At 38.7% G+C, this 123,128-nt stretch overlaps 4 protein-coding genes across 13 annotated transcripts in view; all 4 read left to right on the forward strand.

The window, feature by feature from the left end:
• The window catches only part of ddhd2 (DDHD domain containing 2), a 15,316-nt gene extending 3,891 nt beyond the window's left edge, over nt 1-11,425 (forward strand). For 3 of the 4 annotated variants that reach the window (XM_053241124.1, XM_026942824.3, XM_026942825.3), the window contains 15 exons: nt 505-692; nt 1,656-1,745; nt 1,900-2,014; nt 2,554-2,643; nt 3,088-3,229; nt 3,409-3,617; nt 4,384-4,451; nt 4,683-4,826; nt 5,500-5,586; nt 7,349-7,489; nt 7,845-8,000; nt 8,575-8,680; nt 10,189-10,332; nt 10,742-10,886; nt 11,013-11,425. In XM_053241124.1, coding sequence (XP_053097099.1) covers nt 505-692; nt 1,656-1,745; nt 1,900-2,014; nt 2,554-2,643; nt 3,088-3,229; nt 3,409-3,617; nt 4,384-4,451; nt 4,683-4,826; nt 5,500-5,586; nt 7,349-7,489; nt 7,845-8,000; nt 8,575-8,680; nt 10,189-10,332; nt 10,742-10,886; nt 11,013-11,088 — 1,901 coding nt within the window. In that variant the 3' untranslated portion in view covers nt 11,089-11,425. Of the gene's footprint in view, nt 1-504; nt 693-1,090; nt 1,189-1,655; nt 1,746-1,899; nt 2,015-2,553; nt 2,644-3,087; nt 3,230-3,408; nt 3,618-4,383; nt 4,452-4,682; nt 4,827-5,499; nt 5,587-7,348; nt 7,490-7,844; nt 8,001-8,574; nt 8,681-10,188; nt 10,333-10,741; nt 10,887-11,012 lie in introns of those variants that run through there. The other variant, XM_026942826.3, reaches the window with a different exon arrangement.
• Nucleotides 11,426-30,342: 18,917 nt separating this feature from the next.
• Nucleotides 30,343-64,946, forward strand: tacc1 (transforming, acidic coiled-coil containing protein 1). 5 transcript variants are annotated; one of them, XM_034312663.2, is made up of 15 exons: nt 42,300-43,245; nt 46,404-46,489; nt 49,294-50,131; nt 51,862-51,897; nt 52,695-52,755; nt 53,375-53,489; nt 55,854-55,906; nt 57,782-57,874; nt 58,366-58,442; nt 58,529-58,572; nt 58,999-59,159; nt 59,737-59,843; nt 60,588-60,708; nt 61,313-62,484; nt 62,545-64,946. In XM_034312663.2, the coding sequence occupies exons 1-14, from the start codon at nt 43,040-43,042 to the stop codon at nt 61,379-61,381; spliced, it is 2,067 nt and encodes a 688-aa protein (XP_034168554.2). In that variant the 5' UTR covers nt 42,300-43,039; the 3' UTR covers nt 61,382-62,484; nt 62,545-64,946. The 5 variants fall into 5 exon arrangements, with proteins under 5 accessions (XP_026798473.3, XP_034168554.2, XP_026798471.3 ...); XM_026942672.3 differs by lacking the exons at nt 42,300-43,245; nt 62,545-64,946 and adding an exon at nt 30,343-30,554 and having other exon boundaries at nt 61,313-62,323; XM_026942670.3 differs by lacking the exon at nt 62,545-64,946 and having other exon boundaries at nt 42,321-43,188; nt 61,313-62,323.
• A 759-nt stretch (nt 64,947-65,705) lies between these two features.
• On the forward strand, nt 65,706-72,317 carry si:ch211-113d22.2 (uncharacterized). Of its 2 annotated transcripts, none has more exons than XM_053241126.1 (3): nt 65,706-66,655; nt 67,439-67,579; nt 71,085-72,317. In XM_053241126.1, the coding sequence occupies exons 1-3, from the start codon at nt 66,607-66,609 to the stop codon at nt 71,300-71,302; spliced, it is 408 nt and encodes a 135-aa protein (XP_053097101.1). In that variant the 5' UTR covers nt 65,706-66,606; the 3' UTR covers nt 71,303-72,317. The 2 variants fall into 2 exon arrangements, with proteins under 2 accessions (XP_053097101.1, XP_034168763.2); XM_034312872.2 differs by having other exon boundaries at nt 65,718-66,655; nt 67,466-67,579.
• A 3,418-nt stretch (nt 72,318-75,735) lies between these two features.
• On the forward strand, nt 75,736-121,227 carry loxl2a (lysyl oxidase-like 2a). Of its 2 annotated transcripts, none has more exons than XM_026942777.3 (14): nt 75,736-75,888; nt 82,440-82,744; nt 83,676-83,851; nt 101,370-101,578; nt 104,570-104,792; nt 107,489-107,672; nt 109,573-109,724; nt 112,704-112,871; nt 115,682-115,847; nt 115,967-116,207; nt 116,547-116,662; nt 117,080-117,216; nt 117,807-117,918; nt 119,047-121,227. In XM_026942777.3, exons 2-14 carry the CDS (start codon nt 82,471-82,473, stop codon nt 119,112-119,114), a joined length of 2,226 nt encoding a protein of 741 aa, XP_026798578.1. In that variant the 5' UTR covers nt 75,736-75,888; nt 82,440-82,470; the 3' UTR covers nt 119,115-121,227. The 2 variants fall into 2 exon arrangements, with proteins under 2 accessions (XP_026798578.1, XP_026798579.1); XM_026942778.3 differs by having other exon boundaries at nt 75,751-75,970.
• The last annotated feature ends 1,901 nt before the right edge of the window (nt 121,228-123,128 follow it).

The following is a 123,128-nucleotide window of genomic DNA, read 5'->3' on the forward strand; positions in this document are numbered from 1 at the left end:
CAGTCTAATACATAGCAGCACACACCGACACACTAGTACACTCTAATAAACACCACTACACTCTAGCACACATTAATGTGCTCTAACACACACTAGAAGTCTCTAACATATTCTATTAAACACTGATACACACTAAAACAATAAAATACATACCAGTACACTCTAATATACACCAGTACACACTAACACACACCAGTACACTCTAGTACGCTCTAATTCACACAACTGCCTACTAACATGATTAACAAACACCAATACACACTAACACACTCTAATATGCTATAAAAACACTCTAATACGAATTACTACACTCTGACCTTCACCAACACACATATACACACACAGACATACACCAATACACCCTAACATATTATAACACACTCTAATACATGCCGACACCTTAAGACACACCAGCTAACACACGCCAACATGTTAGATCCATTGACTCATTACTGTTACACTCTACTACAACGTGTGTGTGTGTGTGTGTGTGTGTGTGTGTAGGTGGTGATGATGAGGTGGTGGTGGCCACAGAGGGCAGGCGTTATGATGTGAGATTAAAGGAGCGACGTCGTTATGCCGTTTATTGGGATCAGGCTCCCTCTGAAGTGCGCAGATGTTCCTGGTTTCACAAAGGCAGCAAGGAGATGAACTTCACTCCCTACACCGAGGAGATCAGTGACCTGCTGGAGGTCAGAGTCTTTTTTTCTTTATTCAAGTTGCTGCTGTGGATTAGGCATATCCTGATCATCGATTATAAAATATAACACCAAATTCTCAATCTTCATAAAGCAGCAGAAGGACAGATGTCTTCCACAAGTCTTAACATGGGACCAAATGTTTAAAAAAATGGATGTCTTTCTCGGAGAAAGAAATTCCCATAACCCTGTAGAATTACCTGTATTTCTGCATTAATCACTCCTAAAATATGGTCTGATCGTCATCCAAATAGACAAAGACATTCCTTCTAAACTAATGACTAAACTTTATGAAAGACGTTGGTTAACAATCCACAGTGAAAGTAAAAGAAGTGTAATTACAAACTTCACCAAACAACCTTCACCAAACACTTTCTGTAACTGCTGATCAGGTTTGCACAACAGTTAGGAAGAATTGTACGCCATGATGCTACCTCCACCATGCTTCACAGTTTTTGGGGTGGACAGTGTATGTTCTGCAGAAATCCAGGTAATTTCAAAAACTTTTGTTCTTGGAACTGAAACTGTCTGTTTCCAAAAAAAACCTTTTCTTTTCTGCACTGATTAACAGTTAGATGTTTAAGCGTTGCAATGGGAGTAGGTACAAGTAAATACAATGTCATTATGATATCACACATCTTGAAAAAGGTTATATCACATATATATAAAACTTAATGAGTTATAGCAACATACATAAGTTTTTGGGAAGAATTTAATAAGCTCTTTTTTGGCATCTGAATTTTGCGTTTTACTTTCGTACTGCAGCTGCAGAGCTATTTTACTTGATCATTTTCTTCATTTTGACTTCGATATTTTTCCCAAATGTCTCCTTTTCATTCACTTTATTTTTGTTCTTCTTTAAATGTATTTTAATTTTGTTTCTGTGTGGTATATGTTAAAGCTTGTTTAGCTGTATGTTAAATTGATAAATAAAACCACATGGTCGGTGTTAAACAGGAGCACTACATGATCTCTGTGTCCCTCAACGAGTGGAAAAGAAACTTGGAGCTGCCGACAGGGGAAACGGTCATCCTTCACAACCCAAAGGTATTCTCACCATCTGTTGCATAAGGCACAGTGCCTCCTACGGGGCACGAAGCATATTACACTCTGCAGCCATTTGTTTTTCAGTGTTGCCATTCAGGATAGCATTTTAATTGGAAAACCCACTTTAGTTTGTTGTCTGTGTGTTTTCTGCCAGCTCATTACCCAGCACCTGAACTTTTCCTTGGACTGTCCTCCGTCTCCGAGCGAAAGAACACAACCCAGAACACTAAAGAGAGGAGTGGAGAATATTTTGGTGGAAATCCCACAGGGTGATTGCACAACTCAGATAGCTATATACAGCCATCCATGACTTGGTTTTGGATAATAAATATTTTTCTGTATTGAATGATAAATGGCTTGATGTGGTGTTACTGCAATAAAAACATGACTCAACAGCAAAAGGAACAGAAAACAAAAATCCAGATTCTGTGAACAGTCAAATCAGAAATGCCCCCAGCCTTACACATTCAGCCTCTTGGTGTTGCACAGTCCCCATTTGCATACTGGATTTTGATGCTTCATTGCCTGTTAAAAAAAGAAAAAGAAATCTGTGATGTGATCAATGTGATGGCTGTATCACTAACTTAAATGTTTCTTAAAAGAATTGAAAACATGAAATGACTGCACAGACAATTTTTTACACTTTGATCCTCTGAAAGCCCAAAATTATTTCCTCAAATGGATTTAATCACAAAAACCATGTTGTATAAAGTTTTGGGTTATTTTTATTATTATGATTTACTGAGAGGATCATGGTGCTAATTCGCATTCACGATTGCGTGTGTGTGTGTGTGCGCGTGTTGTGCAGGAGAACCAGACACTGTGGATCACCTGGTGTTCATGGTTCATGGCATTGGGCCGGCGTGTGATCTACGTTTAAGAGGAATCGTGCAGTGTGGTGAGATTACACACACTTCACACACTCCACACAGTGATTTTCTTTCCATATTCCTCTTCCTGTTTAATGAATGAAAATTCTGATTTTAATCCGATTTTATTGGATGAATGGGTTTTTGGTCTGTCATTCAGTCCAACAGTTGGTCAGTTTAAAAATGTGCTGCTTTGACAGAGAGTCAGTCACTTGGTCAGTTGGAAGGTCAGAAGTTTGGCCTTTTATTGTTGCTGTGATGCAGATAATTGAAGATGTCAGTGCTGAAATAAATGCATTTTTTGTGCATACATACAAAGGGGCGAAGTACAAGAAAAAAATATACATAAATAAAAGTGGTAGATGAAATATAATGTTATTTTACACTTAATCAAAAGGCATAATTTACTGACCCCATAAGTGTAACTCTGTTATTACAGCAGTGTTTGAGGTTTACTTTCTCTCTCCTTTCAGTAAATGAGTTCCGCAGCGCTGCCCTCACTCTCACCAAAAGGCATTTCAGCTGCAGTGATGACAACAAAGCAGTCGGTCGAGTGGAGTTTCTGCCTGTTAACTGGCACAGAGTTCTACATGGAGAAACCACAGGGGTCGACAGGTTAAATATGGTTAAATATTTTGGTTAAATAGGGATTACAGAATGCTTAATGCACAGGACCAACAAAGTCAGTGTCATGTGTTAGTTACCAAGAGGCAACAATAATTAGTTATAAGCAAATTTACAGAAAAAAATCAGGATCTTAACTCTGTTAGACTGAATAAAACACTTATTTGCAGAGATATGGAGCGGATCACTTTGCCCAGCATCAGGGGCCTGCGCCAGTTTGCCAATGACACTGTGTTGGACCTGTTCTTCTACAACAGTGCCACCTACTGTCAGACCATTGTGGACACGGTAGCTTCAGAGATCAACCACCTATACAGCATCTTTCTCCAAAGAAACTCACAATTTACTGGAGCCGTGTCAGTGGCAGGACACAGCCTGGGTCTGTAAAGCAACCTTACACATCAACTTTACAGAACTAATTTACACAGCCTGGGTCTGTAAAGCAACCTTACACAGCTACTTTACACAACCTGGGACTGTAAAGCAACCTTACACAGCTAGTTTACAAAACTAATTTACACAGCCTGCGTCTGTAAAGCAACCTTACACAACTACTTTACAAAACTACTTTACACAGCCTGGGTCTGTAAAGCAATCTTACACAACTACTTTACAAAACTAATTTACACAGCCTGTGTCTGTAAAGCAACCTTACACAACTACTTTACAAAACTAATTTACACAGCCTGTGTCTGTAAAGCAACCTTACACAGCTGCTTTACACAACTACTTTATAAAACTAATTTACACAGCATGGGTCTGTAATGCAACCTTACACAACTACTTTATACAACTACTTTACAAAACTACTTTACACAACCTAAGTCTGCAAACCAACTTTATACAGCTACTTTACATAGCCTGAGTCTGTAAATTAACCTTACACAGCTATTTTACAAAGCCTGAGTCTGTACATCAATTTACAAAACTACTTTACACCACCTGGGTCTGTAAACCAATCTTATACAGTTACTTCAAACAACCTGAATCTATAAATCAACTTTGTACAGCTACTTTACACAACCTGGGTCTGTAGATAACAGTAAAATGATAACAGTATATAACATGATAACAGTAAAATGTTGCCACCATTTAAGTATACGCATCAGTGATTAAACTAAAAATAAAGATTCTTTTCCTCTTAGGTTCATTAATCCTCTTTGACCTCCTGACCAATCAGAAGACAGGAGCAGACAGCACCAATGCAGCACAGGTTTGTTACATGGCTCATGTATGTGCTCATTATAACATTTATGAAGGGAGGGTTGGCATCAGTAGATGGTTGAGTTTGTTAAAATTGTGTTTTATTCAACCTTCTTTCATTGTAACACTTTTATTTCAATAATATTGTGTACTATCCAGGAGCACAGTGAAAGTTTAAAAATGTGATTAACAGAACTGAGGATTAATGTCAGCTTTGTGTGAATTTTTGTTTGTAATTCAGGATGGACAGCATGATGAAGACATGGGCTCTTCCTCTGTGTCAGATTGCACTTCCTGTGAGAGTCTAGACCAGGCACTAATGAGCATCGGCTTGGAGGAACATCTCAGAATCCTCCAGAAGGAACAAATCGACATGGAGTCTCTGGTGTGTGGTTTTTTTTTTTTTATTTCGACTCACATACCCACACACTGTGTTTGGGCCACATTAATTATTCCTTTAAGCTTACACATCTGGATCCAAAAGAATTGTGTTTATTTCATCAGTTATCAAACTCTAATTTTTCAAGCTGCTCTCCTTCATTATTTCCTAATATAAAAGTCCAACACTGATGTGCTCTAAAGGTGTAAGATTAGATCTCTGACAGTTAGGTGGGTTTGACATTCAAATGATTCCCGCCCTTGTTATTGAAGCTCCGCCCCCAGGATCTATGGTGGCCCATAGAGTAAAGAAAGTCAGTTTTCCAAACAGGTTTTCTCAGCAAATTAACACAGTTTTTCTAAGGCCATGGCTTAATGCATTGTTTTTTTTTTAATCATGTTGTACATATCGTCCAGGTTATTTGTACAAGTAAGGAATACAAAAAATTTACTATTGCACCCTTAATAGACTGAAAGTAGTAGAGAAAAGAGAGAGAACACATAGAGAGAGAACACATAGAGAGAGAGAACACATAATGAAGTCAGAATTAACGCTGTGTGTGTATGGAGTGTATGCATGTTACCATCTAAATAAAATATATGCTGATAAGCAGTGAGATTCAGGTAGATTTAATAAATAATCTGCCTAATATATTGCTTATTGATTCAACTTGTTGCAGATGCTGTGCTCTGAGAGCGACCTGAGAGATCTAGGAATCCCACTTGGCCCTTGCAAGAAGATTATGAACTGTGTGAAGAAATGGAAGGTATTATATGCTGCTTTTGAGATATTGCTGTCTTCCTGTTTAGTTATCTTGGCTGTTAAATGAAAGTGTGCTCACTTTCTCATTTGGATTTAAAACAGAAAAATCTAGACAAAAAAATAATATTAAGTAGTGATAGGGGAGGATGAAAAGTTACAGATTATTTTAGGAGAGGGACAACACTTTGACAAATATATAGCTAGTATATATTGTGAATTATAGATTACATGTTATAGCCTGCTTTAAAGAAAGAAAATACAATATATACAAATTCTCCATTTATCCCAAATGTAGTCAGGCAGCCAAGATATGTTTAATGTCCAACATTCGCTTATTCAAATTTGCGCTAGAGCGATGAGGCTAATCTATCTAACAAAAAATAAAAGTCTGTCTCACCTAAAATCTTTTCCATAAATAAGTGCCTCAAACCTCCTCCAGCTCTTCACTGATGCCACACAGACTTGATGATGTGGTAACTTCCCATAATCTGTAACCATGAACAAAACCTGACCTTGTGTCTAAACCCTGTAAGGTTATGAAGCAGCCATCTTGGGCAACTGGAATCATATTTTTTACTTAGTGCAATTTGATATCATTTCGACAAGATGACAAGAGAAAGAGACAATTAATTCACAATACATCTTCTTAGTTATAGCCCACATTAGCCTTCTATATGAATATAAAATGTTAATGTGCCCCTCCTCTCCTCCCATAGAGTGAAAGTGGTGTTTTTACAGAATACCGTGCGGTTATCCAGATATATTACTATCCGCTCTGAACTTAACTGTGTAAATTAATTATACAATTTACCTGCTATTTAATACAGTCGTTTCTTTTGTAATTGTATTTTCTAGATTATGTAAGCTATATAATGGCATTGGAAGTGGGTGCACAAATATTTGAGCATGTATTTAGGAAAACACATGCCTTAACCTCCATGAAGTTAATTATTTTTCCATAACAACATGCCCACAAAGTGTTTTATTCCTTTTATACTACAGCAATGCACCAACAATTATACTTTTTATTCCTCTGCTGCTTATAAGTGGTTATATGAAATTAAGTGGTTATATGAAATTAGTTCTGTAACCAGCAGATGAAATGAACTGAATGGATTTTGAATTTGATACAAACAAGGTCAAGGACATAGCAAGGTCAAATATCTGAAGTATATTTTAAGGGTAATTTTGGCATACAAATTAGTAACAAGAAGACCAGACTTGTTGGTGGCGGAAGCCGTTTTAGTCACTGTAAGTTACAGCTTTACCTCTAACTGACTGCATAAATGTCTCCATACAGAAAGCCTCACCTACAACAAATACACACCTTTTTAGAATTTGTTTTTGTGGTGCGTAAGTTGAGTCTATAGATATGCTAACATATTAGAATGAGCTCATTAAGATAAACCTTGCAGCTGAAACTATTGTCAGAGCTGCTCTTATAGAAAATTAATCAACGCTTTCTGCCCAATCATCTGGTACAATCGTACCAGTCACGACACTAAAGCTAATTATACTGAAAATGATGTGTAATACTAACTGATAGTACAAAGATTAAAAAATATAATTATAATAATGTTTTCATATATCACATTTCATACAGAATAAATTGTTTTACAGTCACTCTGGTGAGAATTATATATGACTTCCTGCCAGACAGCGTGGCGCTGCAGAGTGTTTGTCTGGAAGTTAGCACTGATGTGAGTCCATTGTCTTGGAGTGAGGTGTTTTTGTCCTGACCCTGATTTTTCCCCTCACTGATCCAGCACAGATCTGTGGCCCACACCGGAACACATTCCTCTCATACAGATGAGAGAAATTCTCCTGAAATTCAGAGTCTCATCCGAGAGAGTCGGCCGAAAACTAGCGCCATTGACTACCAGCACTTCGATGTGGGGATTGGACAGGTACTAACATTATATTTATATACAAAAGGTTAATGTGGAGATAATCATATTTCAACATGGCGAAATTTAAAAAAAGAGAGGTGATGATCCACAGAATTGGCCTATTGACTTTAATTCAGTTACAACAATGAATGAAAACGCCACATTATTGTTGTCTGAATAAGTTGTTTAATGTTCATTTACACACACACACACACACACACACACACACACACACACACACACTCATACACAGGATTTACTCAGAAAGCCTGATATGACACTAGATGTTGTGCTTTACACTTTCCAAACCGATTCCGAAGCCCTTTGTGTTATAAATTAACATTATTTATCTCCTGTTTTTTTCCCCCTGCAGGTTTCTATTAATTACCCACAGCTCAGCTTCCACCCCCAGGCCTTCTTTGCCTTCGGCTCTCCTATTGGAATGTTCCTGACCGTCCGAGGCCTGAAAAGGATCGACCCCAACTACAGCTTCCCCACCTGCAGTAGCTTCTACAACATCTTCCATCCTGTGCGTCTGCTTTACTAAAACCAGAGTTATTCAACTCAGACCACGTTTATCATTTACCACATTTCTCATAATATTACTCATAATAATACTGTAAATAATATACAGAAGATCGAGTAATGGCTTGATTGATAAAAGTGACACTTTCCAATTTCAGTTCGAATCAAATCTTCACTTCATTCAGGGGTCTTTTTCACTAAAAATGGAAAAAAATAATAAATAACAACTGATACACAAATATGTAAGAACTAATACATGAATTTGTGTCACATTTGTGCGATGTTTTTTTTTTATTATTATTAGTTTATTATTATCCGACACAGCACACAAATTTCTTTTAAATTTTAAGCATAACTATATACAGGATGGTATTGTTGCACAAGGCTAAAACCGAGGCTATAAATGTTCCTTACTTGTTAGCTATATTAGCCTCATTGCTCCCAAAGCAAACTTTTGGCTGATGGACTACATTTAGGCTAAGGAGAAAATTGTGTTTTATTTTTGACTGAACTGTTTCTTTAATAAACACTTTGTTTAGCTGAATCAGATGCTAAAACATGCTCATCATTTTGTGTAGTTTGATCCGGTGGCGTACAGGATCGAGCCCATGATTTTGCCTCCAGATGTGGAGGTAGCACCCATGCTGATGCCCCATCACAAGGGCAGGAAGAGGATGCACCTGGGTAAATTCTGCTACTTTATTAGCAAAGTGTTTTTTATATATATATATATATATATATATATATATATATATATATGGGGGTTTGCGTGTGTGTTTGAGTGAGAATATGCATGTGAGTTTGTGTGAGTTTGTGTATGAGTGTCACTGCTAATTCAATTTAGGAGTGAGTTGAGGTTTGACTGTGAGTGTGAGTACAGTGTGAGTATGAGTGTAAGTGTAAGTTATAGTGCAAGTACACTGTGAGTGTCAGTGTACGTTTGAGTGAGAGTACAGTATGAGTACAGTGTGAGTGCTAGTGTGAGTAGAGTGTGAGTGCTAGTGTGAGTACAGTTTGAGGGTAAGTTTGAGTGTAAGTTAGAGTGTGAGTGCTAGTGTGAGTTTGAGTGTGAGTACAGTGTGAGTGTGAGTTTGAGTGTAAGTTAGAGTGCGAGTACAGTGAGTTTGAGTGTGAGTGAGTTTGAGTGTAAGTTTGAGTGTGAGTTTGAGTGTGAGTACAGTGTGAGTTTGAGTGTGAGTGAGTTTGAGTGTAAGTTAGAGTTTGAGTGTAAGTTTGAGTGTGAGTTTGAGTGTGAGTAAAGTGTGAGTGCTAGTGTGAGTTAGAGTGTAAGTTTGAGTGCGAGTATGTTTGTGAGTTTGATTGTGAGATTGAGTGTGAGTGTGTTTGTGAGTGTGAGTTTGTGAGTGTGAATGCGAGTTTGAGGTAGAGTGCGTGTTAGTGTGAGTTTGAGTATGTGTTTGAGTGGTGGTTTGAGTGTAAGTTTGAGTGCGAGTGTGTGTTATAGTGTAAGTTTGAGTGCGAGTGTGTGTTAGAGTGTAAGTTTGAGTGTGAGTATGTTTGTGAGTTTGATTGTGAGTGTGAATGCGAGTTTGAGGCAGAGTGTGTTTTAGAGTGTGTGTGTTAGAGTGCGAGTTTGAGGTAGTGTGTGTGTTAGTGTGAGTTTGAGTATGTGTTTGAGTGGTGGTTTGCATGTAAGTTTGAGTGCGAGTGTGTGTTAGAGTGTAAGTTTGAGTGCGAGTGTGTGTTAGAGTGTAAGTTTGAGTGCGAGTATGTTTGTGAGTTTGATTGTGAGTGTGAATGCGAGTTTGAGGCAGAGTGTGTTTTAGAGTGTGTGTGTTAGAGTGCGAGTTTGAGGTAGCGTGCGTGTTAGTGTGAGTTTGAGTATGTGTTTGAGTGGTGGTTTGCGTGTAAGTTTGAGTGCGAGTGTGTGTTATGGTGTAAGTTTGAGTGCGAGTGTGTGTTAGAGTGTAAGTTTGAGTGCGAGTATGTTTGTGAGTTTGATTGTGAGTGTGAATGCGAGTTTGAGGCAGAGTGTGTTTTAGAGTGTGTGTGTTAGAGTGCGAGTTTGAGGTAGCGTGTGTGTTAGTGTGAGTTTGAGTATTGTGTAGCGTGTGTGTTAGTGTGAGTTTGAGTATGTGTTTGAGTGGGGGTTTGAGTGTAAGTTTGAGTGCGAGTGTAAGAGTTTGAGTTAGAGCGTAAGTTTGAGTGTGAGTGTGTGGTGTTCTGTACAGAGCTGAAGGAAGGTCTGACACGCGTCGGCTCAGACCTGCTGGGGTCTTTACGGACAGTCTGGCAGAGTTTCCAACTTCCTGCCCCGGCGCTGGCTGAGGGAAATGACATGGCTACAGCAGTGTGCACAGCCGAGGAAATGGAAAGTGAGTCATTAAATTCCACACTGTGTAACTGCTGTGTGTGTGTGTGTGTGTGTGTGTGTGTGTGTGTCTCTTGGATGACATTTGCCTTGGGTTAGTTGGGTTGGTATTGCGGGATGCTTGGGATTTAGAAAGATGCTATAAAAAACAAACTATGTATTATTACTATAATTAAATTCAAAATAAGAGAATAACCAAGCAAGATCCTGTTTAAAAAATTATGTTCCTCTTACCCAAACGTAGTTAATCAACAATGACATGTTTAGTGTCTGAAGTTTGCTGCTTTAGTGTTAAAGTCCTGAAATGTTAGAGCCACCAGTTTAGCCTTGTGCACACTGTGCCTTGTGCACGCTGCTTACATCATCAGTCATCACATACTGCTGCTTTAATGAGCCATGTTTCAATGTTTCAGCCTCACCACAGGAACAGGAGGAGAAAAAAATGATCCAGGTGGGGAAGCTGAACGGTGGCCGGCGTATCGATTACGTCCTTCAAGAGAAACCGATCGAAAGCTTTAACGAATATCTGTTCGCCATTCAGAGTCACCTGTGCTACTGGTGAGAGAAACACAAAACACACACAGACAACATCCATCACAATCAGTTGAGGCACAGAAAATACATTGTATGATCATGTGTTCATATAACTATGAAGGTAAAAAACACTTTTTTTTTCTTTTGCAGGGAGTCGGAGGACACGGCTCTGCTGGTTCTCAAGGAGATTTACGGGAATGGTGATTGCAAATCTCCTCAGCAGTAGAGAACCCAACCCACGGGGTTGTCTGTAATGATAATGTTATGTGTGATCATAACTTCGTACACAGCCAAAAATAAGCAACGCTCATTCTCCATGTTCAGGTTTACATACGTAACCTTTTAAAGACGCAGTTTGTAATTACACAGGCCTGTAATTACTGCATTTCAAAGATGCCTGTGATTTGTCATATTGCCATGCACTGGCTAGTTTCTTCATTAGATAGATAGATGATGATGTACTTTATTACAGGCTTCTATGTATGTTTTCTGGCCCAGAATTGGCTCCGCCCCCAGCCGTTACAGAGCTGCTCAACCCTGCCTTTTTTTTTTTTTTTTTTTTTTTTTTTTAAAGGAAACCCACAAGGCATATGTAGTGTCAAGGAATTTGTGTGTTTTAATCGCAGTTAGCTTTGCAAGCGGTGCAGGCCACTAAAAATTACAAACTGCTCCTTTAAACTAGCAATACACAACTTTCAGTCCTCAAGGACCAGGTGCAGGGTTTCCACACTACCTGTATAAGAGTCAGGTGACAATAAGCGCACAAATGATTTAATTAAGCAGTAGTGATTTAGAAACATACAGGTCTGCATTTAAATATAAAGGCCAAGTTTGATTACTTGTGGTTACCTCAGATTTGTGCCACGTTCACAGCGAGGCCAGTAATCTGCTGATTGTTAGAGTTTCACGTGAACTGCGTTTTGTGCCACGTTTGGGCAGAGAGGAGTGAGACTGGTTAGATGTGAAAACCACTGAAATGGGCAGGAGGTGGATTTGAGATGCCTTTAATGGAACTGGTCATTTTCAACATTCAACACATCACACTTGCTAATGAAGTCATGAAAACACTGTTGCTAGGCAACTGGAAATCATGGATGGGGAGCATAAGCTAGCTAATAACTAGCTAACTTGGGGAAAAAAAAAAAAGGCAGTAAGCATTGACTGCTTATCAAATTTCAATTGACTCATCTGAATTAGGCACGTTTTTGTAATAATATTCTAAGAATTTGTAATAATAAGTGTAATAGTCATGTTGTTAGCTAACTGTATAAATGTTTATACTATTTCTTGATTAAAAACATATTTCTGTAAAAGTTTAAACTAACTGGCCAATACAGAAAGAAAAAGTTCATTAGTAATGTGACGTGACATGACCTGATGGCATGCGAGCAGCACGTTGACTAGCTAGCAGAGAGTATTTTTAGCTAGCTGGCTAAGAATGAATTCTTATTGAATGAATTTCTGGAATGAATTTCTATACCGAAAGATTTTTTTCCTGGTCTTCTAAATGTGTAAATGCTAAATATTGGGATCATGTTATGTCTTTTCGAACTGTGGTAGCTAGCTGTATGGCTAGTTTTTAGTCTCGAGGCATCTCAGAATCTCACCTCGTCTCAGAATCTTCTCCGACATGAGAACAGATTTGCCAGTAAAACAACAATTAATTCAGTGAACCTAGCCTGTGTCTCCATTCCAAACGCTATAATTAACATTTATAACAACCTTATTTTCAGTCGTGTGTATTACCTGTGCATAACACACTCTGAGCCAGTTTCAAGCATAAGATCTAAGTATAGCATTAAGTTTCACAGACAGTTTATACCATATCAGTATTATAGTCTCAGGTTTGGAGACTGTGTCTACTACCAAAAGCATGCTGACTCACATAAATGTCACAACAGAACACCACTTTATGAAGGTTTTATTTAGCACACAGTGGTTCTCCTGGGACTTTGTGCACTGCCTATTTTAGGGTTTCTGTTGCTTTAACACACTTTTTATTACTTCATTAAGGCCTTAACTGTTGCTGGAGGTAGATCAGGGGTATGAGAAGACTGACTGAGCTCATGAAGGGTTAATAACTGAAGTTAAATCTCTACTTGTCTAATGTTAGCTGAGTTGAACATACTCACCGTCCATTTTAACAGGAACACCCGTACACCTCAAACACCTGTACTAACTCAATAATCACTCTTTACAACCGTGGTGAGCAGAAAAGCATCTCAGCATGCACAAAACATCAAACCTTGAGGTAGATGGACTACAACAGCAGAAGAGCACACTGGGTTCCACTCTTGTCAGCCAAGAAGAGGAATGTGAGGCTATCATGGGCAAAGGCTCATGGGCACAGCTAAAGATTAGAGTGTGAACTTTAATGTGAACATTAACTGAAGCTCTTGGCCTGTATCTGCATGATTTTATGCATTGTGCTGCTGCCACATTATTGGCTGATTAGAGAACTGCATGAATGTCCAGGTGTTCCTAATAAAGTGGATGGTGAGTGGTCCTCGATAGATTGTATTTCACATTAATGTACTCAAAACATTCTCCAGTTAATATCAGAGAGTTCAAGATCGTTAATCATTTAGGATTCAATAATTAAGTTACAAATGAATAACCATTATTTAGTCATTATATAACAACTTTTAATTCCATTTCTATATGACATTCGTCCAGGTTACATCTTGATGTGATTTATTTATTTTATTTTATTTTTTTTGTGCCACTTTGTGCAGAAGTAGTGTTAATTGATTGTAAAGGGTTACACTGTGGGTAATTGCATTATGATTCTCCACTGAGTATCTAGACATCACTACAAATTAGCTGTACTTCAAATAGTGCACTATATGGTACACAGGAAACCAATTCTGGCACATAAAGGGTTGTTTGTGCTGTAACATATCTGATTCAGTTCATCAGTTCATTAACACACTCTTCATCATGTAAACTGTGTGTGTTAGAGAACAGCAGAACTGAAACAGGATGAGGAATTTCATTATTTCATACACCACTGAAATATTCTTATTAACTTATTACATATTTAACCACTGATTTAAACCTTTTCCTTTTCATCACCGGATTGCAGTTTACATATTAATGTTTTGTTATAATAAATATTTTAATGTTTCAATGTATTATAATAAATATTTTATACACCTAAAGTGTCTGAATGTCTCCAATACTTCCTGACAATGTGCTACACATGTATAGAAGTGTTTCTCTAGTGTTGTGGTACCTGAGACTGGTTTTCTTCTTGAGACCACAAATCAGTGGTCTCGGCTTTGTCATAAACTCAGGTAAAATTTTACTCAGTCTCAGTCTATGAAGTCTCAAATATGTTTTCAATATCTCCCAAGACCATAACATTATTTCCATGAACTTTGTAATGTTCCTGATATAAATATCTATCTCTGCATGCAGAGTTATATAGCACCTTCTGTATAAATGTCAAGTGACTATGCTTCAGAATACTTCATCTTCTTACATTCAAAATAATATAGCACAAGCAGTTGTAATGCATAGCTGTATTTGGTTTCAGAAAGTTGTACGACCCAAAACAAATTCAAGTTTTTAATGCATTTTATTTACCTGCTTTGTGCTTAAATCAAAGGAAATGTGCTTTAATTTGCAAATCTTTACATGCGCTGTACTGCTTCATGGACTCGGCCATGTGTGGTGTTGGTCTCGTCATGGACTCGGCCACATGGTGTTAGTCTCGTCATGGACTCGGCCACATGGTGTTAGTCTCGTCATGGACTCGGCCATGTGTGGTGTTGGTCTCGTCATGGACTCGCCATGTGTGGTGTTGGTCTCGTTATGGACTCGGCCACATGGTGTTAGTCTCGTCATGGACTCGGCCATGTGTGGTGTTGGTCTCGTCATGGACTCGGCCATGTGTGATGTTGGTCTCGTCATGGACTCGGCCATGTGGTGTTGGTCTCTCGTCATGGACTCGGCCATGTGTGGTGTTGGTCTTTCGTCACGGAGTCGGCCATGTGTGGTGTTGGTCTCGTCATGGACTCGGCCATGTGTGGTGTTGGTCTCGTCATGGACTCGGCCATGTGTAGTGTTGGTCTCGTCATGGACTCGGCCATGTGTGATGTTGGTCTCGTCATGGACTCAGCCATGTGGTGTTGGTCTCTCGTCATGGACTCGGCCATGTGTGGTGTTGGTCTCGTCATGGACTCGGCCATGTGTGGTGTTGGTCTCGTCATGGACTCGGCCATGTGGAGTTGGTCTCTCGTCATGGACTCGGCCACGTGGTGTTGGTCTCGTCATGGACTCGGCCACATGGTGTTAGTCTCGTCATGGACTCGGCTATGTGTGGTGTGGTGTTGGTCTTGTCGTGTTCTTGCCCCCCTCGTACTCACTCAGTCTTGACTCAGACTCAACTGGTTATAATCTTGGCCTTGACTATGGTGGTCTTGAACACAATACTAGTTTTAGCATACACAAAATATTTTATATACACTTATTTCAATGATAGACCTTTATAATTAGCTTTTAATGTATTTTTGAAGATTTTTCTTGCCATTGTCTTTAAATTTGTACTGTAAAATATAATGTCTTAAAAACAACTTTTCAAAGACGTCGTAAAAAACAAAAAACAAACAACTACATTTCCCATACACCGTAACTAGCATTAGCAAGAGGCTTCGCTAATTAACTAGCTCGCTATGATGTAGTTTAACGACGGTTAGGAGTTAAACTATACGTTTCATGAAGTTGTTATTGTTTAGACTGAAAAATATTGAAAATGTACAGTAAAGTTTTCATACTTTATTTTAAATGTTATTTTACTTAGCTAGCCAGTTAGCTAGCATGTGAAGAAGTAGCGTACGGCCACAATGCCCGGATGAGACGGTGAGCTCTGATTGGTTGAAACGTCTAAGCTCAGAGACATTGACAAGACGATTTTTTTTTTTATGTTTATATATTTCTGTATTTCTTTCGGAAAACAAATAAATAAACATTTGATAGGTGCGAAATAAATAATTAAACCGCACAAGCTAATCTAAGAAGATGAGATCATGAAATGAATCAGATTGCTGTAACAGAAGATAAATCTGCAGCACATTCATTCATTCCATAAAAAAAAAAAAAGTTCCTGAGTAAACAGACCAGGGATGGCGCAGTTCCACACTGTGCATTTAAAACCCTCCTTTTCCTTTCGTCCATCTGCCTTCCTCCTGAACTCACTGAAACTTTCTCCCTCACTGAGGCTCAAGCCGGACACTTAAGACCTTTAACAGCAGGAATAAACACTCTTAGTAGTTTTTTTTTCTGGACAAATCCGCAAACTTGTGTCCAATCACCGGCTCGCAATCAGAGGTGAGTGAACAAACCTCTCCCAGATGTTCACAGTGTATCTTTAGTGCACATATTCCTATATTCCTAACATCTCTCAGACTTTTATAGCTTTACATATTCAGATAGTCATCATTGTAGCTTCTGTTTTCTGTTCGTGGTAGTCTATCCAAGGAGTCTGAAACAGCTGAAACGATACTAGATTAAGAAGTTAGAACCGCGATACTGATCCTGATCCTGATCCCAAATATATCACAATTTCCGATATCATGACAAGACTTCTCATCTTATCAACTCACTTTATATTTAGATTTCTCTGTACATGATTGTTTCTAGGACTGAAGCTCATGTGCATTACTGAATAAAACTCTTCACCTGTGTATTTTAGAGATATTAATGGTTCTGTTTTAAACAGTGTGATCTCAGGGGTCCTTTAAGATTATAACTTGTCATACTTTATGAGATGATCAATAAAATCCTGGTTAAATTGTGTAACAGACTGATAGATAGCATGTTTTCCGTGTCAGATTAAAGGATAAAGATCCTCTAAAGATAGACCTGTGATGGAAGAAAATGACTGTTCTGTTTACGCCATCGATCAGCACGATCTGAGCTTGTGTAGAAAGTGAACATGAACAGAGACATTTTTCAAAGTGAAGTATCCTTGAGGATATTTTTTTGTCCATCAGTGTGTTTCATTTGTTTCGTTATTGCCACTACTGTATCTGTCCTGAGTTTTGTGCAATGCCGTCCTCTTATTGGAGGCTTTTAGATTAGCACTGTCTTAGCAGCACTTGCAATCATGACGTTATAATAATAAAAAAAAAATCGATACCGTCAGTACTTGGCTGTCATTGGCTGTGTTTGGACGCATCAGTACTAATTGGTTCGCCTGTGAGCAAGTCACATGTGTTCTAAGACCGGTGATCTCAACTGACCACCGAAGAATTATTTTACGATGTGCGATTTTAGTCTTTTTTGACCATAAAACCGGATTGAGAATCGTACAGTGTGAACCTGGCTGTTAGCAAGGACAATGATCCCCACTGGGTTTGGCATCATTTTTAACAAAACTCTATGTCAGGAGTCATGAACTGGTGGACCGCTGTCTAGATGTGAGCCCAGGAAAGTATTTGCTATCTGGTCTGATAGTTTATTAAAAAAAAAAATGTTGACAATGAAAACAGAAGGTTTAAAGATGAATGCAAAGAGGCTTATTCTGCTTGCGTCAAATTGAAAATAGACATCTCATCATCCATGGTGTATGGCTTTAGCCAAAAGTAGTAACATGAAACGCCAGTACAAGACAAAACATAACCATTTCACATTGTCTTATTATAGCTGTAAACTAATCAGTAATGGTTCAACGTTGAATGGTGACAGCTGTTACCTTTTAGTCATCTGAGCTGCTTATCTGGACCTTTGTGAGTTGTACATTTTATGTAACTGGACCTTTATGAATTTGAGTTAAGTACCCCTGAATTAGGTTCATATAAGCCGCTGTTTTAACCTAATTTCAGTTCTAGACACAAAATGCATTATCCAGCTTATTCAAAAGTACAGTACATAAAAATAATCCATGAGCATTTTTGCTAAATACCCTACATCAGTGTTGCCAGGTATGCAGGATTTCAGTGCAAGTGGGATTTTTTTTTGGTTGAGTGTTGGTCACTTTGTATACATTAGATTAAATATATTTATATATGAAAGCATGCGCCAGTGACAGAAAAGAAAAGTACTAAATGAAAGTACTAAATGTGTTGAACTAGTATTGAATTTCGATCCCCTGTGCAACGCTTTAGTAGATTAATGTGTACTCGCATGTAGTCCAGTTTTTCGCCTGCTCTGCTTTATGACTCATTGTATGCTGTGTCTGACATGACTTCTATTCTTCAAGCCTGAAAGCTCGAGACATTGCCGCTGTAATTTATGGAGTCCAAAAATGCTTTTACCTTTTGAGGAAAAATTAGCCTCTGTGTCCGAGCCCGAGACAGATCTGTGTGGGAACGGTTTAGTTTGTATAAACTTACAGCAACCCAGACACAGAGTTTACATCATGTTCTTTTTTAGTGGAGAGGAAATTCCCAGTACAGAGGATGATGTGCCAATATCCAATTCTACAATATACAACACTATTCAGCATGCAGTATTGTTATCGTGGGAAGACGGACACAAAGGTGCTTTATTTTGGGCACATGTGTAGGAGCAATCTTCTTGAAGAGTGACGTTTCCTTTCTGTTGAGTGGTGAGAGTTTGGTGAATGTGAAAGTAATAATAATAATAATAATAATAAATAATAATAATAATAATAATAATAATAATAATAATAATAATAATAATAATTATTATTATTATTATTATATTGTAGACAGAAGTCTAATATTGCTGTGACTGAGCTGTGAATAAATTAAGCAAGCTAACATAGCACAACCTGAAATATGTACACTATATGGCCAAAAGTATGTAGACACCTAACTATCACAATCCTATGTGCTTGCTGAACATCCCATTCCAGAGTTTGTCCCCTCTTTGCTGCAATAATAGCCTTCACTCTTCTGGAAAGGCTTTACGGTAGATTTTGGAGTGTGGCTGTGGGGATTTGTGTTCATTCAGCCAAAAGACCATTAGCGAAGTCAGGTATTGATGTTGGGCAAGAAGGCCTGGGGTGCAGTCAGTGTTCCAGTTCATCTCGAAGGTGTTCAGTGGGGTTGAGGTCAGGGCTCTGTGCAGACCACTCGAGTTCTTCCACTCCAACCTTCACACACCATGTCTTCATGCAGCTCTCTTTGTGCACAGGGGCATTGTCTTGCTGGAACATGTTTGGGCCACTTAGTTCTAATGAAGGGAAATCTTAACTCTACAGCCTACAAAGACATTCTACACAATTATGTGCTTCCAACTTTGTGGCAACAGTTTGGGGAAGACACACATATGGGTGTGATGGTCAGGTGTCCACATACTTTTGGCCATATAGTGTATTTTCTTAAACGCAATATAGTAATAATATTTTAACCTTGAGAAGAGGTTAAGCAATTATTGTCATGTCACTTGTCCTACTCGTACTCTTCTACTTTTAACTTTATTTGATTAACCCAGTGTGTATCTAGTAACTTCAGCTGAGTTAATAAACTGGATGGATTTAGTCTTTGATTTAGACTACCTTTTTAACTTAAAGTGTACTGTAAATTTGAAATTAAACCTAAATTAAACAGGAGAAGGAAGTGCCTCTTTATACTCTACTGGAGTACCGTTTAGTAAGACACACATTAGATTTAACACTCCAGCACGACCTAAGATGAGATGTGTAAAATATATAGAATTTCCACATACTTAAGGACAACAAATATTAATTTAAACATAAAAGATGTTTTTAAATGATAAACACACTTGTGATGCATTTTGTCAATTTGTTGCATGTCATATAGCCTTATCAAACTCTCAGTCCTGGGTTGTTTTTGGGATTTTATTGGTTAGTACTGAGACGTCTTGATGCTCATCTTCATGGTCTTTTAAATGTAGTAACGTGTAATATGAATAAAATAAAGCTTAATTTTTATTCAGGTTCAAGGGTTTGTGTAGATCTTCCCCTTAATGGAGAGTCATTATCCTTACATTTGTGCTGAGTTAAATATAAGTTGGAGGGAGCTCATGCTAATCTCACAAATCTCTCAAATCCTCGGCTGAGGGAGCGAGAAACATTCCTGTGATCATTATCCCACACGCTGATCAGAGCTAGAGAAAGGTTGAGAGAGGTAAATACCACCACAAGTCTCCTCTTTACTGCTGAGAGCTGTAACTATGGTTCTGAGATCTCACCTCAGCGGCTCACTCTTGTGCTATTTGCGTGGCGAGACGTTGCTGTTTCAGTGTTGATGTTCAGTTAGCAGTCAATGCTAAGTTCATTTTCACATCATATAGAGTCTTATTTTAGTGATTTATCAACACATCTGAGGGAAACATTCATATTCCTGATCATTCTGTGTTATTTTCACTGTTACTGTACCTTTACATTGTGAGAATAAAAGACTAAATGGCTTAAAGACTTAGTGTGCTAGCTAGCTAAATCATTAGTCTCAGTTACTAGCTAGCATATTCTCGTCATCTGTGTTTTGCTTCGTGTCAAAAATACAAATTTATTTCCAACTGAACTGCTGAATGGACTCTCCAAATGTTCCTTAAAAGTGACTTTCCAAAAAGCCCTCAAAGCAACACACACACACACACACACACACACACTGTTCCATTCAGGTTTCCTTGTGTGTGTATATATTCAAAATTCCCATGAGTTTGAGAGCCATTTTGACCTTTGACCTCTCTCTCAAAGGCCCTCACTGTACGCCCACACTCGAAACGCTCTCCTTTACGTGGCTTCCTCCCTGAAAGCCTCAAACACAGACGCTATTGAGAACTCTTCCAAGATCTGCCAAATTTCTGTGAGATCTGAGTGTAAAATCTTGCATGTGCATTGCATCATTTAGCATTTTTTTGTTGCCTGGTGCTGGTAGGACATTGTGTTCAGAAGGTTTGAACTATTCAGTGCACTTCTACTATGTAGTGCACTATAAGGAACAGAGTGTGTGAGGGATTTGGTTGTCCTTTATTCAGTCTCACCATCATCAGTCCAGTGTGGGCGTGTCCCAAACCACACACACTCTGTTCACTGTGTGTCATCACCAAATGCTAATGTGCACTGTGGTATTTTGTAAGTGCGCTGCATATGATTCACTATGTTTTTGTGTTTGGGGAACAAAATAATGCACAATATACACTCACCGACCACTTTAATAGGAACCCTGTTCATTCATGCAGTTATACAACCAGCCAATCACATGGCAGCAGCCTCAGATTCCTGTTCTTGGTTGACAGGAGTGGAACCTGATGTGATCTTCTGCTCTTGTATCCCATCCACCTCAAGGTTTGGCATGTTGTGCGTTTTGAGATGCTTTTCTTCTAACCACAGATGTAAAGAGTGATTATTTGAGTTACTGTAGCATTCCTGTCAGCTTGACCTGGACTTTCTCCTGACCTGTCTCTCTCATTAACATGGTTTCTGCTTGCAGAGCTGCCACTCACTGGATGTTTTTTGTTTTTCACACCATTCTGTGTAAACTCTAGAGACTACTGTGCATGAAAATCCATCTCTCACTAACAGCCATGCAAGTCAGCGAGATCACATTTTCCCCATTCTGATGTTTGATGTGAGCATTAGCTGAAGCTCTCTGAGTTGTATCTGCATGATTGTATGCATTGCACTGCTGCTACATGATAGGCTGATTGGATAAATGTGCACGTGTACAGTGGAGGGTCATTTTAAAATTGTGTTAAGATTATATCTGTAACTGCCATGTTTTTGTTAACGTCAAATTAGTACATGCAATGGCAATGTAAAGTGGGCGTGGCTAGATTTCGTAGCATTAGTATAACTTTTTTCTTTACACGTAACATCACAGGCGTGCTTTAAGACAACCCAGTTAGCATTAAGTGACAGCCTGCATTTTCCCACCATCATCTGGACCACATATCGCCTTGGAATAACAGCAGTGACCTCATCCGAATCCAGCTGCCTGAACACAGCTGTAACTCCACCCTGATGAGAACCAGAACTTACCGTCAGTCCACTTTCAGGCCATGATGAAAACTCTAATGTGTTAGCTTTAGATTTAATTTATTCTTTTGGATCATTTATTGGCCTTATTTTTAAACACTATGACAACCTTAAACAAGTGAGTCACTTTTGAACCACACTCTAGCTGAACAGCTGGATTTCGACTAAAACCTGATGATGTTGAGGGGGTGAGTTTGTGTGTTTTGGCCTTTATGAAACCCAAACCTATTTTTACCACGTGGGAGAGCCGCTGAGCCTCTCTACCTCCTACACCAGGACTTCCTGTCATGTAAAAATACTTAGAGGTGGCCTGTGGCTTCACTCTGGAGTTTCCTAAATGTATCTTCATTATGAGGCTAATTCAGGAAAGTGTAGTTCCTTTTTGAAATGTTTCATTCTTCTGTAGAAGTGACACTACAGGGACGCCTTACAGTCATCAGTGATTCTCTGGATTTCTCACGGTTTCTCTAGGCGGCTAATTTTGGAGTTCCTGAAATCTCTTCTTTTCCGAGACTGTGTCCTTTTTTTTTTAAATAATGGCAGACTGTGCACTTTGACTCGAGTCCTTCACCATGGTTTGTGCTGCAAGAAAAAAAAAAGAAATCTAATAGATCAAAGTTTGGACATTTCAGAGTCTACGTCAAAGTTGTAAACATATTTCATTTCATAGAGAATATTTCATTATATGTCCTCAAGTATTGTTTTTAACTTTGTTACTATTTATTAACTATTATTATACTAGTTATTTACTATTGCATGGGTGCAATTTTGATAAAGAATAAATAAATATTTTTTTTTAATTAAAGGTCTATGGAACGTTCTCTCATAAATGAAACTTTTCTGGAAAACCAAATGGGAGCCAAATTGTTTCAGGAACCAAAAACAAACATTCCCAAAACATTACTGGATCTAATAATAGTTAGCTGTATAAATAAATAAAAACCTTATTTGAACAGTGACAAACTCTGAAAGACTTTTGAAAAGATACACTTCCATTCTATCTACTGTTTATAATCACACCAGCTTTTAAAACACTTCGTTTACACACATTGTTTATATAGAGGTGTGCATTGGCTTCTCAGCACACACACATTACACACTTGATTGCACTTGTGAGAGCTTCAGGACTCAATTTATTTCACTTTCACTGTTTTAACACTAGAGGACAGCCTACACACACACACACACACACACACAAACACACACACACACACACACACACGTGCGCTCACGCACTAAAAGATATGTACATTAGAAGCTTGGCCACTGAAAGTCTCCCTGATCATGTCATTTAATAACTATTCAATTAATCTGTGTAGAATAATAATTTATTTAATATTTTTTCTCTGCCCAGGAAACTGGTCAAGAATATCTCTAAATCAGGAATATCTCTAAATCTTTGCTCTCATTACAAATGCCAGCATATAGGATTATACACTAATATGCAAGCTGAAAACGCGAATGTTCTGCTATCCGTATTAATGCTAGCCTAATATTATTAGCTAGAGGTTGATGAGAGGTGAATGGGATTTCAGTATCAGGGTTTGGATTTGCATCGCCATATTCTCAGACCTGAGAAGTAAAAGTGAAATGGTGTGTGTGTGTGAGTACAGTTCTGAATACTGTACACTGTATTGTAGCTTCACTGATTCAGGGAAGTGTAAATACAGAAACACAGTGTGCACTGAGAGTGAAAGTGCTGCAGGCTAGAAATGTGACAACCATGTGAAGAGTTCTCTCTCTCTCTCTCCCTCTGTAGATATTGATAGCTCTTATTCAGCGTTCTTGTCTTTCTTGATGAAGTGCAGTGTCACATTGCTGAAGCTGTTAATTTAATTCAGCAGTGAAACAGTAGCATCATCCGTTTTTAAATCAAGCACAGGCTCTCTGCAGGTTTTTATTATATAAATAAGAAATTACATTATTCAAAAAGTAATGTCATGAATATACTCAACTTTAGTCAAAATTATGACAGTGGGAAAGACATGATTGTATAAAAAACATTATACCCATATATTAAAGGTGCAATAGGATCATGTAGTTGTTACAAGGTGAACTAGAAAAAACATTGGAATGATCTGTTTGCTTACTGACCACACCTCTCATCCGTGCCTGTTTACGCAAAGACCCATCTCCTAGAATCTGCAGTGGCAATGTTAGTTTGGTAGCTAGCTAAATTTCATTTTATCTCAATCTACTTGGCCAGCTTGGAAGCTGAAAGAAGAATTTGAATTATATACACATGTATATTTGAATTATATACACATCACATTAAAAAAAAATTCTGTGTTGTGTTTATTAAATGTACATTTTTGGTAATTGTTCTTTGTTTTGAGCTTGCTAGGGCTAAGATTTGCTTTTAAAACCATATTCAAAATTACAGGTTATGGTTCTGAGATTTAAAAAAAAAACAGAACATTATTTACAAATTCAACCCTCAAAAATAAAGAAAAGTAGGTGCTTTATGAGTGGTCAAAAAACAAACAAGTTTTTATGTTCTACTCAAACAGAGTTTTCTACAGTGATGTTAAACACTCGATGCCCAGCGTAACTATTTAAATAACGTTCTAGCCAGTTAAGCTGTGCTGATTGTTAGCTGGCTACCAGCCAAAGTTAGCTGCTTAATAGGAATTTAGCTATTTCTGTAGAAGTTTAGATGCATTTACCTGATTACGGTTCATATCGTCCATTTTAATTCTACATAGCTCTACTCCACGTCTCCTCACTTCACTTCATGGACGTGAGCGTGGCAGATGACTGTGACTGGCGGCATGACTTTATATGCTGAGTTCAACTGCTCTGAAAGCATCTACTTTTTCCTGGGAATCCCAGATGATTCACCTTTAACCTAATTACATAAAATCTGTGTTACTGAGTTCTGTACTTGTATTTAGAGTTCTGCATTTTTTAAATATTAAAACTGTAACCCATAATGTTGAATTATATATTTTTAAAACATTGGCAAAGATGTACATTTTTGTTTAATGTGACTGAATTTGATTTAATGTGAATGGAATTGAATTTAAATTCATATTTTAAATACTTATATCAGCTTCCAAGCTGTATAGTTATGACAAAGTTAGTAATAAACAGCTAAGAAATACAGGCACACAAAATAACTTGCTGATTTGTTGTTGAAGTCATTGGTCCAAGCCAGTTTATGTACCAGCTTATAAAATTAAATTAATGATCGCATGACCTATCAAGGAGAAATGTTGCCAAGTCCAACTTCATTCTCTTCAGCGTCAGCAGGTTTCTCTCTCTTGGAAAAGCAGTTCCCAGGTTTCCTGTTGTACTTTTTTTTGGGGTCATTAAACCTTTGTATAGCAGATTGTGTTTTCCCCCCATAACAATAGGTATCTTCAGGTTCTGGTCATTTAGCACTGGATTGTGGTGTAGTTTTGCTAAGCAGTGAAGATAAGGGTGTGTCTGTAATATAACTGAGAGAAGGGGTGTAAAGACAAACAAATCCAGCACAGAACTGCTGGAACTGTTTTTTCAGGTGCTTTTTTTTTCTCTCAGGCCTAAAGTACACTTGAAAGAATGATCACATTATTTCAACAAATGGAGTTAGGAAGTAACTGAAGTTTAGAAGACAGATCATGGCTGAAGCTCCACATTCTTCCTTGTTGACTTCCTATAAATTCCCATCTCTCACTTTCTCCACTTGTGACAAAGTTTCCAGACCCACCACCTCCCCGTGTCCTCTCTACTATTCAACAGCTCCTACCCAAGAGTCTTTAGTGGAGGGGCTGTGTGCAAAGCAGAAGCCACTCAGAGCTCTAGCACAAGTTCTCAGAAGTTCCTCCAACTTCTCACACTTCCACAATCACTCTTGAAGACATGGAAAATTGCATGTTTCATCTGCAAGAAAAATTAGATTCAATTTATTTCAGTTTACAGAAACTCTGTTGTTCTTGATCTGTGCCTCTGAGGTATAAATCAGGGCTCATGGCTTCTCTCTGCACCAATGACAGATTATTCAGAAGATATCTGACTGTCCCTCTTCCTGGATGAAGACCCATCATATAAAACTCAACCTTGACAGAGCTGATTGGTTCATAAGAAAGACTGCCTTTTAGGGAACCAATCAAATACTTACTTAGCAGGAAAATGTCTAACAGCCTAGGATTACAGAGCATGTCATTATAGGTGAATTAAGCCAGAATTCAGTAGTGAGCAGATATTTTATTCAATGGAAGGGCGAGTTATGAAGACTAAGGGTTGAACTATAGCAGCATAATTAAGGCTTGTATCTTTTGTTATCTTTTCTTGTTATTATTTAAAGCCTAGGCATGTCTTGTTATTTATTCTAGGAATATTGTGATATTATTGCTGTCACTAGCAAATCAGTGTTCTTAGATCTGCAGATGGGTTTTGTGAAATACATGCACTGCTTTTGGGTCGAGGCTGAATGGAAAAGGTCAAATTCGAGTCATGAGGAAAGATCTGTTGAGAAACAATGCTCTTTAACACACACAAGCTCTCTACTGTTCCTCAGATGACAGGTTCAGGATTTGGAAGTCAAAGTCGTGTGTGTTTGTGCATGTGTGTGTGTGTGATACACTAAGAGTAAACACTCAGGTTTTATGATCCACGCCCAGAAAGACTGATGAAACAGGTTTGTCCAGAGAAGTCATGAAGTCATAGAGGCAACAAGACTTTACATTAGCCAGAGGGGCACTGATTATCTGTGTGCTTCTACGTGTTGAGCCGAGATCTCAGACAAAGCAGGAATCATCCAACCCAATATAGCACGTATATTACCAATATTTGTGTATAATTTTCCACTTTTTGAGAGGATGACATTAAATGCTTCCAGATGTGATACAAGAAAATGAAATGGTTCTGACAATGAATCATAACCTGTCCTGACCTGTTACCATTTCCATCAATGAATAGAATAGAATAGAATACAATACAATACAATACAATAGAATAATGTATTAATGTATAGAACAGAATTGTACAACAGTCAGCCATAACATTAAAACCACCTGCCTAATATTGTGTAGGTCCCCCTTGTGCCACCAAAACAGCTCTGACCCATCGAGGCATGGACTCCACAAGACCTCTGAAGGTGTGCTGTGGTATCTGGCACCAGGACGTTAGCAGCAGATCGTTTAAGTCCTGTAAGTTGCGAGGTGGAGCCTCCATAGATCGGACTTGTTTGTCCAACACATCCCACAGATGCTCGATCGGATTGAGATCTCAGGAATTTGGAGGCCAAGTCAACACCTTGAACTCTTTGTCATGTTCCTCAAATCATTCCTGAACAATTTTTGCAGTGTGGCAGGACGCATTATCCTGCTGAAAGAGGCCACTGCCAATAGAGTATATTGTTGCCATGAAGGGGTGTACTTGGTCTGCAACAATGTTTAGGTAGGTGGTACATGTCAAAGTAACACCCACATGAATGCCAGGAACCAAGGTTTCCCAGCAGAACGTTACCCAGGGCATCACACTGCCTCCACCAGCTTGCCTTCTTCCCATAGTGCAACCTGGTGCCATCTTTTCCCCAGGTAAGCGACTCACACACACCCAGCCAACCACATGATGTAAAAGAAAGCGTGATTCATCAGACCAGGCCACCTTCTTCCATTGCTCCATGGTCCAGTTCTGATGCTCACATGCCCATTGTAGTTTGTGCTTTCAGCGGTTGACAGGGGTTAGCATGGGCACTTTGACCAGTCTGCGGCTACACAGCCCCATATGCAGCAAGCTGCGAAGCACTGTGTGTTCTGACACCTTTCTATCATAGCCAGCATTACCTTTTCAGCAATTTGTGCTACATTAGCTCTTCTGTGGGATCAGACCAGGCGGGCTAGCCTCTCCCCACGCGCATCAGTGAGCCTTGGGTGCCCATGACCCTGTCTCCGGTTCACCGGTTGGCCTTGTTTGGGCCACTTTTGGTAGGTACTAACCACTGCATACCGATAAGACCTCACAAGACCTGCCGTTTTGGAGATGCTCTGACCCAGTCTAGCCATCACAATTTGGAGCTTGTCAAAGTCACTCAGATCCTTACGCTTCCCATTTTTCCTGCATCCAACACATCAACTTCGAGAACTGACTGTTCACTTGCTGCCTATATCCCAACCCTTGACAGATGCCATTGTAACGAGATAATCAATGTTATTCACTTCACCTGTCAGTGGTTTTAATGTTATATAAAATGTTTATATATATATATATATATATATATATATATATATATATATAGTATAGCACAGAATAGGATAGTGTTGTAGTATGTTATACTACAGCATAGCATAGAATAGTATAGTATTGTGTAGAACAGAATCGTATAGTAATGAATCGTGTAGAGCACAACATAGTATAATATAATATAGTATTATATACCATAATATATTATAGCATACTATAGAATAGTACCACACAGGATAGCATATTGTAGTAATGTATAGAATAGTCTAGTGCAATATATTTTATCAAATGCATGGGATGATATAGAAAAGGATAGCATAGAATAGCATAATATAGTATGTATAGTATAGTACAGTATAGTATAGCGTTAATCATAAACTGTTTTTGATGTCGCTTTCAGGACGTGTCCTCACATCTTGAAACCGGAAATAGTTATACTGTTAACATTGTTATATTCCACTATAGATAATGGAATATTCTCCTGAAATCTGATTTTAAAAGCTGATGTTAAAGTGGTGTTAGAGGAGAGGAAGTGATGTGTCTACATTGTTCTGAAAAAAGTACTGAAGCTCAGTAGTTGGAGCTCAGATGGGAGAGAAATTAGCTGATCTTCTACAAGCTTTTTCAGTGCTTTTCATCTCATCCAGACCCAAAAACAGTAACAGCTAATGGGATCTGACCCACATTCGACACTCTCAGGAGAAATCAGCTTTTCTGACGTTCATCATTTGACCTCGGTCATGTGACTGTCAGGCGTGTGTGTTTATTCAAACCAGAATCTGATTGGTTTAATCTGGTGATAAGTTTTAATGCAGTTAGTTAAGCTTGTTAGAAAAAGACCCCTCTCGCAGTGGGGTGTGAAGGAGTGTGCATGTGTGTGTGTGTGTGTGTGTGTACTGGAGCTATGAGGCTAATACAGCCAATAATTAATGAAAATCTCTCTCAGCTAAAATCTTTTCGGTAAATGTCTGCTTTAAAATTACATCCATTCTTCAACAATGTCACATAGACTTGCTGATGTGTTTTAGGAGACAGCGTCTTTTATTTATCTTTTAAATTTATCTTTAACTGGAAACGAAAGTTCACAGTGTGTTTGAATGCTGTAATGTTATTGTGGCCCCACCTTTAAAGGTTTGAAGGTGGAACTGTACCAGAAAGTGATGCAGATGATAATATACAGGACAGGGCAGGAGTCCTAAACATCATCCATTTTTTGTACATACATTGTCTTGGATGTTTATTTTATGTGTTCTATAAATGAGGTTTCCAAACATTCCTTCTCCCAAAAATTAAATATTACAGATAAATGTCTGTATGTATTTAAAGAAAATTTAACACTATTATATAATGCAGTTACAGGAAAATAATCAATAGTGGGGCGATGTCATGCAGCATGATACAAAGCAAAGTTACTGTTACAACCCTTAAGTTGATTATTGTTAAAAGCATGCCTGAAGTGTTTTATTCCTCTTATACAACAGCGATTTGCCAGTAATGTCTCTGGTAACCAAGGAATGACACAACATACTTTTTATCCATTTATAGTTACATTTATAGAAAATAAACACCTTCTGACCAAAAAGATTTGAGAAGTTGACAGTGCTGTGGTTCAGATAAAATACAATGGATACTTTATCTGCAGAAACAGAAGCAAGTACAGCAGCCAGTTTCCTGAAGAGCCATGTCAGTTTCTCCCAAAGGCTTTGAAAAACACAAGCAAATTTCAGCAAATTTCCTTATAAAACTGCACAACAGTGTTCCTGAGGGAAATGATGCAGCATTAAAGCTTTACAGAATAGTCACACTAAATATTGATTTGGTTTAGTAGATAGATCTTTTTTTTTTTTACAAGTAGAAATGTTTCATTATTTCTAAAGACAGCTTTGCCATATAGAATTGCTATAAGTGTACCAAACTTTTGCACTTTTATATATTTTTTTTTCTGCTCCTTTAATGTTGAGGCATGAGTGTTTAGAGGCATGAGTGTTTAGAGGCATGAGCATTTAGGGAGTCTGTTGAAGTTGGTGAAATGGGTGTGTGTATGTGTGTTTTAATTACGTGTGTATTAATGGACAGGGTTAATAAGAAATGATAGTGGATTAAATATGATATGGGCAAAGTTAACTATAGCCATATCTGTAATGGGTGGGTTAGTGAAATATGGGTGGAGCTAACCATACTTTCAGAGAGAGAGAGAGAGAGAGAGAGAGAGAGAGAGAAAGAGAGAGAGAAAGAGTGTGTGTGTGTGTGTGTGTATGTGTGTTTAGACAGGAGTGTATTGATGGTACTGAGAGGGGTGTGGCAATACTACTAGGTGGTGGGTGGGGTTTGGTGTTAGGTGGGTGGAGTTATCAGTAGGTGTGAGTAGAGGAGCTGAGTCTCGGCTGCTCGTCTTTTTGCTGCGTCACTTCAATCAGAGCTGAACATGAGCAAGCCGAGTTCAGCAAGTGCCCTACAGCATTGTGTCTGATCCTCACACTTTCACACACACTCCCACAGACTCTGCCACACACTCACACACACACACATTCACATATACGCTTCATCATGGGTGGCTCTTTATCCCAAAACAAGAAGAGCAGCGAGGTGACGAGTAAGAAGAGTGTCAGTCCGTAAGTTTGTTTTCAAAGCAATCATACTCTAATGGATATTAGTAATAATCATATTGGTATGTAATAACTATAATCACTAACAATCCGTTGGGTTGTTATTAATCAGTTATTCCTCTTTAGATGTGATTTTATGTTTTTTTTTTTTTTATTTGACATTCCAATTTACAGACTTAAGACTGGACAGACCTATGCTGTTCTGAAGCAGTCACATGCTGTGTGTGTGTGTGTGTGTGTGTGTGTGTGTGTAAGCTGACACTCCTATACAAACAGCTCTCCTATAAAAGACAATGTTCCTTACAAGGATATCAGCATGGATCTTTATTTACAGAGTGCTCAGATCACTCCCTGTTACATAATAATAGTAATAATTATTATTATAAGTTTTTTTTTTTGTATAGCAGCTTTCATACAGTTCAAATGCCTTTACATGGGATTTAAAGAAGACATTGCGTGTAAAATGTAAATGTAAAAAAACCTCACAATACGCATCATGTGTTGGCTTTTTAAGAAATGTATGATGTTTCTTTTTGAGCTTTAGTCTTGCTGCAAGTTTGTTGGTTCCAGAGCAAAGCTGTGTGTAAACTGTCCTCTGAGCCTGTTATTGATCACACTGCCGTCTGCAGGTCAATTAAAATGCTGCACCCATAGCATGAGCGGGGAAGACTAGAGTTTGACAAAAAAAAAAAAAAAAAAGATGTTTATACATCTACATAAATAGACTGAAGGAAGTTGCAGAGCTAAAAACATAGTAGCTGTCTTGAAGTTGTCGATTTATTTATTAGCACAGAACTTTGTCACTTTGTGTAAGCATCAGATTCAGACACAAGGATTCAGTTTGTAAAAGTCTGAAGGTACTTCAGAAGTGCATTACGTAACAAAATAAAAAGCATGTGGCTACTAAAAGCAGCCGTGTAGCGACTTCCTTCAAGGGTTTTGGGGTAAAATTTTAGCAGAAAAGGAACCCTCTTGTTCAGGACACATTTTTATTTGTTAATTTACTGTCACTTTTTTATTGGCCTACCTGAGGATAGATTCCTAACTAACAGTAGCTGTTTTTTGCTGTTAAACACAATTAAAATAGTCAATAACAGAGCTAGTTTGCTAACTAAGGCTTGCTAGAAGGTTAGCCACTGTAAGTTAGCCTAATGTAACTGTGCTTTTCAAACCATTCTATCATAGTAACCAAGGCAAAGACATTATGTCACAAGTCACCATGGTAAAACTGTTGTTATATTATAGTAACCATGGTAACACCATTTGTATATCATAGTGACCATAGAAAAACTGTTGTTATAATCATAATGACCATGGTAAAACCATTGTTATATCATACTAAACAAGGTACAACCACTGTTATGTCATGGTAACCATGGTAACACCATTGATATATCATAGTAACTTTGGTAAAGCCAATCTTATATTAATCACGGTTGCACCATTGTTAGGCTATGTCGGAGTAACCATGGTAAAAGCATTGTTATATTAGAGTAACCATGGAAACACCGTGGTTAGGTTGTGTTAGATTATAAACACTACAATTAGTTAGTGTTCATCATTAGTTATGTAATGAATGTATCATTTACATCTGTAAACAACTCTTCACTCAGCGTGCAGGGTTGGTCTTCCATGTTTTTCCAAACTTTCATGGATTTCTGGTTTGGTAAACAATTATTTAACTGCTTACTTTGAGAAGGACACATGAGATGGACACAAGTGGTCAGAGAGAAGCTGTGTAAAGAATGGGACAGCTTTTATCTCAGGAGTGCACAAACATGCTACCTAACTAGTGAGCTGCATTCTGACTGAAACACAACAACAGTCATACAGTTAAATACAGCGGTTTTTCTGATAGGTTATGAATGTGTTTATGTACAAAAGGTCTTTTGAGGCAAGTGTGCGATGGGTTAGACGTGCACTTTGCACACTGCTAAACTAGTGGCTATAAGCTTCCTTGTATTTTACTTGTTAGCTACAGCAGCCTTCTTGCTCCAGTGCAAAACCAAATAAGTATATCCCAGACACCAATCACATTTTACCAGATTGCATCTGGGTTAAAGGGGAAAATGTAGACATTTGATTTTTGGCTGTTCTAATCAGCTGATGGTTGAGCAGTGCTGCTTTTCGTAAGTTTATTTGCATATGCAAACACAGACACACACTCTCCACAGTGCTAATCTGCAGAAATGTAAAATGAGTGTGGAAACACGCAAATGCAGTAGGAGTACTGAGCTTACTTTCACTTGAGTAAGTGAAAGTAAGCTCAGTGTACTTGAGTTTCAGGCTGAGTTTTCAGATTATTTTATTCTCTTGGGATGAAAATGGATTTGGATTGGAATGATTAGGATTTGATGCTCCCTTGGTGACTTCATCTTGGACATTTTAAGGGTTGTTCAATTACTTGATTAACTTGACTGAAGTGGTATTGAGCCTCTGTCTTTTTAAGGTTCATCCGTGATCTTGACATGTTTGACAGGATTCCATAAGAAGTCTTAATTCACAAGCTGTGTCTCAAAACCTTTGAAATATGTAGTCTAGTACCTTATTCTTAGCGTTTCCTGCTCTAACACACATAATCAGCACATGTTGATGAATCAGTATGTTGTTGGAGAAAGAAAAGTGCAGTGTTTGCTGTTTATTATATAAGCTGGTTTATTACCGTCTCTGGTCCACGTCTCATTTTAAGTCTGTCACTTATCCTTACTTTTGCACCATAAAGCCATAAAAGCTGACATAGTGTTTAATCATTACATGAGAGAAAGAATACTCTTTTACTTCCTTCTCTGGTCTGTTATGGATCCTGGGTTTACATATTCGAGCCCTAGATGCTCTAGGTGCACAGTACTGTCAGAGTCAAAGCTCTTTATTGTCATGTGCACAGAAGCACAAAGAAATTCTTACTTGCATGTCATTTAATGCATAAAGCAATACTGACATATTCACAGCCCAAAGCCATTTTCCGTACAGCATGCACTGAGAACATATTGTAAGCTTAAAGGGAAAAACAGAATAGCATGTGCAATGTTAAAGTGTCCAATGGTGCAATAGAGTACCAATTAATGTTTGTGTTTTAAATGTTCCTAATGTGGTTATTGAGCCACCTGGAGGCTTGAGGGTAGAAACTGTCTCCGAATGTCATGGTCCGAGTGCTCATAGTTCTGGACCTTAATCCTGATGGGAGAACAATGGATGTGCTGGGTGTCTGGGGACTTTTAGGAGCCGGACTGTCTTATCGAGACAGTGTGGATGGGAAATCCTCTGAGTGGTCTTCACCACCCTCTGCATTGATTTGAAATGAAATGAGGGTCTGGGCCCTTCATACATACCTCCATCCTCTGTGCCAACTGTGGACTCCAAAAAATCTGACTACCCCACAAACTCTGTTAATCCTGACTGCGAAATAATCTCCCCTTATTTATTATTTATTACTATAATATATTGTCTGAGGTAGTGTAAGTGGCATTGTATACATTGCAATTTTGACTGAATTGTTTCTAAATGCAAAATTATTAATAGTTTTTCCAAACATAAGTTTCTGTGGCTTTTGGGAATCTCTCCTTAAGTAGACTGAATATTTTGTCCCATTTTCATTGGTGCTGTTTGCTTTTTGGCCACTAGATAGCACCATGAGCGTGTGGTAATGAAGACACTGTGATGTAATGAGTCACAGTGCAGATGATGAAGTGTTTATATTCCATGTCTTTGTTTACATTATTTCTCCTATGAAAATACTGATTGTACATAAATTACCCAAAAATAATAAACCAGAAATACACTGTATAAACACAAGGCCAATATAGTGAAAAGGTATAGTCGTTTGGGACACATTCATAGTGGACTTTTAATAGTGAGGTTTTCATGATGTGGCCTACATAGTGAATGGCGCACATGTACAGAGTGGACTGTGATGAGGATTATGATGGTGGTTGGGGACATGTCCGTGGTGGACTGATGATGATGATATGTCTGTGATGGTTTTTATAGTTAATAGGGTGTTTGCTATGTGGTTTGGGATATGTCGACAGTGGACCAATGACACTGAGGTCTTTATGATAGTGTATGTGTCCTGTATAGTGAGTAGGGTGTGTGGTTTTGGACACGTCCACAGTGAGATAATGATAGTAATGCAATTGTGAGTGCATAAAAACATGCTCTTCCTTGATCACCCCTGATGCACTGGTTTCCATGACAACCGTTTGGAAGACAACTTACTGTACTCCAGTTGCCGTGTCAACAGTCTGATTGTTTTATTAGAAGTGTGTGTGTGTGCGCCACTATCAAGCCCAGTTAGAAGTGTGTGTGATCTTTGGGGGTGACGTGATATGACACAGCTCTATATTATTGGGCAATAATATTTACACACTCTAGTAAGATGATTGATCAAAAGTGATCTTCAGTTTTTCAAAAACTGACACCAACCCCCCGCCCCCAGCCCCGGATTTGTTAACACGGTGCATAAGTCACATTTCTATTTAAAATAGTGAGCGTCTCAGTAATTGTTTATAAAACTGATTTGAGGGCGGGGCTACAGAACTCAGTGTTCTTCTGTTCTAACTTTTGCAGAGGATCCTTAAAATAGTCAGTTGGCAGGAGTTCTAGTGTTTGGGAAGGAGCCTCATTCTGCAATTCTGTATTTATTAGCCTACATTTTTATCAAAACAGTGAGGTTGGTGTTGCCTTTTTAATATTTCCTTAAAGAAACTTTGTTTTCGCTCCAAGCCGATGGAATGATTTCTGCTGAGAGTGAAACAGAGCCCATTGTTTGTGTTTCTGTGTGTGTGTGAGTGTGTGTGCGCGTGGGTTTTTGGGGCATCAGTCCTGTCTGACTCACTCATTCGTCCTCAGTGCTGCTATTTGTGGCTCCCTGAACACTTTTTGGCTCAGTTGCTCACTTCCTGTTCTTTCTGTTTCAGTCAGGTCTGTTTTCCGTCCGTTATTCCCCCACTGCAGAGCTTCCTGTGACCTCGACTCGCCCTACTTTACCCTCCCAGAAGAGATTATACTGATTTCTGCTCCTTTTCAATTTTAAATACACAAACAGATGCAACCATTCATGTGTTAACAGCCTGAGAACTCAGGTTTAGCTCGTTTATAAACAGGTTTATTGTATGTGAACAAAAGTTTTTGCCCCCTATTTATGTAGCTGAAGGATCCACCTAGAGATAACTTAGTTTAGGTGTCTTCATAAAATCTATTCATGAGGAACTTTTCCTGAGGAATTGGAAGGGTGAGGTCAGTCCTGTTGCTACACATTAAGTGTTTCATGTGTTCATTTAAACCTTATTAGCTGAATTTTCTAGTCAGATTTTGAGTTCATAGGTAAAATCCATTTCCATTCAACTGAAAACAAATAAATGAATTATATAAAATATAAAATAAATAATTAATATTTAAAAATGAAAATGAAAGTGCAGCTAATTTCTAAATATTTCTAATTGTTACCTGTATATGTGTAGCACATCATAAATTATTTATGGTATTATTTTAGTAGTATTTAATTTATATTAGACAGTATTTAATTTACGTTTAACTAGAGAATCAGTTTAAACAGTTTTCCCAAGTAGGTGAATATAATGTGGAGTAATCACAATCTGTAGTTGAAGATCTACATGAAGCCATATGAATTGTTGGAAAAGCAGTAATTCACATCTTGTTCATGTATCTGCTATAACATCAGACATTTTAAGGTTTTCAAATGCAGAAATTCATATCTAGTCAGTGTGTATGTTTCCTCTGTCAGGCTTTAGCTGAAGGTGCTGATTTATGTCGAGCATTATCTCATGCACTAACTGCTTATTAGCCAATTTCAGGAACTTCAAGCTGGTCGTTTCTCAACTCTCCACCTACCCCTCATTAGAGGCCTGTCTCTGTAAATCAGTGTCAGACTGTACACACCCTGCTGTGGCTTTTTGAGATTCCTCACATTTTCACCTTTCACCTTCTTTTCTATTCCATTTCACTCCTGTGACAAATAAACTGAGAAGCACTTATGATAAGTTGGACCTAACTGAACTAAACCAAGCCAAAAGATAGGACAAACTAGGCCAAACTCAGCCAAAACCAAAGAATAAACACCAAACTCGGTCAGAAAGGAAGAAACCAGGGCAAGCTCAGCCAAAAAGGAAGAAACCAGGCCAAACTCAGTCAAAAAGGAAAAAAACAGGGCAAATTCAGCATAAAAGGGCCAGGGCAAATTCAGCCAAAAAGGAGAAACCAGGGCAAATTTAGCCAAAAAAGGAGACACCAGGGCAAACTCAGCCAAAAAGGAAAAAACAGGGCAAATTCAGCTAAAAAGGAACAAACCAGGCCAAATTCAGCCAAAAAGCAAGAAACCAGGCCAAACACAGACAAAAAGGAAGACACCAGGGCAAATTCAGCTAAAAAGGAAGACACCAGGGCAAATTCAGCTAAAAAGGAAGAAATCATGCCAAATTCAGCCAAAAATGGAGGAAACCTGGACAAATGCAGACAAAAAAGGACGAAACTTGGATAAAAAAAGAAGAACCTAGGCCAAACTCAGCAAAGATGAAGAAACAAGGCCAAACTCAGCAGAAAGGAAGAAACCAGGCCAAATTCAGACAAAATTAAAGAAATCTATCTGTGAAACTCAGCCAAAAAACAAAAGAAACAGGCCAAACTAAAGGCCAAATAGATATAAAGATAGATAGATTGATTGATTGATTGATTGATTGATTGATTGGCTGAAAATATCCAGCCATAGCAAATCATATTTAACCAAAATAAATCAGGGAAAACTAAGACAAAAGACAGAAACCATACCAAACAAAGCAAATGAAAGCCAAAGTGACCATATTAAAGAAGGCTAAAATAGGCCAAAGCAAATTTAAATATGTGTAATTAAACCACACTGAATCATAAACCAACCCCAAAAGCAAGGACCAAGCTAAATCTGCTCAAATGAGCTCAAACCAAACTGAGCCGAACTAACCTGAAAATCAAGAACAAGGCCAAATCTGATTACATGACACCAAACCAACCAACCAACCAAACAAACAAACAGAAAAATTGGTCCTGCAATGCTAACCATTGGCTCAAAATGAACCATGATAAATTGGGTCCAAAACATAATGAGTCACGGCATTCCAGCCCAAACCAAAAGTGAACCAAACCAATCCAAACCAGGCCAGATGGAGCCAAATGAATAAAATAATTTAAAAAAACAATCCAAACTAGGGCCAAGTCAGAAAAGGTCAGACTAACCAACTGAGCCAAACCCCACTGCATTTGGTTGAAGCAGGGCAGGGCGTTTCTGTTTGTGGCTGAGTGGAGTCAGTTTTGGAGCACCACAAAAATTCTTTACTCTGTAATTAGCAGGTCACACACACCGGCTTCAGCATTTTTTCCTGGACCAACCCTTTCTTTTTCCCCTCTGCGCAGTGCTCAGCCCTCAAATGCTTGAAGCTAAGATTCGATTTGGAGTACAGCCGGTCAGACACTCAGAGATGTGTTATTGTGTTCTGTACTGTGGCACAGGAGGGTACCAAAACTCACAAAACAATTGTGGCAGGGTGTTTTCCAGAATTTCAGAGACTTTACGTGTGAAGAAATTGTTGTCTCACACACACACACACACACACACACACACACACTTACACACTTAGGCCTTTTTTCTCTGGGGACTGCTTTCCTTTTTTTTTAATTCCCCTGTCCCTGGCTCCTGTTATGGCTCTTGTCCAAACCGTTTGAAATCTGATCCTTGCTCATGCGGTTCTGCTCCGCCGCTAGAGTGGAATCTCAGCCTCACGTCCTTCACAGTTAAAAGGAAAATAAAACATAAAAAAAACTCCAGGAGGGTCTGGGTGGCCGTCTGGAAAGAACAAACCTCATAAACTGTTGTCAAATTCAAAACACATTTCCTTCAGTCTCATTTCTGCTAAATGTGCCTTATATAGTACTTTGTGTCTCAGTACGTAGTTTGGTATCACTCGCTGAGAGCGTCAGATTCAGATAGGAGGCGTGGCTTCTGAAGTTCCATGATGAAGAGTTTATATCTCATTTTTGTAAAATTAATCATTCTGCAATTTTTTTTAACTAATTGTGTTCAAACACAATTTAGGTGCAATTTACACCTGCAGTCTATGCTAAGCTGATAGCTAATCCCACACTAAGTGTTAGCCTCATAGTCTTGCAGACTCCAGTGCAAAACAAGAGCAGCAAACCTTACACACCAAACATGTCTTGGCTGATCGAATACCTTCAGGGGAAGATCAAGTGGAGTTCCATAAGCAGACAAAACTACTACACCCTAACTAGTCTACTATGTGTCCAAAATGGAGCCATGTATAATTTGACAGTCAATGCTCCAAAAAGAGTATGAAATAAGGCTTTTACCTCCTATATAGTGCACTACATGTTTACTTGAGAACCATTTGGGATTCCTCCATTACTGCACTAAAAAGCATATAAAATAATGGCTAGTACTATGTAGCCCAATATATATCCAACAGGAAGAGAGTGCACTACAAAAGCCATGAAATAATAATGTCCTTTTCTGTGCACTGTATATCTGATATGGGGCTAATTAATATTCAGATCTTTAGTGCCCATATAAGTGCACTAGATAAGGCGTGCCATGAGTTCTACTCCCAATCTAGGGAACTATATATCCAATATACTGTATAGGCATTTGGGATTCTACTCTCTTTTCTTATATAAGTGCACTACATAGGGTATGAACTGGGAGCCTTTTATGATTTAGGTCACTACTTTCTACATAAATGCACTACACAGAAACCATTTCTACAGACTTTGCAGTTCAGTGGGGTGTTAGGATTTATTTCTAACTTCTAATTCACGCTCTGTATGCTTGTATACATGCACTACAAAGGTTATGAATTAATGGCTCCTAAACTCTAGTGCAGTGTATATCCTATAGGAAGCTGAACCATTCCATATACACTACTTAGGGTGTAATATAATGAGTTCTACTTGCACTGTATGTCCTAGGAAGCTATTTGGGATTCAGCTCCCTACTTCTTATCTATAAGTGCACTTTTTAGTGCACTGTAAGATCAACTGGGAGTCTTTTAGAAGTACTCTGATTATAAAAACACCACATAGGGTATAATTGGCTAATTGAGATCAAGCCACAGCAGGCTTACACACTCGCTATGTCACATCACTTCCAGTCTAGACACTGTCATTTGTCAGTTAATCGGGTAATATCGGCTTAACCGGGTTTAATTTCTCAGAGAATGTGCTCACACACTTACACACACACACACACACTCACACACACACACTTCAAATTTGCTTTAAAACCAACTAATGGCAGCCATCCACTGAGATCCTTCCAAAGATTGAAACACTTCTGCAAAAATCACATTTTTTTAAAAAACAGCATGATACAGTGAAATATCATCCAACATTTTCCAGAGTATGAAATGTCTGTTTCTCACACTCCACTGCTCAGCTGCAGTCTGATGACACACCGTTACATAAGCACACAAAGCTACTGGCAGTGATCTATTTTCCCGTTTGACCCATCTGAGTGCTCATTAGAGATGCAGCATGTCAGTGTTCAGTGTGTGATGGGTTTGTTTGTGCTGCTGAGCATAGCAACAGCCACCAACACACACGTGCTTTATTTTTAGCATGTTTATTCGGGCTGGAGAATGTAGTCTGCTGTGTCTCTGACAGAACAGAGACGCTGTATTGTTCTCGGTCATAATTCCTCAGTTAAAGGCAAAACATTACATTTTCATATTCAATATCAGTAATTTCCTGACCGTTTATCATGGTTTACAAGATCATTATACAAAGATGAAATCTTTCCCATAGTTAGCATTAGTTAGTTAGTTAGCAAGCAAAGAGAGTGCTGAGAAACACCTAGCTAACTGTTAGGTGATGTTAAGCTTAATGTAACCAAAATAATTGCTCAAATACAGTTGTCTATTCACTGTGTTTGGTAGAAATTTCCACATGAACTGCTCACTTTTGTCAGTTAGCAGTTGATGCTACGTGTAATTAAGATGTTATTATAGCTATATAGCGTCTTTACCAACATATCTAAGGGAAATGTTCATATTCTTGACTGTTCTGTCTTGTTCGACTCTCTGTCTTTACACTCTTCATGTAAACTACTTAATATGGCAACTTGCTAGCTAAATGTTAGCAGTTCATATTTCTCAGTTGCTAGGCAACATTATTCATCTGATATTAACTACTTGAATGATGAATGTGTTGTGTGTTCACCTTCCTGTGCTAAAAGCATGAACTCAGTTCTATTTATTAATACTAATGTTAATCAGAGTAATAATGAAAATGTTCATTACAGCAGTGGTGGCTAAAGGGCAAAGGTTTTCACACTTCCTTGAACAGAATTATGGGAAGTACACGTACAATGGGCTTTACAGTATGATGCACAATGAATATTGCAGCTTATAGGTCAACGCTTTTGAATCCTTAATTCTGATTGGTCGGACAGTGTTGACTAGTTTTCTATAACAGCAGCATTGACAGGAGATCTGGCTGCAAGGTTTATATAATCACTCGTTGTAAAACATCTTGTTTGCATTACATGGATTAAAAACATGTATAATCATTGATTGATAAGTTTTCCCTTTGAGAAGACATTTAGGTAGCATTTTTGTAAGGAGCCTCCAGTGTCAGTGCTTTGTAACAGTCAGAGGAAAGGCTGTAAATTTATGTTTTCTGACACATGGAAGGCTTCAAGACAGAGAAGTTTATGCTTTACATTTTCTTAATAACACGATAAGCTGCTTTTTACTTTTACTTGTCTTATTAACTTCAAGAAAAAGAGAGGCTGGTGATGGAATGACTGTTTATAGCTGCTTTAATGTAAGTGATAACAAGAACTTGCTTCACAGATTTTAAACATAACTATAAACGGATAAAAAGTACAATGCTTGTGACAAGGAAGAGGGAGGGGCCGGGCTGTGAGTACGCACGCCTGGCCCCTCCCTCCTCCTCGTCACACTGCTGTTCTCTAAAAAGTACCAAATTGTAATCAGTGACAAATTGCTGTGGTGTAAAAGGAATAAACCACTTCAGGCATGCTGATATAGGAAAATAACCAACTTTAAGGTGGTAACAGTAAATCTGCTTCGTGTTTGCCTTGATCACCAGCCATCATCGATTCTTATAATAGCACTTCCTCAATTGGTTTATTCCTAAACATCATTAGGACCACTTTTTTCTTAACTAAATGATATTTTCTTGGTCTTCTTGCTACCACGCTTTACCCACATACAGTTGTCCATAAACCCCTTTTAAGTTCCCTTGTTTCCACACTCATTTAAATCATTGTGCTCTTGAACCCCATTAAGTTCTCTTGGTCCTAAACATTTTGTTGTCTGTGCACTTTGCATTGCTGTTTGTTTTGTCACTGTGGATGATGGGAAATAGGGGCATATGTATGGGAAATGCTCACTCAGCCCTGGGCGGGGGTTGTGAAGTCGCTGGCTTGATGAGAACAGAGATTGCCTCAGGCAGAGCACTAAAAGCCATGCTGAACAGGTACTCATGTGCGTGTGAATGTGTGTGAGAGCATTCAGGATTGGAGATGGTTAATGGGGAACCCAGTGAGGAGGTTTTGAATTCCACAGCCTCTCTGCTGTAACCATGGACACACACACACACACACACACACACACATGCACAAATAAAGTGTCTCTCACATTCTCTTGGTTTCTATCTCTGACACACACTTTCTCACGCTGTGTTGGTTCCCCCTTTTTTGCATTTTGATTGACACTGGCCAAGGTCTGCCTGACTAGGGCTGTACCATTCATGATGAGAAAATTGGGGGTGGGCTGCTAAACCAGCCAGGCTGAAAAAAAGAGCTTTTTTTTTTTCAAACCTTTTGAACGGAAAATCTCCGGTTTCCCCCCCCGTCCTTTTCTCCTAAATAGTCCGATCCAACCCTAGAGGGGAAAGAGGGAGGGAGAGTGAGACAGCTGATCAGTGCTGTGGTATTCTGAGTTTAGAGAACAGAGGGAGAGAGAGAGAGAGAGAGAGACGGAGATTAAGGAAGCTGACAGAAAAAGAGGAAGAAGCTGTAACCGTCCGTGGAGAACAAACAGCCTGAAGAGTTTCAGCGTCTTTAGGAAGATAAAGAAAACAAGACAAGAAAACAATGTGTTAGAATGAAAGAGATAGAACAAGTGTGTGTGAGAGAGAGAGTGAGCAAGGGCTTGACATCAAAAGAAGAAAACAAACGTCTTGAGAAGAAGAAAGTGGCATGAAACGTGATTCGAGTGCCACGTGAAGTTTCCTGCTGCTGGAGAAACACATCTCAAGAAGGAGAGAGAGAGAGAGAGAAAGACAAATAGAGGGTGAGCAAGCTTAAAATAAGAGGACGGAAATTTTAAGAAGCAAGAAAATGCGATGAAACACGACCCAAGGACGTAGGAGGATAGAGAGAGACTAAGAGAAAAAAGAGAAAGAGAGAGAGAGACGAGCTCGGCTGCAGATCTGTGAAGACGTGTGTGTGTTTTTAAGAAGAGATGTCGTGGCTGTCGCCTGTGCAGTGGGCCAAATGGACCTGGTCTGCCATGAAAGGAGCGGGAGAAGACGAGCTAGAAGAGAACAATGTCCAAAATGGAGAGATAGAAGAAGAAGAAGATGAGGAAGAGGAGAGATCTCAGAGCTTCAGGCAAGGCACCTCTCATGACAGCATGACTAAAGATCAACAGGCATTCAGGCTGGACAGGTTTAACTCTTTCTGTTCTCCCACCTGCACACACACACACACACACACACACACACCTGACATCAGGAAGAGACTCGAGTTTTTTGGGGGGAGGGGGGGTTCCTCTGTTTCCATCAGGATTGTTTATATTGAGCTAAAGAGAAGACAGATTGAGGATTTTAAACACACCTGTTCACAGCTATGAGACGGTGTGAGACAACAACTGTAGCCGTGTTTACATGTACAAATTAGCCATATTCTCATTTTATATACAAAACCTGATTAAAGTGAGACGTTTACAAAGACCGTTTGCGTAAAACAAGTCCATATATAGTTCTGTTTACAGTCTAACTCAACTACATTAGCTGTGTTTACACACAAGTCAGTCTAAGGCCTCGAGCATACACATATACAGGTATTTTTGGAAACATAGTTTTTACCGGTCCAGACCAATTTTCAATAAAATTCCATCCATATGAACAAAATTTTCGAAAATATATCTTACCTACATGAAAACGCAAAACAAGAGCATGCCAGCCCTGTAGGTGGCGATAGTACGTCATACTGTTATGTCAAACGCCTCAGGAGTAATGTTAATAGCATGCGTATTGAGCGAGAAAAACACCAGCAGAGTTTTAAAACAAAAAATGATGAACACAAGGATTAATGTGTGAGTGTCATTACTGACGATGACGCAGAACTACTGCTTAAGGTTAAACTTGAGTACAAAGTCAGCAAGACCTCAATCTCATCCAAAATCTCTGTTTGCACTGCGGTTTGTCCTGCCAGTAACAATCTGTAACAACTTGTAGCAACCTGTAACAACCTGTAGCAGCCTGTAAAAACCTGTAACAACCTGTAGAAGCCTGTAACAACCTGTAACAACCCGTAGCAGCCTGTAACAACCTACAGAAACCTGTAGCAGCCTGTAAACAACCTGTAACAACCCGTAGCAGCCTGTAACAACCTGTAACAACCCGTAGCAGCCTGTAACAACCTGTAACAACCCGTAGCAGCCTGTAACAACCTACAGAAACCTGTAGCAGCCTGTAACAACCTACAGAAACCTGTAGCAGCCTGTAACAACCCGTAGCAGCCTGTAACAACCTACAGAAACCTGTAGCAGCCTGTAAACAACCTGTAACAACCCGTAGCAGCCTGTAACAACCTGTAACAACCCATAGCAGCCTGTAACAACCTGTAACAACCCGTAGCAGCCTGTAACAACCTACAGAAACCTGTAGCAGCCTGTAACAACCTACAGAAACCTGTAGCAGCCTGTAACAACCCGTAGCAGCCTGTAACAACCTACAGAAACCTGTAGCAGCCTGTAAACAACCTGTAACAACCCGTAGCAGCCTGTAACAACCTGTAACAACCCATAGCAGCCTGTAACAACCTGTAACAACCCGTAGCAGCCTGTAACAACCTACAGAAACCTGTAGCAGCCTGTAACAACCTACTGAAACCTGTAGCAGCCTGTAACAACCCATAGCAGCCTGTAACAACCTACAGAAACCTGTAGCAGCCTGTAACAACCTGTAACAACCCGTAGCAGCCTGTAACAACCTGTAACAACCTACAGAAACCTGTAGCAACCTGTAACAACCTGTAGCAGCCTGTAACAACCTGTAACAACCTGTAGCAGCCTGTAACAACCTACAGAAACCTGTAGCAGCGTGTAACAACCTGTAGCAGCCTGTAACAACCTGTAGCAACCTATAGAAACCTGTAGCAGCCTGTAGCAACATATAGCAGCCTGTAACCTCCTGTAGCAACCTGCAGCAATCTGTAGCAGCCTGTAACAAAATGTACCAACTTGTAGCAGCCTGTAACAACCTGTAGCAACCTATAGAAACCTGTAGCAGCGTGTAACAACCTGTAGCAGCCTGTAGCAATCTGTAACAACCTGTAGCAACCTATAGCAATCTGCAGCAGCCTGTAACAAAATGTAACAATCTGTAGCAGCCTGTAACAACCTGTAACAATCTGATCAACAGCCATGATAAACAGTCTTCACACATTCCTAGGACAACAGGCACACGCAGGTTGGTGCTCTGATGTTGGCATTTTTAAAAATGTACATTTTCCAGTCCACATGAAAACAGTGATGCTACAATATCACACAGAGTAAATAAGGATGTCCATGCTTAAATGGTACACGACATCGGGATATCTGCTACTGATATGGAAACCTTGCTGTTTGGTTGCAGAGATTATCCAGATTAATCCAGACAAACTACAAATCTTTTTTTTTTTTTTTTTTTTTTTTTTTTTTTTTAGTAAAAGACTCAGAAATAGAACAAAAATATCAAGGAAGCAATAGTCTGGTGCCAGTGCTACATAATTGTAAGCAGTTCCTCAATTTTGCTTTTTTACAGCAAGAAATGACTGAAGCCCCGCCTTCTTGTTTTTATTGGCTGGGGTTTATAAAATTGCACGGGTAATTTTTCAGGAAAAACTTGATACAAAGTGAAGGGAACTGCCACCTGAAGCAAATTCCTTCTGTCTCCTGCATCCTTTCTCATACAAGTGACTGGCTTTTTCACCAGACAAAAATGTGTGTGTGTGTGTGTGTGTGTGTGTGGATAAGGAGAAGAGCAGCTGTGGTTTGGCAGTTTAGTGAGAGCTCTGCTGTTTACATCCTGTCTTTGTGCTAACATTCCTTTCTGAAGACTTTCTCTTCTCTTCTTCTCTTTTCTTTTCCTTTGTTTTTGTCTGTTAATTTTCTTTTCTTTCCACATTCCTGGAACAAATGTGGCTGTTCACACTGATGAGCACAAATACACAGAGCACTTCATTAAACAGCAAGAAACACACACACACACACACTGAGTGTGACTCAGTTCTCTATCTGACTCACAGCTGCTCAGAAACACAGAGAACACAACTAGTCATCATTTTTGTGTGTGTGTGTGTGTGTGAGTGTGTGTGTGTGTGTGTGTGTGTGTATTTGTGTGGGTGGGTGGGTGTGTGATTGGGTATGTGGGTGTATGTCTATTAAGCTCTTGCTCTGCAGATTAGCATGGCTTTCTGTGCCCATCAGTCATAGTAAAGTAGGTGTGGCCTAAGTGCCTGTCGTTCTCACTGAAGAAAGCATGGACTCACTAACTGTCACTCCTTGTTTACACCTTGATGTGTGAATTAAAATTTGTTTATCTATTTATTTATTTATTTAGCTCAGATTCAGAGGGTCAGTTCGAGACACCTGAGACGGAGTCACCTGTCCATCAACCACTTGCTCCACCCACAAAACACATCACAGGTAAAGGACAACTCTCTTTCCTCAAAGATATTTTTCTGCATGGGTTGTAAACACACACACACAGATACAGACACAGAGCTATATTCTCTATCTTCTCTCTGTTGTTGCCTTAGCAACAGTGGTGAGTGTAAAAATCACCTGAAGATCCTACCAAGCTCCATCTGCATGTGTTTGACACGTGGCCACCAGCAGTGAATCTGCAGCAGTGTGATTGGACACAGATGGGTTTTGCCAACGTGTTATTAAGCTTCTTTAAAGGCTCATAAAATTTCAAAGCGGAAGCAGCGCTACTATAAAGCAGCACAGAGTCAGCACAGAGTAGACTTATGAAGAGAACTTAAAGGAAAAACACCATCACATACAAGTGCTTGCTAGTTTGCGTTGGTTTAGTAGATCGTTTTTGTTTGTTCGGTTGCTTTTGCTTGCTAGATCGTTTTCATTTACTGTGTCAGCTTTTGTTTTTAGTTACTAGGTTGACGTTAGTTTGCTTTGCCCACTAGATAGCTTTCAAAAGGCAAAATATGTTTTGCCTTTTACCTGCTAGCTTAACTTTTACCTGCTAGGTTGCTTGCTAGCTCTGCCAGCGGAAACAGAACGTTTTTTTGAACTTAATGGCTTTATCAACATTTTTGTCTCTAGAACATTCAATCTGTCTAATTGTCTGGGATTCCTGAAGACCTTTTTACGTAATGTTCATAAATATTCCCACAACATATCTGCAGATTTTCAGCTGTAGGAATTTAACACAGTCATTTCCATTCGTAATGCTGTGTGAGCACCAGCATTAATGCAGCACGCATTTAACATTGCAGTAACGTTATATTTGTAACATTGCAACCTAACCTTGTTAGAAACGGGTGAAAATATTATTGAATATTCTGATAATGTTCTCTCTCAGTTGGTAGGTCGCTTTCACTTGCTGCATCACTCGGATTTGAAGAGACTGTACAAATATTAACGACATCAGCATCGTGATTGATGAAGCTGAATCTTATGTAAGCTTTACTCAAGGTTAGCCCCGCCCACTTTACAGTGAAAGGGGAGAAACTGTGGTACTTTGTACATCATCTTATGAGAGCAACCTTAACCTGGAGTTCTTATTCTTTTCTCAAATGGAAGAAAAGGCGTTTCTTGTGCTCGGTTACTAAAAATAGTTTCCCAGAGTTCAGTGTGTTTCAGTGTGATGATGTATTTGGTTTTGGTGCTGATGTGTTTATAAAGGCTGAGGAGAAAAAGGAGGCCATTGTTGGAGCCTGAGAGTCCTGAGTGATGCGTTTCCTCTCTTAAACACAGAGGAAGTCTGTTCTGCTGCTTTAACAATACACTTCCTCTAAGAACTCTTACACCACAACTGAACTACATCATATGAAGTATTCTTACACAGACTGGTAACGTTTCTTTATTTACATGAAGATGTGTAGGTGTGTTTTGACTGTGCTTGGTGTGAAAGGGAAAAAGAATTGTAGAGCTTTTCATTCTATACATTCTATACAAGCTATATATTCAATTTGTACTTTGATCATTGAGGAAAACACCCCAAAAATCAAGTTTGGCTGCAAAAACTAGAATTACAGCATGTTAGTAATGAAATATGGGTGTATCCTGTAACCGGACAACAGCACAACGATCAATGTAGGGAAAATCAATACAAGAATAATTAGAGAAGAAGATTTTGCCTTCAGGAGGGCACAGGTTGACTCGCACCTCTGGGGTTGGGGGTTTGATTCCTGCCTCCACGTTCTCCCTGTGCTTCAAGGGTTTCCTCCAGGTACTCCAGTTTCCTCCCCCAGTCCAGAGACATGCATTGTAGGCTGATTGGCACCAAATGTCTATAGTGTGTGTGTGTGTGTGTGTCCTTTGATGGATTGGCACCTAAAATTGGAGGCAAATTGAATATCACATTAAGAAAGGTAGATGCAAACTTTTAAACGTATCATTTTCATCATCAGATTTTTCCCCGCTGCTAATGCCTTAACAATTTGACAGTTTTACTTATGTATGATAAAGTAGGACGTCTGTGAAACTTTACACACTAAACGTCCTGTTGCTGTAAATTACCTTTACATTGTTCTAGGGGGATGCAAACCTTTGCACTCACTTGCATTTTTAACCAAAATCTAGGGTTAGTCCTTTTTCTTGTTAAGAAAGGTGTCTTTCTTTCTTGGCTCATCTTCATTTTCCTTTCTGATTTTTCACAGCACTTGCTCATACTAAAATGTGTAACAATTTTTTTTTTTAATGAAATTTCAATTTAGAAATTTAATGAAAGTGTTTCCTTCTCCCCTATTTACAAACACATGGTATGGATTAAATGTTTATTATGCTATATTATGATTCTGTTTATTTTCTGATGGTGTTAGTAATTTTAGAACCAGATTACATGATGCTAAACTGGTGGTATTAAGCTACTGTTATTTGTTAGTAAAATTAGCCTTATAGCTCACGTACACAATAATTAATCAATTTTTCAGACACCAAACATGTCAAAGAGGAATACTGTAATGACAAATTACATAAATAATTCTACCACTAGGGGTGCTATAACAATTAAATAACTGTTTCACAGTCTATTTTCTGATCAAGTTTAACTTTATGTCACATCATTGTGCTCATTTGTACATGTATTTTTAGGAATGTAATGATAATTAGATAATTAGAAAACCATTGGTGCTGTTGACCAATCAGGTTGCAGCAGGTATTTGACATTGGCCAGTTGCCTTGAAAGTTGGAAGATTGATATACTGCTTGAATTTTTTGCCAAAATATTGCTTTAAAATAAAATCTCTCTCTGTCTCTCTTTATAGAGGAGGACGTTGTGTCCATCACCGTAACATCAGAGCTGAAACTTGCAAACCAGGACAACGGTCCAAAACCAGAGACCAATGATTTGGACTGTAACAGCCTTCTTCCGGAAATTCCGAAGATGAAATCTCCTCTCATTCCTGAATCCACAGAGGTGGAAACAGTCACACCCAGTCCTGTGAATGTGGACGATATTCCTCTTCCCAAAAAAACGTACACCTTCGAACCGGAAAAAGAACTTCAGGTCGAGGACGATGCTGGATCTCAGAAACAAGGAAGTAAAACGGAAAATGATATAAAAGAGAAACCTACAGAAACAGAACCGGGATGTGATGTGGACGATGTTCCTCTACCTGAAAATTCATACAGTTTAGAACAGACGTCTGAATTCCAAGACAACAATAGAGAATGCAAAAAATCTCCGTCTCAGAAACGAGGAAAAAAACCTGGAACCAAACCCACATCTAAAAAACAGAAGCCCAAAGCGATGGTGGTAGAAAACGACACACACACTTCTCTAAATGTGGACGAAATTCCTCTCCCCAAAACATCCTACAATTTTGACCCAAGCCAATGGGACGACCCCAATTTCGACCCGTTTGGAGGGAAAAACAAAGTCCGCAACTCTCCGACACTCCCACAAGCATCGTACGATTTCAATCCGGATAACTTCGACGACTCACAGGATGCCTTTAAGCCGTCTAACAAAATCACCGGAAGCGGCGACTCAGAGAGAACCAACGATGAGAAAACGAAGGAGGATGAGAACAAAGGACACCCTCTGATGGATGAGAGGAATGTGAGACAGTCGCCCAAGAAGAGCAAAGACAAGATCATCACGTGAGTGACGTGTAAATGGATAACAGTCTCTCAGTACTCACTAATACACACTCAGAACTAATACACACTCCATGTTTTCATTGGCTGAGAGCAGTATCTGTCTGATTATCAGTGTGAAGGTCTGTCTGTTCATCTGTCTGTACATCTCTGTCTGTTTGATTGTCTGACATTCTGTCTATGTGTCTGTCTGTCTGTCTACATCTCTGGCTGTCTGTATGTGTCTGTCTGTATGTCTCTGTCTGTCTGTCTGACTGTCTCTCTGTCTATATTTCTCTTGTTTTTCTGTCTGTCTATATATCTATCCATCTGTCTATATATCTGTGTGTCCCTTCATCTGTCTGTCTGTCGTGGTCTAAACGTCTCTTCCTATTTCCCTATATGTCTCTGTATCTGTCTGTCTGTCTATCTATCTGTTGGTCTATATGTCTCTGCCTGTCTATACATCTGTCTGTCCATCTGTTTGATTGTCTTACTTTCTGTCTATGTGTCTGTCTCTATAGGTCTCTGTCTCTCTGTAAGTCTCTGTATGTCTGTCTGTATGTTTCTGTTTGTCTGTCTGTACATCTGTACGTCTGTCTGTCTGTCTGTGTCTCTGTCTGTATGTCTTTGTGTCTATACATCTCTGTCTGTCTGTCTCTCTCTATGTTTCTGTCTGCCACATGTCTCAGTCTGTCTATATGTCTGTCTGTCTATACGTCTCTTTCTGTCTGTCTATACATCTCTTTCTGTCTGTCTATACGTCTCTTTCTGTCTATGTATACATCTCTTTCTTTCTGTCTATATGTCTCTGTCTGTCTAATTATGTGTCTATATGGCTCTGTTAGTCTATCTATACATCAGACATACAGACAGAAGTAATTATGTAAAATTATGTAATTGTATATAATTACAAACTGCACCACAAAAAACACACTAAGACCATGATGTCACTCAGCCTGATTGATTGGTCTGTGCCAGTTGTCCTGGCAGCTATCAACCAGAAAGGGTGAAGGCTTACATGTGCTTCATCCAAGACACGTGAAGCCACCCACGACTTCTTTTCACAATGCAGCGTAACACATACATGAGCCTACAGATGCCCACGATTGGCTAGAGTCACTGTGATTGACAGGGGGAGAGAGTAATGCAATCCTTCCCGCCCAGACAGGACGAGTCCCGGGCCATGGATAGCTTTGGCTTCGTTGGGAGATCACAAGTTCAAATCCCGACGATGCTACAGCCATCCGTGGTGAACACTGTTCTGTTACGCCACGCAGGAGCCTGGGCTTACGTGACTTTTTGAGATATTTCACGTTCAGATTTCACTGTGATGTCACTCTCTGCTCTTTACTTACGTTGATAGATAGATATCTCAAAAATCAAATCAGCACAAACAAATGACACATTTTTAGATTACTTTTTAGAAACAGTTCCAACTTTACAACTCCACATCGCACTCATCACACTGATTATTAAATGTGCACAAGAAGACTTCACTAATTAAAATTAGTGTTCATTACTTCACTTCACTGAGGTAGTGTTTGATCACTGATGTCACTGTCGAGCTGTGTAAGTGTTTACTGTGTGTATGTGTGTGTATGTGTGTGTGTGTGTGTGTGTTGGGTACTAATCTCCTGTCCCACCTGCTCTTCTCTTTTCCTCATTCCTCCACTCATGTCTAACACTACAACCTTTTCTTATCTTCCTTTCCTCATCCTCCTCTTCCTGTCCTCCTGTGTGTTTCTCATTAGGACCAATGAACAAGCGCGCTTTCTCTGTATGCTGCTGTAAGTATCCACTCTCTCTGTCTCTCTTTCTGTGTCTCTGTTTCTCTCTGTCTGTGTGCTTTATCGGTTTCCTGTCAGTCATGAGCAGATTGTCCTGTGGTGTCTCTGTAGCTGAGAAACAGGTCGTGTGTGTGTGTGTGTGTTCTCATTTTTCACATGTCCGGTCTGCTTATTGATTTATTCTGGTATGTATTGACATGCTGTTGTGTGTGACAATCGATATTTAACAGTGATGAGGTCAGTGGGATGCAGTGTGTGTGTGAAGTTTGCCTCTTTACTTGTGCTCTGGAGCTACAAGGCTAAAGAAGCTAATAATTAATGAAAGTTTCATTCAAAATCATTCCGGCCTCAAACCACATCCAGTTCTTCAGTGACATCATACAGATGAACTGATATGGTTTAAGGGAGTTTTAGTCATCTCTAAACATGAATACAACTTTAGCATGTAGCTGAACACTGTAGCATTGTGGCAGCAGCCATCTTGGACAACCAGAATCACTTTTGTCCCCTCAGCACCATTTAGTGTCCTTGTGCTCCCTTAGGCCCCGCCTCCTACAGTATAGAAGTGGAAGTGATGCGAGTGATAATATAGTGGTATAGTATCTTTAACCGTAGCCCTTGAACTGTGTGTGTGTGTGTGTGTGTGTGTGTGTGTGTGTGTGTGACTTGAGTTCAATTATATGTCATTTTATTACTTTACTATTTCATTACTGTACTACTGTAGAGTTGAGGTGTGTTAATAAAGGCAATGTAAACCTTCTCTCTCTCTCTCTCTCTCTCTCACTGTGTCTCTGCAGGAATACGTGCAAAGTCAAGAAGTATGAGAACACGTCGTTAGCGCTGGACGTCTGCAAGCAGGTATGACACTCGTTTACTAGAGAGAGAGGGATGGATAGAGAGAGATAGAGAGATAGAGAGAGAGAGAGAGAGAGAGAGAGGGGAGGGGGTTCTCTGTGTTTCCTGTATATGGAGATGCTGAGTCAGTGTAATCAGGATTAGCGCAGTGACTCAGCAAAGGTCACTCGCTCTCCTTCTCTCCTTTTTCTGTTTAGCCCTCCCTCCCTCGCTTGTTTCACCCTGTTTTTTCTCTTTCATTATTTCATCACCTTCTGTCTTTTCATCCGGCTTTCTGTATATCATTTTCAGTTTAAGCCATAATATCTCTTCATCTTCTTTCTTTGACTTTTTTCTTTTCATGTCTCTGCAACGTTCTTTACTCTGATGCCTCTGTCTTTTTATTTTTTCCTTATTTTTATTTCCCTATCTGTATATCTTTTCTCCCCCTGTCTTTCTCTGTCTCCTGTCTTGTTCTCTCTCCATTTCTATTTTTGCTGTTTTCCGTTTCTCTCTCTTCATCTTTCCAGTTCTTCTGCTTTTCTCTCCCACTCTTTTTCTCTTGCACCCTGGTTGACCAGTGCCGGCACTGACACACTGTCTGATCTGTGATCCATCACTGTGTGTGTGTGTGTGTGCGCAGGTTGAGGAAGAACAGGAGGAGCCGGTACGTCACGCCACTGATGAGGAGAAACTCGCATCTACATGCACGATGCAGAAACACGATAAAACATCGAAGACGTTAAAATTGGAAGACGGTGAGAGCAGGAGCTACACGTATAAATGTTGCACACACTATAATATGCCTTCCCCAAAAAGTTTTAAAACCCTTTTCCCCAAAATCTTTCATTTGTACAGTAGTTACATTGCTTTGCCTTTCTCTGCTGCATCATTGGATCGTATTTGGCTTCAACCACCAAAGGTTACACATTTACTCACAGTGACGGATTGAAAAATAAAGCCTGCTGAGGGAATTCTGAGGTGCTCACATGACTCTAATACACCAAATAATCATTCTCACGTACTGAATACTACACTACATACACTCCTGGGCAAAAAAAAAAAAAAAAAAATGGGCCAAGCCCAAAATGTCAAAATATGAAGCTTTTAATGATCTTAACAACAAATCATTGGTCAGGAAATTAGCAAGAATGAAACAACTAGATAAAGGAAGTTAGTATGGGAGCTTTTCCCTTTGATTTCTTTAAATGTTGAAGCCTTGTGGCTCTTGATGGGCTGCATCAGGTGTGGCAGATAACCAAATAATGACTAATCTTTTAAGAAAAAAAAACATCCCAGAAGATAATTTTGGAAAAATTTGTACACCCAGCCAGACATTTGTTAGTTTGAATTTTACATCAATCATTATCATGATTTTACCTTTGTGTACAAGAAGATTATAGAGAATAGTGAATTTCCCTGTTTCTAGCTTTTCCCCAAACAAACAGTTCACTGCAGCAAAAGTAAATGAGCTCTCAGGAGTGCATCTGTTTCATTCTTGCTCATTTCCTGACCAATGATTTGTTGTTAAGACCATTAAAAGCTTAATATTTACCATTTTGAGCCCATTTTCTTGTTTGCCCAAGAATGTACTGCTATTACATGCAGAATACTGTATGCAGTGTATAGTATATACCAGCACTGTCAAACTCGTTTTAGGTAACGGGCCATGTTACTCTTATTCCAATGTCAAGTGAACTGGACCAAAAAATCAGGTTAATAGATCAATAACACATCAACAACTCCTCTTGAAGGTGTTTATTTATCATTGTTTATCTGAGAGGTTCATTCTGTATGCACAAACAGATGAACACTTTGCAATATATTACCCACAAACCCAACTTTTCCAAATTATGCTTTAACTATTCAGAGTCTTCAATAAATATTCACCCCCTTGAACTTTTCCACATTTCGTAGTGTAACAACCTGGAACTGAAATGGACTTAACTGAGATTATGTACAGATTTTTGGCTTGCTAATGTACAATTATGTATCATTAGCACATCTGGTCAGGAGCTAAGTCTATAGCCCTCTGTTTATTGCTCGATTTTGCCCCCTAGTGAAATAACTCGTGGAGACTAGCTCTTTTTATCAAAGCATTCAGTTTCTGTCCTCAAGATGACTTTACTTACAGTCTAAATTTATTTGTTGGGCTGGATTACAATTTTCAGACATGCCCGGGATATGTCTGACACCCCTGGTATATACTGTTGCAGTGTATAATATACAGTTGACCACCACAAACACACAGTGTGTGTATGTGTTCCAGTGATTACTGCAACACAGTGCTGCCCTCTAGTGGCTACAGTCAGGTCCAAACATCTGAGTGGTCTACTAAACTCTGGTCATTTATTTTATTATTATTGTTTTTTCAGTTTCAAACACTAACCCAACATTATCGGTCAGGTATATAACATCATCTAATGTGTGTGACGTGATGTCCAATGGATTACAAGCAGAATCTCATAAACAATAGACAATATACCTGTGTCCTAAAATACCATGTAACTTCATATTAAAGACAGTGTAAAACTTCGTAATGTCTTTAATTTGTAAAATATAACTCCAACATATTAATGCTGCATTCGACTTACCTCAGAAGTGGGTCGAGCTCTGTGCATTCAAGCTAAAAAGGTGGGGGGTAAAAAAAAACATGGACGCATCCATGTTCATCTTTATTTAACTACAAGCTAACCAGCTAACTGTGAAATATTGCATGTTGTATATTTACCTCAAAACAGTGAACTGTATAGTCAGTGTTATAGATTTAACAAGCGAATACGTCTCTATGTTAATTGATCTAAAGCAAATAATTGTATATACAGTATAACTCGTTTAAAGGTAAGAAGTGCTTGTTTACTGCTGATGCTGTGAGCGGCCATGCTGATTTGATGTCACTTGCTGAACTCAGAGTCAAGGAAACGAGTAGGAATTCCGAGTTGAGGGGGAATTTTCTTTATTTTTTCCTGGTTGGAGGTTCAGAATTATGAAGTATGACCTCTAGTCGAATGCCACATAAGACTTAAAGAGTTCATGAATATAGCTGACACTGCAGTTTATTTTTTTATGGTGTTTTGTATGAGTACAAGTGACAAGTGTGTGTGTGTTTTCTCACTTTTCAGACCTGGAGGTAGAGAAAAAAGATCATTTTCCTGAGAAGGAGATCTGCACACCTGTAAGTATTTATTGTTTCACAACAGCAGTCATTTACAGTAATCTTTTTTTTTCTTCTTTAAATTATGCGTTGTGTTTTTATTCAAGTGTGACTCACTCTCATCTACTTGCTTTCTGCTTTTTCTTTTATTGGAATCCCTGCTTAATGCTTTAAACAGTAATTTTTTTAAACATTGCTTATTATTTTTCTTTACCCAAATTTAAACTTTGGGATCAATAATGCACATCTGTTTATCCAACTTACATTAATGAACAATTAAAATTAAATAGAACATTGTTGGAACACAGCTGACAACATTATCAGATGGAGTGAATTTGGTTAGATGGCCGTTTGATGAGGATCAAGTTGACTTCACTGTAGGTTTTACCCAGAAAGCACTGCGGCAATCTGAGTGACACAGAGTCCTTTTCAAATTGGTGAATGAAGCTGCTAATAAGTGTAAATAGGACGATAAAATACTTCATATTTCACGTTTTATTCCTGTACATGAAATCTGATGCCGCTGTGTCAGCAAGCAAGAGAATTAGCATGCTAGCGAGTAACTCGGTGTGTAAATCCCCCGAAGGAAAATCACTCCAGTTACATTGTTCATATGTAAAGAGAAGATGTAAACAAGGAGAAAGGAAACAGAGTGTTTGGAATAAATGAGGTTGTGAGAGTGTGCTCTGTCTCCATTCTGATGACAAACACACAATTACAATAGACTTTTTTTTAGGTATTTGCTTACGATTTGCACAACATTTAAATGAAAACATGCTTGCGGTCATTTGGATCCTAAATTTATACACAGTAAGCAGCTGAGTTGTGCCTTGGAAGAGGTGAAGTTGGTTAGCATAGCTCGTAGGAAGTGTATGTGTGTGTATGTGTGTGTGTGCGTGTGTGATTGCCTGAGAAACATAATCATGTCCCGTAAAGCAGATTAACACTGCACACACATCCTAATCTGTCCAAGGGCGCCTACTAATAACCATGTCACACACACACACACACACATACATACACACAATACTTTCATCCGAAGCGACTTACAAGTGAGGGAGCCTCCAGTCGCTGCTTTCAGTAGACTGAATTACAGTATGTCTAAGACTCATTAAAGGAATACTCCAGTGGTTTTTGAACCGATTCTCTTCCCATTGTATCTGTAGTATGTGTGTATGTGTGTGTGTGTGTGTGTGTGATTACCATAGGCAGAAATTTCAAGATGTTTCTCTGTATAACGAACCAAAAGTTGATCACGATTTATTCACTTATCATAGAAGTCTGGGGCAGATGTTAAAATTTTTTATCCTGGTGAGGGTTGCTGTGGCTCTGGAGCCTATCCCGGGAATGCTATGTGCGAGAGACGGGATACACCCTGGATGGGACACCAGTCCATCACAGGGCACCACGCACACACGCATTCACACACTCACTCATTCACCTAGGGGCAAGAGTCCACCTACTGGCATGCTTTTGGGAGGTTGGAGGAAACCGTAGAACCCAGAGGAACCCACACAAACATGGAGACAACATGTGAAACACTACACAGACAGTGACCTGAGCTCAGGAACAAACCAGGGATGCTGGAGCGGTGAGGTGGCAAAGCTAACGGCTGCACAATGTCAGTGCCTCATTTCTGTGAAAATTCTGCCGTCTGAAAAAAAAAAAAAAGTAGGTCAATCCATGGGGTGTTCCCGTCTAACATCTAATGTTCCTGGGATAGGCTCCAGATTCACCGCAACAAAACCCTGAAGATGAACAAATGGATATAAGCAGTTATAATGAAGTTGATAAATAAACAAGGACATGTTATGGAAAGTGCTTCCGGAGAGTTCCTATTAAAATATCAAATGATTTAATATGCTTTAAAGTTATGTGTGTGTGTGTGTGTTACAGAGTGAGAGCTTGGAGAAGACCAGCCCCAACCTTGACTCCATCGCGCTCAGTGAGATGGACAAAGCCGCTGTTCTGACTCTCATCAGAGAGGAGGTCAGTTAAAAAAAAATCACTTCAGACATCTCAATATAACACACAGCACTAAAACCAGGAAATGTGATCTATATTAGCATTCTAGCATTAGCCTATCTGTCAGTGTGTATACAGTAGGCGTGCTACTCCAACAGGCACACTGCTGTAAGCATGGCACTGACGTAAAGTGAAATTATCCTACAGCCATGTTAGCACAATTTAGCATTATCATATCAGAGGTTAGGCGGGAAACCGAAGCGCCTTATAAAGTAAATGGCAAAACATTAGCGTTGAAGTGTTGAAGTGTAACAGGGTCTTACCCAGAGGAAGAGATCAGTGTATGGCTTTACCAATGAGGCACAATATTTTTTTTACCTATCGGATATGCTAAATATTAGCGGGTATTCATGTGGTAACTGGAAACCTTTAGCTTCAGAAACTGCATGCTAAGCTAATTTATTAGATAAGGCTTAATGTAAAGAGTAAGTGTGTGTGTGTGTTTATGTTCACAGATAATCACGAAAGAGATTGAGGCAAACGAGTGGAAAAGAAAATATGAGGAGAGCAGAATGGAGGTGTTGGAGATGAGGTAAACAACAGCTTCCATAATGCACTTCTTCAACGAGTCAATGAGCAAAAATGCATGAATGTCTATGTGTTTGTGTTTCCTGACAGGAAAATAGTTGCCGAGTATGAGAAGACAGTAGCACAGATGATCGGTGGGTCATGGTTAGCTTGCTAACACTCCTGCACTAACTACACACCGGCGCTAATGATGCTAATCACAAACACACTAGCTAGGCAGTAAGCTAATCATGCACCTAACCACACACTCGCGCTAATGATACCCCTGAGTAACAAACACACCTCTTGTAACATGCTAGCTAGCCGATGAGCATTCTAGATGCCCTCTTCATTCTACAGTAACTCTATAGTGGCATGAATTACACACACTAGCTAGCCAGTTGGCTAACGATACCACTTATGGGTTACACACGTCTGTGCTAATAATGCTGTTCAACATTAGCGTATAATACCAGTCCAATTACTATAACTGTGCTTAATCATGGTGGTGTGTAGTGTGTTCTGGAAGCAGTTATTACTGTAACTCGTTGTGTGACACTCACTCCTCCTCTACCTCACAGAAGATGAGCAGAGGAAGAACATGGGCTCTCAGAAGAGCGTCCAACAGCTAATAACGGAGCGGGATCAGGCTCTGTCCGATCTCAACTCAGTCGAGCGCTCACTCTCGGACCTGTTCCGACGCTACGAGAACATGAAGACCGTGCTGGAGGGATTCAAAAAGGTAAACGCCTCACACAGTGATGACGAAAAACACTTCACAACACACTAACTCTCGTGTGTTACATTCAGCTAGGCAGCCTGTTCATGCTAGCAATAGTGAAGTAGTATTAGCATTGGTAAACTTTTAGTTAGATACGTTAGTCAGGATTGGTTATGTTTTTCTAGCATTCTCTGATTAACCACCATGTTAATCAGAAGTTGTTTCCATGGTTATGCGTAGCTAGCTAACTTATCCATCAATGCAGCATGTACAACTTGCTAGTTGTTTACTGTAATGCTAGATTTTGTGTTAGTCTCTGTAGTATAATGTTAGTTTCTCTGTTAACTTGTTTAATAAAATGCTAGTTTTTGTGTTAGCCTGTTTACTAAAATGCTAGTTTTATGTTAGCCTCTGTAGTATAATGCTAGTTTTTCTGTTAACTTGTTTACTAATACACTAGTTTTTGTGTTACCTTGTTTACTAAAATACTAGTTTTTGTGTTAGCCTCTGTAGTATAATGCTAGTTTTGTGTGTCCTCTTCTTACTTTAATGCTAGTTCCTGATGTTTCTCCTCTTGTTTTGTTTTTGTCATGGTCAGAATGAGGAGGTGCTGAAGAAGTGCGCTCAAGAATATTTAGCACGCGTCAAACAGGAGGAGCAGCGTTATAACACACTCAAAATCCACGCTGAGGAGAAACTCGACAAGTAAGACTGATCAGGAACACACCACATAGACTAAACACACTTCACAAAACACACTGTATGCAGTCCACAACTGTAATTAGAACAGTTGTGTATTTAGCACAGGTGTGTGTGACCCCAAATAACATTAATGAAGGTGTGTATTTAGTCCAAGTGTAGTATGTGTAACTATGTGTGAGTAGTGTATGTGTAAGTTATATCATTAGAGCAGGTGTATATTTAGCCCATCTGTGTAGCGCAGGTGTATCATTAGAGCAGGTGTGTAGTTAGCAAATGTGTGTGTAACTCATGTGTATCATTAGAGCAGGTGTTTGTTTAGCCCATGTGTGTGTAACTCAGGTATATCATTAGAGCAGGTGTATGTTTAGCCCATGTGTGTAACTCAGGTGCATCATTAGAGCAGGTGTGTAGTTAGCCCATGTGTGTGTAACTCAGGTGTATCATTAGAGCAGGTGTTTGTTTAGCCCATGTGTGTAACTCAGGTGTATCATTAGAGCAGGTGTGTGTTTAGCCCATGTGTGTGTAACTCAGGTGTATCATTAGAGCAGGTGTGTGTTTAGCCCATGTGTGTGTAACTCAGGTGTACAGTTGTGTAGTGGTATAGTGTGTTGTGTTGAATGTAGTGTGTTATTGACCAAGCACTAAGACATATTACTTATACATGTTGTTGGATATGGTGAAATTGGTTAGTGTAGGTGTGCATACACAGGATGGAGCAGATGTATCTTTAACACACGTGTGCTGCAGGGCGAATGAAGAGATCGCTCAGGTGCGTGCGAGGTCGAATGCGGAGTGTGTGGCGTTGAACGCTAGCCTGAGGAAGGAGCAGATGAAGGTGGAGTCTCTGGAGAGAGCGCTTGAACAAAAGGTAAATATTTCAACCTTCAGTCAGAAGGGTCTTAATTAAATCACAGTATATTTTGAATAACTACAGTATCAGTACAGATTCTCTTTTTTCATTTCAGTTTTTTGTTTGACAATTTTGTTTGACAGTTTTACACTTTTGATAACTTTAACCAACTCTTTGCTTCTGAGTAGTGAAAACTGTTTGATCTGGAGATTTCAAATTCTAAACCTGACGATGCCACAGCCATGTCGATGGTCAGGAGCCAAGAGAGCAAAATTGGCTGTGCTCTCTGGGTGGGAGGGACATAAGCCCTCTTCCCTGTCAATCACAGTGTCAGTAGCCAGTTGTGGGCATTTGTGAGCTCATGTATGCGGAAGAGGGTGGATAGCGCTTTCCTCAGAGTATGCTACACTGCCCCTATGAAGCAGGTGTTAGCCTTCACCCTATGATAAGAGTGGGAATTGAAAGGTGACCAAATTCAGGAGAAAATGGGGGAAAATCCAATAAAAATTGTGTAACATTAACTTCTTAAACACAAAAACCCTATTCCCATCTCTCATTCCTTCATTTATAGGCCATGATTACATTCCCTACTCCTCTTTGTTCTCTGTCTGTTTTTGCTCAGAATCAAGAAATTGAGGAGCTCACGAAGATCTGCGATGAACTCATCGCCAAACTCGGCACAACAACCTGAGCACTGAGCACGCTTGGATTTCAGCTTTGAGCTTAAGTCCTGACTGAACCCCTCCTTCCTTCCTTCACACCGCTTCGCCTCCAACATAGTCCTGCATGTCTGGATCTCTCTCCAACATCTGGAGCGTGGAACTGCAACATCAGCTAAAGTAACGCACCTATAATAATGAGACTCTTTAGTTTCTGAGACTTTAACACGGCAGTCTGCATGAATCGTCAGCGCTAACTGCAGTTTCTACACGATTTGTGAATCTGAACTCATTAGCACTTTGTGACGGCTCTGTTTTTGAACGCAGTGTGTTTCATCCGTGAGGCGAACGAGCGTGTGTATTTGTGCGTGTCTGTGTGTGAGTGGGTATCATCCATCCTTGTTGTACAAGCAATGTGTTATGAGTGCGGTGGGCAGGTGAGAATGTTTGTATGTATATCTGTATTGTTTGTGTGTCATTCCTTCTTTACAGTACATGCACTTTGTAATGTGTGTGTGTGTGTGTGTGTGTGTGTGTGAGTGAGAGAGAGGATGACTATATTTTCCAGACTATAAGACATGTCTTTTGCCCAATCACATTTATAAGAGTTTTTTTTTTTTTTAAGAATTTTGTTTTTGGCATCAACATCAGAGTTGTCATGACAGCCAAAGGCACAGATAATGTGAAAAGAAATCTTATTCGCATATCTGCTAGGAGATTACTGATGCTAACTGATGGCCAGCGCTAAGATACGTAAGTAATAAAAAACACAAAGGGGCATGCTGGTATAGGAAAATAATCAGGGTAGTTGTGATGTAGTGGTTACTGTTACCACCATGAAGTGTTTTATTCTTCTTATACCACAATTTGCCAACACTAACAATGTTTTATCTGTCTATCTGTCTATCTATCTATCTATCTATCTATCTATCTATCTGTCTATCTATTAAAGAATGACACAGCATACTTTTTAACCATTGCTTGTTACATTTAGTGTGGTGAAATGTCCTTGAAACATCAAAACATCACCACTTACATTATAGCAGCTATAAACAGTCGTTCCCTTTCCCTTTTTTCTGGGAATTGGCAAAATGGAGTAAAAAACCCTTGGAAAATGGGTTTTATATATGTATAAGTGTGTGTATATATATATATATATATATATATATATATATATATATATATATATATATAGTGATTGGACAAACAAAAGCAACAAGTCTTACACTCCAGAAAATATTGTAAATGTGTATGCAAATTTCTGTGCTGCGTGCATGTGTGCGTGTGTGTGTGTTTGATAAAAGGGTCCATGCACTTGTATTTTTCTCCCTCGCTCCACAATAACACCAGTGCAAGTGCCAGTGCAATCCCCTGATCCACACGTTTTACTGTAAATAAGAATTTATTCCATGTTTATTTTGTATTATTATAAAGGTTTATGATTCAGTAATTTTGTGGGGATTTAAGCGAAAATGAGAAAGTCTTGCTAACAAATTAATTTGTGTGGTGTTTATTAGTGTCAGTGTTCACACACTGGGATTTGTGTTACAGAAGTTTAACCTTTGATAGAATATTTATGTTACATTTAGTAATGCACTTATCCTGTAGTTAGGACTGGTTTTAGGTCTGAAATGTTCCTGGTTCAGCAAAGGTGGAGCTTGGATTTTAATTGGATTAGCCACACCGCTAACCCTTCTTTTCACTGCCTAATTGTTTAGCATAAAACACATAATATAATATTTAGTAACGTGGCACTGTGCTAGCATTATTTAGCTACTTTAGCAAATATTAATGTTACTGCTCTACAAGTAGCTATATGATGTTACATAGCTAGCAACTGGTTCACTTACAAGCTAGCTAAACCAACATATTGAGTAATTAAAACAGGTAGCCAAGTTTGCTAGCCAGCTACATAACCTGAGGTAAAATATTTTATTGCGTAATTAAAACCAGTACGTCTATATGGAAGTTAAAAGAGAGGTCAGTGGTGGTGCTGTATGATGAAGTTTGCGACTGGCTAATCAAATGTAACGTAAGCTCCGCCCTTATTGATTCAGTGACACGGTAAAACAATGGCATTACTAGTTACGTAATAATTAACCAGGTGTGACGCACAAAGAGATCAAAATTAACTGAAAATGATTAAACTTGATCTTTTATTCAATCTTCTTTTTACGAAGGTAGAAAAAACTTTTTCATTATTATAATTTTTAAAAACCTTTAGCTAATTACACTTTAAGCACTTCAGAGATCAAGAAGAGCCGTTTATGAAACGGTGAATGGAGTCTTTGTTTTTAACACATTTTTCACTGCTTGGAAACTTTGAATAGTCTTTGTTTTTCGTCAGTGTTTCAGTACCGCTTTTGACCTGCCCTTGTTGACTTCGCTTAAGTTCATTAGATGGGTGTTAGCAATGTAGACTTCAGGAACTTATCCAGAAGGCATTGCTGTGGTATGACTGTGAAAACTATTGGATATTTGTAAGTGTAAACAGCAGTTTAATTGTTCACTCGGGTTTTTTTTTTTTTAATCTGAACGTGACAGCTGATGAAACTGTGGCACTAATTGGCACACGAGATAAATAGCATGCTAGTTATTTACTTAGCTAGTTAGGCAGTTGATGCAGTGTTTTAAAGAAAAAAATCGCCAAGGAAATTGTAAATATCATCATATTATTTCGTAATTTATTACCTAGCAAACCAGCTGATTAGCATGCCAGTGGCCTAGCAAAGCCAAATCTGAGTGTGAAAATCTCTGAGAAAATTGTTTCAGCTACATTCTCACTATATGTGTATTAGACACTCCTTAGCTTGTGTGTGAACAGTTTTTATGGCAATAAAAATAACAGATCTATTCTTAATCCCGTAGAAACTCGTGTGATGTGAGGGGAAGTCAATAAGTGTGTGTTGAAAAAGGTATTGGAACACTTCACCTTTGTGAACGAACACAATATTTTTATATATATAAATCCAGTTCGACTGACAATCCGCCTTTTGCTCTGAGCCTGTTGCCAAAGTGACGCCAGTCATGCTGCCAGTGTTGTATCCCACAATCCCCTGCGTGTCATATGCAATAGCTGCCAAAATGTGTGTGAAGTAGACATGCTGATATATACAGCTTTGTTTTTTTGTTTACACTTCAGAACATAGTCACATTCAGGATGGCTTTTATAAAGAAGTGTCCTTCTCTGAGGATTGATCCCATGGTTCTGTGCGCCTCACAAATTTAACATGAAAGCACTGAAAACATGGTGGATGCTCCTTCCTTCCTCTTCCTGTTGCCTCTCTTTCTTTCTTCAGTATGCCGTAATGAGATCCTGACAGTGTGCTAAAGAGTGATCAGGAATTTAGTGATGATGATATGAGGATTTGACATGTGCACATGCTTATAGTGCTGAACTCTGGCTGGTGTGTGTGTGTGTGTGTGTGTGTGTGTGTGTGCGTGTGTGTGATTGTGATTATTCATGTTCTTCATGTTTGTACAGTGAGAGAGAAAGAGAGCTGCACAGAAATCATGTTTACTAATATATACATTCTCTATATTATATTCTATATTTTGTGCATAAAGTGTTGCCTGAATTAAAGGTATTAGAACGGATCGTTTTGCCTGTTATTAATTTTGGCTGAAATGAAATGTACTCATTTATACATGTTTGGTGTCTTTCTTTTTAACCCTGGTGTTATGTTTGCTACTTACCGGTGGATGTATTGTTCACAGGTCATATTGACTTTGGGCAGCTGAGACAGAAAATAGGATTTGAAATGACCAACCTTGAATACATCTAGCTTTTGAGGAAGAGTAAAGACAAACAAAACCACTTCTCATGCCTGGGGATGTGTGCAAATAAGACATGGACCTAATGTAAAGTAAATTGGTGGGCTTCCAAGTGGCATAACAGAAACGTGTTCACCCTAGAGTCAGGAAATTACAAATTTCAACCTTGACAATGACACATTGGGAACCGAGGGAGCAAAACTGGCTCTCGGAATGGGAGAGATGACATATTCTCTCTCCTCTGTCAATCACATAGACAATAACCAATCACAGGCATCTCTGAGCTCATGTATGTGGAAGAGGGCGGATAGCGCTTACCTCTGAGTGTGACGCAGCATGAGCAGCTGTTCGAATAGATGTGGTTTCACATGTCTTGGAAGAAGCATGTATTATCCTTCACCCTACCCGGCTGCTAGATGTCATGTGATAGTGGAGAGCTGATTAGTGGGTGGGAATTAGCAAGACAAAATTGGGGAGATAATAGGGGGAAATAAAAATTGGTGTCTATTAATATTTCTTTAGTTGTAGTTATTTTGTTTTATTATCAGGTCAAAATGTCCTGAACATAAGCTGTGTAATATAAATGTGAAAGGGAGGGTTGGGGAGTAAGGTGTAAGGGTTGTATAGCAGATGCAAATTTGTCCTTTTTTCATGTTCAGTAGGGCAAATGAGCCAAGCACGCATGACCTGGTGGTTCCTGACACTGTGTGACAGACTGTTATTTATCAAACTAGTGATAGTGTTATCTATCACATAATTTGGTATCCTTCCATGCCACTCCATGTGATTTGGGTAATAATGCAGTTCCTACCTGATTTGGATCACCTGATCAGGATAAAGCAGTTACTGAAGATGAATGAATGAGTTTGTACAATGCTATAAACTGATTTCTAGAAGTCTTGTAGCTCCAGTGCAATGTAAGAACAAACCTCAGACACAAATCACGTGAAACACTGACACACTATTATTTTATGCTCATGTGTGCTGGGTTACTGAGCTGATGAGTTGAATCAGGTGAAGGTAAGCTGTGCTCTTGATTAATATCATATGACAGGGATGACTGGTCTTAAAATGAGGACTGTCCTTGTGTCCTTATGTTAAGGACACTCTATGTGTCTCAGCACTGTTATTACTCAATCTTTAGCAGTATATGTCATCATATTTCCTCCACTGTAACATTTATACATGAATTGTGCATGAAATATACAGAAATGAGAGTGGGGGAAAAGCGGTCATTTTGGCAGCCAGTCCCAAACATTCCGTCCCAGAACTGTCCCAGCAAAATGTTTAGCTACTACAGGAACAATCCCGTATCATTTTGGGTATTTTATTCACATATAATTGTCAATAACGCGTCTATGCTCATCTGCTGATGATGACAAGCACGTATTAGAGCTGTTAAGCCGTGAAAAGCTCACACTCAGATTAGAGGGGGAAGATTCACACGTCTGAACATCTACACTCGTCCTCCGTCTGCTCAAACATGAAGACACTGGTCATTCTGCCGCTGCTGCTGAGCGCCGTGTTACACAGTATGTATCATACTAAAGTTCTGTTGTTATTCATAAAATAAACATCCTTAAACATGTGACAGAGCAGTAGGGTTGATATCTGGTGTCTTTATTAAAGATGTAGCTGTGCAAAAATTGGAAAAATTACTGTAGTTCTGTGGTAGTAGTGGAAAAATTATATTGCCTGGGTCATTTGTAATAGTATTACCCATAATGCACTGTATATAGTGTACTACTGATGCACACTATGTCCACGATAAGTACGATGAACAAGAAGAACAAGAAGTTTAAACACATTGCTAAACTTTCAGATTTTTTGACGGTACTTCTGGCTTGTTGGCTTTAGTATTGTGCTCATGACAAGATTCTGAATTCTTTTTGCCCTGTATAGTGTACAGTGAACAAGTGAGCAAGGCAATGATTTGAGACAAGCATGTCTGCCTAATTTGCTGGTTGGGAAGTGAATAAAGTTTTCATGGTCCAGTGACAAGACAGAAATGCATGCAAGGACTACAGTTTACAGAAAATTATTCAATAATTATCGGTCTGCTCCTCACTTGATGTTTGGAGGAATTTGCTGAGAACAATTATACTATAACATCTTCCTTTTAAGGAATATATTCCTATACAGTTTGTAGTCTTTATTTTGATGGGTTAGGTCATTTGCAAACTATTATTTGTTAAAGGGTCAACTTTCTGGTTCTTCAGTCCACTATTTTAGTTTATACGTGTTGGGGGGTGTTTTGTGTGGGTTTTGTGTGTGTCAGAGAGAGAGTCTGTCTTATCATGTTAATCTCATATCAGCTGTGTTCTCTTGTGCGGTGTGTAAAGGCGAGGCACTGAAGTGTTATACCTGCATCGCGCCCAATCAGGAGGAGTGTAACCGACAAGGCTTGAGTGTATGTCCTGCTAACTCAGACGCCTGTGCCACCATCACAGGGGCCAGTGAGTGCACACACACACACACACACACACACACACACACACACACATTTATCTTGCTATTCTGGGCCTTCCTCTGATGTAATTATTAATACAGCTGATTAAGTCTATGCTAACTAAATCCAGGCCTAACCATAACCTCAGCAATTTAAGTAAATGCTACAGTATTTGTTTTTTTAACATCCCCACAAGGTTAAAACTGTCAGATATTCCTATTCTTGTGGAGACATTTGGTCCCCACCAAGATATTAACACATGCCCACTTGACACACATGACAAACACAGATTTGTCCACAGGGTGGAGCCAGATAGTTAGATTAGCTGGATTATGTTTACAACTAGTCACCAGTGTGTAATGATTATAAACAGTTCAGAATGGTTCATGAATAATTGTGTTACAACCTGTGTGTGACAGGGTTTTTTTTTTTTGTTATGTTTTTTCTGGGAAGAAATGGAGAAAACATTTTTCTTATTACTTTTTTTTTTAAATGTGTACCCTATTAGAGCCCTTTCTTCATATTTCAAAAGAACACAAGAGTAACTATGTGATGGGGGAACACCCAGAAAGAAGGAAAATCACAGTACAGAGGAAAAAGATTACCCAAGAGAGTGACCAAAAATGAAATGTACACAATGTCCCCTTAACCCTTTTTAGTTCTGCACTGGAGCTTTGAGGCTAATGTAGCTAACAAGGAAGTGAAGCTCATAGCCTCCAGTTTAGTCTATATTATGACACACCTCAGCTGGCTTGGTTCCATTGTTCAGCATCTCAAACAGTCTGGTTTGTGTGGTTCAGGTGCTAAATTGCCAGTTATAAGCTTCTCTAGCTTCTATTCTGTTATCCTAAGTAATAAATACAAAATAGAAATGCAGCACTGAACACACCTGACTGAACTGAAGGACCTGATTCAATAATACTACTACTACTACTACTAATAATAATAATAATAATAATCCAGGGTTACCAGTTCAATCCTGAGCTCAGGTTACTGTCTCAGTGGAGTTTCTGTGCATGTTCTCCAATATCCACTTGGGTTTCTTCCAGGTTTTCTGGTTTCCTTCCACCTCTCAAAAACATACTAGTACATGGATCAGCTACAATAAATTACCCGTAAGTGTGAGTGAGTGTGTGAATGCTGCACTGCAATGGACTGGACTTGTGTTCCATTCAGGGTGTAATTCCCAGGATAGGCTCCAGATTCACCATGACCCTGAACGGCAAGAAGGTGATGAATGAATAACAATCACAAAAATTTTGACTATAAATCTATGTGAATCACTACAAACCATGAAAAGTATATTTAATTCACAAGTTAAATATTTTTCATTTTGATTTGAGCTATTGAACTATAGACTATTTTTCCAGATTCTGGGGGCGATGTAAGGAAAACTTCTTCCCCCGGCTGAGTGTTAATGCAGGAAACACACATGCTCTGGATGTAACAGAGCAGTTTTACAGTCTTACGCTCCTGTGATTTAAACATAAACTGTAGTGTGTCTTACAAATTAGCTTTGACCATATAGAACCAGTCTGATTCTTTAAAAAAAAAAAAAAAAAAGTTTAAATACTTCAGCTACAGACATGTATTGAGTCACTTTCTGCCCTTGACATCATCACACATTGACTGTAAATGAGAAAAGCAAACTGTGTTCCATCGTTAATATGGACCTAAAATGTGGCAGCAAGCCACAATTTCACTTTTCCCCTACTCTTATGCTGGAACAGTTACAGTCCTGTATGTATTTATCACTTCTGTATAAACAGATGAACCCTGTGACTGTGCTGTGACTCATCACTAGGCCGTCTCTTCGGACTTTATAGCAATGCAGCTGTAACACACGTACACAAAATGTCTCCAGTCAGCCTTCTCTTCAACATGAACACAGAAATAGAGCTTGATTTGTAATTAAGAGATGGAATTTAAATGAACTTTTATTCCACTTGTTCCTCGTAGCTCTAAATAAAGTAAACGTGTAAAGATTTTACACCGGAACAAAAATGAGTTCAACCATCATTCCATTTACTTTTGGAAAAGTAAATGCGTTGGAGTTCCAGCTCCAGTCTGTGGTTTGATCCTGAGCTCGGGTTACTGTGTCCATATGGGTTTCCTCAGGGTTCTCCAGTTTCCTCCCACCTCCAAAAAACATGCAGATTGAAGGATTTGCTACTCTAAATTGCCCCTAGCTGTGAATAAGTATGTGAATGCATGTATGCATGGTGCAATGTGATAGACTGGCATCCCATCCAGGGTGTATTCCTACCTCACGCCTAGTGTTTCTGGGATAGGCTAGACATCCACTGCCACCCTGACCAGGATTAAGCGCTTACTGAAGATGAATGAATGAATTTAAAAGTGTATTTATCACTTCTGTATAAACAGATGAACCCTCCCTTTCTGCAGTGCTGTGACTCATCGCTAGGCCGTCTCTTCGGACTTTGTAGCAATGCAGCTGTAACACATGTACACAAAATGTCTCCAGTCAGCCTTTTTTTTTTTCATTTTGAGCTGAACAGAAGAGTAGTGTTTGATCTGTGGCTCTGTCTCAAACTGCTCACTATACAGTATACTGTATGCTAACACTATACACAGTGTACTTGACTTTCTAGTACCTGAATGTTTGATTTGAGACGTTAAATGCCAGATCACTGCTCTACATCACGTCACAGAGTCAATAGAATAACCAGCAAGTAACTCAAAATGGCCGTTCTTTCCACGTTCATTTGCATTCTTGCTTGGTTTTTTGGCCTTTATGAAAATTTTAATCCAAAAAAGTACCTGTAATTTTAACAGTATGTTTTAGTGCAATTTTACCAGGCCCAATAATCATTCATTCTACATTCATGTATGAATGCTCATACATTTACTTCATACTTCATACCCCCCATTTTGTCCCCAATTTGGTCACCTGCCTATTCCCACCCACCCACTCACCCCTATCATACGACAGCTACCAACTGGAGAAGGGTGAAGGCTAACCTGTGCTTCCTGCAAGACATGTTAAGCCAGTCAACTGCATCTTTTGCTTCTTATGCTGTGACACAGGGCAGTGTAACACACTCAGAAGAAAGCGCTGTCTATCCTCTTCCACATACATGACTCCACAGATACCACGATTGGTTAATATCGTGCTTAGGTTTTCAGCCAGCACATCAGCCAGGGTTTAAAGGAGTAGATTTTAATGCCTGTGAGGTGAACTGCAATTGCAAATAAAAAACTGATAAGCATTCCCCTTCCATCACTGAACCCCACCCCCTCTGTTGAATTTACATACGTCTCATTTAATCGTACGCTACTTCTAGCTGAGCTTCCCAGTTTTTTCTACTTCTTTAAAATTGCCATGAAGTTAAACTGAAATATATCCATTGTTTAATTTAGAGAAAGCTAATTCCAAAGCTCTTTAGGATGTGAATCATTTAAACACAGAACAAATCTGTGATGGACTCAAACACAACAATTTTGCCTTTGTGTCCTCTGTATGTGCGTGTGTGTGTGTTTCTCCTCTGCAGACTCAGTGATGAAGTCCTGCTCCTTTAAATCATTCTGTGATAAATCCCACATGAGTAATGGAGGAATGAAGCTGGAGTGCTGCTTTAGTGATGAGTGTAACGGGCCGCACCGTGCTCACAGTCACGGAGAACACGGCAACGGCGCTGTGGCTCTGGGTTCCAGCCTGAACCTGCTCCTGGGAGTGCTGATGATCCGAGCCGCTGTCAACGTCATGTAAAATCCTATAAACACCAGAAAAAAACACTATAAGACATATTATTTAGTATTGTAGCATGAGCTTTTGGAATATGCATGGGTTAACAGTGTTTCTAGTGATAGTACATTAACAGTCAAAAGTTTTGGACACACCTTCTCTTCATTTTAACTATTTTCTACTATTTTATAACAATGGTGAAGATATTAAAACTACAAAATGTCAAATATCAAATATAGTAAGGCACTGACCAATAGTGTTGACCAAAACTATTTTATATTTAAAATTCTTAACAGTGTTCCTGGTGAAGCCTTGCACACTCTTGGCATTTTTTCAACCAGCTTCATGAATAAGCTTCTTTTCTTAACCTTCGCAGATAGACTGAGGTCTAAATAGAAACTGCTTATTTGGTAAAGCAATTTAAATTTCAGGGAAAAAATATTTCTTAAGCAAATAAATTTCAGAAATTAAGAAATAAATTTATACCTGGACTTCACTATTTACATTATTTTAAAACTAACTAGTTTCAAAATGTCTTTATAACAATGAAAAGTTAAATCTGCTGCGTCCAAACTTTTAACTGGTAGTGTACGTTGATTTGAGTGTGTATTAATGGAAATAATTTGAGTCAGATAGATTTCCATTACTTGTTAGCTATATTAGCCTCAGACGTCGAGTATAAAACTTTGACGCAAACTTAGAACGTTATGTAAATTTTCCTTTTGGCCCTGTTCTACACATTTTAGTGTGTTTTGTACTTTAACACTCCTGATTCAGCTGCTCACTTCATTAACACACCTTTTATGAGAATAAAAGGTGTGTGTGGTAGAGAAAGAAAACACTAAACTGTGCAGAACATGTGGTGGATTAAGATCTAATGAGGCTTAAAGTGCCAGAAATGAATTTACATAGCTGGTAGATCCTTTTAGATATTTTGCCAAGTATAAAGCCAGCAGCAGTTTGTTTCTGTATGTTCGTGGTTTGTGCTGTATATGGAGTCGAATGAGGGCTGGCTAAATAAAGTTGACAGCTAAATAAAGTTTTAACTTTCTATTTTTTTTTAAAACATTTCCTACACAGATCCAGTCTAACAAATTTCCTTTAGGTTTAGTATAGAATAAAAAGACACACAATATATTTAATACATGTAATCATCACAGGTACATAGTCAACTGCACATGAATATTCAAACAGCCAGTATGCTTTGTCAGAAAGCCAGAAACATGTGATATGTCTCGTTTTCTGTCTTCACGTAGTGGCCTCTCTCAAAGATTCTCAAAATGGAGTCTGGGGACCCCTGGTATAGCCTGAGGGTCCATGATTTGTTAAAGAAATTGTTAGCTTAGTTGTAGTAAGTACAGCACTGCTGTTGAATGCACAATTTTGATTGGTCAGGAGGTGTTGGTTAATTTTCTATAACAGCAGCTCTGACAGTAGGTCCTGCTGCTCTTTTATTGTAATATGCTCGTTCTAATATGTCATTGTTTCTACATTAAAACCAACTTACACAAGAGGCTTGTATGGTAGACGCTGGACATAAATAGAGAACATTTTCTTTGAGGCTACATTTATTTAACATAGTCTAACGAGTCTCCAGTTTTAGCGCTTTTTAAACAGCCAGATGTAAAGCTGTATGTTTTCCGACATGGGAAAGTCTTCAGGGCAGAGGAGTTTGTGTTTTCTGGTTTCTTTGTAACCTGACAAGCTGTCTTTTTTTTTTTCATCTCAACTTCAAGAGCAGAAAAACATTGGTGACGGAACGACTATTTATACCTGCTATAATTTAAGTGATAACAGGAGCTAACTTGTTTTCTGCATATTTAATGTTCCATGACATTAAGTGTAAATGTAAAAGGATAAAAAAGAAAGTATGACATGCAGTTCTTTAAAGAATAAAAATTGGAATTGTTGAGAAATTGCTGAGGTATGAGAGGAATAAAACGCTTCAGGATGTGCTATCACACCACCCCACTGTTCATTATTTTCCTATAGCAGCATGCCCGGTTGTGTTTTCCTTTCTTCAGTACTATTTATAAGTTATTTATTAATTATCCAAATTGTACCAATCTATCAATTGGTTATAACCTATTTAACTGGTAACTTGAATTAAATTGATTTAATCCAAACTTTAACAACTTAGAAACAAGGATAACTTAAATCTACCATAACTTAAGTCTAAATTTTAGAAGACTAAAGTCTTTAAGAACTATACTGCATTAAAACCGGGTTATATTGAGTATAAATATTTAAGAATATTGAAACTATTTAAAATTGTTTTAAATGTAAGCATGAACTTTTTTAGGTTTAACTTCAGGAATTTAAATAGGATCTTTATACTTTCAGACCTGCATTTTAACATGGTGGTGGTGGATCCCGGGTTCGGGCTTGAGCTGGGTTTAATGTGTGTGTGTAGTTTCTTATGTTCTCACCGTGTCTGCATGGGTTTCCTTTGAGTAAGCCAATTACCTTCCATCTCCTACAAGCATGCCAGTAAATGGATGACCACATTAAATGACCCCTAGGTGTGAATAAGTGTGTAAATGTGTGTGTGCATGATGCCCTGTAATGTCCTGGTGTCACATCTAGGGTGTATTCCTGGCCAATGTTCCCAATCCACCGGAGCCTGTTTGGGAGGAGTTTGCTGAAGATAAGTGAATGAATGAATGAATTTCAGGAATTAAAACCTTCTAATGGCTTCAGAAAGTAAGTAAATATAATTATATAGCTGCAGATGCAGATGATTCTACACAGTCTCTGGTGCAGAAATATCAGTATCGGCCCATTTGTTTATTCAGGTTTAGGGGTTTTCTCTCTCTCTCTCTCTCTCTCTCTCATTTACTGAACTTGGTAGGATCAAACTTTACAGAAGCGGAGTCCACCGCAGTACACTTGGGAATCAGATCAACCCAGCTAGTCACACAACTTTTAGAAAAGTGGAAGTCTGATGGTGAAAGACTGATTCACAGTTGAAAAAAATCTCCAAACTCTGAAGATTCCTTTCCTGTCTTAAGTTTGTCTCCCAAACTAGATGAGGTTAAAGTTATTATTTTGGATTCTGCAAAATCTTGTGTCTTGGATTTTTCATCAAGCACAAGTCTTTACAGACCTTGTGTAAACGTTCTTAACAAAAATAAGTGTATAGATAAAAGAACTGATTCACCCTGGCGCTCTGTACTTGGGTTGAGTGATATGGTTAAACCAGAGTGGAGGGCCTTGTGTAAGCCACTGCTGTCTAAAAGGACAGCTGATATTCAGTGGAGAATTATTCATGGTATTATTGCAGTTATTTCTATTGTAAGTCCTGATGTTAATCCTGAATGTCCCTTTCGTACTGAAACAGAGACGGTGTTTCATGCTGTTTTAGACTGGAACCTAGTTTTAAATTGTTGAGAGATCTTTTTCACTGTTTGAATGAAAGGTTTTCAATGAAAACTTTTATCTTTGGGTGTAGATATGTTCAGAGAAATCGTTTTGTTTGTCAGTTACTAAACTTCCTGTTAGGACAAGCAAAATTAGCTATTTACACTAGCAGAAGAAATAAAATAGAATAAAGATCTGGACAAAATGTTTGGTTATTTATAAATTTGGTGAAATCTCGAATTTTAGTTGACTTTTACTTCTATAAATCAACAGGTGAATTAATATGGTGTAGAAAAAAGGCACTACATGGTGTGAAAAAGAGTTGCTTTTCTATCTTTCTATCTTTTCTATCATTTGTTTATCTTTATATATATATCAATTCTCCCTCTCTCTTTCCCTCTGTTCCCTCTCTCTCTCTCTTTCCATCTCTCTCTCTCTCTATCACTTCCACTCTCTCCCTCTCCCTCGCTCTCTCTCCCACTCTCTCTCTCTCTCTATCACTTCCACTGTCTCTCCCTCTCCCTCTCTCTTTATCTCTTTCCCTTTCTCTCCATCTCTCCATCTCTCTCTCTCTCTTTATCTCTCTCTCTTTTTCTCTCTCCATCTCTCTCTCTCTCTTTCTCCATCTCCCTCTCTCTCTCTTTCTCCATCTCTCTCTCTCTCTGTCTCTCTCTCTCTTTCTCCATCTCTCTCTCTGTCTCTCTCTCTCTTTATCTCTCTCTCTTTTTCTCTCTCTCTCTCTCTTTATCTCTCTCTCTTTTTCTCTCTCCATCTCTCTCTCTCTTTCTCCATCTCTCTCTCTGTCTTTCTCTCTCTTTATCTCTCTCTCTTTTTCTCTCTACATCTCTCCATCTCTCTCTCTCTCTCTCTCTCTTTATCTCTCTCTCTTTTTCTCTCTCCATCTCTCTCTCTCTCTCTTTATCTCTCTCTCTCTCTTTCTCCATCTCTCTCTCTCTCTCTCTCTCTCTCTCTTAAGTGAATCACTTTTGGGAAAGTGCTCAGTCTCCAGCAGTAACACTGATGAGAAACGTGACGGCTTGTCATGTCGTCATCGCCGTTCCAGCGCGCGCACGTGCCTCCGCAAAGTAACGGGGCTGTTCTCACATTCCGGAGGCAGGAAAAGAGGAGGAGAAGGGGGAAAGAGAAAACAGTCAAAAGCCCTGGGAGAGGGGAGAGGCGGTTCAGTGAAGAACAGGAGCGGTGAACTGGACGAGCAGAACCACTTCATCCGACTCGAGTGACTTTCCACTGTGAGTCTGTAACGATCACAACGACTCGTTAACGATTTACTGCCGACTTACTGCCGACTTACTGCCGATTCACTGCAGACAGGTCTTTAACTATTTACACTGATTTAAACTATATAACCAAGTCCTGCAGCTCAGGCTTTCAGAATGCAAGTCTTTATTGCACTCTATTGATCTTAATAGAAGTATTTAAGAATTAGACTGGTCTAAATTTAACTCTAAAGCAAGAGTGTGAGATCTGCACTGGTCTAAATCTAATCCTGACCCTGGTGGAAGTTAAACAAATCTCTGTTGAAGTCTTTAATAACCACGCTGATATAAATTTAAATGTTTGTCATGTCTAGGTATAAAGGTAACTCTTTACATTTAATACTGGTTTAAACCTGGTCTAAATGTAACAGTGTATAATGGATTAGTGTAAATGTGTAGCATTAAATCATAATGTAGGGCTTTAAGATGTGCAGTCATTGAAATGCAACTCTCTATGACCTGTACTGGTCTAAATCCAAGTCTTTAAGTTATACTGGTTTAAACCTGGTCTAAATGTAACAGTGTAACATGGATTAGTGTAATCTGTATGTAGAATTTTATGAAGTGTAATATTTGAAATGCAACTCTCTAAGACCTGTGCTAGTCTAAATCCAAGTCTTTAAGAATGATACTGCTTTAAACTTGACTTATACTGGTTTAAAACTGGTCTAAATGTGTAACACTGGGAAAATATAACTTACACCATGATTGCTCTGGTTTAAATACAAATCTTTAATAACGACACTGGACTAAATCTAACTGACTGAAAGGCGTGTCCTGGTATAAATGTAAGTCACTATAAATAATATTGGTTTAAAACTGGTCTAGTAAGACTTCAAGAAACATACCAACCTAAATGTGGAATTTTATGAAGTGTAATATTTGAAATGCAACTCTCTAAGACCTGTACTAGTCTAAATCCAAGTCTTTAAGAATGATACTGCTTTAAACCGGAGTTATACTGGTTTAAAACTGATCTAAATGTATAACACTGGCAAAATATTACACCATGATTGCACTGGTTTAAATACATGTGTTTAATAACTACACTGGACTAAATGTAACAGTGTAACATGGATTAGTGTAAATGTGTAGCATTAAATCATATTGTAGGGGTTTCAGATGTCTAGTTGTTGAAATGCAACTCTCTATGAGCTGTACTGGTCTAAATCTAAGTCTTTAAGTTATACCTGTTTAAAACTGGTCTAAATGTATAACACTGGGAAAATCTAACTTACACCATGATTGCTCTGGTTTAAATACAAGTCCTTAATAACGACACTGGTCTAAAAGTAACTAACTGAAAGGTATAAATGTAACGCATTATAAATAATACTGGTTTAAAACTGGTCTAAATGTAAGTGTTTTTGTGCAGAGTGACATTCTAGTAAGACTTGAAGAAACATACTAACCTATATGTAGAAGAAACCAAGAAATGTAATCTCTGAAATGCAACTCTTTAAGACGTGTGCTAGTCTAAATCCAAGTCTTTAAGAATGATACTGCTTTAAACGTGAGTTATACTGGTTTAAAACTGGTCTAAATGTAAATAATTAGGAATAGTACTAGTTTAAAACTGGTTCTGCTTTAGTCTAAGTAAAGTTCTAAAGAATTACACAGCTTTTAATCTGGTCTTAATGTACATGTTTAAGAATTTAGAACTGGTCTAAACATACATGCTCAAAAATGATACTGTTTTAAGTCTTGTCTAACCAAAACTTTTTAGAGAATTACACTACTTTAAGTCTGCTCCAAATATGTTTAAGAATTGCACTGGTTTAAAAACGGTCTGGATGTAAGTGTTGAAGAATTATACTGGTATAAAACTGATCTAAAATAGGTTTTTAAGGAGTCTTTTATGCTGACATTGAGCTAAACTCAAGGCTTTAATGTATGTGTTTAAGATCTGTACATATTTAAATGTCTATAGAGGGCAGGAGCATGTTATCATGGAAACTCACATTAGTAATTTAATAATGAGTGTGTGTGTAATGCAGTGATGGCAGACGGAGTTAGCTCAGAGAAAAGGCATGCATCTTAAATAGAGCGGTCTAATGTTATCTGATTTATTAGCAATCCATGCTGCCCTCCACAGGTGAGTTCACTTCTGGAATTGGAAAATGTCTTTTTTTCAGATTCCAATGTTAGGGTGGGCCGTATGGAAAAGTACCCTGTTGCGATACTTAAAGACGATGGTTGTTTAGACTGAAGAACTTGTGGTGGACAGTCAGAGTGAATCCCAGGTTTTAGTTTTAAAAAGACACCAAATTTGAGCTTTTATTTGTTAGAGACTGAAGTCAAATAGAGTTATAATAGCACTAACACCTATAGTGCATTATAATGCAACATTTGATATGTGTATAAATCCAAGCCAAATGGCAGCGGATCTGTGCTCATTAGTATTCTGAACCACTGCATCTCGTCTTTTCTTTAAGACATATGCAATTTTTTCCACCTCAGCCACATGCCGAAACTTGTGATAGAACTGTTGCTGGTTCCAGTCTGTGGCTGTTTCACCATATTTGAGACATTATTTGAAATCACTAGGGCTTTAGCCCCTTTAAATGCATCAGCATTCTTTCTGTGTCTGGTTATTATCTCTCACTGACACCAATAAGAGAAAGTTCAACCTGCTGATTATGGGGTATGAGGATCGGCCCTTTAAACCCTCTATAATGACATCTCAATGGACTGCTTAAGGGGAAAAGTGCTGAAAAATGTCAAACCTCTGAGGCAGAAAGATGGAGCGATAGTAAAGTTATTAACATAGTACCTAAGGATTTAATTAAATGTCTGCAGCTATGATGTACAAATTATTGATTCTTCATTCATTTTCCTTAAAATTCTACATTCATGGCTGTGATGATAGTGTGACTCCACTTATAGAAACACCACAAGAACTTCACATGTGAATAATCACGTAGAATTTATGGTTTTTTTTTTTTTTTTTTTACACTTTATATGTTCATGTTTCACACATTTTCACATGTTGAGTTTTCACATGTATTGCATGTGTTTTTGTTTTCACATGATTTTTACACAATTAGTTTATTTTCACATGTCATTTTTAGGGATGATTCATTTATTTTCATATCTGATTTTTCCACGATTCATTTTCACGTCATTTTTAAAACATAGCTAATTTATCTTGTGGTTCATGTATTTATTTATTTTTGCATGTGATTTATTTAGTTTCACAGGTGATTTTTTTAAATACATGATGGGTTTATTCTCAGTTTTTTTTTTTTACAAGATTCATTTTCCATCTGATTTTTTTTCACGATTAACGATTTCACGATTCTTTTTTTTTTTTACATGAGTTATTCATTTTTCACATATGCTTGTATTTATCACGTGTTCTTGAATTCAGACTTTTAATTTTAAGACATAATATATGTAATATATGTCACATATTGCTCACATGTGAAACACATGTGTTCATGTGTGTTATGTATGTGGTTTTCTGTAAGGGTGTTCCACCCAGGGTCTCCTGTAGGCTTTATGAAATGAAGGTGTGTTCCATTCGGAGTGTGTAAGAGATGTAAGTGCTCTGGTTGAGGGTACAGTGGATATAAAAAGTCTACACACTCCTGTTAAAATGGCAGGTTTTTGTGAAGTAAAAGAATGACAAAGATAAATCGTGTCAGAACTTTTCCCACCTTTAATGTGAAATTGCATAGTATACAAATAAAGTGAAAAGCAATCAGAACCCTTTTAGGGGGAAAAAAAAAGAAATATAAAAAACTTACAGTAACCTAGTTGCATAAGTGTGCACACCCCTAAACTAATACTTTGTCAGTCTTTTTGGCTAAGAGTCTATTAGCTCTAATGTCTTGACATAGCAATATTTTCCCACTCTTTCTTCCAAAAACATTCTAGATCCATCAAATTGTAAGGGCATCTCCTGTGCACAGCTCGCTTCAGGTCACACCACAGAGTTTTAGTTGGATTCAGGTCTGGGCTCTGGCTAGGACATTCAAAAACATTGATCATCTTTTGGTTAAACCATTCCTTTGTTGATTTGGATGCATGCTTTGGGTCATTGTCATGCTGAAAGGTGAAATTTTCGTCTTTAGCTTACTAGAAGACACCTGAAGGTTTTGCACTAAAATTAGCTGGTATTTGTAGATATCCGTGATTCCCTCAACCTTGATAAAAGCCCCAGTTCTGGCTGAATAAAAGCAGCCCTAAAGCACGATGCTGCCACCACCATGCTTCACCGTGGGTATGGTGTTCTTTTGGTGATGTGCTTTTTTGCATCAAACCTACCTTTTGGAATTATGGAATTATTATATCTTTTGGAATTGGTCCTATCAGACCATAACACATTTTGCCAGATGGCTTGGGGTGATTTAGTTGGGCTTGGATGTTTTTTGTGAGAAAGGGCTTCTGTCTAGACACCCTACCCCATAGCCCAGACATGTGAAAAATATGAGACATCGTTGTCACATGCAGAGAGTAATCAGTACTCGTCAAATATTCCTGCAGCTCCTTTAATGTTGCCGTTGGTCTCTTGGCAGCCTCCTTGGTAAGTCTTTGTCTTGTCCTTTTGTAAATTTTGGAGGGACGCCCTGTTCTTGGTAATGTCAGTGTGGTGCTCCATTTTCTCCACTTGTTGATGATGGCCTTCACAGTGTTCCATGGTACATCTAATGTTCTGGAAATTCTTTTATACCTCTCTCCTGGTCAATACCTTTCGAAAAGTGAGATACTATACATAACTATTCATAAGCTTTTTGTGGACAATGGCTTCAGCAGTCAGATGAAACCAATAAGATGTCAAGAAAATCCTACAGAAATAGCTGATCTTTATTTGGGGTTAATCAGAATAATTTCATTGATGACAGCTGTATGATAATTACTTTTGAACATGAGATTGAATATGATTGGTTCATTCTGAACACAGATACATCCCCAGTTATAGAAGGGTGTGCACACATATGCAACCATGTTATTGTTTTTTATTTTTCCTGTTTTTCCCTAAAATGTTTCTGATTGTTTTTCACTTAATTTTTATACGTTGTAATTTCACATTGAAGGTGGAAAAAGTTCTGACGTGATTTATCTTGGTTTAATTTTTTTCATCACAAAAACTTTAAAAGGGGTGTGTAGACTTTTTATATCCACTGTGTGTGTTTTACTGTGTAATCCATTACCTTGTGTTCACACAAACAAGTCACAGATTTCACTTTCAGCTTATGTCTTGTGAGCATCTACCAAATGTAACTGTTATCATGTGTGGGTGTGGCCTGTCCATTCTCAGAAAAAAAAGAGGCTGAAAAAAAGGCTGAAACCCTTTTGGTCTGTCCTTCTGGGGAAACCCTTAAAGGTTTTATGTACAACAGATGTTTCCCTTTTATAAAGGGGTTCCAAGAAAAAGCCTTCCCAAACCAAAGAACCCTTGAAGAACCTTTTTTCTTCTTCATCTAGTGGAATGTACACACGTTGCAGTGTTACTTAATTAAATTAATTAAAATATTTTAAATCCAGGAAAGAATGATTATAATTTTGTCTTCTATAATTTTGAAAGCCAAAAGCTGTTGCGATCTAAACCACAGGGAGGAACTGAATTTTGAAAACTAGAGAATTTTGGGGAACGTTGAAGATCCTGCACTGTAGAATTGACTGGAACCAATCATTCGAATTTGTGTAAAGTGGAGAAAATCTCGATTCAAATTCAGATCTTTGCTCCTCGCTCTGCCACCCAAATCCCCACTCTTTACTGAGCATTTAACACAGGAAGTGTAGTTTGTTCTCCTGTTTGTTCTGCCGTTGTTTGTAACCCTGTAAACACAGGGTTATGGTGAGAGAACATCACTGCATGGCTAATGAACTTTCTGGAAAAACCTCTTTGGTTAAACTAGATGTCAGTAAAAGTTTTGCGGTGTGTTGTGTTTATTTCTGAACACAGACCTGGCAGCACGCCTGTGCTTCAGAACAGACTCGAGTTAAGCATTAAGGAACAAGGCAATCAAACTCTCGATGTGAACGATAGAGCGAATGCTTTTCATTTGCGACACTCGGGAGCCTGTCCTCCATGTTCACGTCACTGTTTAGTTACATAGAAAGTTCTGAAACCTCAGATGAAACATGTTGCTCTTGTGAATTTGTACTTTTGATGTACATGTCACACTCTCTGTTCAAAATTATGAAAACAGTCTTGCTAGGCAAATTGGAAATATAGATTGCCAAGTATTTATACTGAGGCTAGTAATTTAGGTAGCTAGTACATAGCTGGTTATTCTTACAGACAATGTAAAGGTGCAGTGACAGAGGAAATGAGACAGAACAGTCTGGAAGGTCAGCATTTCCCTCAGAAGTGTTGGCAAATTACTAAGAAAATAATTCATACAGTTAATATTACAAATTAATTACACTTAGCATTGACCTCTAACTGAATTTCTATGGGTTCCACCATTCTGAGAAACACTACAACTTGTTAACTGTCAGAAAAATTTGAGTAGTGAATATCTGAGACTTAATGAGACTTGTTCTGTGTGTGTGTGTATTCTCTGTTCCCTCAGGTCCCAGCTGCTCTACAGTATATGTGTGTGTATGATGATGGCCATGCGGTCGTCCTCTGTGTTCGGTGTGGTGTGTGTATTGGCCATGTGGTTGTGTATGAGTGTATGTGAGCCCGTCAGTTTGCGTCTTTCTGGAGAGAAGCGTAAACACTACGAGGGCCGAGTGGAGCTGTATTATAGCGGAGCGTGGGGGACGGTGTGTGACGACGACTTCGACATCAACGCTGCACACGTGGTGTGTAGACAGCTCGGTTACCTCGGTGCTGTCTCTTGGTTTCCATCTGCTAAATACGGCAAAGGAGAAGGTGTGTATATGTATGTGTGTGTGTGTGTGTTTGTGTGTGTTGTTTGCAATGTTGACATTAAAAAGCATTCTAAATGCCCAAGACAGCTAAACATGGAGTAGAAACATCTCTAAACCTTTACCCTAATCATAAATTCCATATTTGTATATGCATGAATATGCAATTTAAAATGCTCTCAAGTCATAATGCCATCCGAATAGCTAGGTTAGCTAGCTAATAAACTAGCCTGCACTTGTCACAGATCAACACGAGTGGGATTAAAGTGTCAGAGTGTTAATTTGTTTCATCATGTTCTCTGTGATTTATTTACCAAAATTATCACAATATTTGGTCATTTTGTAGTAACAGAACATTAGTAACCAAAATGATCAAAATATAACGTTATCTTAGCTATTGAGATGTGTTTATCACTAGTATTATCTCATTTCATCTATTTTGCCATTGGCTGATTAAATTTACCTTTGTGCACTTTCTGTTTTGCTTTTTGTGTGTTTAAAGTGTGGAAATAGTTGTCCAGTGCGACCAATGCTATTTTCACCCAGGTGCAAACAGACACTCTGTTAAAGCTATACAGTATATAAATAGTTTAATGTTTGGTGTGGTGATGCCAATCCTCTGTTTATATATTAATCACAGTCTTTATCATATAAAATTGTGAACTAACTGAGGACACAAGAACAGGATTAATTAAATATAAAAGATGTCCCGCATCCCATGACTAAGAGTTTCCACTTCTGTTTCAGCTGTCTGTCTGGTTCTAATTTCTGGAAAATCATTTATTATTCTATGCAGGACAAAGTAATGGACACTGAGACAGACAGTATGTGGAAAAGGAAACCTGGTGACTTTATTGTCTTTGTCTGCTTGTCTGGAGACGAGGTCTCTCTCTGATTGTGTGTGTGTGTGTGTGTGTGTGTGTGTGTGTGTGTAGGTCCTATCTGGTTGGATAATGTACACTGTACAGGGAGGGAGGCATCGATCTCTGACTGTCACTCAAACGGGTTTGGAGTTTCAGACTGTAAACACTCGGAGGACGTCGGAGTCGTCTGTACACAAAAACGCATCCCAGGATTCAAATACATCAGCACTGGCAGCAGCGATATGGAGGTACGACATACACACACTGAAAAACATCCATAAATGCACACATACCCTCTCACGTACAGCACGGTCCAAAAGTCTGAGACCACATGGAAAATCTGGGTGTTTTTTTTATTTATTTAAAACTGGAAATAAACAGAAAGTTTTAGAAATTTGAAAATTCTTGCTTTGAAGCAAAAAAAAAAAAAGGAAATATGCAAAATCTTGACTATTCAGTATTCAAGACGTTACACAATTTCTAGGTCACTATTTAAATCCTAGCAAATTCGTGATATTGACCATGATAACTCCTTTGTACAAAAAGTCAGTTCTTCTGTGAGTCTTATCCCTTCTGTTGAAGCACGTGTTCAGACAGCACACTGATGGATTTGATCTAACATGGACATACTGAATACTCAGGAACTTGTGTAAATATTTCTAAGATTCTACTTTTCACTCAAGTTTTTGCTGATAATATCACTTGAAACTTTTGTGTTAAATTGAAAAAGAATGCCAAACAGGAGCATTTTCTCTAGTGCTCTCAGACTTTTGGATTGACCATTGTATATACACAAACAGTTTGTTTCTCACTGATGTGACTATATAGCACTGGGACTTTTGTGTATTTTGTGTATAAATTGATTATTTTCGCTGTTTATTTACTGAATTTAATCACTATTGAATATTTAAGTTCAAGTAAGGGTGCTTGATTTTTCTGGATATCCTCATATTTGAAGGAAGTGGGGGTCAGAGGTCATGATTAGCCTTTGTTAAGGGCTATATAATAAATATAGCTAATAGGCAAGCACTGTATAGCACCCCATAACACAAAACTGCCACAGATTGGTCATCAGGTCATCGTTACAAAGATTATGGTTGTGTAAATACACAAGAAGCTCACTGATTATCACTTCACTTTCTCTTTGGTATATAGTCTTTGCTTAAAACAGCCAAATCATTTTGTGTCAGATTATTCATCATCATTATTCATTCATCATTTTTTTTTGTCAGATTTTGAAAACTTTAAAGAAACTTAAAGATATATTTCTGCTATTTCTACAATGGTAGGTGTCTGAAAATCACAAGGCAAGACTGCATAATAATTTGGTGTTAAATCACAGGTTTTAGACCATAATCCATTTATTATTGGGGCAACATTAATAATTGTTGGTATTAGAAAAGAGAGAAAGAAGACAGACACATATAACATAAAATCGCTGCACATTTTTAGACATTAATATATTAGAACACTTATTTAGACTCTAAGTGTTGGGTGCCTCTCAGCTCCATTGTTTAGGGTTTGATCCTGAGCTCATGTTATTGTCTGTGTGGGTTTCCTACGGGTTCTCCGGTTTCCTCCTACCTCCTAAAAACATGCTAGTCAGTGGATTGGCTACTCTAAATTGTCTCTGTATGTGAATGAGAATGGAAGATGTACTGTAAGGTTCCTAATATAGGCTCTAGATCCACCACAACTCTGAGTAGTAAAGTGGTAAAGATACTAAAGATAAATAAATAAATGAACGATTCAGATTTAAGACACTATTAAAATGAATGCCATTAGCAATAAAGAAAGGAAACACCCACTGGGGATAAATGTTCCTCTGTGGCTTTGCTGTGGCTTTGTTAATTGGAGTTAATTGGAGTGGCCTACCTAATGTGGCGAACAAAATTGAAAAGCAATGCTGTAATATTTATTCTCTGAATATTAGACTGACACCGAGCCTTGTTTTGGAGAAGATAGCAACCTAAGGTTCAGCATACAGTAAAGAACAAATTCCAATATATTACAATATTTATTCAAACTTCAGGTAACAATAACAAGGTGCTTAGAAAGAAGAAGAAAGAAAGAATATTCCTCTGTGGCTTCCCTGGATAGATAATGCCCTCTTTCATTAAACAGGAGGTGTAGACTGACCGGCTCACCTGCCAGCAGAGTTGAATAGTCCTGTTCTAACCCTCGTGTCTCTGTGTAAATCTCTGTCTCGTTAATAACCAGTGGCGAGGCTGCGATTCTTTTTTCATCAGCGTGTCCTCATTACTGAACTTTCCAGACAGATTTGTACTGTTGATTGTTGTTCCTAGAAAAGCAGATATCCTTTTTGTATGTCTTTTTTTTTCTTACGAGTTCACAGCGTGAGAAAGGCCAACAGACCACAAAAAACACATTTGTCCCCTCACTGATGAATGTGCACATAGTTCCCGTCTTACACCACAGACTTAAAAATGTGTATTTGCTGTTTACTTTTGCCCTCCGTGATTCTCTGCACGTCTGTGTGGATGTTTTTGTGCTCATGGAAACCGAGGTGAGCTGTCTGTAATGTTCTTTTCCATCTCCACAACCCTGGAGGCTAATGAACTTACCACAGATCTCTCTCTCTCTCTCTCTCTCTCACACACACACACACACACACACTGCCCACAGCTCTCTGTCTAATCAGCCAGACTTCCTCTGAAATGCTGATTCGTGGAACGGATGACGACAGTGTGAGGGAACCCCGTCTCTCCCCTGAAGGAGAATCCCTTCTTTTTACACACAGTGGAAAGACTGTGTGGGTTTTATTACCCCGTGGTGACTTGCAGTTGGGGTAGTGGAGATATTGGGTGGGTGCGGGGTCCTCTAGTCACTTTTCAGAAACATAACACCTCCACACACTCACACATGGCCTCCTAATGGCTTTACCCCCTTCTGTATGTTTGCCAGGTTATAAAGTGACGTTAGATATCCGTAGTGGACAAGCAACATTTTCTCTCGGCACATACCATCAGTCTGAGACAGGAGCAGCTGCTATACGTCTAACCTGCTCCATTATTTCCTCCTAAAATTTGCCAGACATTTAAGACAGTATTAGAGCATTCAGTTGGAAGTAAAGCAACATTACAGCTTTTAGGATAAGATCATGGATATTATGGATATTAAGGTTCTATTGTTTCACTTTTAATTTTCAAAATATTTTTGAACACAAATTTTCAGCAGCTCTAATTTGACTATTTTTTCCTAGAGCAGTCTGTCCTGAAGTGGTTTATTCCTCTTATTCCATGATAACATTTTTGAAAAATTTCTTAAAGAATGACACATCATACTTTTTAACCATGTGGAATCTTAGTTAGCTTAGTTCCTGTTATCACTTTCCTTATAGCAGCTATAAACATTCGTTCTCTCACCAGCCTCTTTTTCTCCCCCTCTCTTAAAGTTAATAAGACTGCAGCATGTCGTGTTGAAAGAGAAATCGCAATACACTCCATACTGAATACTTTCCTGTGTCGGAAAACTTAAAGTTGCAGTTTTACATCTGACTGTTACTAAGCGCTGAGACTTCGCCAAAACCTCACAATGTCAGTGATTACACATGATTACACTCTGTTTATGTGGAAAGTCCACCATACAAGACCCTGTGTAAGTTGTTAGTATATAAACGATGATATATTAGAATGGGAGCATTAAAACAGTATATACCTGCGATTTGTCTTTGTCAGAGCTGCTGTTATGGATAATTAATCAACACCTTTTGACTAATCAGAATCGAGATTTCAACAGAGCTACACTGCAGCTTGAAGTTACTCACTTTATATTGTTTTGAAACTATACTTCCCTGCCTAATAATCTGCTATAGACATTGCTGACTATTTTCTACTGGTCTTCCATGCACATGGAGGAAAACCCAAAGTTTAATCTAAAAAAAGGGGAACATTCAGTATGCAGTATGCCTGTTACTTTAAGTAATAAATGAAACAGTCAAGATTATTACAAGATTATTCCAAAATACCCTCAGAAAATCATTACCTGACTCACCATCCAACTTAAAGTCAGCTGGTGTTCCTACAGATTCCTACTCATCTCTGTGTGTTTTCCTCATTGATGGGTAATTTACTGTCCGAAGCAAATAGTTTTTCAGCATACTTCACTTTTTCCTCCCTCCTTAATGGACAAATAGTCGTTTTCTTACACCACTGACTCAAACGTCTGCTAAACACTTCCACAAATATTAGTCCATTACACGCAAGCGTCATAATACCCTTTCTGTCCCCTACATACACACACACTCTTTTATTCCTGTGTGTTTACAGCCATTATTTGTATTTCCGTCTCCTGGGTGTTGCTAATGCTGTGTGAAACATTCAGACGTGTGTGTGTGCAGAAAGGTTTGTGTGAGGTCAGGGTTTTTTTTTTTTTGACCGTCAGTCAGTGTACAAACAGAGAAACTTGCTACGCTATCATTTATTCCAAACACTCATTCCATTTCTCTTTGTCACATCTACTTGCCCATGCACAGCTCTAATACCTTTCTGTCATTTCCATCCAGGGTTTATTCTGCACAAAGGCAAGATATGCATAAAACAGGTGGTTACATGGCTGTCTGAGATTTTGGCCACATCCTTGAAAATATCATAAGTTTGAAATCTGACGATGCCACATCTGTCTGCGGCCAGGGGGTTTAAGACTGTGTAAATGTCCTGCGCTCGGGGTGGCATCAGACTGACACTAGCTAATCACAAACATCTGTAAGTTTATGTATATCGAACAGGGCAGTTAGCGTTCTCCTCTTGTGTTGCAATGTGATAAGATACAGCAGCTTCACGTGTCTCACAGGAAGCAGGTATTAGCCTTTACCTTTCCAGAGTTGCTAGCTTTAAAATGGCTTTAAATCCTATTTGTGTTCATTTAAACAACTACAGAGTTTAGTCAAAAAACAAAACAACAACAACAACAAAAAAAACACAATGTGCCACTCATAAAACCTGTAAACAGTCCAGGTCAAAATTTGTCAACATCAGAGAAGGAAAGACAATGAAATCTGTAAAAAAAACACCAGAAAGGAAAAGGAAGAGGAGAGAAAGGGGAAGCAGAAGGAAGAGGAGGAAAAAGAAAAGTATTTAAAAAAATTAAGGAAGGAAGAAAGCAAGGTAGGAAAGAAAAGGAAGAGTAGAGATAAAGGGAAGGAAAAAAAGAAAAGGAAGTGGAGAGAAACAGGAAGGAAAAATTTAGAGGAGAGAAACAGGAAGGAATGAAAAGGAAGAGGAGAGAAACAGGGAGTAAGGAAAGGAAGATGAGAGAAACAGGGAGTAAGGAAAGGAAGATGAGAGAAACAAATTGAAGAGACTGAAAGAAGCAAAGAAAGCACAGTGTGCAAGAAGGAAATGCAGTGAAATAAATGGCAAAGTGAGTGTTTCTTTCCCATTTCCCTAATCATGTTTAATCAGGAGACTGAATATGTAGCAGTATTCTTCTAAATACACCATATTGCCAAAAGTATGTGCACACTTGACCATCACACCAATATGTGCTTTGTGAACATCTCATTCCAGAGTTGGTCCCCCTTTGCTGTTATAATAACCTCCACTCTTCTGGGAAGGCTTTCCACTAGATTTTGGAGCGTGGCTGTGGGGATTTGATCATTCAGCCACAAGAGCTTTAGTGAGATCAGGCACTGATGTAGGGCGAGGAGGCCTGGAGTGCAGTCAGTGCTCCAGTTCATCCCAGTGGTCTTCAGTGGGGTTGAGGTCAGCGCTCTGTGCAGGACACTCGAGTTCTTCCACTCTAACTTGACAAACCATGTCTTCATGGAGCTCACTTTGTGCACAGATGCATGCTGGAACATGTTTGGTCCCCTTAGTTCCAGTGAAGGTAACTGTAATGCTACAGCATACAAAGACAATCGTGTGCTTCCAACCACAGGAGAGCCACATATAGGTGTGAGGGTCAGGTGTCCCAAAACTTTTGGCCATATAGTGTATCTAAATATTGCAAATAATAGGATATGGTGACTCAGGCTCTGTTTAAGGTTCTGGACTACCCATCTGAAGGTTGTAAGTCACTGTCGGGCGCTTGAGCAAGCTTCATAACCCTCATCTTCTTAATTGTAAATTGTCTGTCAAATGAATAAATGTAAATAATATTCATGAATATACAGTAGCTACCCAGAGTTATACATGCTTACATACAGTATACCTACCAACCATACTGTATCAGTGATGTTCATGTTGAAAAAGGTGATATGTTGTATCAGCACATGCCTACAGCAGATTGGTTCAGCTTCTGAGAGCAATGAAACATGAGGTTGAGGTGTGTGTGTGTGTGTGTGTGTATCTGACTTGGAGCAGTAATACAGGACTCTATTGATGTGATGAATGAATGTTCCTCTGTGGCTGAGCTAACAGATTTAGTGCACACAGCTCATATCCTGTAAATTCTACAAATTGCACTTGTTTCTTGAAATCTGCTATGAGATGTTTAGAACGCAGTGGCCTCCTTGTTTTAGATGTGTAAATGAGCGAATGTGGAGCTTTGACATTTTCCTGATGGATTCCTAAAGGTGCAGAATCCTTTGCTGTTAACAAGTCCAGTTTAAACAACATCCTAACATCCATCAGTAGTAGTTCTGCTGTTGTAGTGTTATACGGTGTTTAGTGTTGTCCTCTTGTGTGTATATAAGTATTTATATGACATTCTTTAGTCTTTAGAGTCTTTTAAGAGGTTTTATTGCTTCCTGAAGCTGTTGTGTTCATCCAGCTTGAACTTTTAACTCCTCGTGTTTTAGTGGTGTTGTAAAGTCAGTGAAACTGCTGTACGCATTTCTTCACCTTGGAGAGCTGGTAGCATGTGTTGTGTTTAGAACAATTTATTTTAGTCACATTCACTTTTTTTTTTTTACAGTGTCATTTCAATAAATCATCCACTTAAAAAAAAAACAGGCTTAAATCTTTCTTTAAAATAACCCTAGACCATTTAAATTATCCCTGACCCCATTTTAAATACCTTTCAGTATAAACCTTAATTTCTTCTTTAAACTAAACTTAATGCCCCTTTTTTAAAAAAAATGAGGCCCAGTTCATTTTTTAACCAACGCAAACTCCTTACCTGACAGCATGACTTTGAAAGAATGAAGAAACATTAAAACGAGACTAGACAAGCCTGGTTTTTGCAAGTATCAGAAATTTGAGAAGTCTCTGTTCGAGCATCCACAAGCGCAACCTGAAAGAGAAATGACATGTCCAGGCCTCGCCATCTCAGCACGTATTGTAGAGAGATAATATAAAAAATATAAAAATAATATCAAAACCATTTAAAAAATAACTTGTGTACACACAGGTACCAATACACCACATTCTACAGTATCAGAGATACAGTATCAGAGATACCCATATTCCAACAAATCTCTTTGGCTAGATATTTATCCCCATTTTACACAATCTGGCATCCACTTAATGGACTGCTTGAGATCAAAAAATACTGGACAGTCCTAGCACAGGAGTAATCCTGGTGGAAAAAAGAAGAAAATAATGCAAGAACGCTAGTCCACAGTTTAATGCATGTGCATTTGAAAAATACGGATCAATCAGATTGGTCAGTCTGAGTAAAACAGCTTCTTTTATGATCAGATCTCTGAAGAACAGACCAGTTCATCTAAGAAAAATATGATAGCGTAAACACGAATGTGTCACGTGTAGTCTCCTTTAAATGTAACCTTTGGCAATATGATCGCCAAAACCTGATTCTAAGTCATCCAATTGGGGTGCACATACTTTATAAAAACCATTTTTTATATGAATGTGCCACAGAATTATAAATATTCTTTAATTTTCTGAGTTGTAGATCTACTAGGTCGACCTAATATCAGTGAGAGCTGATCTAGTCCTAAAACTATATAAAGTTGCTTTTAATTTCACAAACAATAATAAACCCTTCATAATGTGAATTTTATAGTAGTTAAATTTGATCTTGAGCCCTTTTAAAGACTTAATCCTTAATCCCTTATTAGAACTAGCCCTTCTTCTAACTCAAACTCATCTCAAGATTTCTTTAATAAATGAAATAATTTCTAAAAGATCTCAATAATGAATGATTTCCCATCCTTTTTGCTGTCAGAGACTGAAAAGGTTTACGCAAACGTAATTTCTCTGACACTGTAAAGAAAAACGCATGATGTCAGTGAGAGGAATGTGCATCGCTTTTCCATGAACATAGTGTGGAAGAGAAACTGCTGTACTGTAGTGAATCATTAACACACACAAACACATCTTTGTGAGTTATTATAATGTACTACTGTATCTACACCTAATTCTAACTTTCCCCTGAATGACTAAAAATATTTTGGCTCTTTTAGTCTTTCAAATAAAAGCTGCATGAAAAATATTCACACACTCTCCAAATTGGCATGTATTACTATCAGTATGGGTCCTCATAAAGAGCTAAAAACCTACACGCACACACGCACACACACACACACACGCGGGGTGGGCGAGAGGTGACTGGACTGAATTCTGTTTTTGATGACTTTAAGCACATTTTTCGGACGTTGTTGAAACATGTAACTCATCTGAATAAGAATTTTCACTGGTTTGGGTTGGTTTTGAATTGTTGTTTGTTGAAACTGGCTGCATGTCACTCAAAAGCCAAAGTCTTTCATTTACATTTGCAAAGTATTTCAAGGATATATACTTGGAAATGCTTGTGGTGAGGCTCAGTTAAATTGCTAACATGTGACATGATAAGGCACAGAATATACAAAAAAAATAAGAGCAATAAAAGCAAGAAATATTAACTGATACCAACAAATATGTATACAATGAATAAAAATTAAGCACAATATTTGTACAAAAATTGTCAAAAGAAGTTTAATAGGTGCAGAGTAAAGCGTTAGGGTTATAGTAACTGTTATTAGTACAAAAAAATAATGAAACAGCAGTTACAGTGCTGTATTAAAGTGACTGTAAAGTGACAATAGATGTACAATAAATGTGTAAATTTACTCAGTGACAAACTGATACTGAGAATGGACTAGTGGCTATTTATTACCCTGATAGGTAGAAAAAACTGTGATCGTGAACTGTGATTTGATCAGTAGACAAAACAAATCAAATCTAAACCTTGTATGTTATCTGCTCATAGTAATTAAAATGTCTTCTCTTAAATAAAATAAACTGGAGGTATAAACCATCTTAAAATTCCTGAGGAAATACTTTGGAAATCTGACTGCTTCTGTGATGGGTGTGTACTAAAAGAGCTAAACTGGTGGTCCCTCTTGTCGAGCTGGTCACCTGATACCATAATCACTGATCTATAAGCTGAAATCACTTTTTGAACTCACAAAAAAAGCTATCTAGCTTCCATTAACCCCATAATAAGTAAGCTAGATAGAGTTCCAACAAAAATAAACAGCTAAGTGACTAGCTAATAGCTACAAAACATAGCTGTTAAATAATGCTAGCTTGATAGTTAGCTTTTCTTACTCATTCACTGTGAAATAAAGTATTAGAAAGAAAAAGATATTAAATGAGCTGGTGTTGCACCAGTACTGGAATTTCTGCAGTAACTGTTATCTATATAACACAGCTAGCTAGCTAAACAGTGTAACCTAGGTAGGACCTCAGAGGTCTTTTTGTGAGGAGGACGTCACAGGGGACCTCTACATTATTTCTTGCCCTACATTCCCTTTGGCATTCTGTCAGACTGAAACACAGAGATGCTGAATGTGTGTGGTGTCTAAATTTGGCCTCTAAAGGGTAAAGTTCACATTCCTGGAGCGAGAAACTCGATCTGCTCTGCATTTCCTGCACAATAGGAGCCGGTTTTGGGGAAGCTGTGTATTGGTTTAGAGCTACAAGGCCGTGTTTGCTAGCGTTTTGTACTGTTGAACATTATTGATGTGCTGTGAATGTGTTCACACTTTGAAATGTTTTTATGTCTTACAGTTTACATTACAGTTTTCTGAAGGACTGATGCAGTTAGCAGCGTAAGTGGTGCAGCTCGGGACATAATGCTTTTAGGGAAAAACGCCATCTGAATTGTTTGTTATAGTGTAATAATTTTTGTTTCACATGAATGGTGAGAAGGTTTGTGTGACTATCACCAGCGTGAGCATGGACGTCTGATTGCACTGCTGCTTATTGTGATGTATATCATGTGGTGTATTCAGGGACCTGAACTGGTAATACTAGCAGGATAAAAATGTAACAGTATTTTGAAATGCTACAAGTGCTTTGGGACAGATATTTGGGTTCCACATCCGGTGTGACTGAGTCATGAGCTACACTACTAAAACAGCACTGATGAATTTATTAGCCAGTGCCTAGCAGCTAAGACTGGTTTAGTGTGGTGGACATTCCCAATGGTTGTATAAGATATGTATGTAATGCATTCTGGATAATATAGTGCCAAAGCATTGATGGACAAAACCTCTATAACTCGAAGATCTGGTGATCTCATGACTTATTTTTGTCGCTGTGGAACAAAAAGAAACCAAGCTATAAGTTCCTTCCTGTAAGTTCTTTGAACTATTATTAGTAAAGTTGATCGGGAGCCAAAATTCACCACAATTAAAACTGTTGCAATATACTAAGTGGCCACAAGGGGTTTTTGTTTGTTTCTTTCTTTCTTTCTTTTTTTGTTTTAGCACTGAGGGTGGTGGTGGTGGCGTTTTCCTCTGAAACCGCAAAATATTGGGTTTAGATGATTGTAATGACCCTCCTATTGTGATTTATAATAGCCTTATAATAGCCTTAAAGTCTGAAAAACGCCACTTTTCATTTCACTAAACACAGAAAGCATTTTGTGTACATATGGCCTGCTGTGTCAGAATATTACAGATTTATTGGTAATAAAAAACATAATGAAATCAAATATTACATTTTTAGCATTGTACAGTTTTAAAACATATTTGGTGTGATAGACGAAACTCATTTTCCATTAATCCCACCAGCCGAACAAAAACCACCTGAAAACCTCCCCAGATCCACCCATTTGAAGACGTGTACCCATCAGGCAGTCATGCTCATTAGCATACATGTTCTTAGCAGATCACCTGCTAAACTGTCCACACCTTCCAATGTATTCACTGAATTTAGATAGATAGATAGATAGATAGATAGATACATAGATAGATAGATAGATAGATAGAATTTATAGATGCCTGATGGGAAATTTGGGAATTTTATGCTTGACTTACTTCGGAAGTGTGAAGTCAGAGCTCTGCGCTTGACCTCCACATGTTTGAGCTAAAACTGCATGAAAAAATGGATACCTACACAAATGCTTGTCTTTTTTTTTTTTTTGCTCTGTCCGAGCACAAAAAGACCACCTAGTTAGCCAGCTAATATTAGTGATATGAGTGATAACTTTAAATTTGTGATGTACACTATAGTATAAGGCCAAATGTAAGTAGACACCTCAACATCCCATTCCAGATTTAGTCCCCCTTTGCTATTATAATAACCTCCACTCTTCTTGGAAGGTTTTCCACTAGATTTTGGAGTGTGGTTGTAGGGATTTGTGATCATTAGTGAGTTCAGGCACTGATGTTGGATGAGGAGGCCTGGGGCGCAATCAGCATTCCAGATCATCCCAATGGTATTCAGTGGGGTTGAGGTCAGGGCTCTGTGCAGCCACATGAACTGTTCTTCCACACGAACCTTGGCAACCCATGGAATTGTACTGCTACAGCATACAAAGACATTCTATACAATTGTGTGTTTTTAAACTGTGTGGCAACAGTGTGTAATGGGTGTGATGGTCAGGTGTCCACAAACTTTTCACCTCCTCAAATCTAAGATCTTAGATCTAATCAAGTAATGTGTCTGTATGTTGATTGATCTAAAGCAAATACTATTATAATTTCATTTAAAAGAAGAGAGATGCTACCTTATTTCCTGGTTTGACTAGCCATGTTGATATGATGTCATATGATGTCATATGCTGAACTCGAGGTTGAGGATCCTTTCTCTGACTTTACAAGAAATAATTCCAAGTTGAGTGGGCATTTTATTTGGCTTTTTCTAGTCTGACATTGGAAATTCCCAAAGTGTGAAAGGTGAGTGAGAGACAATGTCTTAGCGGAGTGACTGCTTTCAGACTGATACGTTAGAAATGGAAAATGAACACTTCGTACACAGGAAACAGATTTCCGTTTAAAACTCTGTCCTGTCCTGTGTGTCTTGGTGTGTTTCCAGCCTTCCTCATATCACTCAGCTGCTCTCAGATTTTCTTCAGAGAGACAAACAGAAGGATAGACAGAAAGAAAGGAAGAGAGGAAGAAGGGATGTAATGGGATTATAGAGATTTTGCAAAGAAAAGCATTTTCTGATATTGAAATCCCACACTCTCCCTCAACATCTGTAATCTCACACACATACTCATGCACTTTCTGATCCAAGCAGCCAGTAGTGTAGCAGAAACAGTATGTGTTCATGTGTGCATATATAGTGACAATGTTATTGAATTGAATTGTGTGTGAGACAAAGAGAGAGACAGATAGACACAAAGCTGCAGAGAGAAGAGAGAGAGATGGAGACACAGATACAGAGAGAAACAAAAAGGAAAGAGGCAGGTATCATCATCATATGCCCTATCAGCACATCAACTATAGATCTGGCTGGTTTGATGATGATGATGATGATGATGATGGTGGTGGTGGTGGTGGCGGTGTTATTGCACCAGATGATATCTTGAGAGGACATCCCGTCTTGTATTGAAGCGAGCAGGACATTTCACAAACATACTCCAAGAGGATGAATCATAAGTGGTTCAGTCTGCCCCCACATCCCAAAAGCACTTCTCACAGTGGTTCCCCAACCAGATGTTGCACAAATGGTAAGCTAATTTCCACAACATCGTTTGTGAACAGTTTCCATCATTAACTGTTATGTTGAAAAGGAGTGATATCATCAGTCATAGAGAGACTGGAACATACAATAGTTTGTAGAAAATAAAAAATAGAAAATAGTCAGTTTCCATCCACCTTTATCACAATTTCTAATGATCCACAAAACAACTGTTATATCTCAGGCACACACAGTCACAAGGGTGAGAGACTTGCAGACTACCATATGCAGAACGTGTCTCTTTAATACTACGTTGCTTGGCTAGTACTTCTTAGCTAGTTAAGGGCTGAAAGACATTCCCTCTATGTCATTATCAGCTTTGTACCCACTGTGTTGTTACCCAATCTGCACCCCATTATTGTTACCTGATCTGCACCCCCTGTGTTGTTATCCAGTCTACAGCATCTTGTAATCACCCAATCTGCACCCCCTTGTTTTGTCCCCCAATCTGCACCCCCTGTGTGGTTACCTAATGTGCACCCCATGTGGGGTTATCCAATCTGCAGACCCTGATCTGTGTCACTCCCATATGGTTGTGTGATCTACACCCTCTTTCTGTCTACCCGATCTGCATCCTGTTCTATTACCCAATCTACACCCTGCATCATTAAACAAATCTGCACCCTGTGTCCTTACCTGATCTGTGCCCCCTCATGATCTGTTACGTGATCGGCGCACGTGTGTTGTTATCCAATCTATGTCCCCTCTTTCATTTCCCAATCTCCGTCATCTATGTTTTTATCTGATTTCTGGCCTTGCCATTGTATCCACAACCCATTTCTTCTCTTCTCTGATCTGTATCCTTTGTCTTGTTACCTGATTGTCCCTGGTGTCGCTACCTGATCTCTTATGCTGTTATGTTATCTGTGTCCGCTGTGTTATTACCTAATCTGGATCTCCTGTCTTGATACCATATCTGCACCTCTTCTAAATGCGTATAAAGTTACACCTTTACTGCCAACTGTTTTTCAAACTGCTTCACTAGTAGTTCACTGGTAGTTCTGGTTTGGGTTGAATGTTGTTTTTATGTGTCATCTCAACCACAATCCTACAGGATACGCTTCCATACTTCACCAGTGACTGTTTGCTTGACCCACAGCACTATAGATGCACACAACTCATAGCTGAGTTTTTGGAGTTCTGCACACCAGCTGTCATGCTTACCCATAAACTTGTCTTTTTAAACCTGGCATCTTAATGTGCATTTTTCCAGAAATTCAAATCAGCCCAGTTTTTATCAGCCACAGATCCTGTTCCATTTACCATGATGACTGGCCACCTCATGTGGAATGGGTGGTCAGAGGTCAAAAGTCATTTGAGGTCAGAAAACTTTAGGAGCAGGTGACCTGTTGACCTCTGGCTTGAGTCTGAAGCAGAAACAATATGTGCTTTCTCTCAGACACACACACACACTCAAATACACACGGCATGGTGAAATTAAGCAGCAGTGTGTGTTTACCTCACACTGACTCAGTCAAGAACACAATGGCATCTGGCTGTAGACTTGTTGGGTTTGGTAGGATGGCGTGAACCTGCAATGTGTGTGCGTGTGTGTGTGTGTGTATACTGATGTTTCTCATTTGGGCGTTTCTACTGAAAGGGCAAGTAACATGGGAATAAACATACCAGCTTCCAGGTCTCCCTTTGACTCACTTACTATATCTTCTCTCTCCCTTTCTTTATCTCTCTCTTTCTCTCTCTCTCTCTCTCTCTCTCTCTCTCTCTCTCTCTCTTTCTCTCAAACAGCACAAATTAATTTTTTTAAACCCCCCCCTTGTTTTCTTCTGACTTGATCTCTGCACATGTCTGACTAATGTGATAGGGGAGACAGGATGTGAATAAGACTGGGAGATTTGCCGCATCGTTGGCATGGTAACCGTGCACACACATAGACACACACACACACACACACACACTCACACTCCTCCTTGCTCCTCAGTTGTATTCAGGAACATTAGTGCTGTGTAAAAATAGTGAGTCTGGAAACGTAAGAGAAGTGGGGTGTGAAGGGAGAGCTCAGCAGTGGAGGAATGTCTGCACTAAAAAAACCTCCCTAAACACACACACACACACACACACACACCATCATGTCCAGTCATACAGGTCTCTGATTATTCACACAGGCAGAAAAATAAGAAGTGATCTTTCCTCCACAGGACCTAATCGTACTTCATTGGACTTTATTCTAGTGTTTCTGTAGGGTGATTTATTTATCATTTAAGAATATTTCTTTTAGCATTTAAGAATGCTTAATGGACTTTTGTGATGTCTGCTGCAGTTTAAGTTCTTCTTGGTCTCGGCTTTTTTAGTTCAAAAGGCAGATCAAAGGTGAAACAGGTTCACCGTCTCGCTATTTTTACTCTAAACACATGGAAAAACCTGAGAGTGATCAAACACAGGTGTTACTCTGAGTTAGCACGACTCAAATATGTGTGGTTTTAAAGAGAGGTCACGTTGTGTGCCACACAGAACGTCAAGTGTTTCTGTAGTACTTGTTATGTTCTCTTCCACTGATTCAGGCCACAGCTGTAACATTTGTTTTTAAATCCTCATTTTAAAAATTCTCTTTATCTCAATCAAGATAATGGAGAAATGGAGCCTCGTGGTTCCTTGTATGATTCCTCTTGTCTTAAAGATTTAGTAGCTTAGTAGATTTAGTAACAATGTGTTTTTTCCCTGCTATAATGTAAAGTAATTCCATCCTCTACTGTAGATGGCTAGCTAGCCTACTTTGCATAACTAGCAAACATACCAACATACAGTAGGCCCATTTTTTACTGAATTTTATGAACAGTCTGTCCTTATGGTGGTTACTATTTATAACTGTTTAGATGAATCTTGCTAACTAGATTCACAGTTTAGTGAGATATGAGTGCCAAAAGCAAATAACTATTAATTTATTTTCCAGTTGATGGTAGATGGTGTTCATTATGCAACTTTAAAGGTTTTACTAAATCATGTACCCTCTCCAGGAAAGAATAGTACATACAGAAGATATTTTGACATCATTTTGATGCTGAAACTAACAGAACGCATTTTAATCATATACTGATGTTGAGAACTACTTATGAAACATATGCATGTACATGAAACATATGCATGTACGTATCTGATCATGCCTTCCCTCACCTTAATAACAGCACCAGTCCTGTCAGGTAAGGATTTCTCCAGTGTCTTAGGAGTTCCTGTTAGCCCACTTCCACTGACTGGGTGCAGTTCAGCTACAGTTCATGGTGCCTATTTCTGCTGTCCCAGATATTCTCATAAGTTCTATGGGATTGAGATCTGGTGATTTTGCAGGTCAAAGAATCCCATTGTTCCATGAGGCTTTTCAAACAAGTTGCACACGCATTTGGCCCTGTGCACCCTAGAGTTGTTATCCTGGAACGTGGGAGTGCCACTGTTGTGTTCTGCTTGAACATGAAGCACAAAAGACAACCTAAGATTCTGGCCGACAAAAGATAATCCACTTTTATGCCAAGTTAAATTATGCCCAGGAGACATCCTATTGGATGTAAGGGGGGCTTAGTAACACATAAATGGAAGGGTTCTGTTTCCACGTTGGGTGGAGCATTGGCGCAGTGGGTACTATTGCTGCCTCACAGCTCCAGCATTCCTCATTCCATCCTGCTCTTGGGTTACTGTCTGTGTGCAAGTTCTCACCATGTTCGAGTGGGTTTCCTCTGGGTTTTCTCCAAAAAACATGCCAGTAGGTGGATTGGCGACTCTAATGTGTATGTGCAGGGTTCTCTGCAATGGACTGGTGGCCCAGTTTCCTGAAACCAATCAAAAACTGGAGTGGTTTGTCCCTTCTCCAGCACGCCAAAAACTACAAACTATGAAAAAGAGAATAGATCGAATCATGATGGGAATACATTGACCATCGCAAAGAAAAGTAGGTTTTTGGGAATTTTTTTGTTTTATGTCTTTAAAAATTATGTTTTGAGGAAATTGATTTCGGCAACTCAATTAGCGTACTTGGAGTCATAAATTCATCTGTTTATAATTTATTTAGCAATTTTTTTGCAATTTTGCAGATGAATTTATGACTCTAAGTACGCTAACTGAGTTGTCGAAATCAGTTATCTCAAAACATTTTTTTTGTGGAGAAAAAACAAAAAAAATCTTAAAACTTCATGTATTGCCATAAAACCTGTCTTAGGTGACTAGAAATCGAATAAATATTTGAAAAAGGTGAACTTCCCCTTTTCACAGCACAGTGCACTGCTACTGGACTGTTGTGTTGTGTGTGTTCCAGCAACCTTGGCAAAACTAAATCATATCATGTATTGTGAAAATGACTTCATCAAGCATAACATAAGAGTTCTAAAATAACTAAGTGTAAATACTTTACCTCTCAATTTAAATGACCTGAGCACCATCTCTATTAGAATTATGGTGATGTTAATTAGAGAGTGCAATTTGAGCATGGAAAATGTTGGCCATATCATTTTTACTGTCCTCCCTTTGCTCATTTTCACTTTACTCATTTCCTAAAGGGTTAACACTAGCAGCTTTTCTGGTTTACTGCAAAAAAGTCTTTGCCAAACCACACAGAGCGGCTGGTGGAAGAGCTCTTTCCTCCATCCTCTTTCCTCCGTCTTTTGATATTTACACAAAGTTTTGCTTGTTTGCGTCTAGCAATGGAGGTTTTCACATTCCTGCCATTCCAAAGAGTCTGGGTTTGATTTAGACCTCCATCATCTATTCATATCATCAGGTTGAAAACCCTCCGTCTATCCAGTTTGAGCTACATTCAAGTCCAAATGTCTGAGAGAAGAACCACAAACTGTTTTTCATCAGTTATTGAACTGTCTGATTTTCCTGATTTTCATAAAATCTACTTATGCCAAATGTATAAAGTTTCATTCATTGTTTCATTTCAAGCAGAACATTTAATGCTCGCTTTCTCTCTCTCTCTCTCTCTCTCTCTCACTCTCGCTCTCAGACTCTGGATGCGCGAGTAGAGGACGTGCGTATCAGAGCCACCTATTCCAACCGTAAGCGTGTTCCAATCACAGAGGGCTTTGTGGAAGTGAAGGATGAGGGAAAATGGAGGCAGATCTGTGATGAGAGCTGGACTCCACAAAACAGCCGTGTAGTGTGTGGCATGTACGGCTTCCCTGGAGTGAAGGGCTTCAAGGCTAAAACCTACAAGTAAGTCAACGTCAAATGAGGTCCAGTCTTAGGGACATGCTATGCAAATATTTAATATGGTAAAGCATTTTTCCAGTCGGCGGGAGATCAAGAGTTTGAATCCTGACCTGAGTCCAAGAGAGAAAAAGCAGCCCTGCTCTCTGAGTAGGAGGGATGGCATTCTCTCCTTTTGATCGAATTGGCGTGGGCGAATCAACACGAGGCATCTGTGAGCTCATGAATACAGAGCAGAGTAGTTAGGATCTCCTCCGACATGTGAGCAGGAGTAACAGTAGATATATAAGTAGCTGTCTATTGGATGGGAGTAAAGAGAAAAGTAGGGTTAAAAAAGTATTTGACCTTCATATATAGGTTTGACATGTTGTGTTTTCTGAGATGCTTTTCTGCTCACCACAGTTGTAAAGAGTGGTTATTTGCATCACCAAAGCCTTTCTGTCAGCTCAAACCAGTCTGGCCATCCTCCTTTGACCTGTCTCTCGTGAACAAGTTATTTCCACCTGCATAGCTGACAGTCACTCATTATTTTTTTGTTTGTTTGTTTTTTCACACCATTCTGTGTAAGCTCTAAAGACGGTTGTGTGTGATAATCTCAGGAGATCATACTCAAACCAGCCCATCTGGCACCAACAACCATATCCCCTTGGCTGAATACTCTTTGACAATTATTAGTGCTATATGTTTACATACTGATTATTTAATTCACAAACATGAATTTCCTATGTGATACTGTATGTCAATTATTTAACTAATACCTAAAAATGTGAACATTCTAACTCATCTAAAAATTCCTATAAATCATTCAAATTATATGGAATCTAAAATATATCAAATTACATAAAGTACTTCAATAACATTATGTACATATATAAATTAGATTTAGAATAATAATTTAAATGATTACCTAATTGAAATTACATTAGAATCTAATTTAGTTAGATTTTAGAAGTTCTACCAATAAATTTCTCCTTGTCATAACTCATAATAAATCTGAAAAGCAACAGTTTAAATGCACTCTCGTCTACTTTTCCTTGCCTGAGTACCCTTTTACCCATTGTAAGTGCTCTTCCATCACTCAGCTCGCAGAGTATATGATAGGTGAGGGGTTAGGTGAGGGATCGAGTCAGTATCACTTTAGACTTAGGTAGCACAAGGTTACCCAGTTACACAGTTTCCAGTTCTATGATATGTGAAATACTTCATATTAAAATCTTGAGCATGTGATTGTCAGTGTTAGGGTTTTACTGCTCTGGGCTCGAAGATATGCTCTGAAGAGGTGCTGATTGTTATTTGAGATATGACAAATATGTAAGTGCAGTTCAAGAGGAGAGAATAAATCTGTAGAGTGAAAGAGAACAGGACATTTTCCAGCGTTTAACAGAAACCAGAGCTCAGATTGGCCTGCATCTGACATTAAAATAATGTTAATACAACATTTACCTTCCTGTGTGTTGACTAAGTGACCTCTCAACACACTCATTCATTTAAAATACTCCAAAAGTTAATGTTTATAGCTAAACAGTAGTTACAGAAACTGAACAAGCTTTGAATTATTTCTGAAATGAACCACGGAGTGTGTGTGTGTGTGTGTGTGTGTGTGTGTATCATTGGGGTTGTGTAGACATATTTTAGATATATTTTTCGAACAACAGTGTTGTCTTATAAATACTTACATACACTGCAGTGTTTTTAAATGTCTGCCACCTACAACACCTGTCACTGTTCAGTCAGAAGTGAAACTCGCTGTATGTCCAAAATCACACTCTGTAGGGGTGGGCCATATGACAAATTTCTAAAAAAGACATTTCTACAATATATATCACAATATATAGGTTGAGTTTGAAAGATACTTTTTTTTAATGTCAGTCATTCAATAGAAACATTTCCTCCACTGAGGAGGAAAAATAGAAAATCTGTTAAAATTGTAACACTTCAGTATATAGTTTTTTTAGATTCCATATTTTCAACACCAGATCATCTGCTTCCAGTTATTTTGTAATATTATAAAAACTTAAACATTATAAAAAGATATCACTATATTTTCAATATATCAAAAAAGTGTTTTGTGACATAATTTACCAGAATAGATCATCGCCATGTTGGCCAGCCCTACTATATAGTGCATTATTTAAAATTTAGCCTATTTCCAGTAGGGTCCAGTAGGGTCCAAATGATGTAGCTAAACAGGTACAAATTACCCATAATGCATTGTGTACTGTGCTGTTTGTAGGGAATAGGGGGTGTAGAGATTAATTTGAAATGCACTCTAAATGGCTGTGACTTTTAAACCCTATGTGTGGTCAGTTTCATTGTCTTTTGAGCAGTTAAAGCTAACTAACTTAATTCCTCAAAGGAACACTTGCTGTTATCGTTCTTGGGTGCATAAAAATAGACATACTTGGGGATGCTGTTGTGGTTTGAATTCTTCTTTTAATTTACTTTCAGAAACTAGTAACATTTTTGAGTATTGCTAAAATCCTGAATTTAACACTCACTGTCATGTCTCGCCTGATTCTGTCTCGCCACACTCTGGCCCTTTTGGCTTGTGCTTTCCTTATATGGTCACAACTTCCTGTCCTTGCTAACCCACTCTCTCTTTTGATTTCTCACCACCCATTGTCAGTGAGATTATGTGTTTCCTCCAGACATCCATTTTAGTGATAGCTATCATGGATGTAGAAACAAAAATCATTTTACAGCATCTTTAGCTGTCATCTTTATGTGTTTGTATGTTTTTGTAAGTCATGCTGAAACAGTGATGAAAGCAAGGACTGGATTTTTGATCAAATAATTGTATTTACGTAAATACTAAATATGATTACAGCCCATAGATTTCATACTCATGATTAACCCCTTGTTATTATAAGTATCATATTTAGTACTCTGGACTCACTAGCTGTTATGTTATAAGGCGTGCTTTATGGTTCTGTAAAATAAAGTGTTAAACTTTAAATAGAAAAATAGAAGTGAAATATCATTTCTATCCTCTCGTAGGCTTCTTTCTCAGCGCAGGAGGAAGGACTACTTTGGTTTTTCGGTGAACTGCACAGGAAATGAAGCTCATCTGCCCGAGTGTAGGATGGGCAAAGCACTGAAAGTGGAGAAAAATCTGAATGCCACGTGCGCCAATGGAATGCCTGCCGTGGTCAGCTGTGTTCCTGGAAGAGCCTTCGCACCCACACAGTCCTCAGGATTCAGAAAGGCCTACAGAGCAGAGGTATACATACACATACACCTAAACCTCATGTAGTGTGTACTGCTTTGCAATGCTGTGTCCCCATAGTCCAGTCTGTCTGTTTTGAATTTCTAGCCATAAATAGAAACATCTACGGTTTAGCCATAGCATTTACCGTTTTTGGCTCCTTGCTACAGGAATACGCGAGACAACTGAAAACTATGCTTTTCCCGTTTCTCAGCTAAAACAGTTGTCAGACCAAATGTGAATAAAATGCACCAGGTGGAAAAGCAAATTCACTGAAGGGGAAAGGACACAGGATGCGTAAGACACGTTTGCTCCTGGTAGCTGTTACTTTCACTTCAAGCCGACTTTGACCTGTGAATTTACGAGCCTCTGTCTTGTGAACCAGTTAAAAACCAAGTGGGCAGGACTGTGGTCTCATCAGTGAGAAAAAAACTGCTGTCTCGTCCACTGTCCACTAGTATATGCTGGGTTTTTAATGGTAAATTTCTGTTTTTTTTCTCTCTGCCTGCTAGTATTTTCTTTTTAGCAGTGTTGGCGCCTCTGTTGTTATGATACCAGTAGCATAAAAGATAATAGGAGGCAAGATAAAGATTAGGGTCCCATTATACAACTTCTTATTTGAGATTAAATTGGGCTGTGGGAAACAGTCTGTTATATAGTTTTGCTTTTTTCTGTTTATTAGGTGAAGTTAAAATGAATGACATTCATTTTTCTTTAAAAAAATCAGTCAGTATTAAGGAATATTTTACATTATGTCAATAGAAAAGCATTTCTTTTATAATGTGAAGAAGGAGAATCAAGATGGCAGCCAAGTGGCTTCATGGCTCTGTGGTTAGACTGACATGAACAGCTACAGACACTCAGTGTTTTTTTTTTTAAGTCCCTGACTCACCAGTAGCCGGATTACTGTCAAATTACGAAGAGAAGTGACAGGAAGGAGCCTTCCTACAAAAATCTACAGCGAGCAGTCTGGTGTAATGTCTGGTCAATGCTAACTCAGTAGCAGACACATGCCTTCACACACATTTCCAGTGTGTCTGGAATGGTTTTAAGTGGCCTCACTGTAGCTTCTTATCCAAATATTTTACACACTCAACAGTGTGTGTAACCTCAGACTTTTCCACCATCAACCCGAATCGTCTCTGACAGGGAAGCCGTAGCTAATTTCATGTCATTTTTTCAATGAATGGTCTCTATTTTTCAACATCAAGCTCGTGAGAAGCTTCAGCAGTTCCAGCAGTGCTTGGAACCCTTATAGAACAGGGCATCACACAAGGACTTCCAGGAAATGACTTTGAAGGACCTGGAAAGACAAGGATTACGTAAGATTCCAGAGTGTTTCAAATGCACGCTGATTGTGTGTTTATATAGCAATCATGCTTCCAGCCAGATCCTGTCATCTGGAAGCACTCCACGAAGAGAGCGAGACTGCGCTGAATAAACACAGAAATGCTTCAGGTTCACTCACCTCCAGAGCCGAGGCTCGGTTACACTAGCTTTTTTGTCAGCATACATTTGCAGACAAAAAATTGGCATTCCTGTTCATGGAATTTGTAGTTTCACATTACAGTTTTTCAGCGTGAATACATTTTTTTTAAGTGAAACTTGGTATTGAGAGTAAATTAGCACCATCGACCAATAGCACAACTGCTTTAGAGGCACTGGCCTCTGAATGGACAGTCATTCTTGTTGCATAGATTGAAAACATAGGAAGTGTTTGTTTTAGCAGTGTGTGTACTATACATATACTATAATTCATTCATTCATTCATTCATTCATATTCAGCTTTATCCTGGTCAGGATTGCAGTGGAATCTGGAGCCCAACTTAGGAACTCTGGGTGTGAAACAGGAATACACCCTAGATGTGTCACCATTCCATTGCAGGGCACCATGCACACACACATTCACACCTAGGGGCAATGTAGTGTAGCCAGTCCACTACCTGGAATGTTTTTGGAGGTAGGAGGAAACTGGAGAACCCTGAGAAAACCCATATGGACATGAGGAGTACATGCGAAACTCCACACAGACAGTAACCCAAGCTCAGGATCAAACTGATGACCCTGGAGCTACACCACCACCTATAATATATTTTATTTAATGTATTTATTATATTTTGTTACCATGACATCGCTAGCCATGACTAAAATCGTACATCATCACCAGCTAATTTGGAGGACATATTTTGTCCCAAATATTCCGGTCCCACTTTGGTTCCACCTGTTTCATGAAGTGCTATTAGAGCAGGACTAAAGCTCTACATGAGGATCAGACTGTTCATAGATAGAATTAATCTTTTATTATAGGCAACCTAAAAGATGCAGAGTCAAAAACCTGGAAAGAATTTTTATACAGTATGCCCTTCCTGACACAACTCTCCCCAATTTTATTCGGGCTTGGGACCAGCACTGGGAGTGCGCTGTCTTGTGCAAGCCCACTGGCTGCGGTTGGTTTCCTAGCTGGGAATCGAACCAGGGCCGCAGCAGTTAGAGCGCCAAAGCCTAACCGCTAGTCCTTCAGGGACCCGACATATTAGTATATTATATAAACAATTAATCTGCAAAGTGATTTCTGTTTGTAAAAGTTTCCCACACAGAGGAGGACAAGATTCAGTTTGTCATGAGAACTATAAAATGTTCGGGTTGTCGTTGATCTGTTTTTATTATGAATTAGATCAACAAATATCTACTTTATTTATATTTTCCTCCAGCAACCCCTGGTGCGTCTACGTGGAGGAGGGAAGTTGGGTGAAGGTCGAGTGGAAGTGCTGAAGAACGGCATTTGGGGAACAGTGTGTGATGATAACTGGAACATGAAAGCTGCCAGTGTGGTGTGTCGAGAGTTGGGCTTTGGCACTGCTAAAGAAGCTCTGACTGGGGCACGAATGGGGCAAGGTGTGTATCGCTCACTAAAACGCTACACATTACACAGTACATACCAAGTTGTGTGAGTTTACTACTTAGCCTTGTTCTGTTCCATCTGCCCAGATTTTATAGCAAACAGCTAACACTAACAGTTTTAGCTAGCTTCAATATAGCCATTAAGTCTTTTACAAACAATGTAAAGGCACAATGACAGTGGAAATGAGACAGCAGTGTCAGAAATTTCGACATTTTCCTCAGATGTGTTGGTAAGTAACTAAGAAAAGACTCTGTACAGCTAAAATTACACTGTAATTACGCTTAGCATCAACCGCTAGCTGAACTTCTGTGGGTTCTGCAATATTGAGAAAAATCAACACTGCATCATGACTCAATAACTCAGCTGTATGAACGTTTTTTTTGGACATTTGATGTTATGAATACCACAAGAGTGGACTTTTCATGTGGAATCCTCTTGAAAACACAAGAAATAGTATGAGTTTACCACTAGTTTAAATTTAACTACTTCCTCTCAGATCAAAATGACCGTGGTCATCATCTATTTAAAAGTAATGTGATTTGTAAATGAAATGAAAGAACAGATAGTTTTCAGTTTTGTGTGAGGATATTTCACACAGCTAAACACTTGATCTGGTTCATTATTTTAATGGATTCATTAATAGAAAGGGGGAAATTGTGGCTTCAGTAATTCTCTGTAGTTTTTACTCAACTCTGAACTTTTAGCTCAACTTTATGTACAGAGTCTTTTATGTAAAGTGTTAAAACATTGCTTGAGACTGTAGCGTAAGCTGATTCTCAGATGGACTGTCCGTCGTCACACATCAGTGGAGTTAGATAAAAAAATTCTCTTCATTCATCAGGAGCAGCAGACACAAGGAATCCTTAGAGTCTTGTCCAGCTGCAAAATGGTTTTAACATCCACTCAGCATCTGTTCACATCAGATAACCACATGTTCTTCAGTTGCATCCCATATGTCTGACTGAGGGACTGAAACTAATATAAAATTGTCCTCAGTCATTTATTCAGAAATCCATTATTTAACAACACTGGCACATTTTCCCTAAATATTCATATTAGCACTTGTAACTCGTAAATATGTGGTCTGTTTGATAACAGCTTTAATGTAACATCTTAAAGGAGCAGCGTTTAATGTTTAGAGACGAATAACAGTTTTAATGACCCACTGTCAAATCTTTCCCTTCCCCCTTCTGACTCCGCCCCCTCTGCTAAAACTAATGATGTATTCGAGGTGAAGCTGCTGATTATGGAAAAGGAACCTTTAAGGTCTTTTTTAAAAGATATGATTATTTCGTGCCTGTAAACACATTTTTTAAAACAAAAAACTACACCTTTGAGTGCAGACGTTTTTGCTATTTATTCTTTTGGCCACTTTAGAAAAGAGAAATGCTGGCACTGCCACTTTATGGTCCTTTGTGTGTTACCTTTAATGGATGTTTCCATTATTTTGTTCATCATTTAGGATTATGAAACAGTCCTATTCAAGTCTGTCTGTGGTTTATTTGTCTGAAATTATGCTTTATGGAGGCCTTAATTAGTTTAACATTGTCTTAACTTCCAGCGGACATGGTCCTAAATTTCAGGCTATAAACATAACATATACCTAATCTGGTGTTTTTCTTTTCTCATGTAACTGAAACTGTTTTACTTTATACTGATAAGTGCAAAAGTTTGCATTGACAAAATAAAGAACACAAAGAATTATAATTTATAGGAATGAGACATTTAGTTTTTACAGGATTTTAGTTTTTTTTAGGTTTTATAAATGTTCCTACTTTATCCGCTAACAAAATTACACATACCATAACTAAGTAAAATGGATATATCTCACTGTAACTGTGTAATGATTACTGTGAGCTGTGTGTGTTTGTGCGTGCGTGTGTGTGCGTGTAGGAATGGGCCCGGTGCACATGAACGAGGTGGAGTGCTCAGGGTTCGAGAAGTCTCTGACTGAGTGTCACTTTAACAGAGAAGCTCTGGGCTGCAGTCATGAGGAGGATGCAGCTGTGAAGTGTAACGTCCCTGCCATGGGCTTCCACAACAGGGTATATACCATGATTACATAAATTACTTTTTATTACAAAAATAAATAAATTTAATGGAATCCAGCTGCTAGCAGTAAAACCTGTAAACATTTGTAACCTTGTTCATAAAGTCACTGAAAATGTTGGACATGTCAGTGTTGGACTCACAATCTACCAGTCACTAGTGTAAAACCTGAACTGGCCACGTAGTTACGTTACGTTTAACCTTCTCAGACCTGTTCTGGAGGCAGACGTGTTACGGATCCAGAATGATTTCTCTGTAAACTAATCTACACATAGGGGGCTGCATGTTTTGTTTAGTCTAAATTGTTTCTCCTGCTTTCTATTTACGGAGATCGCTTTGGTTGACTTTTTATTTACTTTTCCTAATAGGTTAGCTTGTATTTTCAGCTTATTTTGGGCAGGTAGCTCAGCCATAAAGAATTTCCTCTCATGTTTTATTTTGTGGTTATTTCAAGTTGGCAAACAAAGGAAAGAATCATATGTGGGTTTGGTGTGTTTGGTCTGGTGGTTGGGTGGGTATGGTTTATATACAGCCTCATGCTGCTTTTGAGTCTAGACCTTTGTGGTCGTAAAGAATGTAAAAGCCTCTGGGCTCGAGCACAGTGCTGATTGTGAACTCTTCTCACCCAAAGAACCATGTGTTCACAGCAGCAAGCGTCAAATCGACAATGCGGTCGGAACTCATTCATTTTCAGTGAGAGCTGGTAATTTACATCGACTGCTGACGAATTAAAGTGGGCATGGCCAGGCAAGGAGATAAAGTTGAGCAGAGTTTAACACTACAAATTAGAAGGGAAGCTATTTGGTGACTGTCAGGGGGAATGAGGAATGGTGGTGCTTCTTTTTCCTGCTGAAACATTCATCATTTTCATTGGATTTTCATTCTTGTCCAAGATCAGAAGCATTTATGTAAGGAATAAAATATGATAGGGGTGCTGTTATAGGAAAATAATCAGTGATGTGGTGGTGTCATGCGGCGAAATTTTTTCTATTTTCTTATAACAGCATGTCTAGAAGCATTTTATTCCTCTTATACATCAGCAATTTGCCAGTGCTACCAATTTTTATTTATTTTAAAAATGACATGTGATACTTATTATCTGTTTTTAGTTACTTTTAATGTTGTAGAATGTTCACAAAGCAAGTTAGTTTGTTTTAGCAGCTTATGTTATAGCAGCTGTTAACATTTGTTCCCTCACCAGCCTCTCTTTTTCCTCTCTCATTAAGTTCATAAGACAAAAAAATGCAACAAAGCTATCTAAAGCCTCAAGGACTTTTCCGTGTCTGAAGCCTTACTGACCATTATAAAGTGCTAACCCTGGCGCCTCTGTCCAAAAATGTGAAATAGCCACCTTCTCACAGAAAACATCATCTAAACCTGTGATATGCCTTGCAGTTATCGAAAATTAATCAGACTCTGAAGAATCAGATTCGAATATTCAACAGAGCTATGATATAAAATAAAAATACTGCATGCCAGTCAAATAATGAACTTTAACTAAAAACACGTGTATAAATACTTTACATGGAACACAGAAGTATTTGGACAGACAGAAATTATACACAGATTTAGACATTATGTACACAAAGAAGGCACTACATGCATGAGAACATCAGCAATGAGACGAGTCCTGCATTTGGAGGTTTTTCAGATTCCTTTGAAATGATGGAATGATAAACTATGAACAGGCGCTGAAGGTTGCACAGTCTGCAGTCATCTAACATAATCCTAGGTTAACCCTAGTGCCTAGACTGACCAGGGACCCGAGCAGTCACAGAACCACAGATCCCAATACAGTACGGTAGTAATGACTTCATGAATTTCTTAAACGAAAAGATTAAAAACATGACAATAAATAAAAAGAATGAAAATAGTAGATGACAGAAAATAGTAACACTAAATCTTTAATAACGGCTTTAATTACTTCTGTACTGTTGGTCTTGGCAAGTTTTAAAGAATTGCGTCAACATCACGTTTGGCAACATTCATCCAGTCTCTGTATGTTCCTGAAAGTGAAACAGCCTGCAATTTGCCAAATATCATTACACCACAGTGCTGTTGAATACTTTATTCCTTAGGTGCTGATTCATTTTCTAGAACAGCAGCTCTGACAGTAGTGTCAGCTGTAATTCAAATCACAGGTTCATATTAATGCGCTTGTTCTTCTACATTGTTGTTTCTATAGTAACAGACAGGGGACAGAGAGCTTTGCCATGTCTCTATAACATGGCATGCTACATTTTTTTGTCTTATTAACGTCAAGAAAAAGAAAAATGACAGGCTGGTGAGAGGAACGACTGTTTATAGCTATTATAAGCGATGACAGGAGCTAACCTGTTTCCTGGAGGTTCCACAAAATTAATGTAACTATAAATGGATAAAAATTACAATGTGCCATTATGTAATAAAAAAAAGTAATAATTTGTAAATTCCTGTGGTATGAGAGGAATAAATCACTTTAGGACATGCTGATGTAGGAAAATAATCAACATCATGGCGTTAACCTAATTGTTGATTATTTGCCTCTAACAGCACACCCCATCATGTGTTATTCCTCACTTAATTCATCCCCATACCTAGAGAGCACATGGCAAGAACATTCAGAGTTGCAGTTATCGTGTTACTTATGGAGAAAAACTGAGTAACTATAGGCCAATTTCTAACCTTTAATTTATTTGTAAAATGTTTGACAAAAGCTGGGTCTGTCCAGCTGTGCTCTTTCATGTGAAAAAAAAAAATGTTCACTCTGGATTTAAAGCCTGTCATAACACAGAACCAGCTCTCACCACAGTATCTACTAACTTACTCATGTCTTTGGACTGTGGATGTATAACGCTGTTTGCACTGCTGGAGCTTAGAGCAGCTTTTCATGCTGTAGACCACAATGTTCTCCTGGACAGACTCGAGAACTGTATCATATTAAGTGTTGCTCAACATTGAGTAAAAGCTAAATGGGGTTGTTGTTCGCCTTGCAGCTGCGTCTGAGCGGAGGCAGGAACCCGTACGAGGGCCGCGTGGAGGTGCTGGCGGAGAGGAACGGCTCGATGGTGTGGGGAACGGTGTGCAGTGACAGCTGGGGAATCATGGAGGCCATGGTGGTGTGCAGACAGCTCGGATATGGCTTTGCTAACCACGCCTTCCAGGTTAGAAGCACAGCAGAGACAAAAATGTGTTATTCATTAATGTATACACAACGAACACATCATAAATTAGCTTTGTGTAACAACATACAACACACACATCATTCGACAGACACATAACTTCACAAAACAACAGAACACCAGAACTACACAGTGTCAGTGTGAGACTGGACAGTATAAAAACTATCCTGCACTACACACAGTGTAGGAGCCATTAGTTTATACTGTATGAAGTATAGAAATGATTTCCTATTAGACTTGTAGAGCACTATGTGATAGAAGAGCCATTATTTCATATATATAGTATACATTTACATTTAGGGACTAGGGATCTAAATCCTAAATGGCTCCCTCTTGGACATGTGGATATTTCATATCCTATACATCCTAAATATTTCCTAAAGCACATGATTAGTGCTTATAATCTTTTCTACAATAAATTGTGATATATAGCACTATTGTTATCATGGGCATTTTTAAATATTCTCACTGTTGCTGTGTTTCATTTAGGAGGAGGCTCTCTAAGTAGGCAGCATGTGGACAGCTGTCTTATGTCTGTCTTATGAGTTTGTTGAAAGTGTCAAAAAGCTAGGAACTAGTAATTTATTTAGTAACTGAAAATATTTTTTAAAAGTTTTTATCTGTCTATCTATCTATCTATCTATCTATCTATCTATCTATCTATCTATCTATTCTCTTCACTTTCTTTCCTTCTCTTTTTTTCTCCCTACAGGCTTTAATAGTCCGTAAAAATGTAACTTTATATATTTCTAACAAAGTCCTTATTATCCTCTGAAGATGGGTGGTGGTGGAAAAAGTAATTTAAAATATTATTCAGATTATAGTAATCTGAAAAGATAATATCGGCTCATGCCTACACCCATGTGGAATGATTATAAGCAACAATAGCTGCATTCTTATAGCTTTCATATAAACTGAAACAGAAAGACGAGTGACATCATGTTGCTTTTTTTTAAAAAAATGCTAAATCAACAGCTGTATTTATGTTAGTGATTTAACTATCTTTTGTATGTGTGTATAAAAGGCTTGAACGTGCTCGTCCTGCTGTCTCCATAGGAATAAATATACTGGAACTACGTTTACACACAGCCTGAGTGTTGGCTCAGTTAGAACAGAGAAACCCAACTGAGGCCAAACCGAATGACATTTATGTTCAAAACAGTTGGATAATCTGTTTTAATACTTAGAATTTTTAAAGCCGAATACTTACTTTCCATATGCGAAGAAACGGTTTATTTTTCATATACACGTTTCATGGAGAGGTTGGGGGATGATGGAGGGAAAAGGGAAATGATACATAATGCGATTTCTTCTTGCACACAGTCACGTGTACTACTTTAGACCCACAACTGCTGGCAGTGTACAAGCAATAACCCCAGAGTCGGTATTTGACTGTGATAACGGCACTGAATAGTGTGTGTGTGTGTGTGTGTGTGTATGATTGTGTGTAAGCTGCTCATTCTGGCCACAGTGGGCTCGTTTGGGGGGTTTATGAGTGGAAACTGGACCAGTCCACACTGCCACCATGACTTTTTATGATAATAATTGTATAAAATTGGCCACAACGTTAAGCTCGAACTCCATCACTGTAATGTTGACTCCAGTCTGTGTGTGTGTATTTGTTCGTGTGTTACTTAGTTAGTTCATACACAGTGTATAAACAAGATTAATAATGAGTTTCCTGAAGAAGGAAAAGAGATTTATAGATTGCGAAGAGATTGTGGGAGAGAGGGAGAGAGGGTTAGAGGAACAGGAGGAAAGGGAGGAAGAGAGTCTCTCAGAGAAAGAGACAGATAGAGAGAGTGTGAGGGAGAGTGAGGGAGAGTGAGAAGAGAGAGACAGGGAGAGAGAATAGAGAGATATGAAAGTTGAATGGGAGGGAGAAAGAGAGGGGGGGGGGACAAAGGAAGAGAGGGTGCAAGGGATAAACTAGGAGAGAGAGAGGGGGTAGAGAGTCAGACAGAGAGGGAGAGAAAAGAAGGAGACAAATTGAGATATAAAGGAAAAGAGAGAGAAAGAAAGGGTGAGAGAGACAGAAAGAGATAGAGAAAGTTAAAGATATAGAGAGAGATAGAGTAAGAGAATAATATATATATATATAGAGAGAGAGAAGAAAATGATAGCAATGGAGAGAGAAACGGAGGACAAAAACTGAGAAAGAAAGAAAGAAAGAAAGAAAGAAAGAGAAAGAAGGGATGGAAATTGAAGGAGAGACAGACAGAGAAAGAGAGAGATAGAGACAGATAGATTGAGAGTGAATGGGTGAGAGAGAGAGAGGAAAGGATGCAGTGGATGGAAAATGTGATGGTGTGTCTTTAGAACCAGTGCAATGGGGGTATGACTCACGCGCACACACACACACACACACACACACACACGCACACACACACATTGAGCTTGGAATAGGAGGATATACAATAAATTAAATAATATCTACACACACACACACTCTTTGTATAACACTTTGTGTAATGTAACATGAACATTGACTCTGAACAACTTATCAAAATGTTAGGACATTTCTCTCTAAAGCACATGTAGAAATTCCAGATGTTCTCCAGCTGTTTTGATGCCATGATTGCTGTACAGTGTTAATGTGGAGCTCTCTGGTGGTGACACACTGCTACTGCAGCTTACATTGCACACTGCACATTGGGAGCATAAAGGAGGGATTTTGGTAGTTATGTTTGTGTTAATGGTCGTTTGTGTGTTAATTCAGTACATTATACACACATATATTAACTGTGTGTGTGTGTGTGTGTGTGTGTGTGTGTGTGTGTGTGTGTGTGCAGGAGACGTGGTACTGGCAGGGTGAGGTCAGTGCTGATGCTGTAGTGATGAGTGGAGTTCGGTGTTCAGGTACCGAGATGAGTCTGGCTCAGTGTCTCCATCACGGGAAACACATCAACTGCCCCAGAGGAGGAGGAAGATTCGCTGCTGGAGTCTCCTGCACTGAGAGTGAGCAGCGTGCACACACACTCACACACACACGCAGACACAATAGTGTAAATAATAAAATAAGTGTTAATACTCTGTGTGTTATTTGAGTGTTAATATCATATTTAATTATGTCTCAGGTGCCCCGGACCTGGTGCTAAACGCAGAGGTCGTTCAACACACCACGTATCTGGAGGAACGGCCGATGTACGCCCTGCAGTGCGCTCATGAGGAGAAGTGTCTCTCCGACAGCGCCAACACGGCAGACCCGTCCTCGTCCCGACGACTGCTGCGCTTCTCCTCTCAGATCCACAACAACGGCCACAGCGACTTCAGACCCCGCGCCGGACCCCACGCCTGGGTGTGGCACGACTGTCACAGGTGAGGACGGCAGTGTTAAACACAGGTGTTAAACTCCTCTTAATCTGTTCATTTCCCCTTTTTCTCCCTAATTTGGTCACCCACCAGCCTACAACACATTACACATTCTTTCTCTAAGCCAAGACAAACTGCTGCTTATGCTGCAAATAGAAAATTTTCCTGTCTTTTACAATTAAATGAAAAATTATTTTTAAATATTTAATATTTTTTCTAATGTTATTTTATGTAAAGTCACAATTTTTTTTCTAGTTTTAGTATTTCTTAACGATGATAGCCCTGTCATGAATTAACATATGTAAACATTGTGTGTGTGTGTGTGTGTGTGTGTATGTTTGTTAGGCACTACCACAGCATGGAGGTTTTCACTCACTACGACCTTCTGAGTATGAACGGCACTAAAGTGGCTGAAGGGCACAAAGCCAGCTTCTGCCTGGAGGACAGTGAGTGTGATGAAGGTCAGTCACACACACACACACACACACACACACACACACAAACATTTAACAAAATGTCTATCAGTTCAGTATTAATGCATTATTCATGTCACATCTACTGCTGGTGTGTACAAGGAGTTTATAGACATAAAGGGCTTAATTATTACTATAAGTTAACTGTAGATAGTGTAATATATGAATATGTAAGTGTAGGTAATGCTTTTATAGACATTTGTCAAATATATACAAATAGTACCTTTAATTGATGTAAATGATGTAGACTATGTGATGAATTTATAGAAATAAAGAGATGCAAGTATAGCTGTATATGATTTGTAGATATAAAATAAAGGATTTGTAATCATATCTATGATTAAAATAATAAACACATTATACATGAATTCCTGGGTTTGATGGCATGATGGATCTCCTCTGCAGGTATACAGAAGCGTTATGCGTGTGCTAATTTCGGTGCTCAGGGGATCACAGTTGGCTGCTGGGACACATACAGACACGACATCGATTGCCAGTGGATCGACATCACTGACGTCAAACCAGGAGATTATATATTCCAGGTCTGTCTGAAAATATACCTGTATTTACAATGTACATTGGAAAAATAAAGAATTCCAAAATGGTACAAAAAATAAAATGGGGGTGTTCTGTGCATCAGACAAAACATAAAATTACTAAAAATTATTTAACAGGTTTTGGTATGACTCTGTCAGTTTCTAGACCTGATTTGAAGAAGGCCATGTGTGACAGAGATTTTAATAGAAATGTCAGGAGAAACAGAGGGCTGAATTTACACAAAAGTTGTTTAGAGATTATGAAGGAGGTTCGAGGCAGTTATTCACTCAAAGGGATGGGGATACAAGTTACATGATAATATTTATATCAAATTCAAAAAGGGGATGCAAACTATTTGAACTGATTTGATCGATTTTTCCCCATTATTAAAATCTTACAATACACAATTTGACTATTTCTGTTACGTGATAATGAAATAATGAATCTGAAGCCTGCTAACATACTAAATGTTAACAGGCTTCATCACACTCTTTAATTCTTGGTCCTATGGGTGTGTAAACTTTTGTAATCAACAGTATCTATCTTACAGCAGCTAACTGTTACCTTTCTCTCTCTCTCGCTCTCTCTCTGACAGGTTGTAATTAACCCTAATTATGAAGTAGCTGAGTCTGATTACACCAATAACATCATGAAGTGTAAATGTCGCTATGATGGATATCGGATCTGGACCTATAACTGCCAAACAGGTGAGGTTTCTTTCAGCGCTGTGAAGCTCCAATCCAATCATCTGTTCAGTTACTGTCATTTCCTTTGTGGTAAAAAGTACAGAACAGAAGAGCAAAGTGCAGCAATAAGTCTAGTGATATTTGTGGTTGTGTTTCCATCCAAAAGAATACTAGGCACACACCATTTACTACTATTTAGTAATGTTTTTCCATTCATGGAACAAATTTCCCATGAACAAGTTCAAAATGTAACTAAAACGAATGGATGTTGAAGTGTGCTGTAAAAAGCCGGAGTTATTTAATTTTGTAACTTTAGTATTATAAGGTTTTATTCTGAGATATGGGACAACAAATTTTTGACTATCCAGCTAGAAACTCTAAAGTACTGAAATTTACATTTACAGCTCAAAAAAGCCTATTTGCTCAACAAAGCCTCAAATTTACATTAGCAAAAATTCTGAGACAATTAGGAATTACACTAGCTGAACACAGATAGCTGATGTGTTGCAGTGTCTGAGCTGCATTACTGGAATATTTAGCACATGCCATGCTTAAGAAGTGCTCTTTTGCCATTTAGTGGTCATTTTGTTGTTTTCAAGCTCTGCATGAGCTTTGCCTTATATGGACTTTCGTGGGTGTCACTAAATGTACATCAGTTGTGCTGTGAAAGCACCTGGTAATTTACAGGTGATTGCTTTTATCAAAATACACACGAGTATGAAGAAAACCTTTGTAAAATTTTGTAAATCTGGTGAGAAATTGTAGTTTGATTTGGCACACAACGCTATTATATAAAGGATAACTAATGTCAATTGCATGTAGCTAGCTAATATCAGTAATATTTAATGCTAACGTTGTCTCATATTAGCCACAATTTTAGCTTTTCCTTGCATTGAAGACTGTCTAATGTGCCAGAACATAAAACCAGTGTGTACAGTACCTGTGTTGTGCACTTAGATATTATTGCTCTCATAAAACATCTACAGCCAAAAGTCTCTGAAAGAGTGTCTAAGCAGAACGTGTATGTTGCGTTCATCCTATGTTTATGACGATTGCTGCCAGATAGATTATTAGCAAGTCTATCTTAGAACTTGATATTTTTTACACCAAAACTTCTAGTCATGAATTGTGATTCCTTCATTCCTGCAGGTGGCTCTCGGAGTTCGGATGTTGATGAATTTACAGGAATAATGACCAATCAGCTTCAGCGCAGGTAGGAAAATAGCCAAAGAGAGGAAAGTGAAGAGTGGAGTGGAGCCCAGTCGGACTTCTAACACGAGAACCAACCACTAGAGGACGGATGCTGACGTGACCATCTTGCACCTATTGTTATATTGTCTACTGTCTAGAAGATGTGATGTCTATCGTTACATGCCGCCTTCAGTACAGCTCTATACCTGTATCACAAATGACACGCAACCAACAGAGAACAGCACAGGAAACCCAGCTTCTCGTCTTAATAGTAATTTATTGTAGTAGGTAATGTAGTGAGGCAAAATAATGAGCTCTAAAATGCCTGTTAGCTTAGTATGTAATAGATTTGTTTATTTTTGATAGAATGCTATTGGCAGAGTGGTTTCTTTCTCCGACTAACCAAAGAGTTTTGATATATTTTAAAGTTCAGGCAAAAGTAAAATGGCCACAATGTTTACCTTATGCCAAATGTAGTCAATCAGCCATGATATGTTTGCTTCCTTTGTTCTGCACTGGATCTTTAACACTAATGTAGCTAACAAGTAAGAGAAACAGTATGCAAACTGCTTGAATAAATCATTTGTCTGGTATTATCATCAGGATCATTTCTAACATACAGTTCCACCTTCACACTCCTACCTCCTTCCTGAGTCTGATGCTGGTGCTGAGTTACACCAAACTGTGCTGAGGATTCAAAATGGTGCTTCAAAGGTTTTTAGGTCAGTGTCATCCTTTTGTTCATTTTGTATAGATACTAGTCTGTCATACAGTGTCAGAAACCACAAAAAGTCTGTTTGAGACCCTCGACAAAATCATTCGATGTGAGTGTAATGATTAACACATGCAGGAAACACAAAACTAGCCGCTATATAACTAGCCACTATAATGCTACACTCAAATGCTGTTCTGTTTTCATCATGTTTATGAGCAGACTCCAGATGAACAGACCACTATTGTGTTGTTCAACCTGTTGAAAGTAAAAAAAGACACAAATTGTTTCACAATATAGCTGACTTTTGTTATATGTTGTTCAAATAAAAGACTTAACAGCTGTGTACTAGCTAGCTAATTCTTAGCCACGCCCATTAGCTAGTCAAGATGAGAGGTTTGTGTTCACCTTCATTTGTTTTGAACATACTGAAACCTTTCCTTACTTGTTAGCTGATTAGACTTGTAGCTCCAGTGCAAATAAATAAATAATGAGTTATACTGATCGCATACACAAACAGTTATGCTAAGGTAGCTGTAATGGTGGCACATTTAAGGCTACAAGATGTTTTACTCAAGGCTCCCAATCTTTACTTTCCACTCACTCCCTTCAAATTAGGAGATATGTACTGTACTGAATACAACTATCACTTGAAATTAGGCATGTGCCAATATTACAGTTCCATATTGCGATAATTGTTTTATAAGGGTAATGGTATTATCGTCAGCTATTTTCTGAAAACAACAACAGTACCACTTCTGTCTTAATGGCTAGCATGTATAAACACAGTTAGCTCTTATAGCAAAAGCTCACAACCTCAGCTAACTAACATTACTAATTTTAGCTAGCTAGTTACGCATTCTCTCCATTATACTGCATTATATTAGCTAGCTAAATGGGAACAACTTTTGGCAATATATGAACCAATACTTTAATCAAGATTTGCGGCACATGCCTACTTGAAAAACTGTAATGTCTACTTTCTGTACTCAAATGACATCACGCCATGCCAATGCCAATGCCATGCCGCAAGCAATATGTAGCGCTTTTGCATATTACTTTCATATTTACAGCTTGTATTGCATGTTTTTATAAAATTCTGCAGATTTTATAAGAACAGTTGCTCAGCAATGGTACCATTTTCCACTCATTCAGCTTCTTTGGCTAAATAGACAATTCATCAAGCATGCCATGTAATTTATTCCTACCAGTCAGGGATTTTTTTTGTTTGTTTGTTTATTTTGTTAATTATACTAGATCTAGCAATGTGGAACTAAAAACTTGTTGCTGTTTTGTGAACTTGTGCCCTCCGTTTTATGAGGGCATTTACAGCCATTCGAGTGGTTAACACATCACCATGTGTTTACTGTTGAATGTATGATTCACATTGTGCCTTGTTTTACAATAAAAAACATATTTATGAGTCATTATTATGAGTTTTTTTTATATGGATCCTACCAGTGTGCCCCGGAAACACTGGAAAACAATGAAAAAAGTCATTTTTTATTCATAAGCTCTGTAGCCTCACACTTATGGGGTTAGGGCTCGATTCCTGCCTCTGACCCTGTGTGTGTGGAGTTAGCAGGTATGAATGGAAAGGGTATTTTTCTCACTATTTATTATTTGCGATAACAGAAAGACGGCGATCCGTAGCAAATAGCTTTTCTTCCCAAACTGCGCATGATCAGTGACTTAGGCAAATTCTCACATAAACCACGCCCAGACCACGCCTACTTGATGACGCGATATCTGTTACGCTCGCCTGAAACCCCGGAAGTAAGTGCGTGCCTTCTAAAATGCTTAACGTGGCTTAGTGTACTAAAACAACGACCAGGTAAAACCATTTTCTCTCCCATTTCTCTTGTCATAAACGCTATCTACTGCTAAGACAACGGCAAGCGTCTGTTTTATTCGTCTTTTTCTGGTCGCTGAGAGCTCAAAAATGTTCAGCTTTGGGTAAAACACAGCCTCGTTACTGCCGCGTTTTACCCAGCCGTCCAATCACAGTGGAGCAGGGGCGGGACAAATACCACACCGACCAACCGGCACAATCCTACCTGTATACCGACCGAGCACCAATGGAGGAGAAGTTAATATTGCTGGGCTATGAGTATCTGTATGTCTACATTTTTATATTCAGTAATTGCTGATTGCTAAAAACAAATTATCTGCGATATCAGATACTAGTAACACATTACTTCCGCGGATATTCCGTATCATAGCAACCAAAAACCACTGCGCCTCCAAACCGCTCTCGCGCGCCCCCAGCTGTGCGTTTGCAGGAGCGCGCGCGAGACAGGATGCTGGAGGACAAGCAGAGTCCACACCTGAGTAATAAAGCACACTGTACAGAATCTGACTTTCATGTTAAGCGTTTTCTCTGTTCCTGTACAAACAAGATTTCCAGCTTTTCTCCAAACCAGTCTGCATTTTTCAGATGCATGACGCAATCCTCTACTTACAGTCCTTAGGTGTGACGTGCAAGGCCTTACATTTCTTCTAGAAAACTTCACAAGATGCATGAAAGAGTTGCAGATAGAATTTTCTGCTGCTTTGACTATTGTTTATTTGTTCAAGTCAAGTGGCTTTATTGTCATTTCAACCATGCACAGCTAGTTAGTACACAGTGAAATGAAACAATGTTCCTCCAGGACCATGGTGCTACATCAAACAACACAAAACTACAAGAGACTACACTGTTCTACATAAAGTGCACGTGTAAACGTGTAGACAGCACAAGACAATACAGTGACTACCAAACCAGGACACTAGGCACAGTAAGAGACAGTGCAGTGCCGACTAGTACACAGTGCTAGTAAGAATTTGACCCAGCAAATGCAAACTCGGCTTCATGTTTGCCTGAACTATGGGGTTTATTATTGTGGTAATTGGAGGAGGAACCGTTGTGAGATAATATTTCCATTATCGGCTCGCTAAAGTTTGTTGTGTTTGTCAGATTGATTTATTGTGTTTTGTTTATGTGCAGTGGATCTCCTGCCCTTGTTTTGTTTTAATTTTGTGGTGTTGTGTATCGCCCCAGCAACAAAACAAACAAAAAAGCAAACAAAAAATAAATAAGGGAACAAACAAATAAACAGTAAAAAAGAAGACAATCAAGCAAACAAATAAGTAAATAAAGTGAATAAACAGTCTCTAGCAGGGTTTTTTTTTTTTTTTTTTTCCCCAGATCTGGATGTTTGCATCACGTCTGTAATATGACCCTAATGAATTCAGTGTTTAGAAAAATCATGATATTGTTGCATACACTAATACAGTGTTTCATAAATGGTCTGGCTGTAAATCTCATGACTTGAATAACTGATATTAA

The sequence above is a fragment of the Pangasianodon hypophthalmus genome, chromosome 17, assembly GCF_027358585.1.
Source record: "Pangasianodon hypophthalmus isolate fPanHyp1 chromosome 17, fPanHyp1.pri, whole genome shotgun sequence".
NCBI classification, from domain to species: Eukaryota; Metazoa; Chordata; class Actinopteri; order Siluriformes; family Pangasiidae; genus Pangasianodon; species Pangasianodon hypophthalmus.

What these genes read in the sequence shown, in the direction of transcription:
- tacc1 (XM_034312663.2), top strand. Translation starts at nt 43,040, where the DNA reads ATGTCGTGGCTGTCGCCTGTGCAGTGGGCCAAATGGACCTGGTCTGCC. An exon ending in CAGGCATTCAGGCTGGACAG is followed by an intron (nt 43,246 to 46,403) that starts GTTTAACTCTTT and finishes TTATTTATTTAG; the next exon opens with CTCAGATTCAGAGGGTCAGT. An exon ending in TGACTCTCATCAGAGAGGAG is followed by an intron (nt 57,875 to 58,365) that starts GTCAGTTAAAAA and finishes TTATGTTCACAG; the next exon opens with ATAATCACGAAAGAGATTGA.
- si:ch211-113d22.2 (XM_053241126.1), top strand. Translation starts at nt 66,607, where the DNA reads ATGAAGACACTGGTCATTCTGCCGCTGCTGCTGAGCGCCGTGTTACAC. An exon ending in GCTGAGCGCCGTGTTACACA is followed by an intron (nt 66,656 to 67,438) that starts GTATGTATCATA and finishes ATCTCATATCAG; the next exon opens with CTGTGTTCTCTTGTGCGGTG. An exon ending in TGCCACCATCACAGGGGCCA is followed by an intron (nt 67,580 to 71,084) that starts GTGAGTGCACAC and finishes TCTCCTCTGCAG; the next exon opens with ACTCAGTGATGAAGTCCTGC.
- loxl2a (XM_026942777.3), top strand. Translation starts at nt 82,471, where the DNA reads ATGATGATGGCCATGCGGTCGTCCTCTGTGTTCGGTGTGGTGTGTGTA. An exon ending in TGGGGCACGAATGGGGCAAG is followed by an intron (nt 107,673 to 109,572) that starts GTGTGTATCGCT and finishes GTGTGCGTGTAG; the next exon opens with GAATGGGCCCGGTGCACATG. An exon ending in CCATGGGCTTCCACAACAGG is followed by an intron (nt 109,725 to 112,703) that starts GTATATACCATG and finishes TTCGCCTTGCAG; the next exon opens with CTGCGTCTGAGCGGAGGCAG.